The sequence below is a fragment of the Sparus aurata genome, chromosome 21 (genome assembly GCF_900880675.1).
Source record: "Sparus aurata chromosome 21, fSpaAur1.1, whole genome shotgun sequence".
In the NCBI taxonomy this organism is placed as follows: domain Eukaryota; kingdom Metazoa; phylum Chordata; class Actinopteri; order Spariformes; family Sparidae; genus Sparus; species Sparus aurata.
This window is the reverse complement of record NC_044207.1, coordinates 26,837,682-26,953,807: the sequence shown is the minus strand read 5'-3', so window position 1 is coordinate 26,953,807 and position 116,126 is coordinate 26,837,682. Positions and strand designations below refer to the sequence as shown.

Sequence of the window (116,126 nt, the reverse complement as noted above, 5' to 3'; positions counted from 1 at the left end):
TGCTGACGAAGCACAGATACCACGTGTGAGCCGGCCTGGTGAGTAGAGTCGAGGCTGAGACCTAAAAGGAGTAGGTAATGTTGAGCCTGTGAGAGCTAAGCGCTTGTACTATTTGTTTGTTTGTTTGTTTGATTTTTTTTGTTCATGCTTGTCATTTTTTAATTTTGTCCTACACCGGTGGATCCACTGTGGACCATTTTCACCTTTGGGTGGCGTTGTTTTGCATGGCTAAAATAAAAACACCTTTGCACTAAAGTGCTTTTGCGGTTAGACCATTTTTTTTGGCAAGAGAATTGGACCTTAAAGCGGCCTTTCTGACACCACGTGATACCAACGGGTTATGCTACTGGTGTATAAACGTTGTTAGCACTGACAGTCGGCTCTGTCAGAATTCTCACACAGAGAAAAATAAAACGATGATTGTGGATCCGACAAACGAACTCTGTAGATGTGTTATTTTTAAAGAATTATTTGTCCACATTTGAATATGACCTTTTATATTTATACCAGCTATTGGTTAGAGACTCTGTATCACAGAGCGACTGACCTCTACAGGCACATGATTCAGTATGAAACACTGCTGCTGTTCATAAGAATGTTGTTTTCTCGGCTGACAGATGCATTTAAGACGCGGCTACACCAGCTCCATTAGTTACAATGGGATGTGATTTAGATGCTCTCCCAGCCACTTCGACAGCGCGGCTTTCCTGTGAACAGTGTATAGCACACCATTTGCATTCTGCATGGCGACCAGTTAGATGCCTTTTAGCAGGGTAAGTGCTGTGTTGCCGTGGATTGGTAAATGCTCTTACAGATGGTGTTTGTGCATGAGCCGTTGCCTTAATGTTTATACTGTACTAGTAGCACATTTGAACATAAGAAAGGATGCAGGTTTAAAATATTGCATCTAGGAAGTCCTTTTAGACAACGATACTGAAGGCATGAATTAAAAAACAGTTTTCAGCTAAAGGATGTAAGTAATTAGGCGAGGAAGAAGGGATGAAAGAAAAAAACAGACAGACAGAAAGATTGAGTATAGCGAGTAATAAGCAGAACGAAAGCTGAAACATCATTCATCTGTTTTCTGTGAGTAAACAACCCTGAAGCTACAGTCAGGAGAATTAGTATGTATATTATATCCTCTGAAAATGCAGATGCAGTTACTGTTCCTCACTATACTGTGTTTTCTTTGAATGTCAAGTTTATTAGTGCAGCCCTTCACTCCACTCACAGGCTCCAAGAGCTTTATAACAACGCCCACCGTCTGATAACAGTAAATGAAAATGGCACTACTGATGTCGGGCCGGCAATGACAACAAGGAGAAAACTCCCACGACAAATCCAGCAGGAAACAGATCCCGCTCTCTGATCTTCATGCGCAGGGAAGGAAGATAGATATGTTCTGACTGTGGGGCTGAGGTTTGATACTTTCATGAAGCTGCAGGGGAAATGCTTAAAGAAAACTGTGGATATACAAAAAAGGTTGTTTGTGTAGCTGCGTACTTAAATAGAATAAAGTTGTATTTTCCTTTGAGCGCTGTTCGTATAGCAGCAGCCTTTTGCTGCTGAGAGTATAAGCAAAGAGATGGAGGAGATGCACCTGGGTCAACCCCACTTGTTGCCGAGGGGAGTTAAGTGTGAACACAGAGAGTTGATCAAAGCCTGGCTGCTGGGCAGCATGCCCCTGCAGTAGTCTGGTTCTTGCCTTCCATCTTGTTCATCTTGGCAGTGAAGCAGCTACTCAGAGCGCAGTACAGAAGACAAGAGAGCCGGTGGGGGGGGACCTTGCTCAGAGCGTTTGGAGCTGTGGCAGAGTGAAGTTCAGCTGGAGTGAAGATTTAGATATGAGCTGTTGAAGAGTTCATTCAGAGAAGAATTGATCCTAAACTGAAAAAAAAAACCCAACTGGATTGATTCTAAGTTCTTAGAGGTATCTAGGTGAAGGGGTAGCAAACTTTATTGATGCTTATCAAACAAGTGAACACTAGAAAACATGATGTTTAAGCAAGACGAAGGATTTTAATCTCTCCATCTGAAACAGATGATGCCCTTGTGTCCCTAAAGGTGCAACATGTAAAAAAAAGGGAACAGTTTGAAACATTAAAAATGTGACAAAAATTTGATTCAAATTAAGATTTTTGACATTATTTTAAAGACATCAATGTATTGTGTTGCAGAGATATCTACTGATTTTTCAGTGGTAACCAGCTAGCCCTGAACTGCCCTTTCTCACAATACAGTAACCGCTAACTGCTGCTAATTGTAGCTGCACGGCTACCTGAGCTAGCTGCAGCTACAATTAGCAGTCAGCGGTCACTCCAATGAAATGCTCCATCCTATTATTAATTTGAGAGTCTTAATTTGAGAGTCGGCCCCCTCTTAAACACACCTTTAAAGCTTCTCTAATCAATAACTTGTAACAGTTTTGTTGTTTCCTGTTTTTATACATTGGATTGGGTGACCTGTATACTTAGATAATCAACAGATACAACAATGCCTTTGTGTGTTGTCCCTGTCAAATAAATTAATACATAAAAATAAGTAAATTAATAGTTTCACTTAAATCCTGATTAGACTCCTGTTTATTAATTCAATATTTGTTTTTATTTATTTTAGTCTGTTTGTGCTTGGTATATATATTATATAATATGTTCTATTTCCAGGTTCTTAGACTTTTCTTCTGCCTGTTTTCTCAGTTTCTTGCTATGAGTTTTTATTGAAGCTCACTTTTTGTTACTTTTTGCCTGAATTTGGGTCATTTTCTGCTGCAATCATAACAATTTCATATCCATTTAAGAGTTACTTTCAGTGTGTTTACCAATGATTAAAATGACGATGTTTTGCGAGTTAGTAAAACAAACGTTTCAGCGTCTTTGAGCTCTAAATAGAAACCAAATCAGAGCTAAAAGGAGGCTGAATATTGGACTGAAATTCATCAGGTGGATACAAATATGACTCCAAATAACTGATGATATAACATCTTTATAAGGTGATATAACATAATAGTATAACTTCCAACTCAAGTGGTCAAAAAAATCAATTAATGTGAATGTAAGTAACGAGCACTCAACGAATGGTCGATTTCTGTTCCTGATGTGCAACCAGCATGTCTCCACTCAGTCCTCCTGACATAATGCATCCACCAGCACCAACATCGGCTGTCATTGCGCAGAAAGCTTTATTCAAACAAACTGACGCTGATTGAGCCCGTTCATACAGACATCCCCGACCAGAACACCTCAAAGTGGACACAACCACAAACGCTAGGCAATTAATAGATTCCATTCAGAGGGATACATTGATGAGCTTACAATAATAGCAAAATCAATTCTGTTTGTTTTCACCATCTTTGTTGTTGACAATAACTTCCAAATGATGTCGTCACTAGCCGCGCTGAATGAGTCAGAATCTGTTGCCCTGTACTTTGACAGGACAAAAGAAAGAATGCAATAATTGCAGGTGGCGTTTTGTGGATCAATTATCCTTTTGAGCGGTGAACGTAAAGAAAGAAGCATAAAAGAGGGAGCTTTAGGTGTGTTTAATGGTGTATTAACCTTTCACCTCCGGGCAATTATGAATTTCCCTGCCATGTTTAATCAATGCTATCGATCGCTGTCGTTAGGTCTGTATTAATTGGACTTGACAAAAGGCATAATGCTGGTCACTGTGCGGCTGCTGCGTCCGCCCAGGAGAGGTGATCATCAGGGATCAGAGCTGAATGGTAATGAGGGTGTGTGTATGCGCACAGGAGATAATGCAGGAGACGTATGTGTGAATGTGTGTGTGTGTTGAATGTATGTGAGCTCGTGTGGTTTGGAGGTGCACTCTGGGAAGTCTGTGTGGAATTTTAATGATGTTAGCAACAGACTGCGGATTACACTATTGTGCACAAACACAATATGTCCTCTTCACGCTTCCTCTTCCTCTTTTTCCTGTCTTTGAGTGTGTGTGTGTGTGTGTGTGTGTGTGTGTGTGTGTGTGTGTGTTCGTGTGAATACTTGAATAAATCACCTTGTGCTGACAATAATCTGTTCTGCAGTCGTATTAATGAGTGTGACCTTAAATATAGGGACAAAACGCTGGTACCCAACTATTACATTTAATGTCTAACGCTTAAAGCTATTGAAGCCGCTACGACCATCTCACAACATATCACATCAGTGGCATTGCAGTCAAAAACCACAATCTAAATATCTATATTTCCTCTCAGTTTTGAAATGTCCTGTAGACGATATCCTGTAAAACTTAATATTGCATTCAAGTTGATTCGTGGTTAGCGGACGAGGCTGTGTCCTCGCTGCAGCTGCCCCGGGTTGGAATCGAACGTGCGGTCCTTTGCTGCATGTCATCTACCGTGCCTCTCATCCCGTTTCCTGTCTATGTTCAGATGTACTACCAAAATAAAGCTAAGATCATGTGACTACTTCTATGTGAAAGCAATCACTCGTAGTGATGAATACAACTCTGCGGTTACCATCCATCCTATGGAAGTTTTTTTTTTTTTTTTACGCACCGCGATTATAAGTCATCTGCATCATCAGGCAGCTATTTTTAGCACTGAAACACAGAAAACAGCACAGATAACTCCCGCTGTGGAATCGCTGCCCAGCACCAAATTGCAGACGGACACAGTCGGCAGTTAGCTGGTGAGCGTAGTGTTTAGCATTTAGCGGCTAGTTAGTTAGTGGAGACCAGAAGCAAACCTTAAAGGGGACTGAATATTAATTTGTGCTACAAACTCCAGCTCCAGATGAATGCTAGCGTGTCAGCTGAATGTATAAATACGCAACCATTTGTTAACAAGTTTGCCGTATCATTTTAAAAGTGGATACTATGCGAGTGTTACGATTATGGTTCACCTCCAGAAAATGAATACAAGTCAGTACAGTGACCAAAGTGTGTTTTGCTATGTGAGTATGTATATAGGATAACACTGTATGATAGTACTGTACTGTACACATCTACGAGTGTGTGAATCTGTGGCATCAGCAGGGTGGAATATTGACCACATGCACACATAATGCAACATACAGAGAGAGTGAGAGAGAGAAAAAAAAATGTACACACGCATTGATTTTCTTTTACAGTGCTGTTAGTGATGGATTGATAGTACTCGGCGCATAAAGCTGCCTTTAAATGACATGTTTATACTTTTAAAGGTTATGTAACTGCTCCCTTTGTTTGAGAAAACATTGCCGGTATTTTTGTAGTGTTGGCTGATCGGATGACCGACAGGTTGAGCCACAGCTGGTATTAATACGGCTGCATCGCGTGATTGAATTAATTGTCTTGAGAACTGTTTAATCTTCAGGCTTAGGCGTTGCAAACAGACAAATCTCTCTCTCTCTCGATCTCTTTTCTCCCCGCTCTTGTTTGCGTGCACACACACACGTATATATGCACACGCGCACATATATATGCACGCACACACGCATATTTGCACATATAACGGCACGTACATGACTGAAATTGATCTGGTGTCCTCAAACCCTGGCTTCAGCTGCGGGGCCCTAAAATCAGCTCCGGCCATCCATCATGCTTTATAGCACATCGCAACATTACGGCGTGACAACAGACAGAGAGACAGAGAGAAAGGAAGGCAGTGGAGGGAGGGAGGCTATTAAAAAGAGCGAAACGGCAAGAGAGAGATAGAGAGAGGTGGTGGGAGAGTGGGAGAAAAAAAAAGAGGGGGGGGAAAAGCATCAACCTTTGCTAATCAATATCCATTTCCCGGGGCTGTCATGTTGCCGCGAGAGTGGCTGCTGCATTACCAAACAGAACGTCTGATCCTAAATAAAATATCACCTTCAATCCAAACCATCCCATTCATCTTCATTTAACAAACACTCAGCTTTTGGCAATACCTTTTATGCACCCTCTTTGCCTTAGTCAGAATGAATATGTCAGAATGACAGGGCCTGGCACCTGCGTATGGGAACATTTCTCCACAGCAGACACTTGACTCACAGTGGCATTGTTGCAGCGCACCGTTCAGACGGCTGATTCCATAGGGATGGATCGCGACCAGCAATTGAATTTACAGTTTATGACTCAGGAGCTTACAAGAATGCAAGACTATGAAATTAAATCCAAAGACGTGCGAGAAAGGAGTGTGGTGTGTTTTTTTTATTTTATTTTTTGTATGCAGGGGCTTTCCAGAGAGTGGGAGTACGCTGTCATCACGTTGACATGAAATAAAACTGTGTAGCCACACACAAGTGTGTTTGTGTGTTTGTAGTAAAAGTGCCCTAATGATGCAGAATCAGCTTAGAAATCTGTGCGTACGGCAGCGTATGTGTCCGATCGTGCATATCCACTCTTTTAAATAAGTCTAGACTGACGGCTGACCTTATCAGCAGAAAGCAGGGCCTAATTTGTGTGATGATAAGTCTGAGAAAAACATGCGAATGCACAAATTGGCTCTGCTCTCTCTCTCTCGCTCTTTCTCTCTAGACCCCTGGTGCTCTCAGTTCTTCCTCCTCTCTCTGCCTGTCATGAGTCCACAGACGGCATTAAGTAAATCATCTGACTTTTTATCAATCGGAAGAAGAAAAAAAAAAGGAGCAGCGTAATGTCATTACAGATGTACTGCTCGTTTGCTGGATTCTCACGAGCTCTCTATCAATGGAGTCTTGGTTTTTCTGAGTGTGTGAGAAAAGGCATGTGCCTCTCTGCGCACAATTTGCTCTTTCTACGTTTTGGCCTCCAGATCGGACCGGATAAATCTGAAAACACTGGACATCATTGAGCGGAAAATGAAGCATTTTATGAAACAACAAAGCGGGCCTCCAAAAGTCTTCCTCATCAGTCATTTTAGATGTCAGTATGAGGGGAGTATGAGTATGAGGAATCAATTTGGGTGGAACTCATTATGAAGTGATACTGCTGGTAAACACAACAGATAAGCTGGATAAAGCTGGGAGACATGTTGTGCCGGGTCGAGGTGAAGACTTAACAAGTGAGTCTCGAGTCAGGACACTGCTGATATTTGGACGTATGTTAGGTTTAAGTATATGTTCTAGAAATTAGGTGACTATGCATGTAGTTTAACCAGGAAGTGAATAAGAACAGTTAAAGTAATAATACGTTTTAATAAAGTAACTTTACTTTTTTGGGGGTGTTAAAGTGATGATTTTAAGCCTTAATTTGATCGGCCAGCTTTGAGCGTGAAGGGACCGGAGGGAGAGAGAGTGGGAGGACATGCAGTACACGGGCCGCCATGATGAGCTATCAGGGAGCCCTTTTATGTATTTTTCTATCGTCAGACAACTGAACAAATTGAAAACACTGATTAGAATGAGGCTAGAAAATGCTACCTATTAACTATAACTGCAATTCATGCTGCTGCACATTGATTGCATTTCTAACAACTCACTATTGTACGCTTGTTTAGCTGTCTGACAATAGAAACATGAAAAGAGCTCTACTAACTCATGAGCTTGGCTCCATTTGGCACATTGGAGGACAGCAGGAAGGGAAAATATGGGAGTTTACACAGAGAGATATGGCAAAGTGACGAGACAGTCGGTCCCACTCTTCACCAGATGTTGGCCAGTGGAAAGAGACAGCAGTGAGCCATGTGCAGTGATTACGGTGATCTTTGTTCAGGCCTTTGGACTCATTAGCGAAAACGACCCGTTATATTCGTGTGGGCGCACGTGGTTCTTCAGATGCGTACAAAAGAAAGAACAGAGGCAAAGAGAAAAAGCTTGTGCTGTGAAAAGGTCTCGTGTCGTCTCATTTGTCTGTCTTTGCCCTCTCCTCCTCTCTCGTGGCATCCTGTCGCTGTGTGCTCTGATCAGTGGAGCCGTGACAGGAGCCCGCTCCTCAGAGCTGCATCTCCACTTCAAACACTGAGGCAAATGACCCGCTGCAGCACGGACGGGGTGGCACACGGGATTATATGCATGCGAGTACACACACACTCACTCCCTCGCACACAGACGCCGTACGTGCACGCACACTTGCACACAGAGATATATACGAGTTCCTGGGATGTCTTAACTTTTCCTTTGGGTCTGCCTGAGATGTCATCTCCTCCAGCAGCTGCTAACAGTCCATTTCAGCCTCTAACCCTGCCCGGGGCCGGAGCTGTACGGTGGAGTACTAATGATCTCTGTGCTTTCCGTCTGTCCCGCCTTCTCCAATCCGTCCATCCCTCACACATTTCCCACTGCCTCTGTAACTATATCCCCCTCATTTACTGCACGGCCTCTCCTTCTGATTGCATCTCTGTGTACAGTCCTCCCCGTCGGTACCCGCACCTGTTTAGTATTCCTGTTCGCGAGCTTGTCCCTAATTGTGTGCGTTTGCAGCCGAGCACATCTTTGTAAACCCAGTGTCCATTAACATTGTGTTTACTGTCCCTGTATCATTAAGAACCGCAGACGTGTGTCCTAGTAAAAAAGACTAGGACATAAACTGAAGTGATGTAGCCTCGGTCAGACTCACATTATTCTCTGTTCTACTTCCACGGCTGCCTGGGAGCCTAAAAGCCTTCATAAATTACACTGTTATTTGGGTCAAACCTCCGTTAGCAAGCACGTGGCTGATTTAGAGCCTCAAACGCCTGTATTTGTGCTTTATACGCGTGTGCACATACGCACGCGCACACACACACATAAACAAATGCCGTAATGGCATAAACAATAAACATTAATTCACATCACACAGCGTATAGACGGAGAGAAAGGCTCGAACGTTTTTCATCTTTGTGAACAGACCACAAGTAGAGTTTGAGTCAGCACTCACACACTGTCGGAAACCCTCTCATGTGGTTCAAACATCAACTATCGCAGTGTGTGTGTGTGTGTGTGAACTGTATGCGGTCGTGGATAGTGTGTCCATGTGTTGGTTGGCCTCCAGTGTCGCTGTTAGTTTTCCATGACAACTTACAAACCGTGCGATTGCGGTTTTACACTACGAGAACCCACCGACCGTTTTTTTTTTCTCTTCAACTTGTAATTTGACCGTCCCGCTGGTTTTTCCTCTGTGTACTTCCAATGTGTATTTTCTTTACTTCTCCCTGCGCAAGTCTAATTGCTGTTTGTGCGTACGGTTGCTACACGACAGGTTTATTTGAGTCAAATTTAATTCTAAAACAATCCATATAAAGTCAAGTTCTATTAGCAGAAAATAAGATGATGATATTTCTGCAAGCCTACTACTTCATCCCTCATCCCAAAACTTTGAGTAAGAACTTCACCTGCTTGATCACATGTTCCTGTATGCATGAAAGTACTGTATTAAAGGAGACATGTTGTGCTTTTTCATTTGTTTTCCCTTTCCTCCAGTGTTTTATACATTCTTGTGTATGTAAAAGGTGTTGAAAGTAAAAAATGTCAAAGTCGGCAACAACAGAAACTCCCCTCTCCCACAGAAAACACCGCTCCTGAAGCATCCTAGTCAGTGGGCCCACCTTTAGTTCTGCGACTTTGTGACATCACACACAAGTTTGGTGCATAAGAACTAATCAAGCACAGCTCCTCTGTTGTTGTTATCGATGCTGGTTCAGGCATGTGTGAGCTGACCAATCAGATCAGACTGGATATTCACGAGGGGCCTTAAAGAGACAGGAGCTAAAACAGCGCTGGACAGTGTGAGAAAACTGGTGTGTTTGTTGAGCATTTAAGCATCTAAACCAATTCTAGTAATAACCCAGAATGAAATTATGAACCTGAAAATGAGCATTAATTAACATAGACTAATACAAGACTACAGTCACTCTGGCAGCTCTCTCAAGGCACCGTGATACCTTCTCCTACATGCCAAAGTCAACATGACAGTACTAACATGCTGAGATTTAGCAGGAATAATGTGAACTATCTTTTATTTTTGTCATTTAGCGTTCTAATATATGCTCAGAATCCATAGACACAAAGCCCTTCTAAGGTTGATGGAAATGTGATTTGTTTAAAATTCTGAATTGATGATGAGGCGCTACAGGGAAAGCGAGGCAATATTTCATTATGTACCAAAGTAGTGGACTGAGTTGATGAAAACCTCTCGGAAAACCCACTGTAGAAATTCAATTATGCATGGCTGTCACATTTAAACGGCGGCTTTCTTCTCCCGGAACCAACATTTAAATGGTTTTAAAAAATGACAGTTGTAATCATGTGTGCAAAGTGACCAGAATAATTTTTGTTCTTTAGTTTGATATCAGCAACAAAACAAAATAAAATAGGCGCCTTTTTCATAAATTGGATCGCAAAAATCAAGAAAATCAAGAAATGAGCAACTGACATCCCGATAAGTGTGCCTCAGATGGTCCAATAAAGATCCATATGAAGGACCATTTGCGTCAGTTCGGTTGTTGACCCTTGACCACCAGAAAACCCCTCTCATCAACTTCAACTCATTGACCGGCCTGTCACACGAGCTGGTCGATCGCTCATGTCGCCCTGCTCTGATTTATTTTGTTTTTCAGATTAAAAGTTCTACATGCCACCGTTACATCTCTTTGATGCTCTCTTTCCATTTCTTTGCACAACGTGAACGTTCCTTACTCGTACCCTGTAATTATGCAAACACACCTACGCACAAACGCACAACCAGCAGCACCAGTCACCCCTGCGCGGTTTCCCCCTTGTGCTACCCGTCAAATCCCCAGAGGCTGCCACCAATCAATGCCACGCAGACATGCCCACTTGTCAATGGCAGCCATTATGTAGATGACAAACAGGAGGAAGAGGAGGAGTAGACGCAGGAGGGAAGGTAAAGTAGTCAAGAAAAGGTGGTCCTATAATGGTAACAAAAGGACCAGGAGATGACTGAATATGCCTGTTTTTTTTACGCTTCAGACATAAAGAATAATACCACAGTATGGAGGCATTTCCATACGTAATAGCAAAAACATTTTCTTTATGGTGGCACCGTTTCTCTAGGTCTAATGATGCTCCAGTGAGACAGTTTAAAGTCATTCCAACCCACCACTAAAAATGTTCCGTGCTTTCAACTCGCGACTCTGGAAAAAATTAGGAGACCACCCCATATATTTGGAAAGTCTTGACATAGTGGCCTACCAGAATCGTCCCTGAGCCATCAAAGATAAAAGCGGGGCTTTTCCCCAAAAATAATGATGGAAGAATGTTTTATGGGTGTTTTTTTTTACGTGTATTGTGTATTTCGGGATTCAGAAAGAGGATGTTTGACGATGGTCGACTTTGGAAATTGGAGTTTGAGAATAGATACTCTTAATTTTATGCACTATGACGGTAGTTTCAAAGCAGGTTGTCCGTCAGTGAGAGAACTGCCGGTTTGATACTCGCGTCCTTGAGTAAGACACCCACTTTCTTGCATAGTCGCAATTTTGCCATTCATGTCGGTGTGTGTGGGTGAGTGAATGAGAAATCCTCTATGAATGCATTCCGTTTGGCACTTACAACTTCCTGGTATGTTTACAATGAAAAAGGATTTGTTTTCCCACGACAATAGCAGTATTATTCTACTACCTGACAAAGCCATATGGAATATACAGTATATACAAGATGTATGTTTAGGTGTGCTACTGCTGTAGGTGTTGGGAATGCAACCTTCATAATCCTCTTCTTATGAGAAACAGCACGAGATAAAAGAAGCAGATAATGGGGTGATGAAAGGGGCAGGAGTATACAGGCTGTTTCTCGGAGGAGAACCGTATTGTTTTGCTGCTTCGAAGTTACAGATAACAGTGTAGAGGTCGACGATGGAGTTTTGTATTGGAAATTACCATGTTTGTAATGGGCTACATAATGTACACAGTGACCTGCAGGCTCCGGAGCGCCTACACCTTCGTTTGGCTTAGAAAAAACCTTTCCTCTGGATCCAAAAACACCAAAACATCTTCCCCGAGCTCGGCCGCATGCCCGTCGATGGGGGTTGCTGTGGTTTTCGAGGCTCCTTCCTTGCAACATCAAAGCTTGATTGATGGCACTTGAGGAGGCTGCGCTTGATTATACAGGATCGGAAACACACATAAACACGTGGTGAGGACAAAAGAAAACGCTCATGTCTCTCCTCCACACACACATGTACACACACAGGCAACGCGGGCAGGAAATCACGCAACGTGCTGCAATCAAAAGTCATACAGGGCTCATAATGGGATTTCACAGAGGGGAATGACGATGCCTTTACATTACTGAGCAGGAAGACATTAGCAGTATATTTACAGTTAAGTAAGTAAGACGTATAGACGCTGTCAACCCGTATGAGTTTCTGAGCCCTGGAAAGATATGCAGCCTGCGGCTATCTGTTGTGTAATTTATAGACCAACACATGTGGTCCTGCTACGTTCGCTCTAAATTTAGAGCTTCGTCCGTAGAATGCCCAGTTTGAGAAAGAGCGAGTTTGTCTTTGGTCAGAGTCCCTCTTGAGTCATCCAATAGCAGCTCAGCGAGTCATGTCTGCGAGGCATTAAACAGTGATTTCCACATCTGTGAGGGATTATGTGGTCAATATTATCTCAGTCGCCGCTCCAAACCCCTCCAAGTTTTTCTTCACCTTTTTTTTTTCCCTTCTTCAAACTTAAACACGTTTTATTCTCCTCTCCTCTCATTCTCTTCATCCTCTATCTGCTTCTGCTCTGTTTTGGAAATCTGTTAGTGATTTTCGGCGGTGACAGCTGTCCAATACCAGCAGGGTTCTTGCTGATTCTCTGTTTCTGGTCACCTATTTTTCTTGGGTCAAAAAGGATTTCGAAATACTAGTTTTAAGCACAGTTGGAGCCAACAGCCATGGGCGGATTATGAAACAATGGGACGCTGTGCAGAGTGCACAGTCTCTTTGTGGCCATTTTGCATCTCCGTTTTGTCATGATTTTGCATCTGTTTGTCATAATTTTGCATCTCTTTGCAGTTCATTTATGCCAGTTTTTAGCTGTTTTCCTTCTCTTTATAGTCGTTTTGCAGCTCTTTGTTGTCATTGTCCATGTCTTTGAAGTAACTGGTGTCCATTTCTGGTTGTTTTCCATCAATTTGTGGCTGTTTAACTGATCTTTGTAGTTGTTTTCAGTCTCTTTGTAGCTCATTCACAGCTGTAATGTATGCGTTTTTAATCTCTTTGTAGTCGTTGTGAGTCTCTATGTTGTCATTTTGTGTCATTTTGTGTCATTTTGTTGATATTTTGGATCTAATTTCTGTCACTTTGCATCTCTGTTGACATTTTTCACCTCTTTGTAGCTGTTTTTCATCTCTGTAGTCATTTTGAAACTCTTTGAAGTTATCCTGCCTCACTCTCTTTTTAGTTATTCTTCATCTCTATAGTTGTGTCAGTGAAATTTGCAGGTGAACCAGAACTTTCTGGTGCCATTGTTGGTTGAAAACCTGCATCTGAGTTCTTACTGGAGGTGAGGAATGTCCGTCTGACTTCTGTCCAAAGCTTCTTCCCTGAACAGAACTAGGAATGTAGGATCTTTTTTCTTAAAGAAGCGCTATTTTGCCGTTAAACTGTTCTATTTAAAATGCAACTGAACAGTACTTTATGGAGTGAAGCTGTAATATCAAGGGAATAAGAATATTGGATTTGTTTTGGCCTCCTGACCCGTTGGGGCTCTGGTCTGGGCTGAATGGGCCCGTCCAGCAATCTATCCATTCCAGTTTTTGTCCACCAAATTAATTTGAGCTGACTTTTATTACTGATTTGAGCTGCAGTGATGCAATAAACTCCCCCCTATCTGGTATCCAGTTGACACTACAACAAAAGCCAAGAATTGTTTCCACATGCAATCGGACCCAGGTGTGTTATCTTTATTATCGTCTCACCATTCTTCTCTCCTCTTTGTATTTTCTGTCCCCACTAAAACTTGCACGGATCGAATCGCAGCTCCGTCAACATCCGTTTTTCCTGTTCCACCGCACGCAGACACAAACACAACAGAGACCATGACGCAGACATACACCCAGGGTGGCGTCTCATTCCTGTGGCTGATGAGAGCAGGCATGATGGGAGTGAGGCATGTAATGTGATTTATAGAGCTGGGCTCACTTTTCAAATTCAATCAGGAACTTTGATTACTGATGAAAATTTCAGACAGGAAATCGCTTTGATAGCAAACTAAAACCTCATGAGACAGAAGACCACTGATGTGTGTGTGTGTGTGCGTGTGTGTGTGTGTGTGTGGAGTGCACAACACAGAGCCCATCTGAACTCGGCCATATTTGATTAGAGGGAGGACACACGCAATGCAATCAAGAGCGACGAAGGAGGAACTTTACAAATTTAACCGATGACCGATAAAATCTTTCCCCCACTTTAAATTTGATCTGCTCTTTTCTTCTCGTCTCCATTCTCCAACACATGAGCATCTGTTTTGGTCTCACAAGGGTTATGAACACACGGGTGAAACATTCACACAGCCTTGGAGACACACACACACACACACACACACGTACACATATGGCTGACCCTGCAGAGGTCATGGTGGATCTATGGCGGTTTGGTCTCTTGTGTTATTTTAATGTCCGCTGTTGCACATGAGGGGACACTCAAACCCACACCTGACATCATGACAGAGGGGCCCAATTACCATTCCCATGGGAGACAGAGAGAGCGTGTGTGTGTGTGTGTGTGTGTGTGTGTCGTAGTGAGAGAGTACAGGCAAGAGGACCCGAGACAAAGGCAGAGATAAGGAGTGAGAGACGGAGTGCTTGTGCATGTATGTGATGCAAACATGACAGGCTCATCAGTCACCAATGGCCTTTTAAATTGTTCTCCATAGGGACACCTGACCTTTTCACATGATGCCAATAGCAGCTGCATGATGAATCAATCGCCTAAGCCTCTGGCTCCCAGTAGCCTCCATGTTATCCAGAGTAAATATGTGAGATGACATTCTCCCTGTTGAGACACCTGGAGACAAAAGCCCCAAGTTATGGATTGGCCTTTAATAGAGAAAGGAAACCCAGTGGTGATAGCAGCGAGACAGAGAGAGGCAACGGACCCCGAAGAAAGGGCTGCATGCGGCGAAAAGTTTTGGATGGATGGGGCGGATGGATAGATTGATGGAGGTGAGGGGAAATTAGAAAGCGATGAGATCAGGAAGAAAGGCAAGAAGAGAGGGAGAAAACTGGGTATTCGAGGTCGGAGAACCCGCCACGACCTTACTGACTGTCTGCACAGGATGGATAGGAAATGGGAAGGGAAAAATGGGGATGCACGAGGCCAGCAGAAAGATTAGGAGGAGGGCAGTGGGAGAAGATAGATACTGAGGAAATGGAGAACAGGCCCTGAATATTTTGTGTGTAGCAGTGTGTGTGTGTGAGGGTGAGCGAGGGAGCGATAGGGGAATATGGAGCCTAATATGATGGACTAAATGAGGTGTAATGGCGGTAACATAGAGTGACAGCAACTGGGCCAGTGCATTACGGGGTTAACCAAGGCCAGAAGTCACTGACCTCCCCCCTCCCACGAGACGGAATTATCTCTCAGCAAGGAACACACACACACACACACACACACACACACCCCCGCAAACACACACCGATAATGAAGATGTGGTTGCAGGGCGGCCATATTTTTGCCATCAACTTACGGCACAATGGGAATTTCACCACCGCTATCACCATTAGAGCCGAGCTGGGGACAAACGAGACTACCCCTCGAGTTTCCCAGCCGTGCGCTCATTTTCTGCAAGACTGGTCAGACACTCACCAAAACAAATTCTGATACCCTCAGGCTTTGTTACCCAGCAGAAAAAAATTAAACGTGGGCTTCATACCACTTTCATGTCGAGGCACTTTGCGTTTTTACACAGTCATATTCTGCAAGTCCCGGTGTCATAATTTTTTTTTTTTTACCGTGCAGCTGTGCCAGCTAACAAGTGTGTTTTGCATGTTTGAATGTCTGGGAGGAAAAAAAAAAAGGAGGAAAATGTGTGAAAGAAAAAAGACACTGCAGTCTTCAGGTGAGAAATTAGAAATATTAGCATATTTATTACAGCAACATGAAAGACATTAGAATGCCTACACCCTTTACAACAAGCAACGCAGAGGAAACTGGCATGGGGACAAATAAGCGTTGTACGATGGCCAAAGAAAGAGAGAGAGAGAGAGAGAGAGGGAGAGAGAGAGCTGAAAGTCTCTAATAAGAGTCACTCATGAACATTTACAATACAGACCTGGTGGGGACTGGAGGACAAACACTGTATTTGAGATCAAGCAAACCAAACCACATACCTAACCTTGATAGGGTGAATAGTGACACAAACCCGGGACTTTGAGAGTGGAAATTACTTCTGAGTGTTGAATAAACATGTAAAAAGCAAGGCTGTAGTTGCGATTTACCCAAATTTTGTTTTGGTGACGATTACATTTGTATTGCATGAGGAATCCTGGATATGCAAATGATTTTGCACCAGGTCAAGTTGTAAGCTAACCACATCGCTTGTATTTGCCTTTTGAGAATATCTCAGTGACTCAAATAAATAAGAAGGATTCTGTCAATTCCTCTGTGAGCTTTCACAGGTTATCAGCCTCAAGACTCATGACAATATTCTCAGAACAAATTGACTTTTGTTCCGCTGAGAGGATTGAAAGTGAAGGTGCTGTTGGAGGGAGGCTATGGGATGTTACAAAACCGGGGTGTTGATGTGAGGTCATCTTAAGAACACAGATAAATACTACTTGTACATACACGTTACTCTTAATATCGCCTCTATAGGGCAACAGAAAAGAACAATAGCTCAGTAAATAAGGCATCTAAAAGGCCAGCGGTCAAGGGTAGTCCGCTAGAGTGAAATCATAGAGTTAGCAAGAGTAGAATGTACTAATGGTTCTGGACTCTCCAAAGTGTATTGAATTTATTGTGCGTGTAAATGATGAAACGGCAGCAGTGGTTTGGCAAACTGCGTTTAATTTATGGATTGTGTATTTTAGGCTGTAACTGTATGTGGGTGCCTTCTGTATTTGAACATGTGTTCATGCCATTATTTCCAATTCTGAAACAATGGGACAGAAAAAGCTCAAGTAAAAAGCTGCCAATCGGTGGTCGAAACCTTCGTCTCGCCTCAGCTGACAGTTCTCTAAGTCCCGGCGCCTCAGCCTGTCAAGCTTTCCATTTTAGAGTGGCACATTTATAATCAGAGTGGCTAATAATCAGTATTCAGTATGATTAACTTCACTTCCGGGAATTTTTTTCTGGCTGTAAGTGTCGCTGGAATCATTTATTAGGGTAAGATAGCTAGCTATGGTTGAAAAATGCTCCTTCAGCTGACTTTGTAATGTTTAAAACGCACCATGATATGGTGCAAAAAAAGACTGAGGCCAATGCTGAATGTCCCAAAAAGTCAGCATGATCACCAGTTGATACATGTGGAAGACATGGAAACACAGAAACAACATTCCTGCATTACTAGTAAAGGTAGGATAGGACTGTTATTTTGTTTTAACATGAGCTGTTTTGCTGCGTCGCTTCCAAACTTCTTTAGTCCCGTGCGTATTGTAGAACAACAGCGTTATTTTTAACACTACAAGAGAAAAGGCTTCAAGGATGTCCGCTATGATTAATGAGTAATATCAGCTGGAGCAGTGGGTGTGGGAAGTGGGTGTAAGCTTCCTGAAATCCAATAAAAAAACAGAAGAGAGGCACTAATGTCAGCCTAAACTCTGACGCCCAAGATCGGCTTCAGTTTTATTTTCGGAACCTGTGACCTCACAAACAAATGCAAGCACGTTAATTAACGATGTGTACTTCGACCTTCGGAAGCAATGCTGGGTTACTACTGTAGGCGGTTAGCTAGTTAGCTTGACATGCTAATAACTGCAGCTTACATTACAACAGACAAATGCTCTGTTGTATTCTGGGACTTGGACAGCCACCGCCATCCAAACGATCTCACGACATGCAAATGTTTCAGAATATGGAGAAATGCAAAGCTTGACAGGTCTGCCGTGCCTAGTTACGGTTGCTAAGCTGTGATAGGACCAATTCTGCTCGGAGGAGGGGTTAAACTTGTGATGTCAGTGGATAGAAATTTGAACTGAGGACCTCCTCCTCCTCCTCGCATTTGTACAAGTTCTGTTGTCGGCCGACTCCGGCTTAAAAAGTGCATGTAATTACTGTTACTAATTACTCAAATTAAGCCAGTGTATCGATGAGGAAAGTCCATTCTACTCATTCTAACACTATGGTAGAAACTGCAGTCACTGTCACCTGTCAATCAAAGCTGAAGCTTTGCACCCTGCTACATTCCTTTGTTCAGACCAACGAATCACCTCCCCTCACTTTTCACCTGTATGAGCCGCCCCTGAACGAGTACTTCAGAAATCTCTTTTTCACAATTAAAGTACATCATAGTCATCATCATCATCGTCATCATCATCATCATCGTTATCATTACAAACATTCTAACATTGGAAATCAACACTGTACATATTTTACACTATGATACAATCATATATACTGTACTTTTTGCCACTGTTGGTCCTATAGAGTACCACATATATTAAAACTGGGTTTTGGGAATACACTTAAGCGGGTTCAGTGCCATTAATGCAGTGCACACACAGAGGGTCCCATCATATTAAACCTTTTAATTAACGTGATAAGGAGCTGTTTCCTTCTGATAAGGAAAAAACCAACAAACCAGTGTATTGTTGATGAGGGTTCTCAGTCATCCAGGCCGTGGTCTTTCTAAGTGCTGTATCGTAGGAACTGAAACAGGTCCAGCTGGCAACGATACAGCACCTAGAAAACCAATGTCTTGGCTTTTTGGTGTAAACATTGTTTTGTATATTTACCGTATTGGTTTGACACTACGGGTGCTTCAAACAGATTGGCATGACTGAAAACAAGAGAGTGAGACAGTACAAGACAGACCTATCATCCTCTTTCAACTGAGGGTTTAACCTCTCGTGGTGACACAGCTGAAAATCGACACTGCGTTTCATCTCGGTGAAAGACAGAGTCCGTCTGGAGACTCCTTTATTTGGACATAATACTGTAATCATTGCGATCGGCCTTGTGTTACCGTCCAACCTTGGGAACTGATTGAAAAAAAAAGACTAGTAGGAGTGATGGTATGTAGCCCAGATGAACATTTCAAGGTTACTGTACATGGCACAACACTGGAAAAACAAGTCACACGTTCTTAACAGTGTCAACTCTATCATGACCTTGGCATCACCTTTGCTCTTCACAAAACACAAATAACTTTCTTAATACACCTGAAACACGGGAAGGCAGACTCTCGGGCTGAAGTATTCCCAACCACATCACACAGTCACAGCTGAATAGACGATGTTGTTTGGAATAGTCATTTATGGAAGAGTCAAAATGTATTTGTGCTAACTGCACCAGTCTTCTGCCGTTTCTCTGCACTCTCACCTCAAGCGCAAGCGGACAAGCAAACGTGCACTGGTCTAGTTTCTATGGAAGTGTGTCTGAGAGCAGTCTTTAGGGAAGCCCTTGTCCTGGTCAAATACACTATTTAAACGAATCCCACTTCCATCCTACGTGAACTAGCAAATTTACATCCCTGTCTATTTCTAAAGGTCCAGGTTTTTCTGTTCCCCTTCACCCCACACATTCATGTCATTCAGACTCTCGCCTCATTCATTGGCTTCCTGTATAGAGATAGCACTGGAAGGGCCCGTACACGTACTAGGTAATAACTCCTATTAAGGTCCAGCGATGTAAACCTCACCACCAATACAAACGTTAGGTCCATCTCTACGGTTGTGGGACACACAGCCCATATAAACATATATCTACACATATACATATCTTCTGACCCTTTTTAAACTCTCGAAGGTGAAACTCAAAACAGAAACAAAATGACAGTAAAAACCGACTGTACACCTCACAGACAGTGGTGATAATTATATTCTAATTTTTTTTTTTGTCATTTCATTTGTTAAAAATCTTTTTTTTTTTCTTCTTTTGTTGAGCTGATATGACGTGAAATGGTCTGGGATGCTCTTGATGTGGCCTTGTTGTTGGACATGTGTCTCTCTGTTGCTCCGTAATGGTGGTCGTGTTGCTGGGACTCTGAGTGCTAAAGCCGGTAGTGCCCATCGTGGATGGGAGGAATGGTGAAACTGCGAGAGGGTGAAGGAGTCAAGCGTCCATGTTGTCTCCGTCTCAGTGTGTCTCAAAATTAATGGAGGCCAGAGCACAGAGTATCCATTACAACTCCATTTCAGTGGGGAAACTCTTCACAGGAGCATCCATTTTGGCTCTGTCTCACTGTATGTTGAGTGGAAACTGTTATACTTGGACGTGCGTCCCTTGGGTCTGCAGGCCCTGCGCGCTGGACAAAATCTTCTTCTGATGGCCGGCCAGAGTCACACCCATCTTAGACAATTCACTACAGGGAAGACAGAAAAGACATGCAGGCATGAAACATTATTTATTAATGACACTTTGAAAGAGAAACATTTACATCCTTCAAATGCCAAGCAGTTGGTGAGGTTTCATGTCCAAGGTACTTGTCTAAATCCCCTTGTTTAATTTAGAATGACACTCAAGTGGAATGTATGAGTCTTTTACTGACAGAATTGACCTTCTGAGTGTTTCATTTAACTGGGATGAGTCACCAGCCATCTGTACCTGACACTGATGTAGAGGACTGAGTCCAAGCTGACATATCCAGCACTTGAAAAGTTCTCCTTATACTGGCCCATCTTGATGGCCTCCAACCACTCATCCACTGTGTTCACACTGAACTCTGGGGTGGACGGGTCCTCCCTGCTGGGATACAGAGCACACTCACAACTCAATGACATTTTGTCGTGTTGAGTGGCTAAAGAACAGTTTTCTGACTGCTGCCGAGGTGAATTATTTGTCCTTTTGTACAGTTATTCAATCTGGCTGCACATTTCAAGAGCTGGTTAATGCTCATTCATGGTGCTTGGTCTGCTTTTTGGACAGAACGGCTTTACACTGCAGCATGACGGACTCAAATCCAGTATGAAAAGAAAACATAAACCCTCAACTTTAAATCCAGACATTAGCGGGCAAGTGTGATTAATGATTGGTCTCCTCGCTGCCTCTGCTATAAGCGCACACAGCTATTATTTGTAGAACCCTCTGACTTGTTTGCTTACTACCTGATGTTATAAATTGGCATAGAGGATCTTGGTTTTTCATCTATTTGAATGCTTAAACTTACAAAATACCTTGTATATGCAAGACTGAGAGCAAATACACTTACATGCAATGCTGTACTGTGTGTGCCTCAGTTAAGACCCATGTTTAAGACACTTCTTTTGGTGACATTGTCTGTTGCTGGATGCTGGAATTTACAAATTCTATCTGCCTTGACAGAGACTTAAACATATTCCTTTGCACATCTGTATGCTGGTCTGATTCTCACATCAGCTCAATGCCTGAAGTGTAAAAATGTAAATGCAATCTACATCGTAATCCACAATGTCAAGCCACAATCTCATATTCATACCTTTTCACTGGTAAATATTACTTGCCGAGACAAGATAAGAACGTTATTTTACTGAAATGACATTTCCTGCTTTGCTCAATTTTCCGAAGTGACAAAACAGTTTTTACAATTTAGATCTGAGTGGCGATTATGTCCTCGATTCATGTGCTGTCCTTTAATCTAATCCAAGTATCTCAAGACTTCATGCGTGCCTGAGTGAAAGTGTTGGATTCACAGCTTTAATTTGTAGCGTTCTCCCACTGACCATGCTGAGCTGTTGGCCAGCTCTCTCAGGCTGGCTGGGTTTCTGATGAGCTTGTCCAGGATTGTGACAATCTGTCCAAACTTTGGCCTGTCGCTGCGTCCCTTCTCCCAGCAGTCCAGCATGAGCTGGTGCAACACCACAGGACAGTCCATCGGAGCGGGAAGACGGTAGCCCTCGTCTATTGCTTTGATCACCTGCAGGGGAGAGAGGGCAAAATATCAAGTTCTGCGATCAATACAAGAGAGGGGAAAGAAATGTCCAGGAAAATTCACTTTCACAGTTTAGAGCGGAGCTGATTCAGGAGAAGGTTAGTCACTGTAAATGAGGCGCGATGTGTGTGTTGACTCACATCCTGGTTGGACATCTCCCAGTAGGGTCTCTCTCCATATGAAATCACCTCCCACATGACGATTCCGTAACTCCACACATCGCTGGCTGAGGTGAACTTCCTGTAGGCTATGGCCTCTGGAGCCGTCCATCTGATGGGGATCTTCCCTCCCTGGAGACGGTTCAAAACGTAGTCAACAGAATTCTTGGCATACTGAATATATCATCCTGGACTTGATGTTTGATCCCGTTAGTAACGGTGTAAATATTTAGAGGTTGTTTTATTAATATGTTTGTGGCCGAGCTCTGTAATAAATCAAGAGCGGAGCTGACAAAACAAATCATACGCTGCTGGCTGCAGAGACATTTGCTGCCTTTTAGTCCACAGCAGAGGAGATTACACAACAACTTAAAGGAGAATTACAGCATGTTTAAACCAGGGTACTTTGTTTTGGTGAGAAAATGACCAGTAATTACAAAAGTCGGTAACTGGACACGAGCTGCAATTGCTTCAAATTCGACCACCATAGCACGTCAACTAAAGGTGCTTTTTTTTTGCCCCCTCGGATTGTTTTGCTCAGTGTCTCACAACATTGTGGAAAGGATCCCTAAAGCGATACACATCTTTGTGAAAGACTAAATCCCTTTTTTGTTTAACCAGAAAACAGCCTCTTTTTTGTTGCTCGTCAAATCCACCAGACTCCATTTGCAGAAACAGTAATTTAATCATTGTGAAACACGTTCTATTCAAACTGGGCAGGAAAAAAAGAAAAAAAAACTCACCAAAACTGTCTTTCTTTTGTTCTTACAGTCACCAACTCTGGTTGGGTTTGAAATAAACTCTTTATTTACCCAGGTAGAAAATATGAGGGGAGCGAGAGTGAGGTTGAACATCAAAGAAGCAGTGGGAGAAAACAGCATGTACCCACCAGAATATTCTCACATTGAACATGTTGAATTAAGAGTTTTATTGTATTTCAACCAAACCAGAGTTGGTGATGAAAGACGAAGCAACACATTTTTGAAATTTTTTTTGTATTGTGTTTTTGTGTCAAATTTGAATGAATGTGAATGATAAAATCGCTGGTTTTGCACATGGGGTCTGGTGAATGAATTTGCAGAGCGTCTGTTTCTGTTTAAACAAACAACAAAGAGAAGAAAGGTTCATCTCTGAAGGGCTCCTGTCCTTAAGTTGTCAGACACAATAACAATCCGAGCCTGTCAGTGATAACAAAATGGACTCTCAGTGGATGTTGAAGTTGCCCCTAAGGACTGTTGTAGTCAGTGTTACTTGGCTTGGCTGAGATGGTCTACTGGCTGGATGACAAAGATGTTGTACCCATTAGTTATTTAAACACCAAAAATATGTGAACACAAGGCCCAGGTTTGATAAAACCGGAATTCTCCTTTAACAAACCAGCACAGCTCAGCTATATGCTCACAACACAGGGTTTCCTCTGCTCCCCTGTTTATTCCTGTACTTTCTTTTCCCATCAACTTCTTTTGTCTGCCTCCATGCTGCTGCTGCTGCTGCCTTTGTTGTTGATGCGCGGATCAAAGGGACTCCATAGCTCCGACTGTATAGTCACAATAGGCGGTGAGATACCTCCGCCCTCTGTCTCACTCTGTCTAACACACACACACACACACGGAGACACACACTGTACCTCTATAGGGCTCGGTTCAGCGTTTTAACATGCGGCAGCTGCCTCTGCACCACCTAGCATTCCCCATCTCTGCTTGGTCAAAGTCAAATAAAAGACGAAGCTGCCAAGTCACTCGGCGCTGCACTTTTGTTTCCACCACCCCCCTGTCCACCCCTACCCCATCCTATTTTTTTTCCCCCCTCCTCTCTCTTAACTGCTCTCACTGGATCCTTCCCCTGCCTTCCTTTTATTTTTTTTCCTCCCTCTCTCAGCCTCCCTCGATCTCACTCTTATTTGATATCCTGCCTCTCTGTGTCTCTTCCCCATCTCCGCCTCGGCCTCTCCCTTCCTACCCCCTCCACCCTCTCCGCGCCTGCAGCCCTCCATCTAGGTCTCCTGACATCAGTGGAAGTGTGTGTGTGTGTGTGTGATTGCAATAGAGCAGTCAGCGGCTGATACACTCCTCCCAGGGCAATGCTAATGCCATATTAAAAATAACATCCCCAACACTTCCTATGAATATGAATAATGCCAAGTCCTTGTGGGCATTTTAGATGAGTTACTCCGCAGCGGTTTAACTCACTGACGTTTGAGTTTCTTCATTCTCTCAGCGCGCCGTGAGTGGATGGTGGCGTTGCCAAAGACTTTCTTTAATTTGACTATATATAGGCAGAAAAACGTGCAGGGGAGGAGGAGTTTGGGCACGTTTAATTTCACAGTGAATATTATGTTATTGGCGTGGCTTCATGACCTCATACAAAACTCCAACTGTGAGGGAAACCAACTGCACTGTCTAACGTAGTTTCAGAACCTTGTGTCTTTGTCCAGCCGTTACAGAAACATTTAGAGAAGGAGAGAAGAGGTCATCACTCGGTTCGTGCTGTGGTATCCGAGACGGGACACCAGAGTCGTTCTAATTATAATCCGACTAGGGTTTCTCTCCAGTGCAGCGGGTATCGGGTCCGCGTATCAATACGTCTATCTGTACGCCCTGTTGACAAGTGGAGTCAAAGCGGCAGGCTCCCTCCAGATGCGTTGAACCACGGAAAAATGTAATGTTACACAGAGAATTCCATTCGCAATGACTACCGGTCTGCTGTGTCCCCTAATGTTTGAGTCCTTGTGCGCGAATGTGGGTAAAAGCCTGAGTGGAACCAAGTGGACTCGCTATCACAGGAGGATGTTTTCTCTTTAAGGGGCGAGGAGGAGAGTGGGGACCGTGAAGTGCAGAGAAAAACAACTTGCATGACTCTTCTTCAACCGTTGGCTGCTGATTAAATTGTGGTGTAGCATTCAGCTGCCAGTGTTGGTGTTCTTCCTCTACTTGGGTCTTTTTGGGTCGAGCACATTTTGGATCAGGTCTGATTATGTTTGGGTCTAGTGTGGATCATTTCTGACTGCCACTGGCTCCTTTTCACATCGATGCCCTTTTAGGATTTTGGATTTGGACTGAATCTGACACCGCGGAGGTCCAATTCTTGTATGAAATGACATTAATTTAAGACAGCTGCGACCTGTGGGAGTGTGTCTTACCCTCGTAGTGTAGGCAGCTTCTGGGTCGTCCTCCAGAACCCGACTCAGGCCAAAGTCGGACACCTTACACACCAGGTTGCTGTTGACCAGGATGTTCCGAGCTGCCAGGTCTCTGTGAACGTAGCTCATGTCTGACAGGTACTTCATACCCGAGGCGATGCCGCGCAGCATGCCGACCAGCTGGATGACCGTGAACTGGCCGTCGTGTTTCTGGAGGGAGAGAGACAAGGAGACGGCAGAGTGTAAACGCTGCAGCAGGGTGGCATAGTGATTAGGGCGGGGTCCTTCAACAACCACAGCAGGAAGTGAAGGTTTAAGCCAGGATTCAAGCCTCTGTAATGGCAGCAATCTGCGCTTCTGAAGTGTCCCCGAGCAAGAATCCCTTCCAGCCCTGGCTAAGCCTGTGCTTTGACCTCTCTCCGGAGGGTGGCAAGCGGAAGATGAATTTCTCCTCCCCGGGATCAATAGAGGATCACAAAAAAATCCAACTTTCAGAGGATTGTATCTGACAGAGCAGACAAAACTTTCCTCTCTGACACTGACCGTGTGCCACGAGCAGAGCTCACTGGATTTCAGATTTGAGCTGTGTTTGGCAGAGAGCGGAGCCTGTTGATCGATGACGGTCCAGCTCACCTTCCTCTGCCAATTATTTCTGCCCTGGGCCAACAGTCCCCGTTAAAAAGCCATCCATGTTATCAGTCACCCTCTCCCCTTTATATCATCTCTCCTTCCCTCTGTCTCTTTTGTCCTCTCCATCCATCTCCATCCCTCCTCAGTCTCTGTCTTAGAGACAGAGAAAGTATCACTTAGTTTCAGTCTCCATCCATCTATCTATCTTCCCTCATCTTTCTGCATCTGTGCGCCCCCCCCCCCCCCCCCCCCCCTCCACTGCCCTTCCCTTCCCTTCCTCTATCGTTCCTTCTCTCTCTCTCTCTCTCTCTCCCTCTTTCTCCCTCGGCAGCTGTGGAGTAAGTTAATTAGCCGGTGGTTTTGTGAGATGCTGATTGATTGGACTGTCTAACAAACCTACAGACTTCCTCTATCAATCTGCCCACCACATTGCATTGCCAGGAAGGAGGAGGGAGCGGGCGGGCAGGCCAGGGGAAGAGAGGGGAGACAAATGCAGGGCAGAGAGGTTAGACAAGGAGATGAAGGAGACAGATGAGAAAAGGTAAAGATGGAAAATTCTGGCATAGTGCTAAGTTTTTTTTTCCCCCCCTGACTAGAAAACTTAAAGAGGGAAAACGTGTCGGACGGGGAGGCTCCTGCAACGATGAGCTTCTCCGACAGATCGGCGGTTTTGTTATTTCTGGGGGGGGGCGGCTGCTTAATAAATGGTCATCATAATTAAAGACACACATGGAGGCCAGGAGCGCGGATGAGCTGTAAATCCCATAAAACAGATTCCGTAATTATATTGAGCCACTGCGGACACTTTTTATGACCCTCATTACGATACAAACTGTAACACACAACATGCATGCGTGTGTGTGTGTATGTGTGCACGCATTTCAGTATGCCAGAACCATTTTTTATTTATTTATTTTTTAATATCTGTCAGATTTCATTCCATTTTGCTTCAGTGTTGCTGATGGGATTGGTGTCTATTTAGCGACGGGCCTATCATCACAGGCTTAATGGCTTTGGAGCACTGCAGCGATTTTACTGGCTGACAAACAACTCTGAATATGAATCAGGGGGACTTTTCAATGCCAGGCACACCAGGGCTGCAACAAGCTATTCATCTGGGTGTATGCAAAACCCAATTCAGAGGCTCCTCAGCTGAACCAATAGCGGCATGCTTGCTCCTTTCTCAGCACGTGTTTTTTTTTTCTATGAACAGGAATCATCCAGAAATGCACAACATGCACGTTTTGTTTACGGCGTCTGCAATTAAATAGGGATCCATACTTTTGTGTGCAAGATTGATTTTTCAACTAACTCTTCAAAACCCCGTGTTGATTTTGAGGGGAAAAAAGCTTTCGGATTTCCTAAAGAAACTTAACATCTCTTTTCTCATCTCTCTCTTTTTTTGGGGTGATTTTCGGCGAAAATAAATGCCTGGAAGGATCTTTAAGCCCATCAGTTTGTGTAATGACCTATTGAGTGACAGGCTCTTTTGGCTCTTGTCATAATGTCAATTTTAATTACAAAGCCCAACCTTCACAGGCTTCCTTTGATTTTTTTAAAGTCACTGATAAGATGTTCAGCAGTAACCTTGAGTAAAAATCTGCTTTTACAGGTCTCACTTTTGTAATAATCTGCCACGGAGATACACTCGCTCGCTCTACAAACACTTTTTTCCCCTCGCCGCAATAAATATCTCCGTATTTCTGATTTACCTTTTGCATTTGGAAGTGATTTTTCGATATTTGCACCAATTGCCGTTTTGACTCTTGACCAAATCGCTTCTGCCGTATCATGTTACATTTGAGATAAACAGTTTTTCATTTTTGTGTCCAATGACGGCGCGCAGGGCGATGCGATTTCTTTGTTTTATTACTCCTCTGTCAGCAGTCTGCTGTTTTTCAGCTCTGGGATATGTTATCGTGTGATGAAAGGTTGGGGAGGCCGCACATCCATCTGAATGTGTCTGTTCTCATCCACCTCCTGTGAACGCATACGTGTACTGAATATATAATAACTACTTCTGTTTATGTATTATATACTGATGGCTCGTTTCTTATCACTAAAACAGCGTTTGTCATTCTTTTTACTATTTGTTCACTAATTTAACTCAGTGTCTCACCCCATAAAAGACTCTCACTTTGTTTAATAACAGATGGTAATTAGTCTTCTTTGTCGGCTGAACCATTTATTGAAGATGTGTTGCGTTTGTTATATTCAAAGCGGTCAGATGTGTTGTTACTAGCAGCACATATTTATCCGTTAACAAATAATGTGTGATTTTCAACAGTTTTGTTCCTCTTGGATTGTGTTTTTACACTCTTAGATTGGCGACTACATACGAAAATGTAGATCAGAACACAGTTTAGAAAGTCTCATCTGCTCATTTAAGCCCTTGATCGACTAAACTTAAGTCCTTGGTGGACTTTGTAAAACTTTTATGGACTGAACTCACCAGCTTTGTGGGATGAAAGGCAATTTCAACCAGGTGCCTTTTATATATTTTTAAAAGAATTTCCCCTCAAGTGCGGCAATTTGGCGGAAAAGGGCTCTACAATTTCAAACACTTTACAGCTGGGACATCATTTTCCACATGGCCTTTGTAAAAAAAAAAAAAAAAAAAGAAAAAAAAAATGGTGGCCCTGACCTTTGGAGGAAGTGTGAGCGCTGTGTTTGGTCTCACCTTGAGGAAAGTGTCCAGGGATCCGTTCTCCATGAACTCCGTTATGATCATCACCGGCTTACCTGCGTAGGCACACAACAAGGCGAGCTGTTAGTGGAGCAGAGTTACGAGGAAGAAAAAGAAAACCGACTATAAAGAGACGGGGACAGAGAAGTAGTGGAGTCCACAGCTGTGACCAGCCCTTCCTCTCCGTCTCTCTCTGGGGGATAACATGGCATGTCGTCATCAGTCACACTGACAGCTTCTAATCAGCCCTCTCCATAAACGCCAGGAGATAATTAGAATGGACCAATCCACCAGAATATGTGTGTGTTTGTGTGTGTGTGTGTGGGGGGGGGCCTCCTGAGATCTCATGAATACTAATCAGCCTCAAGGGGGAAGGAAGGGGGATGTGGTTGGATCGCTGTGCACCTGCACCTGCACGAGTGTGTGTTTCTGTGCGTGTGATGAAAGGGTGGTTGACTGACAGGCCCCGCACACTCTGGTCCCCTGCATGGCATCTGCTGGGGCTTACAAATGATTAACAAAGTACCTTCAATCACATCTCACACACACACACACACACACACACACACACCAAAAATCGCAGTTGTCTGTGTTTTACAGGGTTCTCCCTATAGACACCACCTCCTACAGCCCAGCTTTCACAATCACAAACAAACACGCGACGTGCCGTACAAATGATGATGTGTGTGTGTGTGTGTGTGTGTGTGTGTGTGTGTGTGTGTGCATGGCTTGTAAACACACAGACTGTGTCAGATGTGATGAATAGGTCACATTTCCCCCAATCAGACCTCAGAGATGTTGGGGGAAAGAAAACCTGGGGGAGAGATAAAGGCAGCATGACGTGGGGGAGAGGAACTGAGGGAGTCGAGACGGAGGGAGACGGAATAATCGTTAAAACCACAACGAGAAAGACGAAACAAGTAGTGGAAATGAAACTGTCCCGTTGTCTACCCTAAAATCCTTTTCCTCTTCCTCTTCCTCTTCCTTTCCTTTCCTCTCCTTTCCTCTTCTTTCCTTTCCTTTCCTTTCCTTTCCTCTCCTCTCCTTTCCTTTCCTTTCCTCTCCTTTCCTTTCCCTCTTTCTTTCTATCTGTCTTACTCTCTCTCTCCCATTCATCACAACTTTTTATGCAATTAATATGTGTAATATTTAGCCAATTCAATAAGTTTCAATCAAGATTATAAAACATCTAAATTTCCCCATATCTAGCCCAAAATCCCTTTCCTTTGCAGAAAAGGTCTTCCTTCCTTCCTTCCTTCCTCTTTTTCCCAGACATAACAACTTTTTGTCTGTCTCTGTTTTTTTCAAAATACTTAATGGCAATGAAGCTTCTTGATTTTGAAGGAAAAGTTCAACAGGAAAATTAAAACATGAAAAACAAATTAGAGAAGGGTTAAAAGATTAAAGAGGGAAAAAAGACTGGATCATGGATTGAGGAGGAGGAGGAGGAGGTGGAGGAGGTGGAGGAGGAGGTGGAGGAGGAGGTGGAGGAGGAGGTGGGGGTCAAAGTCTTGTCATGGAAAGGCAGGAACAACACCACAGAGGCCTACAGTGAGATTGTAGGTAAAGACAGCAATACATCACCTTAAATGAATTCACTATCTCACTGCAGCACACACACACACACACACACACACACACACACACACACACAGACACACACACACACAAACAGAGTTGCCTGGTCTCTGGTGGTGGTGTCTTCTTTGACAGTAACATTAGTCTCAGGGATAAAAGTGAAAGAGAATTGGATTTTCTTCTGCTGGGGGTGAGGACTGCTGGTCACATTTATCTCCACACGGGGCCTGTGTTGTGTGTGTGTGTGTGTGTGTGTGTGTGTGTGTGTGTGTGTGTGTGTGCCATTATGTGTGTGTGTGTGTGTGTGTGTGTGAGCAAGAGAGAAAGAGAGAGCTGGTTTCAGGGCATGGCAAGTGGGGAGGGGTGGCGCAATGATGACCACCTGGTTTTAGCTCTGATCTGTGTGTGTGTGTGTGTGTGAGACAGATAAAAACAGTTGATGCGATTAATCCTGACAGGTAGGAGGTCTCACTCTTCACAGCCTCAACTTAGGAGGTGTGTGTGTGTGTGTTCATACAGAAGACACAAGCATACACACATCTCAATGTCATATTCTGAAAAATATACAGGCATGAAACGGGGGAGGGCTTTAAAATCTACCTCAGAAAACCAATTATGTCTTTGACTATGTGTTTGCTACATCTGTGTGTGTGTGTCTGTGTGTGTGTGTGTGTAAGCCCATGTAAAGTATGTTACCAGTGGAGGAGAATATTACCTTTCCGCCCAGAGTATGAAATGCGGTCAAGCGAGAAGCACAATGAAACACATTCATCCCGTTGTCTCTGGCTTAGAGGACCATGTGAGCCCGGCATGTAGACAGACACACACACACACACGCACACACACACACACCCTTTGCTATCATTCGCCATCATCTGGACACCTGCCATATAGAATCATCCCTGCAACCCTGAAGGATAACAGGGGTTACCAATAAACCCCGACCACACACGCTGGCACCGTACATTGGATCATTCTGTTTCTTTATGTCAGTTGCCAACACAAACACACACACACACACACACACACACTCAGCGATTGAATGAATCCCTTTCACTTCTTCTTGCGACCTCATCACATGGCAGCCACATTTCAAACACACACACACACACACACACAGAGGCAGGATGGAGCCTCTCCAGCTCGTCGTGGAGCTCCTCTCCGCCAAACATTCACAAGCACTCCTCAATTTCCTCCTGAAAGCACATAATTAACTAATCACGTTCATATTCATTCGAATTTATTGCCTTTCATCGCCTTCAGAAATAACACGGCCGTTTGCGGCACTAAAAAAAAAATAAGAAAAACGCCTCCCAGTGTATGGATGTGTGTGTGTGTGTGTGTGTGTGCAGATTGGGTATTGATGTTCTGCCAGGTGGAGTGTGTTATGGAATGGATCAGTGAGAGAGTTTGCTCTTTTTTTTTTTTACGGCTCTTCATTAAGTGAAAGTACAAAGTGTTGTCTCTGCTCTCCCCAGGACAAAGTCATTTATAGCCCTTTTCTGTACGCATTCGCTGGTTCGCCATTATCTCCATTACAACAGGACCGCTGGCTTTAAGGCGTTTGTTTAACCGTTGACACGCTTGAGTCATTGACGTTTAAAAGCAGCACCCTCTTTAGCGCCGTGTGCTATTACGCTGTGCAATGTTGCTGGTAGCCGGCTTCTTATCATCATTGATTTTTTTTTTTTCCAGCCTTGTCACGACTTTGCTCGGCATCCGTCACTTGTTGCAGTGCTCAAGAATGAACTCTTCCAAGGTCTCGTCTCGGAATCAACCGCGTTTTTACCCGGCCTTGACTCGGACTCTCCTAGAATTTATTTCGAGAGCAGTCAAGGCCACAAACTGCAGAGGTATCGCTGAATCATTTCATACCCACGTAACATTCACCTCCGCGATGCTTCTTGATTCTTTTACCAAGACTCTTCTACTGGCTCACACAGACATGGTCATAGAAGAGGTGAATGAAGACTTTTCATTTCTCTGGTATTTTGTGTGAAAGTGGATCTTTGAGACTTATTTCAGGACTGCCTGTGGTTTGCATGTTTCGTCTTTAAAGTGTAAGTGTGTTATGCGGTGTGGGGCTCGCACTGGTCTTGGTCTTGACTCCGCCTCAATCCCTCAGAGGTTCAGTCTTGTCTCGGCTTTTTACACTCTGGTCTGGTACATGATCTGGTGTAGGTTTAGGTCGTCTCGGCTACAACACTGCTTACTGCTTGAAAAACAAGAGATGGGATAACGAAGTGGATCAGAGGAGGCAACCATCGTCCCTGAATGATGATCAAGTCCATCTCACATCGCCGCAACCTGCTTGCATGCTTTGACCCCACTCTAAATGGACTTGCATTTACACTTTAGCACTTTTCTCAAACCAAAGGGATATTTCTACGCTCCGCCATTCACACAACGATAAAACAGCAATCAACCCAAGGATGCTTCGACGTGCAGCCGGGGATCGAACCACCGACCTTCAGATTTTCGACGACTATCTCCAGGGTCCATCTCGACAACGACTCGGCAGAACTCTGCACGTTTAAACCAATAACGGAAGCGCGAATCAACGCAGTTTGACTCTGCAGGGCGAGAAGTGCCAATGGAACGGGCCTCGCACGTGTGTCTGTGCGTGTATGAATGTGATAAGGACAACCTATATACAGTGTACGTGGTAAATCACATTATGAGGGGCTGTTTTTGTGTGTTGGTGTGAGTGTAAACGAACGTGATGGAGTCCGTATACATCTGGACAATTACATTATGAGTGGTTATCTGTGTGTGTGTGAGCTAGCGGGGCCGCATTACCGCATTATTGAATGAGACGGGCCGAGCTACAAACGAGAAAATGAAATAACTGCTGTATTGATTAATGTTAAGGGTCCGAACTAAGTGATACAATGCTTTTAACACAGGACAGATCTCTGTTCTGGGAAGCTCCATGTGAGGCTGCTCGGGGGGGGGGTGTGCAGAGAAACGGAGAGACAGAAACTCAATAACCTTATCTCCTCTCCTCTCTTCACTTCTCCTCCCCACTCTTCGCTTTCTCGTCTCCTCTCATTTCCTCACGTTTGTCTCCTCGCCGTCTCCCTCCTCTCCCGTCCGCCCGCCCGCCCCTCTCTCCCTCGAATCTCCTCGCGCATCTTTCCCCCCTCTCGTTGCCCTCATTTGTTCACGAGCCCCATCGTCTCTCATTTCCTCGCTCTTGTATCCTATCTCATCCGTCCGCACCTCCGCCCCCCCTGCCTCCGTCCCGCGCCCTCCGTCACCTTCCTCTCTACAGTCCCCTCCCTGTTTGTCCTCGTCCCCATTTGTCTCCGCGGTCCAAATCTCCAGATCTGCACACATATTTAAAAAAAAAACCCTGAATCATTTCAAACAGTCTGACAGGAAACACTGAAACACGTATTGTTCGGCGCACAAAGACGCACAGTTAAAACTAATCACCAGTTTCTTCAAACAGAAGACGGGTGGGAAAGACGTGGTTTTAATGGCACCTTTGTAGAGCGGGATATTTTGTGTGTGTGTGTGTGTGTGTGTGTGTGTGCGTGTGAGATGTGGGCAGATGAGATGGAGCTCGGTAATTGAGGGTTTTCCAAATGAGCCGATTGTTGCAGCGATTGTAAAACACATAAAGGACGGATGGATAAAATGAGGGACGTGGGAGATGAAGGGAAGATAAGGAGATGGAGGTGGAGGGGGGAGGTGGAGATTGAGGGAGGGAGGGAGGGAGGGGCAGATTGCTGCACTTTCCTGATGTGTAGAGAGGCAAATAGAGAAAAGAATGATCTCCCCCCCCCTTCCTCTTTTTCTGCATGTGGCGCTCTAATTAGCATGACAATAGCAACAATCAGGTGACAGACAGCAGAGTAGGTTATTAGAGTGGCACACGGCAGGGGCTGAGGGCTTATGAGGTTTTAAGCGGAGAGGACACACACACACACACACACATACGCACATGAATGAAAAAGGAAATTGCAGGCAGCCAAAATACGCACTCGTGCACATTCCCTAATGTAAAATACAACTGTGCAAAATAAACATAAATACCGCTACAACCACCACTGCTACCACAACTACCACTATTACCACTAATAATACTATAAAACTGTATGATTAAGATTATTTATTGCACTTTTTCTACGACATCAACAAAAACAAGAACCCCTGCTATTGCTAGGATTACTGCTTCCTGCACTGTGCTTGTCACTACAGTGCAGAGCTCAAAGTCCATTATTAAATATTTTGATAATCCCACCGCAGACTTTACATTATATACTGAATCCGAATCTATCCACACACTTATTAATACACACCATTTCCTGCTGTAGAGTTGAGATGATCAGTTGACACGGTTCGTACGGGTGCTTGAAATCCTTGAAAGTGCTTGAATTTCAATGTTGTGTTTTAAAGGTCTGAAAAGTGCTTGGATTTTAGTTTAAGTGCTTGAAAGTGCTTGACATTATAACTCTGTGTCTTTCACAAAATTGGGATCAGACTGGATAATTAATTTCTGAAGTTTTTGCTATTATGAAACATCATTTTAGATGTTTACAGCATGATACAATGTACATAATTGTGATAAGAAAAAATCACGAGTATATATTTTCCTGTAGATACGCAATTTACCCCAGCAAAAAGGTGCTGGAAAATCTTGAAAAAGACCCTTAAAAGTGCTTGAAAAGTGCTTGAATTTGACCTTGAAAAATGTGTATGAACCCTGAGTTGAGTTTTAAACATTTTTAAAGCAAGTTCAGTTACAGTTTTTCTTCTCATACGAGTCATAAACACTTGGGATGCTGAGGACACATCCATGTCCATCACTTTTTAAGAGCTTAATCTGTTAAAAAATTTCTGAATTAACAAATGACACCAACATAAACTGGAGCTTCCTATTGTTGACGTGATATTGTTAGTTTGACACAGTGTGGATGTGATGCGTATGGATGACTTTTACTTGGTCGGTCCACCTTTTTGTGCTTTTTATGCCAAGTATTTATGCTAACTCTGAAGTAACCTAGGTTATAGACTTTGATGCACCATTATGCAGTTTTATTCCCACACTAATTATCAGCTCTGACCTCATATGATCCCACATTACATGGCCCAAACTTCATCTGAGCACTCGCTTTTACAGTGACGCTCCTGCAACTTTCCTTTGTCTCGTACGGTCGCTGTTACTGTTGTGCAGCAGCGCTTGCCTCTTCAGGTTTGAGCGTATAAGCTTCACAATGAATAGTAGCATCAGAAGTAGTGGCGCTTGGGGAGAAAAGTATACTAGCACACTATTAGTCGTTTAGCAGGAGATAAATGGGAAAAAAAATGCAAAATATTATGAGGTGAATTTAGAAAGGTTCAAGTACGTTTGTGGTTTTGCCTCTCTCTATAATTTGTATAACTACACACACTGCATTTAAACGTGTATTCTGTACATCTGGATGCGCTGGAAGCAAAACAACCTGCCCCTGTTTCTTACGACCACATCTACTGTACATCTACTGCCGACACCTACACCACCTCTACAACAGCGGAGCTGTGACAACACCAATTACTCCTCGAAACTCCGCCAACCAACATTACTCCTTCAACTGCTGATTCTGCTGCTCTGTACACCTACACAAACCAATCCAGCACACCTGAGCCCAGAGCAGCCAGGGTCAGCCCGCCTGATTAGACTGAGGGCGGTGTGAAGGGACCAGCTGGTGCTTCAGAAAAAGGGCCTGAAGGAATTATTGACCCATCTCAACTCTCACCCCTCGCTCGAACATACCCACCCTGGGCGGTGACCTGTGAAATTACTGCTCCGCTAGTGAGATTTGTTTCTGAGGGGCTCTATCAGCTTCTCAATGTGCCGTGAAGACAGGTGAGAAGAGAGACACAAGGAGACGCTCTTTAACGGCAGACGTGCACGCGCCGCGGAAAAAGAACAACGCGCACAAACATGTCTCTATATTCATGAGCGCGGCAAAGCACAGATCGCCCTTTTTTTCACGTTCAAGTTGCCTGTCAGGAGCTCTTTCACTGTCGACTCCCGCCAGTGTCCTCTGTCGCAGAATTACTTCAAGGATTCGGCAGTAATTCCCGAAATTATTCTGGTATTTCAAAATCAGATGCGTGATGTGCGGCAGCGGGGACAAAGTGCCGCAATTACACGTCTGCCTGTCAGAAGAAGAAAAAAAAACAAACTCCAAAACAACAACACGCGTTCGAATTTTGTTGGTTGCTGCTGTGATTCCACAAACCACCTCAGCTCTGCTAACCAAAGGTCACAGCTAACAACACGCATTATTTAGACAATGAGCGCGCGCGAGAGAGAGAGGAAGTAAAGCGAAAGAATGACAGAGGGACTGAATAAGAAATGCAGCAGGGTCTCATTCTTAATATGCAGGCTGCTGAATATTCATGAGGCTAAAAAACACATCCAATTAACTTTATAAATTATTAATATTCATGATAAAAGCCTATGCATATGCATTTGCTCTTTTATTGTCGGACTAAGTGCCACTGAGCACCAGTGTGTGATGGACTGAAGATCTTTGTGTGTGTGTGTGATAGAGACAGGGTTGGAGGGAGGGATGGAGGGATGAGGGATGGAGGGTGGTGGTGGTAGTAGTGGGGGGTGGTGTTATTTGTCTGCCTGAATGTTTACAATTCTGTTTCTTTTCTGGCGGCTGTCTGCCTCTTCCTTTCGCTTGTCTTCAGATCTCTAACAAACGTCTGCGTAACAAGGTGTCTAGACCAGACGAGGGAGCGGTGCGGCGGCGCCGAGAAACACGAACAAGGAGGGGAAGGAGACATTTAACGGGATAATTGCAAAAAGAACTGTTTACGTGCAAAAAATGCGCACACTCAAACTCCTGAACAGAGAGGGGAAAGGGGCTCACTTCCGTTCACTACGCTCACTTTGTCGGGCTGCCATCCGAACGAGCAGACCGCATTTCATTTCACCGTTGTGGAGTGCTGCCTGTGAATCATCAACAGAAATACTTCAACAATGACAACACCTGTATTGAGCGATCGCCTGTTCTGACAGGTAAAGTAAAACATCACAGAACGGGTGGGAGGTGAGAGAGAGCTGTCCTCTCAAATTTACTGCCACACAGCCCCCTGACGGGCAAAACAGAACAGCTCTGCAGTAGTTCTGTTTTTTCTGATGTTTCAAACTTTGGGTATCTGTGAGTAACGCAGGCTTACGCCGCGCACAACATGACGCACTGTCAGATTAGCAGACATCAGACTTAATTTATTCCAGCAGAGGCCGAATGAAACTGGGTGACAGGACGCACGCCATGAATTCATTTCTGTTTTTTGGAGAGAAAAAAAAAGGGAACAATAATCTTTTTCGCACATCGGAAGAGTCCTGATGAGACCTCATGGACGAAGCATGATTCCTTTTTTTGGGGGATTTCACAACAGTAATAATTCTCCCTTCCTTCTTTGTTACATTTTGTGCCAGGATTTGCCCTTTTTTGTTTTGGAGAAATAACGCTGGTCACAGGACATAAAAAGAGTCGAATCTGGATGAGCAAACAGCAGAAAACTTCTATCTGAATACATAGTTCCGACACTGTTATCTTGTAAAGTTGAAAATAAATTCTCCAGTCGTAGCTTTTCAAATGTGAGTATTTGAAGTGTTTCTTTGTCTTATGTTAGCAAACCAAACATCTTTGGGTTATAGACTGTTAGTCCGGCAAACAAACTTCACCTTGGCCTTGCTTTCAGATGATTGAATTACTAGTTTCAGCCCTGCTGCATTGTCTAATGTATCTCATAGATGTGTTGTGCAGTAGAGCGCGCCTCCCTTCAGGATTGAGTGTATAAGCAACAGTCGGCCTTGAAAGTAACTGGATACTGAAAAAAAAAAAACAACTGAACTGGAGACCTGCGTCGCCTCTGCTGATGTCATTGATGACGACAGTGTAAAAATCCGACATTATCTTTTGAGCACGTGCGTATTTGACATTTGCCATTGTCGGAGCATTTAATCAGATCCAAGCTGCCCAAACAAAGTTTACCATCTGTTCAGGATAAGTGCACGAAGGTCCTGAAGTGTCATAAAGACGAGTTTCCCTACAATTGTGTCACGCAAAGAGCTCCAAGGGATTGTGTTGAAAGAAAAAATACAGCAAAACTGCACCGCAAATTAGGCCTGTGACCTCTGTGTAGTCGAAAAAGTGTTTTCAAATGTACGCGGCTTAGTGGCGATGGATTCCGAGTTCGACTGAGGGGAGAAAAAGAGAGAGAGAGAGCACCAGAGAGACATGAGAGGAGACCGGGACTGACTGAGGGAGGGAGGGAAGGAGAAAAAAGCGATTGAACGAGGAGATTAGACGGATACTGACTGAGAGAGAAAGCAGGACAGTGAGATAGTGCTTTGAAACGAGGGGGATGTATGGACAGAGAGAGCGCGAGGCCCCGCGATAACAAATCAGCCATCTTGTTGAACCAGGCCTGTGTCTACGAACACACACACACACACACACGCGCACACACACACACACACGCGCGCGCGCTCTAATTGCCTAACACAATCATGTGAGGCAAACAAGTGGCCGCTTGAGAGGTGGACAGTCGCCGCTCACATGCACACCGACGTGCGTCATCGACGCGTTCCCATGGAAACTGGGTTTTATCTGATCCAGGGTCAGCTCGTGTTTACATCAGCGACGGCTCTGCTGCGCCTCACACAGGTGTGTGACAGAGGAAGGAGAGGTGTATGTGGAGGCACAAACAACCGACACACGTCATCCGCCCACAGACGCCGGGGCGGGGTCAAGTTTTTGTCCCAGCAACTCACATCTCGTGACGACGCCCTCCAGCCTGATGATGTTCGGATGGTCGAACTGTCCCATGATGGAGGCCTCGGACAGGAAGTCCCGCCTCTGCTTGTCGGAGTAACCCGCCTTCAGACTCTTGATGGCCACGTAGATCTCCCTCTTTCCCTGAACGCGCAGCCGACCACTGCACACCTCCCCAAACTCTCCTACAAAAACACAGACAGGAGGCATGAGAGTGTGAACAGATCATTATCTAATATTGAATAGATTTATTATATAACCCAAATTATGTAATTTCACCTGCTCTACTGTGCCAGAAATAAGACAAATTGGGAACCTGACTCAAAGGACTCCGTACAAATCAGCCACAGTTAAGTAATTTGAATTAAATCAAGTTAGATTTAGTGTTTCTCTGGAGTTGTTCATAAAGTCCACCACTGTTTTACTGCCAACTCACCAGCTCCGATGACTCTTTCTATGCGAATATTGGAAGCGTCGATCTCCTTGGCGAAGTCCCTGACAGCCTGGTTGGGGTCCTCGTAGGTGTGAGGATGGATGTAGGTCCTGCTGCCCGGAAGCTTGACTGGATGAGTGGAAAGGTGGAGGAACGGGAAGAGAGAAGTGATAAAGATGCGCTGAATCTGCTTTCGCAGGTTGTATGGGAACGCATTTATTCAGAAAAGTTCGAAGCGGATCGCTCTACACGCGAACGCGTGTGGAGATGGGAGCCCGAGCGTGGGTGCCCCGTTTGACTGACATTTATTACATAATTGAACACATAACTATGTTGTTGTTTGCAATGGTGTTGAAATGAGTCATTTTTAACAGGAACCCATAAGGAGCTCCACTGTGCCAGCAAACATTTGTGCAGGAACGTGTGAAACAATGTGATTTATTTAGGTTGGAGACTTGTTTACAGTCGCTTGCTTGCTGCTCTGTCACCGTTTCAGCTCTTATGGTACTTTTGAAGGTATGCAGACAAAGTTTGACTGTTGTTTGTGAGCAAACAGCCTTTTTTGGAGTGTTCGGATTCATCTGACTTTGTTTATGATGTGAATAAGTTTCGGCGCATCACATGGGGACAAAAATAAACCTTTCCCATTTCTGATAGCAACAAACATTCGTGCATCAAGCATACGTGCGCGTGTTTTTTGTGTGTTTTTTGTGGGTTTTTTTGTGTGTTTTTTTACCTCGGCCGTGTTGGAACTGCATCTTCTCTTCGTCAGGGTCCTGCTTGGCTTTAATATACCCGCAGTGCCTGGAAAAACAAGTGCGCAGATGGATTAAAAACCACACAAAAACTAGTCGTACATACCAAATGTCAGCACTCAATCAGGCCTGTCGCTGCCAAAAAGCCGCGTGTGAATTCTTACTAAGCAATCCAGAGTCCTAATCAACAACCACAAGTCCTAAAACTGAACACTCTGAGCTATTTGGAGCCAAAAGTACGTAGTATATTATCATCCACGTGTTTGTTTTAATATATATACTGCATTCAGGACAAAGTAGTGTTTTCGTGTTGGCTCTCCTGGTTCTCATTCCTCGTACCGACTGTTTTTTTTTCCACCACACGGACACCAGAATGGCTTTACAGCACATCTATGGAGGATAACATACCCTTAAGTGTGTATCCTATGTTACACTTGCGCACGGCCGATAGCTGTGTGAGTGAACAACCAGATATTTCCTTTGGTCTCCGCGACCCCCACTCCTCCGTGTCAGACGAGCCTGGAGGGTAAGAAATATTCCTATTCCCCTTTGTCTCAGCTTCTACCTGTCAATTCCACATTTCCTCTAAAGCTGTTGTGCCCTGAGGTTGTGTGAATGAGTGAGTGGATGTGTGTGTGTGTGTGTGTGTGTGTGTGTGTGTGCCATAGAGGTCCCTATAGAGGCAGATCCATGCATAAAGCACTCCCCTCTTTATGGAGCCCTTTGGCTGTTAACTACGGCTTTCAGTATTATCATGGGTCGAGCACACAAACAAAAACATCCATCCCCCTCCTCCGGTGCACACATGCGCGCACCCCGTGGTGTGGGTCAGTCCAACGATCAAGACAGAGTATTGACAAATTGATCAACTCGATGCCTGCCTTCCAGCTGTGCGGAAGTGTTAAACTTATTCTGTTTTACAGACCTCACAAGGGGGAAGCTGTTTTCTGGGATGTCGACAGAAGGATGTTGCCATATGGACTTAAATTAATATCGCAATGTATTTAGGCTGTATTGTGATGCACCATATGTATCTTGATATTTTAAAATCTCTTCAAAAACATTTCATAAATGCTAGAACTGGGTGACAAAATCAAAGATCGCAATATTTTTGAGGAAATACCTCGATCTTGGGGCCAGCAAGGGATGACTACGGCAACTTTTACATTCCCGTTGAGTCAAAATTGCTGTTTCTGTTTCGCATTTAGTGTCACATACAGTGCAGCTCACTCCAGAACTCACCTGTATACTAGTATCAGGCCCAACAATGGCAGAAAAGCCGCTTCGAAGGTATTTTTAATTCTATTTCAGCGTTCTTTACTGGAAAATCACTAAAAATGTTGATGACTCATCCTGCACTTGGGGACATGTATACATGTGTTCGCCCAATAAATGCTTTCTTTATTTCATGATGCAACAATGGATATATAAAAAGAGGAGCGTCGGCAGAGGAGTGTGTTGAGGGTGACCGGACCTCAACAGTTTCTGTGCAAAAACACCGCTTTATTCAGAGATTTGGTTGAAACTGGTTTTTGAAACTCTGCTTTTTCTGCCGCTCAGCCTTGAGCCACTTTGGACGGATAGCTTCACTTTTTGCTAAAGTAGCTTCCAACAAACGTGCTGATAACCAGCGGCCTCTCAAGGAACGCCTTCAGACCCGAGCGGCCTCTGAGAACGACGGCGGAAGTACAATTAGAGCAGGGAGGTGATTCATAGAGATTCCTGGGAGACAGACAGCGGTAGCTTTGGCGCTAAAGTAAGCGCAAGGTTCGGTAAGCCGTTCTTGCTGACTCAGCCCCGGTTGCCAGGTTCCAAACCTGCCAAGAAAACCACTTCAGGACTGCATTCGCTGGTCCGACTGTGTTCGCTCTGAGCTGCCAGTCCGAGGAGGCGTAACGTACAGCCGGCGCTGTTGGCGGCTGCCTGTTTTAACAGGAAACATTTAACTACGCCAAAGCAAGAAGCATTTCAGAAGCTGTTTCATGGGGATTTTAACAAATTATGAACAGAATGAAATTTTTGATAATCACCATTGACATGTTTATAATGACTAAGTGGGTAAAGGAAGTAATAAAACAACTAGAACAGACACATGACATCACTTTACTGTCATGCAGCCTTTAAAACTGGGTAAAGACAACACTTCTGCCAATCAGGATATAGCCAAGACCAAAGATGATATATATATATATAGGCTCATATCAGGGTAAAGATATAATCAGCCCTAGTTTGGAGTGTCATGTTTTGACAGCATATTATCTTTCCACTTCAGTGTTTAACAGCCGCGCTCGCCCGTAACACCGACTCTGAGATTTACTGCTCTTTTCAATCCGGCACAAACATTTTTTAGGACAAAAACCATAAAACGTAAAAAGCAGTTTCATAAAACAAAGTACAGAGGACAACGTAATAACCACACGCTCCCCTTTCCTCCTCCCCTCTTATTTTCCACCGTCGCACAGGTAAAAGCAGCTACCAGTCGGTGCGTCCGTCCCGTCTCCAAGATGAATTGATTCGGGCTTAGAGCCAGGAGTAACTGGGAATCGGCAGCACAGACTGTACGTGATTTAAGGGACAACAGGAGGAGGGAGAAAAAAAGGGGGGGGGGGGAGTGAAAGAAAACGGCAAGCAGAGATTTAATAAAGACGAGGTAGAGAAGAAGTTAGACAGAACTAATAAAAACAAAAGGGAGAGGAAAAACAAAAAGAGAGTAAAGTGTTAGGATGAGAGAGAGAGATAGAGAGAGAGGGAGAGAGGTGGGGTCCCACTAGGCTTTGTAAATCTCACTCATTTGGTGTTTAATCCATGTGTTGATTTTACACAGCTGAACGCACGGAGAGCACCCAGACATCAATAGGCCGTCTTGGGAATACACACACACGCACACAGACACACACACACATGCACATACGAGGGTAGAGACCGGTTGCTGGTGTTTGGGGATAAAGAGGCGGGGGGCTTATTGGGGAGCTGGGCCCCACCTGGTTATCAGCTGGGCTCAAGCCAGTCAAACAACCGGGGACGATCATTACCCCCTTGACACACACTCGCACTCGCACACAGCGCTTTGGGGCATGTGTTTAGAACATATGGGGGATAGGGACATGGGTCACACCTCTGCTCCGACTGCGATAATCCCGTGGGGGCGCACACACACACACACACACACACACACACACACGCTCGTTCTGCAAAACACCCAAACCCTCGTCTGCAACACTTCTCCATCACTGCTGGATGTGTATCTGTGCTAGCGCCTGTGTCTCCACGGGTGCGTGGCTGCATATGTGTGTGTGTGTGTGTGTGTGTGTGTGTCTGATGGGAAATGAACACATTTCCATAGTAATTACAGAGCGACTCATTTCTCCTCTTCAGTTAGAGGTGTCATGAATCATTAGCGCTGCAGACTTAAACATGGCACCGAAACCTGACATGGCTGTGGCTTTTGTTTCCCCCCGCGACAGCTGTGTCTGTGCGAGCGACCGTGTGTGTCTGAGAAAGATATTTTATGTAAAACCTTCGGCTAAACGCGGCTGACCCGTAACTCGTCTATTAACGACTCTGGAACTGGACTCTGGAGGACAATGTGGAAGCCATCTTCCCCCGATGGCGGGGAAGTCTTTCTTAAATGTTTTATTCAGTTGTCACGTTCGCAGATGGAAACGTGAGGCGGCAACACAAAAACAATACAACAGAGCAAATCGTGGTCATAGGGTAATCACGCATTTATATGTATTATTCTCATTTCCACTTCTGGTTAGAACATTTTTGAGGGCCAAAACTGAAAGTTATTGTTTGATAACAGGCAAGGACCAATCACCTGTTCTCCTCTTTTGTATCGTTCAGATGCAAAATGGTAATTTACGAACTCTGAGAGGCAAAAAATCAGAAAAACAATTCTAATAATCCAATTTTAAGCCTGAACTAAATAGTCTTCTCTCCAGTGTTTATGACTTGAGGACAGATGAAAAAATTGTTTTGCCATCTTTTCTGAACTCTTCAGTTTTTAATTGTCTGACTTCTGAAGTATCACTCACTGATAGGCATAAGCGTTCGCAGATATGCTTTGCTGGAAACGCTGCTGCCACGAATACAGTACGCGTTCAGCTAATGGCGGGTACACACTACAGGATTTTTCAAATCTTCACAGATTAGGAGACCACACACTTGATGATAACAAAAGACAGATCGCACAAGATCTCTCTCTGCTGATCATATAGTGTGTGGTGTTCTCCGTAGTGCACACCACACACTAACCGATTCTTCAGCAGAGTATCAGGTTCTTCACGCACAATATTCGAAATCTCGCGTGGTCAAACGTGACTTTAGTTGAAACAAACATGGCGGACGAACCGGAAGATGCAGTGGTGGTTGTTTTAGGCCTATTACTGGCTGAAAAAGTCATGGAGACGGCGAGAGTGTGGGCTGTATGCGTTACAGCGCGAGTTGGAGGTGAGTAAAAAATTGTCAAAAGTATTACAGATAGCTTCGAGAGCAGCGCTGTGCGCTCTGGCCCCCGGTACTGCGGGTAACCTTGGTTACCGGTAAATAAAAGGCTGACGGAAAAACACAGCTGACTCAGCTCGCGTCTTGATTGGCTGTTGGTCCGGTATACGTGACATCACACACTGTGGGTGCTCGGCTCTGCTCGTAACACCCCACACACTACAGGATTTCTAGTCGCAAATATTAAACATGTTCATTATTTACGATCTGACCTTCCGACGCCTTCCGAGCGGATCTGACCGGACAAAATCACTCTTAACACACCCCACACTACAGGAAAATCAGACACGATGTCCTTTGCACACATCAGATAATCGGGCCTTTGCTGGCTTTGATCGTAAGGGGGAAATCGGGACAAAAATCGGCCCGATTATCCTGTAGTGTGTACCCCCCTTAACATGCAATGTTTTCAAATGTAAACCCAACACAAAATATGTAAAAAAAATTTTTTTAAAAAAGACTCGCTGTCACTATCCACAAATGACAAACCGGTCATCTGAAGCGTTCGCATTTGAATGTCATGTTTAGGCTCTCAAAGCTCTCAGCTTACGTTGATAAAGGGTTTTTATTCAGAAAAGTCAGCCCTGACTTTCTGTCGAGATTTAACCAGAACATCTTTTCTTTAACCTTCTAACTCACTTAGCAGAAGATGTCAGTTCACTGTCTCTGTTGAAAGTTTAAATGTCGTCTAGAATGAAAGCTTTTGCGAAGTCTTTTTAAAGCTTCGCTGGTGATTTCAGTGTGTCATCCTCACAGAGTTCAAAACGAGAGTCCTTTTAGACGTCCTCTCAGCCTCTTGTGGTTCAAAGCGAAGAGTTTTTATCACGTCTTTCTTGGGCTCGATGGAACGTCCAGCCTCAGCCTCAGTTCAAGGGGCAGACACTCTGACAGTCGGGCTACCGGGGCGCCCTTTCGCTTCATCTGATAGTTCTGACGACTGAATTCAAAAGTCCTTAATGATGAACTCAGTCCCATCCTGTCCTCATTTACTATTAGCTTTACTGATCACAACAGTGTGGTCATCAAACATTCATCAAGCAGGCTGCTGTTTCAAGGTTGGATGACTGAACATTTTAGATTCTGGACTCTTTTAAGAACACCTTCCCAAAACATTTTTGCTGTGACTATTTGGCTCAGTCGCTCACAAGCAAGCACACTGTGCTGGTTTATTGAATACCACGTTTCCAACCTTGAAGCGATAGCAAATACACTGAGAACGGACTTTAGAGTGAAGTAGGAGACATTTTTGTGTCCAGCAGTTAAACTTTTATGTATTCATATATTCTGGATTTTAATAAGTGAGAAGGAGTAGGTGCCATTGTGAGGATTTTAATATAGTAATTACACTTTTTCCATCTGCAAAAACCCGGTCAGACTCATATTAGAATTTTTCTAAGTATGTCTTAATACATGTGCGGAGGGGATCTTTAAACTGTCATCTTTATTCACGTCTGACTGTATTTTGTCGCGTAGTCTGGGCCAGTTTGTTAACCTAACCTTAACAACATGTGGGTCCCTGACAGACCTGCCAACACTCATGATTTTCACTTTAGTCTCCCCATTTTTAAGCCTTTCTCCCGCTGTGCTCCAAATCGGTAATTTCTGCTGTTAATCCCCAATTTCAAGGTTCAACCCGATCAGTCAGTGTTTCTCAGTTTCCGTGTGTGATACACCTTTCCCTTCCTGAGATGCAGATCTTAGATCTATTTTAGCATTTAAAATAGATTAGAAGTAATTTTACTTTCAGATCCTCATATTTATTCTATTAATCTGTTAAAGGAGACCTGTTATCCTTCTTTATTTTTTCCTTCCCTGCAGTGTTTTATATAGTTTCTTCTGCAGGTAATAGATCGGTCTGCACCGACAGACCAATCAGAAGTCTCACCTTTAATTCTGTGACTTTGTGACATCACACTACATCACCGTGTCACGCACTTACACTATGAATGCCTCATGGCTAGTTTTGCAAATTTAGCACAGCTGCTTTGTTGTTGTTAGCAGTGCTGGGTCAGGCATGTGTGGGCTGACCAATCAGAAGAGACTGGGTGGCCTTAAAGAGACAGCAGCATTTCACACAGAAGGGGAGTACGTTGCTGCATTGAAGTGTGTAAACCTATTCTAATAGTAATCCAAATATTATATTATGAATCTGAATAGTAGCATGGAACGTCTCCTTTCATGAATCCAGGCAGCTACATGAACGTTTCCTCAAATATGTATTCGGCAAAGGCATGAAGAGCATATTTCGTCTGAGATACGGTTGCAGAATCGTTTATATGATGGAGGCCCGACAGTACTCAGGTGTTTAACATACATTTCTTGATGCCCATTCCCTCTATTCCTTATTAGCTGCAGAACCAGGATGCCAAACGACACACATCTGAATAAAAGCTACGATGGAAACAAAACGAAAAATCCTTTTGTGCAGGAAAACAGTTAAAATCACCACATAACCTGGTTCAGTGGCTCGTTGTTTGCTGCACTCTTGAGCTGGAACACACTTTCATAATGAGATACAGCAGTCTGCCCGCGTCGCCGCTGTAGCCGCCTCCTCATGCTGCCGTACTGCAGTGTGAAGTTCGCACTATCTGTCTCCGCTGGAGGAATCATTGTTCCATTTAGCTGCCGTCCAACTGCACTGTACTTCATGTCGTACAGTAAATACGCCCCCACCCGTCTCACACACACACACACGCGCAGCTGCACATTCACGCAGGTTTAAAAGTACACACACCTGCACCAGTCGCGCAAAAACACACACTTTAATGAACTGCGATATCACTATCACACCCGGGCTCTCACCTTTCTCTCTGCCTCTCTCTGTTCCACTCCAGTGAGGACAACAGGCTATCCCTGTCCTCCAAAGCCACACACTCCACATTTGCATATCAATTTACTTTTTTAATATAATACTCTGTCACTCGAGACCCATTTGTCATTCCGCTAGCAAGCTTGCACCTTCATAGAAACTCCATCCATATATTATCACCGCTCCTGGCCCCTCCCCCCTGTTTCCCCCCCCCCCCCTCTCTCTTCCTTTCACTCGCTGCCCTTTATCTCTTCGGGGTGTTTTATTCTTTCCTGATTCTGCCTTTAAGTGAATACATTCCCTTGTCCGATAACCCACATCCTCTTTTTCCTCCTTCTCTTTTCCATCCCCCCCCCCAAACAGGCCCCATCCTCTATCTCTTCTCTGTTTTTTTTTTTTTTTCTGAGAGTGGATACCAGGAGCTGGAAAGAGGAAGAAAAAAAAGGGGGAAGAGAGAGAGAAAGAGAAAGAGAGAGAGAGGTGGGGAGGGAGATGGAAAAAGAGAGTGCTGACAGGCAAGAACGCACAATGGGGGTCCAAGCCTGCATACCAACTAACAAGCAATCAGATGGAGGGGAAGAGCGAGGGGAGAAGCAGGGGAGGCAGCCATAGGAATAGAAACTTGAAGGTTAACATAAGGGAAGTGGGCGCAGCGGAGGGGTTGGGGGGGGGGGGGGCTTGTTGTGTGCTGCAACAATAGGAGCTGGAGATAAAGAGAAAGAGAAAGGAGACATGTTGGGAGAAGAAAGAGCGCTAAATAGAGATGGAGTGAGTAAAAAAAGGGAGGCAACAAAAGAGGGGCAGGACGCCGGCTACATGTGCAGGAGAAGAGGGGTGGAGACGTGGAGGATCAAGAAGGACGGTGCGACGACAAAGTGCAGCGCTATCAGCACATGGCCGCCCCTTCCCTGTGCAGGAGAGTGCTGTAAGAGAACAGGATGACAGAGCTGATCTACAGATTAGGAGCTGATGACAAAGAGAAGAGCATCAGCAGGAAATGGCGAGAGATAAACGACGAGAACAGGTGATGGTGACCCAGAACAAGTGATGTCATGTTCTTTCACTGTTCTCAGAGAGCACAACGAGGAAGCTAGATCCTCTCCCAGCGTGCGGAGACACCTCGCTGCTCCAGCACGACAGAAACAAACTCAACTCAGATCCACTCAGACAGCTTGGGCGGTCCAGTCGACTTTAGACGTCAAGTTACAGTAACTTCGGCTCAAAACAAGGGCTGGGAGACGCAGATCAAAAATCACATCTTGTTCATTTACACAACACACTGTGAATCTACAGTGTTTTCTACGAAGTGGGCTTCATGTTCAGCTGTAAGTCAAAGTGGCATTCATATAGCGAAAGTCAATAGCGGGGCTGTATGATGACTTTTTTGCACATTGTATTGGTGCTAAAGATGTTGGAAGTTTTGCAGCACAGGCCACTCTTATATCAGGAGTAAAAGAGTATCAAGGATGTCTGCTGTAGTTTGAGGATAATCTAGTTCTGTGTTGGGGGAGTTTAAAAAGTCGTGATCCACGATTTTTAAAATGAACATAGTGGTGAAGAAAACGCAGATTTTCTTTTATTATCAAAGTTGTTTGAGCACATTGCATTGATAAAAGAGCGTTATGAATATCTCGTGTGTGAACCGTCTGAACTCTCACCGGCCTCCATTTTTATAATCACATCCAGCTGCTGTCTCACTTTCACACCATGGACTGCTACTATGGATTCACTTCAGACACAGACAAGGTGCAGAGCTGCATCGCACGGGTGTTGTATCTCCCTCAGTAGTGCAGGGGAGGTTTTGAGCGAGTGGGTGCTCAGCGTGTGAGAGAGGAGAGATGCGAACTGGCACGGCTTTTACGGAGGAGACGGGTTCTTTTAGCGCGACATCAAACTGTGTGGAAACAAGCGCTGTTCCCTCATCCTCCATCCATCCTCTGTCTCAATTGAAAATATACCTTAAGAAGTCGATATACCACCCGGCACAAGTGCAAACATTCAGTGTGTTTACATGACACTCAAGAAAACCGAATTACTGCGTTAGTCTGACTATGAACGGATTTTTAAGATGCATGTATACACCTTAGTCTGACTAAAATCGGACCGGATCGGATTTCTCATAGTCGAATTACACCATGTAGATTATTCGATTGAAAGTCGCATTACTCCTGCATGTATACGTTTCCAGCGGATCGGATCGGATTTTGTGTTCTGCGCAGGCGCGAGATTTTTCCCCGGGGCCGTGAGCCGGAAGTAGACGGACGGCGACAGCGGTGGTGGCTTTCCTCCGAAATCACCGCAAGAAAGAGCGCCAGAGTGTACCTAGTTTGTGTAATTATCATGTACACCATATACGAAGTGTACAAAGATGTAGCTTCGTCTCGCTCTTCGTACGCCATCTTTCTTGAATGCCGAGGCAGCTGGTGACGTAAAGAGGTCAGCCGGAGGTGCGCCGTTAACACTAGTTGAAATGGGTACAGCGCCACCTAGCGTACCGGGGTATGACATGCTTTCGGCCAGTAATCCGATTTTCTCACCGGCATGTATACTCGGATAATTGCAGTTGTCCGATTGAGCAGCATAGTCGAACTATGACTGTAATCTGACTAAGCTGTGCATGTAAACGTACTGATTGATATCCTACCTCCAAGTCATCAGGATAGTGAGCTCTGTTATGTTTATATTCTCGCAAAACCCCTACGATATTTGCGGATAAGAATGCACTGAGTCCACCACCGTGACGTTTTACATTTTTGTACATGGGCAACTAAGAACAGCCCGCCCACATCTGGCCAATATCGACGTTGGATCAGTTATAACTCTATTTTTTCATGTCTTAACCTCTTAATGAACGCCCCCATTTTAAGGTTCTTTTTCCAAAACGACATACCGGAATTAAAGCACGACAGCTCCCACATAGTTTGAGACTCAGATGTTGAGATGTTCTTGGTACCATTGGAAAGGTAACACCCTCAAGTTTTTTCTAGAAGTGTAAGTGTGATTCTATGATATACTGACACAGAGTTACAGAGGTTGGAACACAGGTTTTGATTTCTGTCCAATTCAAATGTCAATAAACTGACTAAGATATAAAGGTTCAGGTATGTCTATGGACACAGCAGACACAATTAGACCATAGCCACAGGTCTCAAAATTTGAAGCCAAAAGACAAAAAAATAGATTTTTCCCAATTTGTTTTCTAAAGGCATGTCTGTGCGTTTTGCTTGGGTCCTTTTTTTTCCAAGAGCGCCTACTGAGATTCAAAGGTTTATAACTTGAGAACCCTTTTACCTAGAAACATAATCTTGGTCTCAAATGAAAGCTAAGACCCTGGGGTTTCTTAATGGTTCGACACTTGTAGCTAGTTTTTGGTAAAATGACATGGATATTCCCATTCTATGGACTCTTGGCGAACTATGAAAAAAAAATTGTGGCATGACGTTGTAGCTGTGGAAAAAGGGAACACTCCGAAGGTATGTAGGCATTCTTGCTTCTTGCGGTAGAGGGCTCTTTCTAATGTTGTGTCATGGTGAGTTTAGAAGGCTATTACATGGTCTGGAAATAACTTTTTTGGGCTTAAAATAATCACGACAGTCTCAGCTTCCCAACAGTGAGTATATACTGTTGAGATCTGATGCTTACAACTATTAGCAAAAAAACTATTAGTTTTGACGAAGGGTGTTCCTTAAGGGGTTAGTATGCGCAGAAGCCTATTCTGAATCTAGAGTCATGAGATCTACAGATACAGTAGTTGTAATGTAGTAAGTCAAAATGCAGTGTTGACCTGTATCCTGTACGAAAAGCCCGACAGTGAGATCTTCTCAACGATCCTCTTAAGGGTTTAGAAAATGTGCCACAGAGCATCCTTCGTCCTGATATTGTCACCATTATGCCAAGTCTTCATTTATCGGTACTTTAGCCTCGAGCTCTGTTGCTGTTTCCATTTCCCCCTCAGTCTAACTCCAGGCTACGAGGAGCGGGAGACAACATCTCCTGCACTCGGTTTGCACTTCCTGTGATAATCAGAACCTGGCGCTCCGTCATCCTGCTGTCGCTCGAGTTCGCCGTGAAATAAAGAGAAAGACCCGCCTCAGACGCAGATGGGATATCATGTAGTTAAAGCCCGCAGCTCACAAAAAGTTCTCTCTTTTAAAAAAAAAAGTGTCTGCCGAGCCTCTGTGTGGATCAGAGAGGACAAAAAAGAAGAAGGGGAGAAAACAAGTAAAAGTGGAGGCAGAGTGAGGGAAAACAAAGGGAACACCTGGTGACGGAGGAGACGAGGGGCCCATGGATGATCAAACGAGGGCGAGGGCAGGATAAAAAGCGCAAGCGTGCGCCGAAGGAAGACAAGGAGAGGAGAGCGAGGAGAGTAAATATGGATGCGCGAGTAACCTTGAAACAAAGTTGGACAGAAGAGACGGGCCAGACGCTGACAGAGTTGTGCGTGGACGATGATGTGAAAGACAGAAGGCGAGATAAGAGACCGTTTGAGTGAATAACCTTGGACTAATGTTAACCTGAGACGTGAGGAGAGCTAATAAAGTGTGTGTGTGTGTGTGTGTGTGTGTGTGCGCGCAGTTCCGAGCCGCCTCGTATCGCCCAGTTTGTTTTATATGACCGACCACCTTTTATTGGATTATAGAGGGCCTAGGCTGCCGGGCCGGAAGACGGGAGTGGAAATTGATACACCCGGAGACAAGGTGGAGTCAGAGGGCCGGATCATTCATTCAGAGAGAGAAAAAAAAAAATACAACGGTGTCTTCCTTTCCTTTCCTTTCATTTCCTTTCCTTCACACTCCTCCTCTTCTCTCTCCTCTCCTCTCCTCTCTCATTTCCTGTCGCTTGCACATTATTTTACCCACCGCCTAATCAGAATGACTAGAAAAATGAAATCAGTAAATCATTAGTCACCCCTCCAGCATGACATAATGAAATGACACATCTATCCCCCAAAACCCCCCCACTCAATCCAATCCCACCTCACACACACACACACACACACACCCTGCTGTGGGTATCAGCTCTCATCATTACTCGTCATAATGGTGATTCCATTTAATATCAAGCTATTAAATAAAAAATAATTACTGGGAATGAAATCAATGGATTAAATTCAGTCTCATTATTTCACAGCAGAATTAGGCCTCGTTCGGCGGGCTGAAAAACAAAAAGGCTTTCGCTGCTCGGCTGCTAATAAACGACGAGTATAATAAAAGCTGATTGTGGATAATTAATTAAGAGTCAAAACAGCATGACAAAATGGAAAAAAAAAAAAAGAGGACTGAGCAAAACTCTGGGTGTTGTCGGGAATGAGTAGGACTTCTTCCTCTTCCCCCCTCCCTCCCTCTCTCATCGTCACGGCGGTTGCTGGCACCGGCTCAGCGTTCTCTGACCACAGCGTAAAAAGATTTACTCTGCTCGGGCTAATTATTAGGAAGGGGAAATGATTAGCTGAAGAGTTATGACTAATAAATCTGTCCATGTTTCATTAACACCCTGTTTGGAAACATTTCATTTAGCTCCCCGCTCATTAAAGAGAGTGGTAATGAAAGGAGGAGAGGGGAGGAAAGGAGAGGAGAGGAAAGGAAAGGAAAGGAGAGACGAGGAGAGGAAAGGAAAGGAAAGGAGAGGAAAGGGCTTCAGTAATTGGTGTAATGTAGCAGGATTTTTAACAACCTGGTGAAAAGGTCAAACGAGAGAGGACGGAAAGAAAAACAGGATCATGTCATCTGCATCATTAAGTGAAGTGTATCTTTATATTTGCTAACAGATCGGTGTGCAACTAATCCCCCTAATGATGTTACTACGCAGACGGGACTTGATTAGGTCACCATCGCTTCTCTGTGTGTGTGTGTGTGTGTGTGTGTGCGCACACGTGTAGATCCCGACAGAGCTCCTCAAACGTGCTATAAACTTTAAAAACCGCAACCAAAACAATTTGTCTGGTGTTTATAGGACATTTGATCAGTCCCACTCTGAACATCTGCTCATTTGCATAACGCCCGTGTGAAAGAGTTTTGCACCTGCGGCAACTGGCTGCTATTATTATTGCACCGCTCTCGCCGAAGCTACTTTCGAGGCATTCTGCAGACAAAGCTGTATTCGGCAACACCCTACAGCTTAGCAGCATTAATTGAAAGCGCCGGCATCCAAGCAACACGTACAAATCTGTCTAATGATATTACACACATCGCCGTCGTCGTCGTCGTCGTCGTGGCATCACACACACACACACACACGCAAGCCTCCCCGTGCTGTTTTGTTTCAGATCGGTATACACGGGATCTCCAGGCAGCCAAATCATTATTAGTGTTATTATCGAGCAAGCAGACCAACACCACCCGCAGGGGAGGAACGCATTGGCTGGTTCCTAGTTCCAAATTCAGCGTTATTACCGATTGGCACCATTTTTTTTTTCCAGCTCCGTTTTTTTTATTATTTCGTGGCGCAAAACCAGTTTTATTATTCTTTCCCCAAATCTGGGCTAAAGAAATAAAAAAAAAACCTCACACAGTTTTCTTACTTTAAGCCTTTAGTGTTTGTGATTTTCAATTTCTCACATCTCCTTTTGAAATCCGAACATACACACACACACACACATTACACTCAATTAGTGTTTTTCAGTTTTCTCACAAGCCTCTTTCTCCCACCAACCTCTTAACTCCTCTCAACAGCGTGTTTTCATCAGCGCACGCTCCCCCTCCTCCTCCTCCTCCTCCTCCTCCTCCTCCTCCTCTCCTCTTTTGTGTCATTAAGTTTTTAAGAATAACCCTGGGCTGCTCAACAGATGCTGCGGAGGTAAAAGGAGCTTACACGCGCGTCGACAGGACGTGCTATTGTGCTGAAAAGGTAAAGCTGTTAGCGCTCTCTAATACTGAGAATGAGATGTCTTTCTGCCAGAATCAGCCACGCTACAGTGACATCTCACTTTCCTTTGCGTGCCTCTCTCTCTCGCTCGGCCTTTCGCTGTTTATTATTCAAAAGTCTCCTCCGACAAAGGTTGTTTTTCTACAAAACTACGCCCGTGAGAACGGTCTTTGGAAAAGGTTTTTCTTCTTGTTTTGGGGGCGTGGGTGAAAACTGAACCAGCCTGCAAGATGGTAATCAATAGATTTCTGCTTGATCTTGTGCAGTAAACAACAAGAGGCTCTCACTTTAGTAAGCAACTACATCTTACTTTTCACGAGGTATCACACATTAATCACGTATTATTATTTTAAGATTTCCCCCGAACAGATTGCGACCCTCGACTCCCCGCTGCATATCTCCAGCGCCGACAACAGATGTACTCTATAAAGGCGGACTCTGAGACGCGCAGCAGATGAGACGCCTTTTTAAAAAGAAAACAAAAAAACAGGAAAAAAAAAAGAAACAGGCACAGCAGAGACGGAACAACTTCACGCTGACTTCTCACCGAAACTCCCACATTAAAAGCACAGAACACAGAAAAACACACGGGAAACTGGCGCGAAACCAAAGGCCCCGCAGCTATTCGGCGAAGAAGACGGTTGTGAGGCTGGAGAATCATTAGGCTGCAGACTAAAACACGGGGAAAACGCACAACACACACAGATGCTGGGAGGCAGGAGCTGTAACGTGTTTAACAAGGAGTGGGAAGAAAGCGAGGACCGAAGGGGAAGAGCGCCTTTTGAGTGAAAGGCCATCTGCTGAATCCATAGCTATGCCAGTCGCTTGCTAGCGTCCCATCGCTCGCACCTGCCAGCCTGCCAAAGCACCCTCAGGAGGACAAAAGCACCAACTTCACACGCAGACACACACACACACACACACACACTCGCACTCGCAGACATACTCGCCGAGCGCTAATGGCGCGCACGCAGCAATAACCGGTGTGATTTGTCAGCGCCGTGCTGCGTCTGAGGAGCTTTCCGACGTTTTTTCCATGTTTCCCCTCCCGCGGTAACAATGGCATAACAGCACTTTGTTAAACGAGAACAGGACGGAACAGAGCGGCCTGCAAATCAGCCCGTTTATGAGGCATAGCTGCTCAGTAGCCTGCCAGCGAGGGCTGCAGGGAGTGTGAATGTGTCTGTGAGGCTGTGTGTCTGAGGGAGAGAGAGACACTGGGAGTGTAGTTTCTTTATAGTTCAGTGATAAAAAAAAAAATCAGGGTGTTTAAATGTTAGGGGCTGTCACACGTACCATTTTTCAAGACTTTAAGTTATCCACGACAGGAGGGTTGTATTCATTTTAACCCAAAGCATGATTTCCTAAACCTAACTTAAGTGTTTTTGTTGCCTCAACCCAAAAAGAAATGTTGTTCTCTAAATCTAACCAAGAAATGGTGTCAATCTAAACATAACCTCAGTATTTATGTTACCCAACATTGGGTAACATAAATACTGAGGTTAGGTTTAGATGTATTGTTGCCTAAACATAACCAAGTATTTGTCTTACCTAAGCCCAACTGTGACATAAATACTGGGTAAATACCGACTTTTGTTGCTTAAACGTAACCTGAGAAATGTTGTCATCTAAACCTAACCAAGTATTTGTGTTACCTAAACCCAACCACTGTCTAAACTGTTTTTTGAGAAACTATATTCCTGCAACAACATTAAATATATAGTCTATTGTGAGCCGTTTTCGTTGGACCGCATTTAGTACACGCCGAGAAAACTTGCTTCCGAGATGGTTTTAACTTTTTGAGGCTACTAACACACCACAGACCAGCTCCATGTCTCGCTCTGTTTGTCCCTCTTTTGCAGCCGACACGTCTCCTCCCTTCGTACACTGGTTCGAAACCGTGGGCTACCATAGCAACGCCCGACGCTCTGAAGATTCGAGGTCAGCTCCAACAAAATGTAGTCGGGATCCACGCGCTGAACTAGGCGTAAAAGAAGACAAAAAAAAGCTCTCCAGCTCCTCTTTCCAGCCCAGTGATCATTGTGGAAATGATTTAAACAGGCGGCATTTAGGGAGAGAGAAAAAAAAAGGGGGCCTTTACAAAATGTCTGGTGGGAAATCATTTCAACCCTGGCTGACTCTTCAGTGTCAATTTCAATTCCAGTTTAATTTGTCCAACACTGGACAGGTCTCAGCAAATACATCAGATTCTTGATACATAACGGAGGGGCTTCATCCAAATGTAAATCTCGAGGACGGAACAGGAAATGAAAGCCGGCGAGCCAAAGACGCGGCGAAATGAAGAGAAAAGCAGGAGCGGAGGGAGCGAGGAGAGAACAGTGAGCGGGGGGAGAGAAATGGACTGATTGATGGATAAGACGGAAGTTTAAACGGACGAAAAGGAGGAAGCTATAGACTTCTTTTTCGATTCCTCCCAGTTCCTCCAGAACCTGAAGTGCGACGCTCCTATTGCACCTCGCAGTGCAATCGCCCACCCATCATCTCTCCCGCTCTTCCTCCTCCTCCTGTCTCCATCACGCTTGTAATCCACCTTTTCATCTTCCGCTCCTTGCACCTCTCCCTTCTCCCCTCCTCTTTATGCCTCTGGCTCTCCTCCTCCTCCCCTCCATCAATCTCCCTTTCTCTCCATCTCTCTCTCTCTAAAGCCCTCCGCCTCCTCCTCTTCCTCTCTATCTCTCACACCATCTCAAAATGTAGCTCTCTAGTGGCGCAAACAATATTTCAGATGTATCCCCCCCTCCTCCTCCTCCTCCTCTTCCTCCCGCTGCAGTCTGTCATTCCCGCTGCCTATCTGCTCTAATACGTTCTCATTTTATCCTCCACTTGTGTCTCTCCTTTGCCTCGCTTCTGTCCATCTCCCTCTCCCTCCCCCTCGAGCTCCGTCCCTCCCTCGCCTCCCTTGTTGTGATGCGGCTTTGATCCTCGCCTTCGTTCCCTAGGTGCAAACCAAACCCCCCCTCTCCCCCATCCGCACGTACACACGTTTAGACAGATGTACAGATGTTGTTTAATAGAAAGCAGTAATCAACCCCGCTTCCTCCCGAGCGTCCCTACCTCTAAACGGGAGACAGATAGAGGGAGACAAAAAGGGAGAGAGAGGAAGAGAGGGACCTGGAATTGATGGAGGAGCATCGACCCTCGTGTAAAAAAAAAAACCTAGTTAACGCCTCCCCGGCCTGTGAAACCTGATTAGTCAAGTGTGCGTCCGTGTCGTCGCGTGCACTTTGTTTAACAGGTTGTTTTTTTGCTTCTTACAGGCCTCATAATTCCCGTCTGATTAAAAAAAAATAAATAAATAAAAGATGTTGCTGTGTTGCCGTCGGCGTGCTCGTGTGTGTGTGTCGCGCAGCACAGTCTCCGCTGATTACATCCCTCCTAGTCAATAGTGAATAGAGCACTCAGCCTGATAAGCAATCACCTGAATCAATACTAATGTTTTTAGCGTGTGTACATCGGCGTGTGTGTGTGTGTGTGTGCGTGTTTGCGTGCGCGTAGTTCTTAACATGTGGCTAATCTAGTCGGAGCTCATGGAGGATAAACATTTAGTTACAGGCACGGTAAATCACATCGCTGTCATCCCCTCGTTTCTGTCTCCTCTCCTCTCCTCTCCTCTCCTCTCCTCGCCTTTAACCCTTTCTCCTTCCACCCAAAGTGCCCTCTCTCCTCACTCCGATCCTTTCATCTTCTCGCGTCTCGACCGACCGGCATTCTTTTTATTTTTCCCTTTTCTGCCTCTCATCTCCCTTCTCCTCCTTTGGCCCCCTTCTTTTGAGACGCAGCATTAGCGGCGGCCTAACCTTCAAAGGCGGTGATCATAGGGAGTTCGTGCTCTTCACATACAAAACGACACAGCCCTTTAGTTAGGCTTTGGCAGCGGTGTGTAAATGTCAAAGATGGAGGCCCCGCTTTGGCAGACCACCATGTGATCCCCCCCTCATAGGGAGAGGCACGGAGATGTGAAGTGGGAGATGTGTTGCTGGGCTGCACTTCACCTCCGTCCCAGCTGTGATTCACGCAGCTGACAGTGATCACGTGAGGATCAGATTTCTTCTTTTTTTTCTTTTTTTGCCGCTTACCTTCCGCTGACGACGAAGCAAGTCACCAGAAAGATGAGAAGAACGATCCCGCCGGCGATGGAAACAGCCAGGATGGTGGACTGGTTAGGGTCCCCGATAGCGAAAACATCTGTACGGGGGGAGAGAGAGAAAAGGGAACACGGTGGATTAATAAACAAACGCACAAAGGAGGACGGACAGAAGCTTTCGTGGGGGGAGAAGAGATGAAGGGAGGCCGAGAGTAGAAAAGACAGCAAGGTGAGAGTGGCAGAGGAGAGACGGAGAGAGAATGAAATATGATAGCTATAGAAAGGGAGATAAAAGACAGAGGTTGAAGGAGAAGGGAAAAAAGAAAGAGCAGCAAACGAGTAAAAGAGAGCGGGGAGGAGGCGGATTGAATAGTAAGTAAGGGCCTTGATGAAAAGCGCTCTCTCTCTCTCTCTCTCTCTCTCCCCCTCTCCCCCGCATTGTCTCTGTACGAGAGTGGACGTGAAAGCTCATTCCCATTCGGCCCGCGCTGTCCAAATGGATATGTTAACATCGCGCATAACAAGGCTACCGCCGAGAACTTTCTGCAAAGACGCATCGATTTTTACGCCACACCAATCGAGCCATTACTCAAAACAAATACCCCATTTATCAGGCTTAGCTAAGCATGAGCGGACACGTGTGGCTCTGTGTGGATGTATATATACAGTATACGAGCCTGACCGCGTGAGGCAAATGAATGCCCCGAGGCGGGCGCAGATACGCATTGATCTCCTATTACATTCACCGGCTCACGCACGCACGCGCCCTTCTTTATCGATCAACGGGAATCGATCTGATTGGATAACCGCGATGTGATTGTCGCAGGGTCAGCTGCAGATGGCAGATTCTGCGTTTTACAGCGCTGAACCTTGAACCTGAACCTGCCGTACGAAGGCTCGGTGGCGATCATTTTTTACAGTCACATGATTGAAAGTCCAGCTTTGAGTTACTTTTATTGATTATTGAATGATTAGTAGGCTAATGTGTGCCCGCTGTATGCTACAGAGACGATCCATAGCGTGGTGCTATACATTAACTGATTTATCCCCCCTCTGCCTGCCTGTCTGGGAATCAATGTTCACTTTGAAGAGAGCACATTACGGGGCCTCTAAAGCAGCAAATCCTCGGGCGCATAATGACGCGATAATGAACTAAGATGACAAAGTGACGAGTGACAGGGAGCTTCGAGAACATCGCGGAGGAGAGACGCGGCACGATGAACCCGGAGCTGGATCCAACCCAGCACCATATTTATCCTTCGTGTCTCGCCCTCTTCTTTACAAAAGTCTAAAGGCCTCTGTCGTTTTCATGACCTTTAACTCTAAATCCGATGCATTAATCATTGTATTTGTTGCATGATATCACAAAAGGAAACAGGATGGAGTCGTCAAACAGCGAGGATGATTTTTGTGGTGTGCAGAGAAGTCCATCCAATCTCACCGCGAGGAGAGTTTCACCTGCTGATAAAAAGAGCCGCGGAATTATCCCGATTGATTCCAGGTGATATTTCAGGTTGTCGCGTTTGATACATCGCTAGCTATTCTGGAACCACCGCACATCACAAGTGAAGCCCAACACACTTACGCGAGCCACTTGATCCCGAGCAGATGGCAGTGTGTCTGCTGTAGGGGCACAAAGTTTCAGAGACACAATATGAGGTTTATTTTTAAACGTGCAGCAAAAGGCAGACCTGCTGCGTAAAGGCTTTGAGTACGGAAGACATCTCTACGACCACATTTAGACGCACTCAATATTCAGGGTTTTGCCCTTATTCCAAAAAAAGACGATATTCCGACTGAGCTGTTTACACGGCGATAATGATCATGAATGTTCCAGTAACACTCCCGTTTACATGCAGCCTCCCACTTTATACATTCAACCGCCATCTCGAAAACGTTGCCATTGCATTATTTGCGCATATCTAATAACTTGTTGATAAAAAAGTAGGGTTGTTTCCCCCTCTAACACAAAGAGGTGACCATAAACAGGAAAAAGTCGTGTCACAAAATTCTGTAAAAATGGATTTTCTGAATGGTGTGTACTGTACACATGTCGAAGATTGCTCCAAAAACCCTTATTATATCGGATTACCCAACAATGGAAATGTTTCATTTGCAATTGGGCCTGTAATTTGGAATATTCAAACAGAATCTGCTGTTTGCTTGACCCGTACCAAATTCAGAATATCGTCATAATGGAATATTCGTGTGCATGTAAACGATGTCAGTCTCCTTTAAACGGTGGAATAAAATCAGTCTGAAAAACTGGAGTCATCCAGGAGATAATATGCACACTCAGGTTTAAATGAATCCACTGGATGGCTTCAGAATACCAGAGGACGCTCTGTGTTTGAATATCACAAACCTCCTCTTCCCTTCTTCAGATTTCAGTCATTGCTGTGAATCCCAACGTCGCAATCTTGCGAGGCGAGTCTTGCACTTTTTCTTTTCCCTTCATTGTTAAATTGTGTTGTCTCCTTTTTTTTTACCTGATTCATATTCCAGGATACTTTTAAGCCACTGGTTCAGATCTGCGCAGTGACAACCTGTGAGTCTGCTGAGGATTTTCTGTTAGACGACGGAGCTGAAGAAGCCATTCGGATGAAAAGCGAGCTATTTTATAACCATCTGCTGGATTGATTTGACAGCAGGAGGGATGAAAAACAGACGGGCTATTCTGTGGCATTGTAGTCAGAACTCTTTGCTCGGCAGTTAATCTTTGTCCTTCCCTTTCACCTCTAATTAGGATTTGTTGTGTTACCACTGCTGATTGCGTTTAAAGAACTAGCACATCACTGTTTTCGGTGCAGCCAATGCCTGCTGTTCCAATTTTAAGCTTAATACCACGGACACGCGGCGGAGGGAAAATAAATCCAGCAATCCAATTACATAGTATAATAAAAAGAAAAAAAAATAGAGAAAAACTCAAATCACGAGTGAACAAATGTTTATTTTTAACCTCTTTACCTTCGTGGCTGGTTTCCAGTTCGATCTCTCCGCCGTAGCTCCCGTAGCCCCCGTCGGTTCGAGCCCTGACCCTGAACACATAGGTGGTCCCCGGCTTAAGCCCGTCCACCGTCATCATGTTTGAGCGGGTCTTCAGGACCGTGTAGTTCTGCTCCCGCTGATTCTGGAGAGGAGGACAGAGCAACAGGAGAGGATTAAAAACTGATATTATAGATATGATCTAAAAGTGAATATAAAAAGCAAGACTGGAAAAAACTGAAACCTTGAATGGCTCATTTTCATCAAGTCTCCAGAGGGCACGATCAGTACACCTCACTAAGTTTTCATTTGTTCATCGCTGGACCATTTGCTCGCATTTATACATGAGCGTCTGTCAACTCCCAAATCTTATCCTCTTTACACTTGGGGGCAATATGTGGTTACTCAAGTCTCGCTTCACTTCGTTCCTTGACTTCCTTGTAGGTGAATGTGTGTGTGTGAGAGTGGGTTCGGTGTTTGTGTGTGTGTGTGCGCACATGTACGAGTATGTGTGTCGGAGGATGAATAAAGAATAAGTGTGTCTGTCGGTAAGCTGATTCCCTGCTGAGAGGCCGATACTCTACCTAATGGAAGACACTCTACAACACGGATTAACACTATTTTACCGCTAATGCCTGCCAACACACACACACACACACACACACATAGAGGTTTAATTTCATCACCATGTCCGTGTTTTACGAGGTGTGTTCGACAGATGTGTGGTTAATTGGCCCGGTGTGAGGGATGCGGCGATGGAGATGGGAGCGATAGGAAGTAAGACAGAGAGAGATTGATGCTGATGCTTAAGTCATTCCAGATTTGCCCCCAGGCTGAGCCCCCACACAACATGATGAAGAGACTAAGAGGAAGGAAATACGTTGCACCAGACATGTTAAGGGGTTTGCTCCAGAAACGCAGAACTGCACTTAAAGGTCCAGTGTGTAGGAGTCAGCAGCATTTAGCAGTGATGGTTGCAGATTGGAACCAACTGAATACCCCTTGCTCACCTGCAGCCATGTTGACTGCTAGAAATACAGTGACACAAAAGATCCCCACCAGAGCCAACGTTTGGTTTGTCCATTCTGGGCTACTGTAGAAACTTGGCTATGCAAGATAGGTCCCCCTAAATCTTACACACTGGACCTTTTGATGGAATAGTTTGACATTATTGGAAATATGCTTGTTTTCTTTCTCGCTGAAAATTAGATGAGAACGTTGATAGCGCTCTTGTATCCGTTGGCGAAGCGTGAGGCTACAGCCAGCAGCTGGTTAGCTTAGCTTAGCACAAAGACTGAACACAAGGGGGGAAACAGCTAGCATGGCTCTGTCTAAAGCGAACTGGCTTGCTAAAAACTACCTACCAGCATCTCTTAAAGGGACAGTGTGTAACCATTTAAGTAATTTATTAACTCAAATCAACGTCTTCGTTCATAAGTAAGTCCTCATTGGTGTACAATTACCTCTGCCAACAATCTGACTTATTCTCCTGAGCGAAGAATTACCTATCTGAATATACATAGCACGGGCAAGCTCTATGGAGGCCGCCATGTCTTTCCGGTTTTAAAAGAACTATGGACTGCCGAGAGGGACACAAAGCACTACGTGGTACTACGTAGTAAGGCTAAACACGTTTTCGCTCAGAGCTAGCTCGACTGCGGAACTGAGAGGGAGCTCAGAGAAAGCGCTCGTCACTAACAATAACAATAACCAACTACATCTTTACCTCATTACTTGAATCAGTAGAAATACTCGACGCTGTTGGGAAAGAGTCCATATTTTGATAATGAGTTTCTTGTCCGTCAGGGCCACCGTAGCTTCCGGAATGTCTTCAGAACGGGAGGGGTGAGCAAAGGAGTGTTGCAATGTAGAACCTCACAGCTAGATGGCGCTAAATACTTGATATATTACACACTGTCCCTTTAAGCTCACAATTTAGTATGTTATTTGTCCTTGCAGAAACAAAAGTGCAAAAACAACAAATTATAGATTAATGGGTTGATTAATTGCTTTTTGTCTGGGACCAGTTACTTCCTGGAGTCTCTGCTGGTTGTTCAGCAGCTGGTTCTTATCAAGGATAATCTTGAAAATAACCCCCTTTTTTAAAAATGCGCAATAGACATTTTTGCAATTTTGATTAACCAAACTGTAAATAATGTGTTAATCTGCCAACGTAAGCTAATCAGCTGCTAGCGATATATTCATATTTACTGCCAAAACGCAACACTGGTATGGATAGTGTCATTTAACTCTTGACGGAAAAGAAGTGTTCCTTAAAAACACAGCCTGTTTGTTAAAAAGTTAACACAACAGGTAAAGTGACCTTCATGTGTAAAACTGGACTTTGTGTGTGTGTGTGCGCTCTCTCACCTTCTCATAGTAGATGACCTCATACTCCACTATCGCTCCGTTGGGTCTCTCCGGACCCTGCCAGGCCAAAGTCACGCTGTCCTTGCTCCGCCTCTCCTTCAACACAACGCTCACTGCAGCACAACAGAGAGCAAGAGGGGAGAAAGCATGAGCAACAAAGAGGTACAGTTCAGCGAAAATGTGGGTAAACAAAACGTGAAAAAGGAGGCCGAGAGAGCGGGCTGTGGGGGCGTGGAGTGAGATTTCAGACGGGTGCCTACTGTGCTGTAATGAGGAGATCCATATTTGAAGTGTGCGTCGTGTAATTTTGCTAATGAGAGGCCTGACGAGGTGTTTTGTACATGTGTGATGACAGGATCCTGCGATGTGTGTACAGTAGGTGTCACGTGTGGCGTGTGACCCTGCTTGTGTTATTAATGTGCGACCCTGTGACTTCTGACATTGGGGCACATGCTCGTGTAGGCTGAGAGTGTGTACGCTTGCTTCTGTATGTATAAATGTATGTGTGTGTGTGTGTGTGTGTGTGTGTGTGTGTGTGTGTGTGTGTGTGTGAGAGAAAGACACACGCTGCAGTCGAGATCACCAAGTGTGACATGTGCAGATCTTAATGAGGTTAACAGCCTCCCACACCCCCTTCACCTTCCCCCCTCCTGTTATTACACCCACATCCATAGTACGAGGCCTATTAGTCATCCCCACCCTGTCATACACGCTTCTCAAACACAAATTTCCCACAGTCCCACACTGTGAGAGATGCACGCATGATTATAAATGTGGAGGCAGAGGTGCAGAGGTGTCATTTTGTGGTATCAGACTGGTGCAGCACAGCAGTGATTTTACAGTTGCCATGTGAAAGCGCGAGACTATTTGTGAGCACACTGCAATCAGGAGACAATTTTGAAAAATACTCAATTCGCTATCCCACAGATTCTGGGTTCAGGCTGATGAATATGTTCTTCCCCGGAGGATTTTCTTTTCTTATCAGCCTTTAAAAGTGGATATCGGTGAAATGCTTTTTTCTCTCAGGTTTTTCCTGCAATTCAACTCCTAGAACACCCCGCCAAACACGAGAATTACACTGTCAGAACGCCTCCGTGTCAACAAAACACTGGTGTTTTCAATTCAGAGATTGAGTTTGCGCTCACCTGTCTGTGACGTGGTGACGTTGATGACTACTGTTCCTCTGGGCGTGGGGCTCAAGTCCGACACTCCGTTCTGGCTCTCGACTGTGAAGCTGTAGTTGGAGTCCGGCTGCAGGTCGGTGACGAGCACGCTGGCTGATAAAAGACCAAACTGTCTGGGCACAAAGTGGACGCTGCTGCCGCATGGCGTGCACTTCCTGCCGTCACCGGAGCACTTCCTGCAGTGGAGGCTGTAGGTGATGTCCCCCCGGCCTCCCGTGTCTCTCGGTGGCGACCACTCCAAGGTGACGCATGTCTCGTTCACTGTGGAGATGGGGTTCTCTGGAGCAGATGGAGGACCTGAAGGAAGATGGAGACGTAAGACGAGCGTCATTCAACCTGCTGGGAAATCACTGGAAGTGAAGTGAGTGAGTCAAAAGGTGCTGGTTTTTAGATTCATACTTTTATTTCGGGTGTACCAGAAAATGTTTGGTGCCTGTCTCTTTAAGGCCGCCCTCCCACAGAGCCTAGTCTGCTCTGATTGGTCAGCTCAAACAGGCCTGAGCAGGCACTGCACACTGTGTTTCCACATCAGCTTCATCAGTTCGCCAGAGACTTAGTCCTTTTTTTCCCACAGACTATTATTATTTATAAAAACCTGCCGCTTACACCACCCATAATCCAACTCACCTGCTGACAGTTCTGTGAGAGATTTTGTTGCATTATGCTAGCAGCAGCTAATGTAGCCTCGAGGTCAGACTTGAGGAGCAGGCTAAAGAGGGTCTGGGCTTTGAGGAGCTCACATCCTTCTAAGTCCACACCCCCTAATTTAAAACCTGTAGTCTTCTCAACTGACTGTGACAGTTGTTCCTGTCAAGATCTGCAGTAACAGATTGTGATGGTCAACTCTACCAACTATTGATCAGTGGAACAGGGTGAAACCATCAGCAGGACTATGCAGAAAACGGAGGCCCACTGTTAAAAACATTTCTTTGAAGTGTTACGAGTGTTTGAAAACTCTAATGACGGAAAACAAATCAAATATTCATTCAACTAATGGGTAATAATTCACAATAATTCAATATATGTCTTGCTGTTCCCACATTAGCAGAGCTACCCCGGCTGAGCTGCACAGCTCTCCCTGAACTATTCACGGTCCTCTGCTGAGCTGCCACAGCATCCCTTTATCAGTTCTCACTCATGAAAACTGACTGATGATTTTTGTCCCAAATGTAGATTCTGAGCGTGCATTTTCCTCATGTTAATTACCGAACTTGGTGCCGTTTCTGTTAAGAACAGAATTCCCATTTATTCAATTAAAAATGAATGAAACGACTCCAGCCAGAGGGGTGGACACTTGGCTCGATTAATGAATAGCTTGTGGAGTGAACAGTGATTAAAAGAGCCTGGCTGATTGTTAATGTGACGATATGTGAATATAGTTCACTTCTGAAGTTTAAATCCATCTTTAAAGAGAATTCACATGAAGTTAAATAGTCGACGCTCGACAGCAGCGAGGTTTCCACCGCAGACGCGAGCGGACAATGATCTATAGAAGGTGCCCGGGGTAATTTTCTCATGAGTCAGGTACATTTTGTGATTTAATGTGGCTCCGGACTTCAGCTAAAATGATTAGTGTAACAGAGTCACAGAAAGTGTGTCAGGACGGTAATCATTCTCAGTAGCAGAGAACCGGCGACACACAAATGCCCTTTATTGTACCTTCAGATGAGGTGTGTTCATTCTCACCCCTGTACATGTGAATATACTGTATGTACGTGTTATCGTGCATACTCCTGATGAAAGATGGCCAGAAAAAATTACATTTGAAGCGCCCTGTTCTCTATTATGTGTGTGTGTGTGTGTGTGTGTGTGTGTGGATGGATCAAAGAGGTTATCAAGCAGCAGAGAGGAGCCAGGCGTTACCCAACTAAAAGGTAGCTTAGGGGCTTTTTCTATAACAATATTAGGGATTAAAACAAATTTGAGTCTAAATTCAATGAAATTCTGTTTAGGGCCATATTGAGCAGCTGATACTCGACTTGGAAGGCGCTCACACACCCCCTGGCTTTTCCACTTGCTCGGTAGAAGATGCTCTATCAAGAACCAGCATGCATCAGTAACCGTATCAGCCTCGCTGTTCTTTGTTCACCCTGCCTTGTTGTTTCATTTGATCAGATATTTAATGAAGTACGATGCTTTTTAAAGCTGCTGGTTTTCTGCCGACTCAACAGTTACTCCCTTTAACTCACATTAAAGATTCCCATCATCAAACCAGACGTACTCTCTTAGTGGATGTTTTAAATCCAGATCGAAAAAAAAAGAACCAGCTCAGTGCTAACAGGATGCAGGGGGCCGCCTCTCTGCATTAGAAAAGATTAAATGACAGCAGCGTCTGAAAGGCTTATTAAACACCAAAACCCTGCACAGCAGTTTGTAATATAAGGAAAAAAGGTTGGTTTAACTCCCGAAGTGCATCAATACGGCAAACATGTTATCTTTCATAGAAATACTGCGTTCATACTACAGAGAATGATCCACCTTTACCAGCTGTAACCTTGTAATGCATCAGTAATTACGATCCAATAATGAAGTAAAAAAAAAAAAAAAGACGTAATGAGTACTTTTACCTTTGATAGAAGTTTATTTTGATGCTAATAGTTTTGTGTTAGTTAGAAATTATTTGTAGAAACCTTTTCTTTGTCGCATAAATGATCTTATGTCTGAGCAAAGTCTAGACTTGAGTCAAGTGATACTATTGCTGGTTGTGTAGGGGTCATTTGCCCCTTGGCTACTCCTGGCTGAACCCTCATTCGTGCTGACTTTATAGAAATGGAAATCTGGAGGCAGATGCTGTCATTTTAAGTTAATTTGAGATTCATAGATCAACGGTGCGCCCAGAACGGGATTCTTAAAACTTGATTAAGCAAAGTTTTTCATTCTCAGCCCCACAACTTTTGCACTGCTGCAAACGCGGAGCCAGATTGAACATTCTTGCCAGACAACCCTGTGTTTTTGCTGGAGCCCTCCGCATTGGCAGCCTCGCTGTGTCAACACAGGGGGCCTGTATAAATACATGAGGGGGCTTCATGATGTCTGAACGCGGCCTTATTGTGAAGCAGATACAGGAAATGCTGGCTTTGTCTCCAACATTTGATCCCTTTTCTTTGTTTTTTCACTGGCAGCGCAGGTTTAAATATTACCAGAGAGGACAGCCAATCACAAACCTCCATCACGCCAAGCCTGTACCCTCCCTGCTGTATGGGAACGGCTCGTATGGAAACCTCTGATTACGGGTGCTCGCAGCACAGCACGACCAGGTATCGCAACCGTATGGAAATTTGTCAATCGATGCCCATTCGTCCTGACATCTCATCAGGTCCTGGCTGAGCAGTGAGCCCCCAGGGGGCCGTGGGCAGAGCCTGGGACTTTCCTGATTAGCCCTCCCAGTGGCGAGCCCCTCTGAAGTGCAGGAGGATTGGGGGGCGAAAAGCTCGACGTGGGGGATGGAGGCCATGCTGGGGATAATTGAAGCTGTCGGTCGTAAATCTCCTGACTGATCCTGCTAATTCTGTCTTTTTCTTTTTCTCCACCCCCCCTCTTCCCTGGGCCACACTTGGCTGTCCATCATCACTGTTTCTACGGATAGGCCTTTTATGACATTTAGATTATATGCCTCTGATAGTCCACTTCCCCCCCCCCCCGCTGTTCTATTCTTTGCCTGTTTCTTAAGTGTCATTCTCTGTATCTCGCCATCGCTAATTCTACCACCTTGCCTCCTCATTTTCTCATTTTCACCCTCTCCGTCCTCCTCAGTGCTCTCGTGCTCTCGTGTGTGCGTGAGCGCCCATACATATTTGAAAGAACCGTTGCTCATTTTCAGCTGATAACACCAACCGTTACACATCTCACCTGCTACAGCGATTAATGAGTGTAATCTACCATAACCCGATAATGGGTTTTTCGGTATGTGCGCGCGTGCCTGTGTGTGTGTGTGTGTGTGCTCCTCCATATTTCTTTAGTTCGGACACTCTTTCTCCCACAGTGTCACTGTTCCCCTCCAACCCCCACATCTGTCCGTCTATCGCAATCCATCTCTTTCCGTCCCTCCCTCCGCATCCTCTCTATTCTCCTCCTTCTCTCTCCACGAGGATGTGGTCCGATCCCGCTCGCTCTGCATGTGTGTGTGCAGAATAAGGAACATCATCAGATTTCTAACCACCAGTATCAGTGTTCTCATATGAGATATCTCTGGACTGTAACCACACAGCTGACACACATGGATGCGTGTGTTTTTTGTGTGTATGCATCTCAAGTGTTGTGTAAAACAATAACAGCGGAGGAGGGAGGAGGGAACATGCGTGGAGGGATTATAGATAGAAGAACCAATAAATACAGATCCTTACAGGAATACATTGCAAACTAATTAAATTGGAATATAATCCGAACATTGAGTTTTTTATTAATTTACATTTCATGACATAGAAATGTAAACACAGTGAATACACAGTGTAGCAGCTTCAGATTGTATGAACGCGTTGGTAGCTAATAAAATGTACGAGTGTTTGCGTCACTCACGTGTGCAGGCCATGGAGCGTGGGTCGGTCTCAGCGCGGTGGAAACCTTTCTCGCAGACGCACTCCTCGGCTTGCTCCTGCGGGGAGGAGCTGTGCGGGGGACATTTGGTGCAGTAGGCGTCCGTGGCCGAAGCTTTGTAGGTTCCAGGTCTGCACGCTGAAGGGGGGAGACAGAGGAACAGCGGGGTTAGAGGCTGTGCCGACTCAACCATACATTACATTAGTGCTCATAAAGGCGAGGTAAAACTCCAGCAATACATACAAGCATATACAGTTTATTATACGAAGTTAAATTTCAAACATTTAATCAAGATCCCAGTGAAAAAAAAAAAGATGCAGATGATAAATCGCTTTTCTCCATGATATACTTTTATTATTTAATTGATTTTGGAGGATGATTCTGTGTGTTACCATAATGTTTCAAGCTCGATCTACATATCAGCTGGCTGACAGTATCAGCCTGTATTGCTCTATATCACAGATGTATCAGTATCAGTGTCCAATATGTGCTGATATGAAAACTCTTTTTCAGATATTTTAATGCGAGAAAGATCCTTTGGATTCGAGCTGCACGACATATCGTTTCTGCGCCGGCAACGCAGTAGTCACTGCAACTTTTTTTTGCAGCCTGACACAAAAAGGCAAAACTTTCATGATTGTCATTTTCCATGACTAATATACGAGGGAAGTTTGTCATAATTTGGTCTGATTTACTGGTGCTTGGGTTTATGGGAGTTTGTTGCTTGGGTGTTGCACGCAGCTTCTGTGTGCACAGCGAACCAAAATCATTCTCAATCAATTAATCAAACAACGCAGAGCCCACTTTAGCTGTTTGTAATAAAATGTACTCCCCTCCAAAAAATCACCCACATCATTCATGAATCATTCATCTCTTTTCAAACAGAGCTTTTCAAGTTCCTTTTACTTTTTAAAATATCACAAAATAGCAGAACATTTAAATTCCACAATATCATGCAGCCCCTCTTTGGATAATTTCTAATGATCAAATTCCCATTAAGTTTATTGCACTGGGGCGATTTTAGACCATAAAGTTTATTGTTGAACTGTAAAATATCCTGTAAAAGGTGTTTGATGACCACACTGGAAGGGGTCATTGCAAAAAATAGTTTTACTTGCAACTATTGGTGTCAGTACTGGCCACAAGAATTAAGTATTAGCTTGGATCTAATAACGTTACACTTGCCAAAGTAACTGCTGAGCTCTGGGAACATGCCAACATGCTGAAAAAGAGTCACATGGCAATAAGTATGTGCAGTCAGGTGATCAGACAGGTTTTTAACAAACCTCCTGAGCAGCCAGACTTAATTGGAAGAAGGAAAATTAGGAAATTATTTCCCAAACTGCCCGTTTTCAATTCTTTATTCAGCGCACCTACTGCAGTTAGGCAGGCACACCCTTTCTCCTGTTTTTCAGCTGCATTCGCTTTCAGTATTACCAGTAAGTAAAAGTGGTTTGATCAGCCTCGCTAAATTGTTGGCTTGTTCACAACCTGTCTGATCCACGCTGCCAGCTCTCAGCTCGATATCAGAACAGACAGAAATCATGGCCAGAACTGCAGAACGCAACCAAAGCTGAGCGATAAAGTCCTTCATATCCTGCGTGAAAAAAAGAGTCTGAGGCTGAACGGAAAGTCAGAAAAATGTAGAAAATGTGCACAAAACACAGAACAACATCAGGAGTTATGCTGCAACAGAGTTACTATAGATAGATACTGATAGGTCATAATATGTGCCGTGCAGCACCCGGGGCAAAGAGCGCGAAGAAAAAAATAAAGTTTGATCTAACGCGCTGTGACATTAGGTCTACGTGAGATCTTTTTACATCAGGCTGAAGGCCCGTATATCCACAGTGCAACCACACAGTGCAGCAGCAGATCAACTGTCATCCCTGTTATATAAGCTTTAGATCTGCAGGCAAACCAGGGGGGGGACGAGAAATACACAGTTGCAGTCACAGCAATAATCACAATAACATAATATGACTATCGCTACGGCTGTTACAGTGGCTGCGTATTAGTCATTATGTGCGGTCGTAAAACTGGGGAGGGGAAAGCGTGCCGCTGCTCAACAGGAGCGAGGCGGCCCGCTGAAATAGATTGGGGACTTGAATGATTTCCCTTCCGCATCCTCGGCAGTAAAATGGAATTCCTGACTTCCCCTCTCGGTAATCTGAATATAGATTACGCATGTGTTTATTTATACATTCATAGGCTGCCGGTATTCTCGTCCTCGCGAGCCTTTTCTGCCAGCGCGGTAAATAGCGTTACGGTGTACAAAACCCCCATGTAAGGAAAACGAGGGTGTCTCAAAGGCAATTCGATAGATGCCCTGTGTGTATGCATGTGGGAGTGTGTGTGTGTGTGTGTGGGCTGGATCAATGATGCGACAGAATCCGCCAGGTGCTGATTGCTTCGTGTTCGTGTGCGAGAAGGTGTTAAGTATGCGGCGAGTACGAGTGTGTGTGTGTGTGTGTGTGTGTGTGTGTGTTTGAGCATGTGTGTGAGCTCGCTGATTGCTTGTGCTGGTGGTGAAGGTCACGAATTTAATCAAGCTACACGTCACTTGTCCCAGAAAGGTTGTAAATTATAACACACACACACACACACACACGTTCGCAGGCACACGCTTACGTTCACCGCCGTGGTTAACCTGCGGATGGAGGAACGGAAAAAGTGGCCTAAAAGCAGTGTGGAGGTAAGTTCCTCCACCTGGACGCTGTGCTCACTCGCGTACAGACAGTATTTTTGGGTATTTTTAGGCAAATCATTCATCATAGGGGAGCAAAGTCCACTAGCACAATCCCCAAAAGACCAGAGAGAACACTGGAAAAGGTGTGTGTGTGTGTGTGTGTGTGTGTGTGTGTGTAGGTGTGAAAGCGAGGCAAAGCAAGAATGAAAGAACGAACGAACGAAAGGAAAGGAAAGAAGAGAAGAGAGTGATAATTCTCAAAGGGTTTCTGCTCTCTTTCCTCCTTCCTGTCAGCTTCCAAGGTAATGGGTGCCTATGTGCTGTGTAGTGACTATACGTGTGTGTGTGTGTGTGTGTGTGTGTGTGTGTGTGTGTGTGTTCCTGTTGGCCCGGCTGTGCGAGCACGGTGGAAAAGCTGCTTTTCTCCGGGGACGTTTCATCCGGAGAGTCCTGGCTCCGGGCGCTGGCCAGCCACACAGGCACAAAGGAGCCCGGCGCTGGAGGACAGACAGGGCGCCCCATGCCAGGGCCTGGCGTCCGAACAACTGCCTAATCAAAAACTTTCTGCAAGAATGGTGGCTTGGCCGCTTCAAGTGGAGCTTCCTTCGCCCGATCTGCTGCTTTCTGTTCTGCTTTTCCACCTCGTTCTCACTCCAGTTTTCTTCTTTCTCTCCCCCCTTTTTTTTTCCACTCTCTCCCACTTCTTCTTGCTTCTTATTTTCTCTCCCGCTCCCCGCGTGTGTGCCCCATGGGAAATGTGTGACTTGACTTGTTTCCCTTATGATTAATGATTTACCATAGGTACGAAAAAAGGGACAAGAAGGCTGAGGCGGTGAAGACGGTGCTCGCATAAAAACACGCACTCGCACACAAGGCAGACGCACAGGAGCGCAAAAGTTTTGTCACAGAAACTATGTTGGCGAACTGTGAGCTAACTCCAAATGTTGACAATGCTGTTCTGTATGTAGGGTGCATGTGTGTGTGCGTGTGTGTGTGTGTGTTTCTCCTAAAGACAAAGAGTGGCATCAGATCCAGTGTCTTATTAAAAATTCATTCGGTCACCAGAGAGACTTAGTGTATTTATGCCAATCGATAGCTCTTAGATATGATATAGTACTGCTACTCAAGACACACCCTCAGTCACCGCGCACTGATCGAGAGGGGAACAGCCCAACTGTCTCCTTTGGGGAAAACACAGTATGAGCTGATTGACTTCTGTAGTACTCCATGTTCTATTATCCTGCTGTTTTTAGAGCTGCAACTACTTTAAAAAAAAAAAAACAAACACAAAAAAAAGAATAATTGTAAAGTTTCAGAATGTAGTTAAGAAAGCTTTCTGCAGCTTCCCGAACATCACGGGTATGCCTCTGAAAAGCAGCACTAATCAATATATTTAAAATAAGTGGGTCACATGACGATGATGGTGTCACTTAAAGGGATACACACGTGCAGATTTATTTTACCAGACTCCTGTCAGCTCCATAGAGCCTTTGCATTGATTAGCTCATTGTTCTGGTTTACGTCTCTCACCACACTGTGGATTTTAAACTTCACTTTAAAAAAGTGAGGAAACCAATTACCTCAGACTTACTAATGAAAGTAGACGATTACATTTATGTTGTGTGAGCTGAAAAATTTTAACGTTAAAAAATTATTAGTCTGCCTTACTTTGTAATTTTGAGGTAATCAGTTTTAAGAATTAAAGAGTGTAAAAACTGACTGCGTGTTAACTGCCCAGAATAAAGCTGCATGAAGACAGAGTTAGCGGCTAGCGGCTAAACAAAGTGAAGCATTTAGAGCTAAATATTTGCGTCAGGAAGTGAGCAGAACCACGACTACACATTCTGCTAATCTGCTGGATATGTGACGTTGCAACAGTATGCTAACATGTTAGCCACATTTACTTTGAGGGGGGTGAATATGTTAATTTTGGATTTTATAGTTTGTTCCTTCAAAAGAAAAGACAAAAACAGCTTGTGTTTGTTTGACTCGATTAACAGTGCTTAATCTAAATGTGCAGTATTCTTATTTAGCGTTATATAAAGGAAGAAAATCAGAACATCTATACGTTTCAGGAGCTGAGATACTGATGAATGTTTCTTTTCGGTAGCATGAAATGAAGGTTATCTTTTGAAAGTGGCCTCCACAGTGAAGAGATCTGAACTGCACGGGCACAGAGTCTCTTCTACATACATAAAGACACACACTGACAAATGGTGCTTTCACGCAAGCAGCTTTTACAGTTAATTCACAGTGTACTGTTAAGGGGGTCATGTGTAAGTACGGAGCTGTAAGTGACTGTGTTAATTAATGCTGGGAACATGAATGTGTTATTTAGACCTGGATACTGCGGCGACGCTTAGCCGTGATTACGATTCAGCCCAGTGGTCGCCGACGGTACTGCACCCACAGCTGATGACAGGACACCAAAGTCAATTGTGACTCTTTCAATTATGAATGTTTGATACATGGAGGGTTTATATCTGTAAAACTTCACCACAATTATCATCACAGTGTAAAGTCCGGAGCCGCATCAACAGGAAGTAAACCCAGGAGCTAGAAACTTTTTTCCTGGCATGTGTACCAGGCAACAGGGGCCAGCTTTGGGTTGAGTATCTGAGTTCTATTTTTTACATTTCTAATTGGTTACATCACGCTCAGATAAGGTGTCGGAGTTGTTTGTGTGAATGACGAGAGCTGCCGACTGTACCGGAAGAGTTGAGGGAAATGCGTTCACTTCATGTTAGAGTGGGCCCTGAACAGACTCAAACACACACACACACACACACACACACACACACACACACACACACACACACACACAGAAACACAGACCCAATATATCTCATTGTCAAACTCATTGCATTCTAATTACATTCAACCAGGCGGCTCTGTACGTATGCAGAATCACATCAGCTGCACTTTCCTGAATCAAACACTTCCTCTGCCTGGCCGGGAGCCGTCTCCTCTCCTCCACTTCCCTTTCAAATGTTCCTGCTAGTCTAACTGTTAATTGCTCTGTTCTCTTGCACTCAGTCGCACTCGCTTCAAGTCAAACATTGGCTCCCCGCCGGCTTTACCATAAAGGGCAGAAAGAGGAGAAAACTCTTGTGTTGTGTTGTGTGTGTGTGGTGTTTGTGTATGGGTGGTGGGTATATAGTGAGTGAGTTAGTGTGTGTGTGTGTGTGTGTGTGTTCTTTTGAGAGAGAAGTTGTGTAAAGCTTGCTGGCCCACGGGAGATGAGCTCCATAATGGTCACCATGGCAACAGGCTTTCAAGATGGAGCCCTTCTAGTGCCCCTCGAGTGCCACAGCTCCTGGAGCACAGAGCAGCCTGTCTGTCTGTCTGTCCGGGTGTGTGTGTGTGCGTGTGTGTGTGTGTGTGTGTGTGTGTGTGTGTGTGTGTCTGTTTGCAGGCTACCCAGGCGTTATTCGAGGCCAGCTACTTAAAAATTGATACATCAAGCGTCAGTGGAGAAATCTGACGAGATTGAATCTGACGTCCTTTACGGCCACCGAGGTCGCATCTGTGTGTGTGTGTGTGTGTGTGTGTGTGTGAGTGTGTGTGTTTGTGCTCATGTGTACATACCCGTGAAACATGCTTACGGTCAAACTGACATGTTTTCATGGCGGACAAACTGTGTTGTGTCGACACGTTAAAGAATGACTCTGAAAAGGTAAACATCGACCTTTAGGTGCCAATAAATCATTATTTGTTATCACTGTTTGTTGGCGTGATGGGAAAGAAAAGCAAAAGAACGTGTTTTCATGTTGCAGCAGAACATGACATACGTGGCTTAGTCAACAATTTTCATGCGGGCAGAGCGAAATACATCACTGCGCGTGTGTGTGTGTGTGTGTGTGTGTGGTAATGAGGAAGTGTGTGAAATAGAGATGTCAGCATCACCGTCCCGCCCCCCTGCTGAGATCCTCTCATCCCTAATCGGAGTTCATAACAACCTTTAACACCATAATATTCACCATTACTCCTAATCCTGTGAAACACACACACACTCACTCACCCACACACACTTTTCCAGAGTCTGCCTTTATATTACATCAGCTCTTTTATTTCTTTCTTTCTTTCTCTCTTTCTGAGGTTGTCTCATATCCACGTATTAAACTTTAATGACCTCGTACAGTTCGCTCCGTGTGAATAACTTTGCACTGCGCTTACAGAACGTCATCGCCTCAGGTGGCATCATTACCATTACAGGAATGTTGTTCAACAGTGCGTTCAGTGTAGTCATATGCGCCGTGACTCACAGCGATGTTAAACAACACTGTAAAATCTGACACAGTGACTTAACTTTAAGAAAAAATCGGGAAATAATGATCAGTAGACTTACTTTATTTTATCTTGTTTAAACCTTGTTGCTCGTACAACTTCAATCTCATAATCAGCTATTAAAATGTATAGTGTATTTGAGTTGCATTTAAGTAAGCAAATTAAAATGATTCGTCTACTTTACTTGTTCATTTTCAGTTTCATCGATTTTTTTGAAGTCACTTTGTCAGATTTGACGGTGTAGAAGACGTCATTATTATCTCAGCAGTCAGAAGATAAGAGCTCCACAGATGCAGTGAGGAAATAAGTTGAAAACATACTGCGCCACATCTGGAATTTAACTTTTTATTACAGGTTTGATCCGATAAATCTATTCAAACTTCTCAGAAACCTATGATTTTTTTACCAGCTATGCTTTTTAAAAACTAGCTGAACTCAGTTGAAGTCGTTATCAAGTCATGTCAGGTATAATGCGGTGCGAAATGTAGACACAACACAGAAATTGCATTACAGGGCTGTTTACCGCGGCTGTGTGGTTATGCGGGTTTGTAACACATTAAAAGTTTATCTGCTGGGGACATTTGCACAGGTTTCAGTGCTTGAACTGTGCTGGAGCTCACTGGCTCGGACGCTCTGGATATTTGCCATCGGTGGACGGTAAACCCACCTGAACCAACCTGACGATGGATCCCCGGTGTTTGAGACTAAATATTGTGTTGTTTGCTGGTGTTTTAGGCCAGAAATTTAGAGCTTTAATATTTGTACAGACGGCCTTTGTTGTTTGTCGCGGAAAAAGGAATTAGTCGACCACAGCAACCTGAACTAGCGGTGAATACATTTATTTTCAAGTGTAGGCAGAGGTCGGATCCTGTGGTACGCGTGGGCTTATATGGTTTCGGGATTCTGCAGAAAGAAAATGTCACATTCAGTGTAAAAAAACAAACCAAAAAACTATAAAAACATATTTTGGAGGACTCGTTTTACAGCATCAACATCTATTCATCCCCGCTCGGTCAGTACAGGTCAGACTGTGGTGTACAACACATTCTGCTGTACACCAGCGAGTGTACGAGGCAGAATCTGATGGCTGCAGAGCGGCGTGAGACGTGAGCTGTGTCCAGACAGGACATGTAGACCTCTATGATTGACACCTCAGGACAGACCCTCACTGTGTTTACAGCATCTTATTACACACACACACACACACACACACACGCGGTCAATCAGACCAGATATGAACGGTTTGTGATGTCCAGTACATGAAGCACATGAGTACACTCTGGCTTCTTTCTGATCTACTCCCTGTCCTCTGGACGCCGGCCAATTACTGCGAGCGGCCAAGGGGAACTACGGGATGAAGCTCCCCCTCTTCCTCATTCTGTCCATCTCTTCCTTTCCCCCGTTCCTCTGTCCTTCCATCTATCTCTGTGTTTGCCCTGCAGTCCGTCTATGTCTGTCTGTCTGTCTGTCGGTCGGTCCGTCTCGCTCTTTTTTTGGCCATCTTTATTCTCTCTCTATATGTGTGTGTGTGTGTGAGAGTCTGCCTTTATGTGTGCGTCTTATTTCCCAGTGGGCTGTCTGTCATACGTTGACCCTGACCTTCTCCAGAGCTCCTGCACAAATATTTACTCTCTAGCTGACAGGAACACGCACGCACACACACACACACACACACACACACACACACACACACACACACACACACACACACAAACAAACCTTAAGAGAATCTGAGGGAACGAGAGCTCCATTTCAGTGCAATTAAAACACACTCTCTCTCTCTCTCTCACACACACACACACACACACACACTCTTCTTCTCGTGGTAACCCGAGCTGATGGCTCCCTAATTTTGAGCCGGAATGATTATCCTGTGGTCTAAAAACAGATAAAATAGATACCAGGTGCGTGTGTGTGTTTCTGTGTGAAAGAGGTCATGGGCGAGGGACAGAGAGCGAGAGAGAGAGAGAGAGAGAGAGAGAGAGAGAGAGAGAGAGAGAGAGAGAGAGAGAGAGAGAGAGAGAGAGAGAGAGAGAGAGCGAGCATGACAGGCCTATAGAGGGAGTCTGTTGGGAGTTTGGTTCACCGTCTGAATAACTTATTCTTCTGTCTGTCTGTTTTGCCATCAAGATAAAAGGCCAGAAACACAAAGATTCACCTTCTCCTTTCAAACACACTCACACACATAAACACTCTCACACACACACACACACACACACACACATCTGCACACACACACATTTTAACCCACACTACAACCACACACATCCTCCCTCCCCAGGCGCACACGTCGCTTAAAGATCCCCCATAAAACCAAACCCGCAGCGCTGCTTTCACGTACGCACAATCCCACACATCTTCTCTCCCCAGATACACTCAAGACACATATACGCCACGGCAGTAAACGTGCCCGCGTCGGGCCGGCCCCGTGACCGGCGAGAGAGTGTGTGTGTGTGTGTGTGTGTGTGTGTGTGTGTGTGTGTGTGTGTGTAGGACGAGTGCGCTTCCTTTTCCTCACCCACGTTATTTTCAGTTCATCACTCTCAATAATTCATTCTCTCAGGCGGAGGAGGAAAGGAGAGCCCCGTGCCTTTCTCTCTGTGTCACTCACACACACACACAAACACACACACACAGTCATACACTAACGCAGCTGTACCCGTCAGGTGGGGGCCATATTCTCGCCGTCTTTAATCTGCGTGGTCGAATTTGTCAGCCAAACTGCATTTGCAAGGAAAGCTTGTGTGTTTTATTCTCATTCGCAGGTGAAGATCACAAAGGCTTCATTGTCGAAGGCAAAAGAAAAGCCAAGAACGATAAAGCTCGCCTCGCTGGTGCGCAAATTCTCGATCGTACATCTTCGTAAAGTCATGAATTCATGTATGTGTCCCCAAGTGCCCCCCCCCCCCCCCTCCACCTGACAAAAACCAGCATTACCTCCCAAAGAATGAAGTATTTACCCGACACACATCCTTGACACACCGGCGCCCATTCAGCGCTCGCACAGGAAGTCAAGGGTGTCACATACAAAAGAGTCCCCTCTCGGGGAAATTGCTGCCGCTCGCCCCCTTTGTGCTCTCTGTAATGAAATCTGCAGCGTTCAGGTTAGCAGGTGCTTTTCACCTGATAAAAACATATCTGCAAAACAATGAGATCTGTGAGTAGATCTGCTCAAGAGGCAGCCAGGAGAGGTTTTCATACTCGACCTCAATGATGGTGGCAATGGAGCAGGAAGATCTTATGCTGCTGTTTTTTTTTTTTGGCTCATGTATTCTCAGCTTCATTTACTTATTGTTTTTGGTAATTTGTTAAGTTGCTACTGACAACTTACTGAATTAGCAAAGTGACCTACTTCCTCTTGGTTGCAGACGAGTAATGTTTTGAAACATGGGCTTCACGGTGGGCTCCCTTCAGACAACATCAAGACAACTGCGTCACATATGAGACGAGTGGTACCACTTAAAACAAAAGCCGAATTACTTATTAGCAGTTCCTTTTTGCATTGCACTCAAATATGCCGGGATAACCATCGTCAGATTTCCTTTTTGACTGAAGCAAACCTAAAAATGTGACAATTCTCAAGTAAGTTCTGGATTTGCAAGGAGCTGTTTTCTTCCCAAACTTTCCTAAGTGAGATTAGTGTTGACAGACATCAGAGAGAATGATATATCCAGAAAGTGTAAGTCAGACAGAAAGACAAATATATGCATCCTGTCTGTGTATTCAGACGTCGCTGAGTTATGCCGCTTTGAGAGAGAGAGAGTGATAAGAAGCCAAATCAGCCGGCCAAACTTCCTGTTATTTCAGAACACCGATATGCATCGGTCCCTTTCATGTCATGCCGTATCGTCATCTCACATCTCTCCCACAAGAGTAAAAATGGCTGATTTGCAGGTGGTTCAGCCACAGTCTGCTTAGTCTAGACGTCAGTTTAAGCCTGAAGCGCCTGTATAAATTGTGCGGGAACTGCGATATGGACATTTAAAAATGAAATTTACCCTGTCGCGTCTCTCATCGGGTTCTGTGTAACCCTTCTTTGTTCTCTGCGGCACTGGAGCTAAAAGCCGTTTGAATTTCCTGAATGGCTCCTCTTGGCTGTGGAACAATAGCGCAGCTGTACCACGCACAAAAGCGGCAACAAATTGGACCTTCGAGCGCGGCTGCATCTGCACGACGTGTTTTGGAGCCGAGCGGTGACGCCTGTGCAATGCCGGCCCAATCAGTCTGACAGGCTGATCGGTACATCTGGAAGCCATCCATGGACTTTTAAAAAAGGGAGGGAGGGGGAGGGGAAGGGGAAGGGGTCAATGGCTGACTTCCTGTTCCTGTGTTTCCTGTTCTAGCCGCCTGCATGCCTCCTCTCGTGCACCTTCAGATCTTAAGTGGAGCAAACCCAACACTGATTCAACACTATAGAAATGTGAAAATTAGGAACTTTCCCATGAGTGCACCCATGTTTATCCCTCGCTGGATCTCGACAGCATATGGAAAGCAGCCAATTAATGCCAACTGTACCCAAAGGAGACCGACTCCCTCCTCTCTCTCTCTCCCTCTCTCTGTGCCTGTGCCCGCGGGGAATAGTGCTATATAAGGACATGAGGAGTTGAAACAGGCGTTAACAGTTTCTCAGTCCTTGGCCTGCTTTTCCTCCTTTTCTCTACGGGCTTGTTCACACAGCTCAACCCACTGCACCAGACTCAGCCGAGCTATACGAGGTCCCGTCTCCCACCTCGACGGCCTCTCGCTTCGCCGTGGCTAACACCTCAGTCTCGGTGCTATGGGTGGCTTTTGGCGACTGGCGAATGGTCCGCCACGGCGAAGCGAGGAGCTGCGCTTGGAGGCCCTCCGTGTGAAAAGACATTATCTGGGTCAGTGCGGGTATATAGATGTGGGGGGGGGGGGAGAGAACTACGGTGTGTAGTGTGGAGGATGTAGCCAGCGCCTGAGCCTTTTGTGATTTTGTGTGTCATTTATTCGAACACAAAAGAAGCGGAGATGAGGACGAGGGAGAGGGAAAAGGGATGGAGCCGAGGAGGTGACACGTGAGGGAGAGGAGATAAAGGCGAATAAAGCAAAAAAAAAAAAATCGAGGGAAGAGGCGGCCGTCATTATCCAAATAAATTGAAAGCGATGTCGGACAGATGGACGAGACGACAGGCAGGAGGGCACACTCGCCCACAGACAGGTAGAAGGCCTTCACTCGGCCCGCGCGTCCGTTTGTCTTTTCAGAACATCTGGCTTGTAATAACACGGTGCTGCCTGACACTTCAACAGCTTAATGCCCTAATGCCTGCAGCGACGCACGCACACACACACACACACACACAGCGTGAACTGTACACACACAAAAAAAAAAATCTCTTGACTTGCTGTCTAAATCCTTCTGTTAGCCGCCCACTCCCTTCCTACCCACACCTTCATGCTCTCGAGCTCCCTGAGCTGCCACTAAGAGAAGAGCAAAGAAATGAGAAAAACTGTGCGTGTGTGTGTGTGTGTGTGTGTTTGTCTGTGTGTGAACATACAACATGCAGGAGGGAGCCCTTGACCTTCAAAAAGTCTGTATGTGATCAACATAAAAATGCTCACTTTACCGACTGGGACACACACACACACGCACTTCCGCTGCGAGAGTCGAGGCAGAGATGGAGCTCTGTGTTGGAGAGGCAATAAAGAAAGGCAGCTTCCCCACTGAGCTTTCAACACACATACCCACACACACACACACACACACACACAATACCCTCTGTAAATGAGCTCAATCTCTTTCGCAGGTGTGAAGATTAGCCTTTTCCTACATCTGTTCCCGGCTCGAACCTTTCATTCCGAACACAAGGCAGCAATCCTCTTATGAGATATAGTGTAAAAGTCTATTGTGCTCATATGTGTGTGTGTGTGTGTGTGTGTGTGCCTGTGCATGGTCATGGCAGCCTTACAGAACGCGTGCGTAACTTTCGCTCTATCCGTACAAGTTTTTCTAGCAGAGAACAAACAAAAGCGCTCACTGTTAATCCTCCCCTGCTGCTCTGTGGTCAGCTCTGATCGACTGAGCAGCAGGCCTTTGATCGCTGTACATCAGCGGGCGCGCAGAAAAAGCCTCCCCCCTCCTCCTCCTCCTCCCCCCCGATAGGTCGAGCGCTGTTTTCCCAAAAAATATCAACTGCAGTTTATATCTTCTCCTGAGAATGATATTGTACAGGTCTTAGTTACCCCTCCCAAAAGCGATGATCTCACGGCGGAGCCCAAACGGGGCTTGGAGTGTGCGAGGGAGGCTGAAGCGGTGCGACGTTTTCCCGGCTTTTGAGGCTTACGTGGCTGTGCCTTGACGGAATAGTTCAGCGCCGGAGCTGTTTCGCAGTGAAAACACATCATCCGGCCGACACTCCTGCACAGCGTCTCCAGCTGAAGGTTGCCAGATACAGTCGGCGAGCGCACATTTGGGTTTTGATCTCTGTACAGGCACAAAGTTACTGCAGCTGGCCGAGCAGTATTTTCCAAGCGCATAACTCATCGTAACGCTGCACTCTATTTTTGCACAGATTGCGAGATAATGAGGGATCATTATAGCTGCTGCTAGGCAGGTTTTTTTGTACTTTGGACAAGGCCAGGCAACCTTTATTTTTTACCCTTTACGCTAAGCTAACTAGGCTGTGGTTGGTGGCTTCTATCTACATTACAGACATGAGTAGTGATCAGTCCCATCGTTAATCGTTTAAAGACCGACACGTCAACTCCACTTCTTGACTCACTCATAAAACTTATACTGCTGTATCCGTTTTGGCTGATTTATCTTCACTACTGAAAAACAAAGACGAAACCCTCCAGAGTCGAACAGAGTCCGTTATGGTCAAATGTTTCTGCAAAACATTCACATTTGAATGTGGAACAGACTACATATAATATTGACATGGAGTATGGTGGTGGAGTTACAGGTGATAAGACTGTGTTTGAGAGTTGTCTTTGTTTCTATTCGATTCAGATTTCTGATTCTGCTCTGTGGTGAAAAAGCTTGATATTTCTGTCAGGGAGCAGGGAAATCACCATTCAGCCATATTTGTAGCAATCAAAATACGTGTTTTAAGCCGAGAAAACATATTTTCCAAACCCTCACTAACTGCTTTTTGTGTCTAAACCCAACTGAAAATTGTACATTAAGAAACATTGGGATGCAGAGAATACAGCGATGCCTCGTTCTTCTCACATTTTCCGACAATACACGCTTGCTGGTCGTGATCGTTATCATCCAATCAACCCGAATGGATACAAATTATAAGTGTCTGTATTTATTATAGTTGGTAGAGCATGCACCTCATGTGCAAAGGCTGGGTCCTCGCCTCTGCGTCCCCGGGCAACCTCTGGCCTTTCTTTTTCAAATATCATGTCATGTCCTGTAGCGGTCCAGAAACCCGTTGTGTCTGCCGACGCCGAGCTCCGACTGAACACGTAACACTGAATCAGATGCACACTGGACGTGCTCCCTCTGTGATTTACACTTTTCTGGTTTCTGTCCAAATTGAGAGGTGAAATGAGCAGCAGGAGAGCTCGTGAGCTTGCCTCATATTGGCGGCATCGAACAGACAAACGAGTAAGAAGAAAAAGGAAAAAATGAGGCGGGTAAAGCCGACAGACGGACAGACGGACGGGCCGACATGTCATGCTGACCTATATTACTTTTGCCCGCTGAGAAAGAGAGAGAGGGGAGATGAGAGCAGGAGAACTTGTGTCGAGGTGACAGGTGTCTGTCCTTCTCCACTCCGTCTCCTCCATCTCTGCAGCATCTGAGGCAGTAATTGGTGCTGTCAGACACACAGAGGAGGACAGAACACACACACCCGGTCACAGCTGCACACACAAACACACACACACACACACACACACTCTCCTGCCCTTCAGCATGTACCCCTAGGGCTTAAGACAGGAGAGGTTTGAGAGGAGAATTCACTACATTCGCTACCAGCTGTGAGACAGAGAGAGCGAGCGCGAGAGAGAGAGAGAGAGAGAGAGAGAGAGAGAGCAGAGGGGAGCGAGGTGGAAATGGAGGGGGCAGAGGAAACGGTGGCAGACAGAAACAAAGAGAGAGAAAAAGAAAAGCAAAAGAGAGTGAACGAGGCGGAGGGCGCACAGACCAGAGGCCTCCGCATGGGGTAGAGAGAGATGGAGGAGAACTGACGAGGCTGTGCAAATGTATGTGACAGAGAGGCGGGGGGGGGGGGGGAGAGAGAGAGAGGATGTGTTTGAATAAGAGGCAGTGAGAGAGGGAGAGAGAGATTATGTAACTCCAGCGGTGACAAAGCAGATGAGTGTGATTTCAAGTGATTGAGCAGCAGAGCCGCGGCCGCTGGAGCCGCAGAGTGTTCGGTATAAAGAAAACCAAAGACGAGTGAAGTACAACCAAAACCACTCTTAACCACTGCAGTCGTGTACATAAGAACACTTTAATATCCCATTCAATCTACTTTTTTTACTACATCTCAGAGGATAATACTGTACTTCTAGATTAAAGGCGGCGGCGACCCTCACAGGTGTTTTCGGTTACGGTGCTGATCCGACTGGCTCAGGTTAGACTTGTGCAAAGCTCCGCCGGGTTTACGAGGGATCATCACGTCCTGTGAGAACACTAAAGTTATAGTTTCCCCAAAAAACAAGACATTTTTTTAATTTCCTGTTACACATAATGATTTTGAAAATATATATCATCTTCTGGGACCTTGAATATCAATATTATCATGTTATTTTTGATCACACTACCTTGACAGGCCCTAATACGAGCCTAAAAATGCGCGTCACATGTCCTCTTTGAGCCATGTCAGTGGGTATGCACAGGAGCAGAGCCCTGGAACTGGATCCCCTAAATGGAATGCAGCCATCCCTAACGTTATAAACTCCACCTGTGCTTTTTTTTTCCTGTCAGAACGACTGGCGTGAAAAAGGCTCAACAAGTGTCGTCTTTGTAGCAAAAGCCTGAGCTCGTTCCTCGGTTGCCACAGAGCTTCCTCTCCTCTCGCTCCGATTCAGATCAGACACTCTGTTGAATTGGCTGCGATTTTACCTCAATTACTCTCCCACGTTCACCGTCCTGCTGAGTTAAATACTCACTACAGTAATGTGTATTAATCTGCCACTAAATCCAGTCCCCAACAAGTGCACTAATGTTTGAGAAACATTTTTTTAACAGGTCTCACAGCTTACTCATGACCGACGTGTAATTATACGTCTAACAACGGTGCCTAGAGAGGACTGCCTGATTTTTTACTTATAATATAGAAAAATGGGATGTTATTAATATCAATTACACTTTGTTCATTCCAATTATTTCCCATTGTGGCCTGAGGAGTCTTTTCAGTCATGCACAGCCAGCGGGTCAGTTAAACACGAAAAAAAACCATGTCAAATTCTGTATAACTGTAAATCGAAGGCAGTCGTACAGTTCAATCACAACTATGTAGCTTCTGGGTTTATCATTATATCATCATATGTTTATCATTTCATATATCTGTGACCAGGTTTTCCAGACGTGCATCTTCAGTAGCAGTGAATGGGCGGAGAACGAGGGCCAACGGATAGGTTAGAGGAGTGCTGTGGCGTGACTGCACGAGCCGTATGAATGAACGGTTGGTTGGTTTTGGTTTGGAAGCCAATAATCCCACAGTCTTATCTTTATTTAAGCTGTGACAAAATACCAATATATCAGTCTCTCACAAGCTGCTGGCCTGTTGGTGCTTGTATTCCATGCTTCACCTTCTTCTTCTACTGTAGTCTGTTGCTCAGTTTGCTCTGTTCCCCTTTTTTTAATCTAACCTGGCGGCGTCCGACATCGACGGCGCCAAAACACACGCAAACATTTTAAACACACTTTGCGCCCTCACACTGGGGAATAAGAGAGCAAACTCGCGGGGTGGGAAAATGGAAAAAGAGAAAGATGAACCCGTGATCTATAAATGTTTAACGAGCGCAGACAGAGGAGATGAGGGCTGCGGGGAGGAAGAGGAGGGAGGAGAGGGGACAGAGAAGGAAAAAAAAATGGCGAGGTGAAAAAGGAAGACGTATCAGGAGGGGATGGGTGAGGAGCGAAGTGGAGGGGGGTGATGGGGTGGGTGGGGCGGAGGTGTACAGTCCCATTATAGAAGCAGACGCCAGAGCACCGTTGGAAAATAGCAGCGAGGAGGGGAGAGAGGCAGAGATTGAGGAAAAAAAGGCTGTAATTGGAGGTGTCTGGTGTTTGTCTAACACAGAGAGGCTAGTAATGATTCCATTAGCGCCTCACACCGAGAGAGAGCGAGGGGGAGAGAGAGAGAGAGAGAGAGAGAGAGAGAGAGAGAGAGAGATACAGAGAGGGAGAGAATGGGAGTCAGGGGGGGAGAAGGAGAGTGACACGGAGACAAAAACAGCAGGCTGGAGAGGCCAAAACAGTACACCGAGATTCACACGGAACATCAGAGGAGGAAAACAACGAGCTCCAGAGCGGCTAAATGGCACAAAAAAGAGAAGGGAAAAAAAAAAAAAAAAAACCGCAGCACAAAAAAAGAACAAGAGGTGGCGAATTCAAGGCGTCCATTAAAAGGCTCGTTCACCTGCGCGGTGATGATAATTACAGATGCCCCTCCGGCTCCATCTCCCCCACCTCACCCCTTCATCTCTTTGTGTGGCGGCGGACGAGAGAGGGGCGATTTAAATGCATTAGCGGCGTGTGTTTTCCCTATGGAAGACCTGCAGGCTGTGTCGGGGCAGGAACCTTTTGTTTGGAGCTGACGGCGAGCGCTGAGAGGACTCTTTAAAAGCCTGGCCCTTGTTCTCCCAGGGACACATTAAAGCGCAACGCACCGGGTTGTTGTACTTCTCTGTGTCCTCTCATGTCTTTGTTAAAAGCAGGCTGATTACAGATGCAGTTACATTAGTTGGCTAAGTGTAATTTTGACGAGGGAAGGATCAGAATAGAGGCACGTGGGGGACAAAAAAAAAAAACCCCAGCAAAGGCACGTGCGTCGTTTTAAACAAAGGAAAGCTGGTTTTCCAAGGCTGGAATTTGGCATAATTTCACAGGCTACAAACAGATATGAGATATGTCAGGATGACATACGTGGGACAGTTAATTCTCCTGCTGTATGAAGAGGAGATTTTCATTGCTATGCAAATCCCTCCAAAGATCCCACAGAAAATGTTTTCCCCAACACTGAGTAGGTGGCGCAGACGAGCCCGCGGCGGAGGAGCTTCAATTCACCACCGAGGAATTAAAATCTATTGGAAAATGCTCGTTGATTGTGCCGAGAATAATTGCCTCGCCAGAAAACACGCCTTGAAATGAGCTGAAACCAAAAACAAAGCTTTCCTTCCTGAGCCGCGGACAATAAACACCTGCTTTTTACCTTCAAACACACGCGAGAGCCCACGCGTCCACATCTGTCCTGACCGCGGCTTATTAGACGAGGGACGCATATACACCCCGACCCCTGACCTCAGACTGCCAATAAGAGTCCATCATTACCTAAACACACGGCCACAGCACACATGCGCACACACACACACACACACACACAGGCAGGCATGCCGTTGCTGAGTTAAAGCCGGCTTGTTAAACGTGCTTACATCGCTGTATTTATCCCCTCAGGAGCGATGAGACTCAGGGAGCAGACTGATGAGGTCACCGAGATCACTGAGGTCAACCGCTGTGCTGCGTCAGACGGACTCAAAGTAAAAGTTGCAGTACAGGCGATGTGACACGGGGGCCTTTGCGCGCCGCAGGTAGCGAGGAATCATTTGAAAGCCTGTCAAGCGAGTTCACCTGTCACACAGCCACAGTGTGTCACTTTACAAGACAGACATGCTCAACAGTCGGCGCTCCACGATTGAGACGCAGCCAGAGTTCTGCCACAATCTGTGCACATTAGCAGCCCGCGCGCCGCAGAGTGCAGCTTCTGTTCTTATTCACTTGTCTCTAAGGCCCAGCTGCCAAGTTCTTCTCGGCGTCTTTTGGCTGCCGCTTCTCCGAAATAAAAAGAAAAAACACAACTGAAATTGCATTGTGCGCACCGATTTCCAAGTTCGCGGTGATGAATATCCACGATTTCATTTTCTTTTTCCCAAGGAGGAGGCGAAGCCCGCGGGGACAGGTGACGGCGTCGGAGTGTAATGCTGCTCGCGCACTCAGAGTGGCACGCGCGCACGTACTGCAAAAACGCCATCTGTGGAGTTTTTGCGATTCAATAATCTGCTTCCTAAGGCTTACCACCAACACAAACACACACACATCAATAGGCGTCTTCTCACACACACACTCGCACAACTCGGAGGAGAAATTACGCATTCGGCTCTGACGCGCACACACTCGGAAAAAGAAAATATGAAATAAAAGCGACGTCTCAAAGCAACATATTCACTTTTCCCTGGAAGAACTGTCCTTGCAGTGCTGGGAACTTTAAACAAAGTCAGAACACCCACACTGACACACACACACATACACAAAGTAACCCAAATACACAGTCATTGTTATTCCATCCTCAGTTTCTCAGCCGATTTCAGCATCGAAATATTTCCACACACTCACACACACACCTTTACACATCACAAATTCACACTGCAGCAAGCAGCAGATACATTATTGCTTTGTTCGGTTTGAGAGCACTGGTTAGCCGTGCAGAGATCTCATGCGTCACACTTTGACACTCTTCTTCTTTCACTTCTCAAGGCCGACCTCCATGAGACCTGAGCATTTAAGTGACACACGCTAACAGAACTTACACTCAGGTGTAAATGTTGCTATAAAAAAGTCACGTACACTCGAGCATTATGGAACATTTCTCGTTCTCTCTCTTACACACACACACACACACCACCAGCCCACTTACGTTGGCAGACGTCCTTGTTCTCCTCGAAGCCCGGTTTGCACACACACCTCCCGATGGGCACCAGCCAGCCTCCGTCCGCGCTGCAGTACATCTTGGGAGCCTCGAACTCCTCGGAGGCGTTGACGCACATGCCGTGGACCTCCACCAGCGCCGTGTCCCCGCCCGTTATCGTGTCGGGGAACTGGGCCAGGTTGAGCACGGTGAGGGGACACTTCTTGTAGAAGACCCGGACCGAGACCAGAGCGATGCAGGCGCCCAGGTCCTGGAAGGCCAGGTAGAAACCCTTTTTACTCAGGTTGCTGATGTCGCGCACCTCCGTGTTCAGCTTCATCACGCGGTCGCCGACATCCACCTGTGGACAGAGGACACTCATTTATCTTGAGGGGAGCCATCAGTATTCAATCAGAGCATGTAATAAATCCATTCCATTACTGAAATAATTATGTCCTCCTGACATCTTTGCAGGCAAATGGAATATGATAACTTTAAATTTAAATATAACCACTGTCAAGGAGGAAAACGGTGACTAGCTAATTACCTCGGCCAAGGAGAATGTGTCCATTTGTTTGTTTGTCGGTTTGTCCGGAGGGTTACACAAAAACTACTGAATGGATTTCCACAAAACTTAAATGGAGGATGTGTCCTGGCCCAGAATAGACCCCATTAACTTTTGGTTCAGATCTGGATAAAGTCACAGATCCATAAAAATGTTTTATAAGCATGCGAATTCAGGTGGTTTGTATCTCGTTGGTACATTCTTTTTGCGTCTCCAGGTGTAAAACTCTGGCTCGAGCAGATTCAGGTGTGTTTGTGTTCCCGTACCTGTGTGAAACTCTCATCGGCAGCAATCGTGTCGATCTTGACGTACTGGCTCTCCTTGATGAACCACAGGTTGGCATTGTTGGACTCGTAGTAGTACATGTTGAACGTCTGCAAAACAAACGGCACGCGTCACCATTCAGACTCCAGAATTGTCAGTTATCAGACATCAAATCCTAATAATAAAAGAAAAGCTAGACAGATAAAAGTGAGACGGTCCGTCCAATGTGAAGTTTTAACAAGGCCCCCACAGCTTTCAGCTATTCTGCCGCTACTCTGCAATTCTCAGTCCATCTGTCTCGATGGCCGGTCAGCGACGCTGACTGCAGTCTCCACGAAAGTGCAGCTCGCTACTGTCTCATGCAGTATTATCTCCACTAGTCATTCTGGAGAAAGTAATGAGAGTGAAACGGGTGCAGAGGGCAGACAAAGTAGAGAGGAATGAATACAGAGGAGCTGCGACATCGCGGCCGATATGAGAGAACGGGGGACAGTAAAAGAAAATATATATCGCGAGTGGAAATATACGAGCAGCCACAAAAAGAAGCCTCGAGAGCATCGTCTGTTTCATTCTGCAGCCATTCTCTCATGTCATTCTTTCACCGTCTCTGGTCTATTTATCTATTCATCAGCCATCAAAGTGAAAACCCATCTGTGCGTGTGTGTGTGTGTGTGTGTGTGTGTGTGTGTGTTTTGAAAGGAAAAGACTGAAAAATAAAATAATGAAAAGGATAATTCGAAATGTCCTTTTGCTCGTCTGCAGAATGAGCTTTGAATTGCTCCCAAGAAATAATTATACTTTGAAGAAAAAGAAAAAGCTTTTTGTCGGTCCCTCCATCAATATATATGTTCACGCACGTGACGACAGGCGACGGATGATGCTGAAATTATCCAGCATCCTGTGAACTGGCTTCATGCGCTTCACAAACATTTAAATGTTGCTTTTTTTTTTTTTTTTTATTTAAGTGAACCTTGAGGAAGAACAAAGAATAAACGTCTAGTGGTTCTGCTCGCTTCTTTAAGGCTCTGTGTCTAGATTTTCTGCTGCAGTAAAGCAAAGAATGTGATAAAATCGTGTTGGATTAAATAAGTCAGGCAGGTTCGGCTGAAAACTTGGAAAACTGTGGTGATAAAAAGTGAATTTTAGGGCTGCGTGAGATGGTCAAAGAAGTCACATTGCACACATGATTCAGGTTCAAGGTAAATTTAAGATTGAAGGGTTAAAAAAATGTATATTTGAGTCCTTTGTGCAACATTCACCGAAAGTTGAATGTGTATGTTTTCCAATAAGCTTCATGATTCTGTTGGATTTTGAGCTGAAGTGAAACAAACGAACACATTCTGATGTTCTGAGACTGAGTGGAGCGCGGTGGATATAACATGATGTAACATGTTGGGCTCGGTACCAAACAGACATGTGGAGAATACGTTTTGTAGGCCGGGGCGCCTCTGCAGCACCTCAGTTCTCTTTTATAATATTAGCTTCGTCACACATTTGACCTTATCGTTCCGCAGTTTGTGTTATTTTGATTAATTGCGCAGCTCTGATTAATTTAATGATTTAGATGATTGGCTGAGCACAGCTAAGAAAGTGGAGACTGTGCGTCGGGGTTTTTTTGTGTTCTTAGAAGAGAAGTCCTTGAGAGAAGTGAGAGAGAGACGGATCACATTATAGTTAACTCAATTTAAAAAAATGCTCAAAGCGAACTGCACAGAAAATATTTTGTTGCTTCTCAAAGGGGATTTTTTTCTTTCCCTTCTTTCTCCAACGTGTTTCAAATTAAACTTACTCCAGTGTTGTTGAATCTCCCAAAACAGAAATGTGTCTTTTTAACTGTCTTTCTTCCAAAAAGTCCTTCAGAGCGCACGCAGCTACACAACCTCACCAGCGGAGCAGGTCTGAACTCAAGGTCTTCACACCAGGAGTCAACAAAACACACGGATGCAACAGGTGGACACACCAGATGCAAGGACATTTTTTAAATCTGCCACCACTGTGTGTGTGTGTGTGTGTGTGTGTGTGTGTGTCTAGTGATGCGCACCTCTTTGCAGGTCCCAGGGACTCCGGGCAGGCTGTTGCAGTCCCTCAGGGTGAACTTGATCTCGATGTAGACGCGCTGCGCTCCTTCTCGGCTGATGTGTCGCGTCCTCAGCCAGTTGTTCTGGTTGGCCTCCATGACGTTACACACCTGGTAGGTCCTCATCGGGGTGTTCCTCTCATCCATGACGCTGATCTCCTCCCACTGAGGGCGAGAGAGAGGACGTTTAGAGAGGAAGGAACGAGGACGTAGCTGAATACCCGAAGGTGGAAAGGTGGCACGCATGCGAATCTTCAGGAGAGAGTGGATGAAACTTAGTTTCACCCGTTTATTTCTGGCCAAGCCGACCAGCGTGCTGACGTTTTGGCCTCGTGGCCTTCACGAGCAACTAGATAAACCAAGACAGCTGTTTGTTCTGCTGCCTTAAACATGAAGAAGAAGAAATTATGGGAAGGTAAATGGGTAAAAATCAAAGAGGACAAATTGAATGAAGGGTGTAAAAAGATGGGGAAGAAAAGAAGAATAGGGAAATGCTGGGAGGGATGTGACAAATGTGATAAAAAGAGGTGAAGAAAGGCGTCTAAGGAGGAAGTAACAAGGAGAGTGCAGACGGCAGCTGAGGAGTGTTAACGTCGAAGAGGAAGTCCTTTCAGCGAACACGTACTTTTACAATCAGAGGCTAAGCAAACGTGCAACCGGGGCGGAGTGACGTTCAGCAGCGCCGCGCCGGGTCGACAACAGCACCACTCAGCTGTAAGACCGTCTTATTTCATCGCCACTCAATGGACAAAGGAGATCTCAGTCCAAAGATGGCTGGAGGGGGAAACTGGGCCCGAGTTCAATGAGCTGCGGTTTTTCGTGCGAACCCAGAGCCGAGAGCGTGTTCTGTTTTCATGTCTGGGTGAAAATGAGTGATGATCTGTGTCAAGATGACTGAAGGGCCGTCTTTGTCTATGCCGCACGTGTGCGCAGTGTGTGTGCGCGTGTTTTTTTTTTGTTTTTTTTTTTAATCGAGCGAATGCGTGATTAAGCGCTGGAGAGGTAGGAGTGTGTGTTCGCGAGAGAGGGAGAGAGAAGGAGTAGGTAGGACAGAGCTACTTTGTCTCCCGTCATCTGCTACCATCTGTTTCCACTTCTGACTAAGGCCGTAATTGAGAACACTTCTCGCATGAGCAGGAAAACATTTCTATCCGAGCACACACACACACACACACACACACACACATACACACACACACACACACACACACACACACAGGCAGGCAGGCAGGCAGGCAGGCACACACATGTATAGCATCACACACACAAAGAGAAAGAACGTTTTCTTTTCCTTAAAGAGAAGGAAAATAAACCGATGCGGTTTCGGTGTCTCAAGATATCTGATCCACTCACTGGGAAGCTAACTGGATTTTCTTAGACACACATATGCAATCACACACACACACACACACACACACACACACAGACTGGATGAGTCCTAGTTTGTGGTCAGGAATCAGAGGACCACCATCTTTGTTCTGAGCTCCTGTCATCATCCCCAGACTGAAGCTGTAAGCTCCAGAGTGATGAGCACGTATCACTTTACAGTCGTCACACAGGCTGTATACACACTCACACACACACACATACACACACACACACACACACCTGACCCACAGGAGTAACCACCCGTCATGCCTAACGTGCCCTGGAATTCAAATCAAAGTCGAGTGGTGGATGAATGAGAGGTTAGGGTTAGGAGGAGAGAGGAGACGGGCTGCTGAAATGTGAAGAAAGCAGCGAAAAATAAAAGGCAAAGAAACTCTCAGACGGTCCAATCTGATTGGATTCTTGAGGTTAATCTGATGTGACGGCCCAACAACCCGGCGAAAGCTTGGCGCGTTTCACCTCTCGAGTATCCTGAGCACTAAAACAGACCCGCGTAAGAAAAACTGGATTCTCACACAGACTCTCTCCAGCTCTCCCACACACTCAGATGCTTTTAATCCCCACAGAAACGTCTGCAGAGTATGAACTGGAGCTCGGACAAAACCAGCTCTTGATCGCGACCCAGCAGTCCTTCGGCTACAGAGACAGGAGAGAGGGAAGCAGAAGAAACGGGAGGAGGGAGAAACAAAAGGAGGACGCGGACGGTGGCGTGCACTTTTGCAAACAGCTGACGCGAACGACCCCGGAGGGGAGTTCAGACTTTTACACATTGAAGGATGTATCGCCGGAGTCGGGCTCGACATTGTGCGGGCACAACAGCCGAGAGTCATTTGCGATCAACCGCACTCGATTCAATTAAAAGAGCAAAACACAAGACGGAGGAAGGAAGAGAGAGACGGGAGCGGGGAACGAAATGTTGGTAAATTACAGGCGCGCCTGGCAGCTAAATAGACCCATCTGTGTCGAGCCGAGACCAGTCGGACATCACAGGACGGTCGCACACACCCACACAAACACACACGCACACACAAACACACAAAGCTGAGTCCCCAGGGAGTGGTGATTAAAGCATTTATGGGAATAGTCATTGAGGGATAAAGAGGGCTTTATGATGTCTTTGTTTATTTCTTTGTAGGCAGAGTTTGGAGTGGCTGGATTACTGCCACTTCCTGGTGAGCGACTCATTTCCCCAGTTGGTCGAGTCTGCTCATTGTCACTTTTGCCTGGCGTAAAGTACAGGTGTGCTCATGAACACGAAAACAACCTGCTCGCCTTCGTGCTGGGTAATGATCCGGCGGCCTCTCGAGAGAGCGAAAATCTACCAAAAACACAACTGGGGGAAATGTTTGGATAGGCTGACTCACTTACTCAAACACACACAGAGTGAAAACTGTTGCCTGTGTTGGTTCAGTCTGAACACTAATCATCATTCAGAATGAGAGACCCCCCCCCCCCCCCCCCCCCCCGCACCGGACCCTCAATCACCTCGGCCAATCAGCACGGAGCCCGCTTGATTGCTTTGAAGTGAGGCAGGGACGTCGGATCAGGGTTTAAATTCAACCGTTCACCAGCTTAACATAATATCCCTCCTTCTGCAATCATCTGATGGGTACACCTACGACGACGTAATTGGCCTCCAAACTCTGGAGCGAGCTCCGGCTCAGCGCGGGGAGGGGAGGGAGAAACAGAGACGGAGGATGAAGAAGGAGGAGGAGGAAGAGGAGGAGGGCAATGAGGGCTGAGCAGCCTCCGGGGGAGTTGAGATGCTGTGGGGGCCTCCCGTTTTTAAACATCATTAAGACGTATCTGTTTTGTGTCCCTCACGTCGAACACCCCCGCTTGGTGACAGAAGTGGGTCGCCCCGCGCAGTCTCAGGCACATCCGGCCCCGCACGGCTTGGATTAATTTTGACCCGTGGGGGTCAAGTGTGGCTTTTGGACTAATTCAGGTAGACATGGACTCAGATTGGTGGGAATTGCCTCTCGCTGAGACCAATCCTCAGGTTTAAAGATCAGAGGTCAACTGGATAATCCCCCTGATATGCAACACAAGAGCTCCTCGCAGGTCTGGCTCCTCTCTCCTCCCACTCCTCCACTCCTGTCGCTCCTCTTCTCAGTTCTCCATATGCCTTTGGAGACATATGTGTAATCATATCAACAAACAAATAATCCCGTTGCCAACAGGATTGGCAGCCTTTGCCAGCCTCTATACTGCTATTTATGATGGATGCCACCAGATTAGATTTGACAGGCACCTTTACAACAGTTTAACAACATGTTACCAGGAGTGGTGAAGCGTTTAGCTTAATACACCGGGCCGTCCTCAATACCATTTTTGGCGCTTCGAAGCTTCAGAGAGAATTTACTGCGATTGTTTGAAGCGTTGCCCGGCTGTAGGGAAGTGGACAGCATGAGATACCATACAGTCCTCAAGCCTGCGGGAAAGAGTGGAAGACATCAGCCACTTGTTACTTCCAACCCTCGCCACCAAAGTGTGAAAATATCAACTCGACGAGCTGCTGCAAGCGTGTAGGGAGGGCTGAGCTCGTGCTCGCCACAGCCCATTGCTATGGATACTGTTGTATTTAAAATCAAAGTGTACAGCATTCTCCCCTGGAGGACAGTGGCTGCACAGAACTGTTACTCATTTAGTCGTGGACGATTTGTTGGAGTTGTTTAAAGCTGCTGGACTGAAGGTTTTCTTTTTAAGAAGGAGTCGGGTCGGGTTCTCTGCGACAATCCAAAGGACGTTCCCGGGTGCCTCACCTAAGTGCCTCCCTCTGCTCCGCTAACAAAGAGCAACAGTGGCTAGTTTGGAAATGACAAAAAACACATGCTATTCCAAACCTTTGAACAGTAGTGTACACTCTGAAATAATAATCCTGTGAAGCTTTTCATCCAAGATACTTTCAAGCTGGGTTGGCGCCGTGACTTTGTCCAGGGACAGCGCCACAGCTCGCTGTGTTGCTGCTTATTTCTGCCTGTGTTGCTCAGACTTTATCGACTGACCGAATGTTGCCGAATATATCCCCCTTTTTTCCTTGTTGTACACACCTGTCTTTGCTCCACTGACTCAGCGGCAATTCCTATAAGGGCTTCACAATAAAAGCATACCATTATCCTCCGTGTCAGGCCCAGAGGGGAATGTTCCCAGCTTGATGCAGCACTATTTATGCCCATGTAAATATGGAATCAGAATCCATTTAGCTCAGCGGGAATAGCTCGTGTCAGACCAATCAGCTGGCAGGAGTGGGCGCGGATGATGACGGACCTCGCCCTCGCTCCGAACTCAAGAGCCTCGCATACGGCAGATATAAATGAAGCACGGCCTATTTTTAATCCTTAGTGTGAGACTTGACACAGACGCTGTAGCTTCAGCTGGACGCGTTTTTTGCTTCGCTCGACGTCTGATTTGCCTTCTAGCTCTTTAAGAGAAACAACATATTCATTTTATGGCAGAGTCCCAGCTGACTGGAGAAAACCGCGAGCCTATTTCGGGGAGCAGAAGCGGCTACGTATCTCGCACAGTTTAACATTTTTAGCTGACACTCGCCATGCCGAGAGAAGAGCGAGGAGGAGAAGGAGGATCATGACTTTCGCTCAGAGAAAGATAACATCGCCTTCAAACAACCAGCTTTAACCAATTGAATCATTTCCTCGGTGAGATGGAGCAGCTGATAAATCTTGTGGCTGACCCCGAAGTAAAGAAACTCCGGAGGCGACACTTTGAACAGCGTCTCAGTTGAAGCTGTGGTATCTGTTTGTGTGTGGGTTTTTTTTTTTATTTTTTTATTTCTGTACACATGCAGGGAGGAGATGCCAGATCGCCATCGCGTTGACAGCTCGTGTATGAAGATATACAGGACTGAGACTATTATATATATTAAACTTTCCAGCCAACACATTTCTTTGAGTCTCAACTAACAACACATGAGCGTTTGCGGCACGACTAAGCCACTCAAAGCTCAGCCACAGTTTCAATAAACTCACAATGACAATATTGAACCTTTAGGAAGACGTCCCTTTCTTCTACAAGGGCCTCGCTGAAAAAGACGCGCGCAGACATCCGCGATATGCCTGCCGCGCGATCGGAGCGCCTCCGTCGAAATGAACTTGATACCCTTTGCTTGCTCGAGAAAACAACCTCGCTTAACTCCGCTCACTTCAGATGCCTCTCTCCGCGCCGCGCAACCATGAAACCGCGTGTGGCATCCTGCAATTTAACACACCGGCGCTGAATGGCGGAGAGGAAGTGTGACTCAAGGGGAAATAGAATTAATTCAGTGCCATTCAGCATCTCCCCGCGCCCGAGTCACATACAGAACCCACTCTTATTTCTTTATTGAATGCACTTTGTCGTTCCTGCTCTCTCTCTCTCTCCCGCTCTCACCCTCTTCCTCTCCTCTCACATCTCTCTTGTCATTTTCTAATGCATGGTGGCTGCACTCCAGACTCCCCTGGTCCCTCTACCTGCAAAAGGGTAGTTACGCAACCCCCCCCACCTCAAACACACACACACACACACACACACGGAAATAACACCAACAGGTACACGACATCCCTCCTCTTACGTAAGAATATTTCGCCCTCCGCCCCGTCCCTTTTGCTCCATCCCCCAAAATCGCAACCCAGAATAAATGGAGGCTCCAGTGCCACGGAGTTTGCAGCGCAGCGGAAATAATTTGTAAATTCCCCTGCAGGCTCCCGATTTAGCAAGGAGCGCTCGAGAACCCAGTGCTCTCTGCCTAAAACACACTCCAGCGCCGCCGCCGCCGCCGCCGCCACTGCTCCTGCTGCAAGCTCTGAGTTCCTGCTCGGGTCCCTCAAAAACACGACCCGCTAGTTGTGATCAGATTTTTTCCGACTCGTGCCAGTTCCAGCATGAAGAGAGGATGATTTTTTTTTTGTGTGTGTGTGTGTGTGTGTGTCCTGGCTTGCGTGTACTCACCCCCTCACTTGGGTAAGCCTCCCAGCCCAGGTCGGCCAAGGCTGACATGGAGTCCAGCAGCGTCACTGCAAGAACACAGAGGAGAGAGAACAAACATGTCAGCACGCACGTAATGAAAGAAGAGTTCGATACTGGTTCTTTTTCATACACAGTGAGGAGATATTGCTTCCTTCAAAGCATCGAATAAACCCACATTCTACCCAGAACCTCCTATATAAAAACCCACGCACACATACAAGGGCGTCTTTTGTTGTGTCGGCCTGCAGCAGCAGCGGTGAACCTATAATTTCAATTTACAATTACTGTGGTCGTGCTGCAGCTGCTGCGGTTCAAGGGGACGCAAAGTCCGTGAGACAGCATCACGATATGGCGGCGAGAGTTTGTATCAAGATCGGGAGAGGAGAGAGGAGAGAGCCCACGAGCAGCCAAGACAAGTAAGGCTCGTTGTAATTGGTCAGATCTTCCCCAAGGTCAGTCATTGGCTAGAATCTCAGGACAGGAGGGATTTTAGAAGGAAGATCCTTCAAAGGGTCAATCACACTTTTCTCATTTACCCCTTGCATGCAGATTTTTTTAAGGTATATGTCCCTGAGATTGCTGCCAGTTCAGTGGAAGCATATCAATTTACTACTGCTACTAAAAGAATGAAGAATTGCATGTAAGAATTTCAGCAGCAACGTCCATTATGTGCCGGTTACTTCGGGAAATCAAGAGTTCTTTCTGTGAACACATCTCATTCAACTCCACCAGGAAATAGTCCCCTGGAAAAAAAAAAAACCCTGCTGACAACATGGTCTGTGGATTATGGAAGATGGATATCTGGGCATGTTAAACAAAAACTAAATCCAAGGCAGGATGATGGCATTCAGTTGTGCGCGTACCTCCGCCAAGGCCCAGTAATCGCCTTTAATTCAATCAAACCAAATCCAGTAACAAACACAACACACATAAAGCAGCTAGACCTCGATTTTTAATTGGATCTGCATCAGGTTGTATCCACTCCCAGCCACATGAATACGCCAGATGCATTTCATCAACATGCATTGATCCCTGAGAAAATAACACGAATGTCAAAAAAAGTTGACGGGGTTTGTTCTGATCTGAGGGATGGGAAAATCAGTTCAGGAGTTCTTGTGTAATCCTGCTGACCAACCAACCCACTCGCACATGAAGTCAGCGTAACCTCCCCGGCGGAGGTAACAAAAGACGTACTTTGATGATTTCGCTTCCCACAGAGTTGCGTGGGATAATGGGAGTTGCTGTCTTCACCGTGGAGCGAACCACAGTTACCAACTCACCGTATGTTTCATCACGTTCCCTCTCTTTTTTCTCCCAGGAGCTTTGGCTACCGGCGAGCGAGTGAAACACACTGTTAGCGCTAAAAGAAACGACACATTTCTCTGTGTTTTGAACATTGTTGGAACAGGACACAGCTCCACCTCACACAAAAATGTTGTGCAGCAGCGAGGATGAGTGTGCGTTTGACTTTGGGTCGCATGTGTTGTTTGGCGTGTGTGTGTGTGTGTGTGTGTGTGTGATCTCCGTGTGGCAGCAGGAAGTGGAGGGCGGATGCAGAAAGGTGAGAATGAAAAAGTGAAGAGCGGAAGGTGGCAGGCTGACCAGCGGGTGGTATAATGAAAACCTGCTCGGATTCTGGAGTGTGTGTGTCACTTGTTAGTGTGTGAGTGTGTGTGTGTGTGTGTGTGTGTGCTTGGCTCAGTCGGGTCCTAATCAAGCCTTCAACACCGCTGACCATCAATATTTAATCAGTATCCATCTGCGGGCGCTGCTGCTTTTCTCTTTCTTCTCACACACATTGTGGCGCTCTCAGGTTCATCCTCCTCGCTTCTTATTGAAAAATCTATTGAACCCATGCGTTCAATCCACAGATCCCAGATCAGACGGGTGAGTCGCCGAGCCGATGCAATTTAAACCGGCCGCGTCGCTTTAAGAGCCGCGCGCATTCTCATTCCCCCCAGTTTTTATAAGCAGTGACCTGGAAAAGCTGAAATAAAAAGAAAAACAGAGTTCGCCCTCCAGAATGCAAATGAGGGTAATCACTCAATTTAAAAGTGCCTGTTTACGAGCCCCTCTGTGTATTTATACCGCCTGTAGGTGTTACAAAGGGACTGCAGTAGTGGTCCAACCTCTACTTTTCCTATCTTTCCCTCTCTCTTCTCTCTCCACTCGCACTCACGCTGTTCGTCAGCCGGCACCGAATCCCGGCCGTTCTCCTCAGCTCAGCGCACCGTGACAGCGGGGAGGCATGTCATGCTGGTATTAGTGAGCACACATGAGAGTGTGTGTGTGTGTGTGTGAGAAAACAGCTACAGAGGGAAAAAAATAGTGCGCACGGCATAATGAGAGAGAGAGAGAGAGAGAGAGGGAGAGGAGTAGATTAAATGAGAGGGACGAGACGGGAGCGGCGGAGGAGAGGTGGCGAGCAGCTAAAGGTCAGAGGCAGCCTGCAGGTTCACACTGACTCAACACCGTTTAGACTGCTTTCCTCAGCGCGTGAGCATCTGAGTGGCGGACAGAAGTAGGACATAATAGCATAATAATATGTGATTTCAGGAGCAGCACACACACACACACACACACACACACACACACAAACTCATATTTCCGCTCGCAGATAAAAAGCTGTGGATCAACAAGCTTGTTGGAATTCAGCACGTTTTGATTCTCTCTGTGTACTTCAGAGCCTTTTCATCTGTTTTTCATGTGTTTCACAGAGTGCAACCTTGATAGATTGAAGAGTCGGTTCACTAAATTACCAAGAGAAATATCTATTTTTTTTATCGCTTAAAGCCATTTCTATCCAGGCTGAAGGCAGATAGTCGTGATGTTATTCGTCCAGATTTTAAAAAGATATCTGCGTCCAGCTTTTTTCAACCTGCACAGTGGCGGGGAACCAAAGTTTGGTTCTACAAACTTCCCAGTGAAACTCAGTTTAAGTGTGTCTTTCCAGAAATAATACCCTGTTAGTCCAACTGTACACAAAGAAGTCCAGTCCTTTCCTTTTTTTCCTGCTTTCACCGCATTGTTTGTTAAGTGGGATCAATAAAACATAATCAGCAGACATTTTCCAGCTCCCGCGCCTCATTTTATATTCAGGAAGACATTCGGTGCTGAATTCTTTAAAGTTAATTTGAGGATTTGTTTTCCCGTCCAGCAGTGGTTATCTCGACGTGGCATCAAGGCTGGAAGCAGGGGTGAACAGTTAGCCTAGCCTAGCATCGCGAAGCCGACTAACTAACATGTGAGGCCCTGTCCTGTTTGTTTCGCACGAATACGCTAATTCTTTCAACTTTGGCATTCAAGTCTCCACTGCCTCTCCACACTCTCACACCCCAAAAAAACTGTTCACACAGCTCCAGGTCCTCTGAGATACCTTTACCTGTCTGGAGCTGCTCATCCTGAACCATCGGGCCTTAAAAATACCGTCCAGTCAGCTGATCTGCTCTGAGGTCGTTACATATCCTTAAGCCATTTTGCTGCCCGCTGGGAAAACACACACACGCACACACACACACACATAAGCCTACACACCACGTCGACACTCTCCTCCTCACACCTCTTGTCAATACCACTTATCACTTCTGATCGATGAACCGACTCATCAATTATGTATTAGCTATAGCTTCCTGTCTGCTGACACAGCCAATATGCATATACTGTATATATGTATCTGTGTGTGTGTGTGTGTGTGTCTGTGTGTGTGTGTGTGTGTTTGGGGGAACCAGTAAAACATCGTCAGTATTCAGAGTTTTCAGCACCACGCAAAAATAAAGCCACTCCTCTCTGTATCCCACCATTCATCTCTACATACTCCCCCCCCTCATGTCTCCCCTCTTCCCTCTCCCAGGACTCCCCATTCCTCCCTTTCACCAGGGAATTGGTTAAATTGTGTGTGTGTGTGTGTGTGTGTGTGTGTGTGTGTGTGTGTGTGTGTGTGAGAGAGAAATCTAAGCCAAGGCCAGACCTTCTTTGGCCCGGAATAAAAACACCAAGCTCATCACTCACTCACTCAGGCCGGGCTCATGTTCGATTTAATGACCAGACTCTCTCTCTCTCTCTCTCTCTCTCGTTCTTACACACACACACATTCACAGACACTTTCACACACACACACACACACACTCTCCAGCTGTGACAACTTGACATATCATACCCACAGTGGTGCACCTCCCCAAATCTGAGCATTCAGTAACAACACAGAGAGAGAGAGAAAAGAATCTGCGTTGTTATCTCGTCTTTCCGCAGCCTCCCTGTCTGAAAACACCACTTAGCAGACGCACACACACGCACACACACTTTTTTCTCTCACAAATGCACAGATCCATACAGACGCACATGTGACCTGATTACTGTGAGAGTTGTTCGGTTACACAGAGACATGCTGTCTTATTGATTTTCGGCACCAAGCTGTGAGGTTTGCATTCCGAGAGTGAAACGCGAGGAGGAGGAGGAGGAGGTGGAGGAGGAGGAGGAGGGTGCAAATTTGTTGATCAGAAAGATTTCTGTTCGAACGCAGCGAACTGCTGTAAAAGCGCAGGTACAGCAGCGCTTACAGATCCATGTGCAGAGAACACAGAACATTTTCAATCTCTTTGTCTCTTCATCTCGGCCTGCGCTTGTCTTGTTTTTTCTCCTCACTCCTGTTTCCTCCCTCCGGGGTGTCTCTCTCTCTCTCTCTCTCCGTCTTCTTCTCTTTTTCTTTCTGCCTCTCTGTTTGTTTACGTCTCTCTGCCGCTCTCTCTCTCTCTCTGGCTGGCCGGGATCCACTCCTTCAGCTGGGGCTGCAAGAAGCTGTGATCCACCTGCCAAGAATCAAACGGCGCTGCCAACAGCCGGACTGGCGCACAATGACACCAGGATGCTTACACACACTCGCACAAAACAGACTCACACACACACACACACACACACCTTAAGATGGTGCCAGCGCAACGGAGAAAAAAGACTGCTCAATAAGACCACCGCACAGATTCAATATAGGGGGACAATATGTGACTCCATAATGAGTTCACGGGATCTTTTTCTGCTCGGAACACAAAATATTTCTCTTTTTTCCTCTTTTCACTGGCTTTAAAATGTAAAATCCAGATTTCTTTAAAGGACCAGATGATCGTAATCAGATGTACGATCATATTTGATGCCCCCAGGATTTAGTTTCTGAGTTTCTAATCTGATTTTCACCTTTTTCGTATTAACAATAAACAAAAATGATCAGCAAGATTGATATTCATCTCACTTGTGTGTGTGTGTGCCAAATATGATGCTCCTGCTGGAAAAATCAGAATGGACCAGCACCGAAACACAACATCGGCTGGTCTTGCTGGTGACCAGTCACGCTAGCAGCTGTTTAGCTTAGCTTAGCTTATAGCGTAGCATAAAGACTGACAACAGGGGGAAATTGCTAGCCTGGGTTCAAACAATCAAGATGCTCTTCATAAACACTGGTAGGTCGATGTGTTTTACATTCGGACAGAGCCAGGGCGGGTGTGTTTCCTGCTGTTCAAGGCCTTTAAAGCTAAGCTGAGCGTCTCCTGGCGATAACTTCATATTCAGTGCACAGACGCGAGAGAGTTATCGATCGTCTGGTCCGTTTCTTGGATAGGAAGCTAATAAACCCATTTTAAAAAGAGAGACGATGCACCTGAGGGTTTCACTAAAACTGAACAGCTGAAAAGGTGAATAAAGGTGAAAGGTGAATAAAGTAATAAAAAAAAAAAAAACACGCAGTACCATTTAAGTTCATGCGGCAGTAAAGGCAGCTTCCTCCACGCCGAGCTAAGATTCTGCACTCGGATACGACCAGATGCAATAAATAAAACAGCCGTACAACCGTACCCGAGTACACACACAGGCCTTACACATGCACCCGATATCTGTGTGTTAGTGCTGCACACACACACACACACACACACACAGACCTTCCCCCGCTTCCACTCTACTGCGAGTGCAGTTCAACCACTCAGAGTGTTGTCTGGCCTACAAACAGGCCGGCGGAGAGCAGCATGAAGGAGTGGAAAGAGTTGAGCTCTGAACTTCACGAGCAAACCGGCATCGCGCCGAGTCGCCGTTGTTTTTCCATCAGTCCTCCTCTCCACTCGTCCTCTGAATCATTCTCCTGCTCTTCGCTCTCTCTCTGACCTCCTCTCCTCTGTATCCTCTTTAACCTCAAGTGAGTTTTTTCTGCCCATTATTCTCTCAAACGTACGCATCTTTTCTCTAAGACGCTTTCATCGGAAGTCTTCCGTTGAGACATGGCTCTCGTACGGAGGAGAATATTAAATACATTAATCCACAGAGTCGAGGGGAACTATTACGTCTTCATCCTCTCTCACGGCCGACGTAAAGCTTCTTTTAATGCTCGTCGTACGGCGCTCTGTAGAGTTATTCTCACAAGCGTACATCTGGGCGCAGTCGAAACCGGTGAGCAGATTTTTGGGGAATGTGAGAGGACTGCAAACATTTGGGATCGCACTTCAGATTCGCAGACTCTGTCATGTGCTGGCACAAGCACAATCTGCCGTATTTTTAATCTCAACTCAAATCTCTCTTGCAGGACGAGGTGGGATCTGGCACGGTTTCGGAAGGGAAAAAAGTGTTATTCTTTTGGAGTGTGATCGCTGTCTGCAAACTAAATGTGTCCATGAATAATTCAATGGATTTAAACGATTATAATTCGAATGCTAATTCTTCTTTGATTCAGTTCAATTGCGCTCCGCTTTCTAAAACCCTCCTCGTTCTGTTCTGCCGAGAAATGTAATGCCGATCCTCCACACTCTGACGAACACAGAATTAAAAGCCTCTTTCAGGTCGGACTGAATAATATAGCGGTAGCCTATAGCTTTACTAATGAGTGATAGACAGGAGCGGCTCACTGGAGGTAAAAGCTGCGAGACACAATAAAATTCAATTAGCTGCAGCACGCATGGCTAAATGGTGGTTTGAATCATGGCCCGTCTGAATCATGAGTCGATAGAAAAAGAGGATCACTGAATGGGGAGGAGGATATCATATATAATTTGCAATTAAATTGCAAAATAAAGCGGATTAAAGTTGGACCCGATTGGTTAATTTGCTCTTAAATATGAATTTGTCATTTTATCTTTACTTTTCAACTCAGCCATAGCAAATCTATGTTTATGTGCGAGTGATCAGGCTTCTGGAGAGTCACATTAATGTGTTTGTGCATAGAATAAGCAACCTGGTCTCACCAAGCACTGACGTCTGATGCAATTTCACATAAAATCACAACGATTTTCTTGATTTTCGTCATTTAACATTGTCCGCTTGAAGCTTCTGGCGTGACATTTTAAGCTAAATGTTTCAGGTGACGTAGCGGAAAGAGCAAAAAGAGCAAATATGGAGGTGGACGGTCAAACATTAAGCTCAACTTACATACTTCAACCCACTTTATAATGTTTTCCTAAACTTTGTCAAGTACTTTTGGTGCCTAAACCCAACTAACCTGCAACTGTTTCAATATATCAGCCACGTGTTGTGTTTTCTTACCATCACTATGTAGGTAAGAGTATCAGAGGGGACGAGTAAACACATTCTTTACACGACTAGAAGCACAGACGCTTGTCGAAGTGTGACTAATTCAGCTTCTTTACTCAAGTAAAGTAAAAAAAACTTCAGGCTCTGAAATGCACTCGGAGTATAAAAGTGAAAAATATCCCTCTGAAGGACATTTCTGTACCCGAGCCTTTCAAGCCTCCCCAATCAAGTCTCCCTCTCGCTCTGTTATGGTGTTGTTACGTCTGTGGTGCGTGACATGCACTGATCAGTCAAAGGCAGTCTTGTGATGTTGGGAAGGTGGCGTGAGACGTACTCTTTTTTTTTCTCCTTCCTCTGCTGACTGTGACAGCGACGCTCACCTGACTGAAAAAGCTTAAAAAAGCGTGACGTGGTGCTAAAAAATATACTTTAAAGTGGCGAGCAGTTATGGGACCGCGGATGAGATCATGCCACACAGACGGTTCACATAATAATGTTCATGTATTAATTGTGTGTATGGAGGTGCCAGCTGACTTTATGCTCCGTTTAATTATCATGCAATCAGGATACGAGTGTGCATGTGCGTACAGTTTACTCCACATGATCTCTAAATCTGCGAGAATAAGTCTGGACACTTGATTAGCTGCCGCAAATGCGCGAAGACGAGATGAAAGTAAACTGCGTGTCACTCGGTGTGACGTTATTGACACTCTGGCTGTGCGGAGCTCACGTTAAGTGATAAACACCCACACCAGCGCAAATGACACGCCGCTGAGAGAGATGTAATAAATGATAAAGACATTCATCAGATGTGGTGGTGGGATTTAATCAAAATCCTTCATGTCGTGTTCAAAACGAGTAAACAATTAAAAGGCAGCAGCTTCAGTTCTCCTTGTTTTTGTCATGTTTCCTCTGTCAAGCAAAGAGAAAGAATAATAAGGTTAACCGGGCGAAACGTTCTGAGGGATATAAAAGGAGAAAAACAGGAAAATACATGGACGTTATTTATCAGAAGCTCTTGCTGTTTGTCTAAACTGTGAGGTTGTGGTTTCCTGCATGAACCAGCAGAAATGTAAGACACTAACCCAATTTTCAGGTAAAAGATAACAGGCAGAGGAAGTCTTCCACGCCGCAGTCACAGGCGGGTAAAAAGAAAAAAAAAAAGTGACGATTGTTAAGGAGCTCTTTTTCGAGGCAGCTGCCTCGGCGAAGTGATTTTTTAAAAGGGATGCACATGGTTTATTGAAAGCCTAACTCTCCACAGCCTTGGAGAAAGAAACCCTGGCAACCAAAAAAAAAAAAAAAGAGGCAGACGTTGTGCAGAGCTAAAAATGTTTACGAAAATATTCACGGATGTGATGTACTGTACCTCGTTGAGCTTGCATTTTTTTTTTTTGGGACCTCCCCCCCTCTTCCGCTGTGGCAGAGAGTACATTAGCCGACTCTGCTGTTTCATATACGCTGGCAGCACGAGCAGAACAGAAAAGATGCCATTCTGACAGACTATGACAGGAGCACTGCCCTAGTTTGTCGCTTGAAGAGGCTCTGGAGTGTGTGTGTGTGTGTGTGTGTGTGTGTGTGTGTGTGTGTGTGTGTGTGTGCTGGTTGAATGCTTACAGGCTTGAACTGTGACACCCAGTCAGATCCAGACACTTGTTTTTTTAATAAGCTTCTTCCACCAGTATGCCGACAACTCATCAAGGGCAGAGAGTAACAAACACACAAACACACACACACACGCACACACACATACGACCATGATGACGCACGCACACGTATATAGAAAACAGGCGCACACAAACCCGAGACCTTGAGGACTCAGAAACGACTTGCAGTGCAAACCAGAGGCACACACGCCTCCACACCTGCGCTCCCACACACTGTGACGCATCCCACCATTCATTTAAAGAAGTGAATTAAAACGGCTGCCGAGGAGTGAAGAGAGTGGACGAGCGCTGATGGGTAATCTTAATAAGACGGGACGGCTAATTCTACAAGGGTTGTCTTTGTCTTAAGTGTGTGTTGGTGTGTGTGTTGCTCTTTTCTTGGTTCGTTCTTGACCTTTTTTGTGCTCCGTTAGTCCTTATGACAATCCTCCTGATGGGACACACACTCACACACACACACACACACACACAGGGCTGTCGGTCACAGGAGGGCAAATTGGCCTCGAAACCTCACCCTTACAGAAATCACATGTCAGCGCCGAGACAGGTCGAACCGCCGGCGCGCACACACACACGTGTAACATGCATACACACACCTGCGGTAATTGTCTGTCCGCCCCGCCGCCGCCGCCATCGAGTCAAACTTAACCCAATTTGTAGCCGTCGTGGACACCGTCGGGTAGTAAACAAGAGAGGCAGAGCAGGCGTAACTAGCAAAACACTGAAGCTAAAAGGAATGCGGGGGCGTGGATGTGCCGCGCCGAAATTCATGAGGGAATTATGCGGGGCAGAAAAGAAAAACCGACAGAGAGGCGGTTGTTAGCTCGCTGCTATTTAGTCTGGCGACTGAACTCGCAGTTTGTGCTGATATCTGAGCGTCGTTAGCATGAGCTCTCCTTGAGTCTGGAGACAAACGGAAGGACAAAGAGATCAGAGGAGGTGTGTTTTATATACTCTAGGTTTTTATAGTAAAAGTAGTAAAAGATCTTGAAAGTAAAAAAAAAAAAAGCCCAGAGTCCTCGCCGACAGAAGCTTCTTTGCTGCTCAGTCGTAATTTGCGTCACCAAAAGGAAAACCTCCACAAAGATCATCTGAAGTGTTACTCGTGAAGGCGCTGTCATTCAGAGCTGTCCTCTGATATATGAAAAGCCATTTACAACTTCAAATGACAATCAAGAAGAAGCAACGTGAATATTTCCCCGGCAGTTAAATCACAGCTTCCCGGCTCTCAGGTATTTTCGCTCTTCATAATACCCTCGCAGCCGCTCATCAGCAGGGGAGGAGATTGGAGCGGCGGTCAGCAAACATGCTATATCTAACGGCCGACACAAATCCTCTGCTGTTTGTTTGCGGAGCTGTTTAACGCCGGCTTTCACAGCGGTGGCACGAGCCAAGCCCACAGAGCAAACAACGAGAGAGAGAAAGAGAGTGAGGTGTGAGAGAGAGAGAGAGAGAGGTGAGGAAATGACCACATTCAATATAGTCAGATTGGAGGTCGGGACAGGGGTTGCGGTGCAGTCTTCTCGTGAGTAGGGGCAGTGAGATTGCGAGAAAAAAAGCGTGTCAGACTGGCGGGCAGAGAGCGGTCAAGGCCCAGTGATCAGTGATTTGACCGGCAGTTAAGGGCCTGTTCAGAGGGGGAGGGGGTCTGCAGACGAGGAGGGCGCCCACTCTCACCAAAAAAAAAACTCACTCCAGCCATCAGACATCACACACTGAGAGAAGGCTTCCTTTGACACAAACGACCTCTGCATCCAGCGGAAATCATTCAAGCCCGACGGACTGTTACAGTTCAACTGCAGCCGGCCAAGACACTAAAATGTTCGCCTTGATGGCGGGGAAATAAAACAAAAGTGTTCAGTTAAAAAACATGTCAACTTGCGGTGATGAGCACACTCCCAAAATCTGCATTTCGTGGTTGCATTCTCTCGACTTCAGGTTTTGTTCATCATAAAAAGAAAAAACTAAACAGGTGCATGTACACGTGTCCTCTGAAAGCTCTGTAATTAACACATATCTCATTTGTTTAGAGTACTACGTAAAAAAACTTTTACGTGAGTGTTATTGGTGGTTTTACGCAACGCTTGAAGTGGACGAGATTGAGTGCCGGTACTCTCCTTCACATGTTGTTGAGCGTGCTACGATGGGGGGGTTTCTTCTTCTGCAACAATAAAGTTAAGTTGTGTGCTGATCTGCGGGGGAAGGGGTTTCACTTTGTGTGTGTCTGCACATCTCAGGCATACTTAAATAACACAATCACAAACAGCAGGGATACTATTTCTAATGACTGTCAGTGTGTTTTCTTGCCTGATTCACTCGTGGCAATGTGAATAGAACAGATGCCGCAAAGATCGCTGCAGATCACCTGGCTGCAGAGCGCTCGCTCGCTCGGTCGGTTAACACGGGAACCGAGAGCAAGCAGGGGAGGGCTTCAAGGTGCTTCCGCCTTCATTGTCGTGATAAAGTGATGGCAGAAACCAAGATGGTACGCAAAAGACACAATACGCCAGAGACCGAAAGGAAGGATGGGCAAAGTGATGTCATAGATACCTCACAATCCAGGAAGTCCCCACCTGCAACCCCCAATACAAACTACAAACTACAAAATGTTGTTTTTGGGCTTCGATTTCGAAATTCTGCACAGCCTGTAAACTTGTGAGCTCCCAGCATGCAGATATTTTACCCTCGGACAGAACCTGCTAGCGAGGGCCGAACAATTAATCGAAATACTATTTCATTTGCTAAGCTGACCAGCTGCTGGCTGTAGCTTCATTAGACCGATGTCGATCTATTCTCCCCGGCAGGAAAGCGAAGACACATAACGTCGAACTGTTCCGTTAAACATCGACAAAGGCGCTTCTAACGGTTAGCTGTTAGGAAAATAGGAAAAGGATTTGAATGCAAAACCATTTCTTAGCGAAAAAAAAAAACACCCCTGACAACCATCAAACACAACACAAAGGCTGTGTGAGCGCTGCTGTGGGTGCTCGGCTCAATAGACCGCAGAGAAACGGGTGGGTTATTCAATTTCTTAAGAACTGCGTCTCTTTCTTTTGTTCTTTTTTTTTTTTTATTTCTTATCACTGTTGTCTCACAGATTCTCTCTTGTGGATTTTCATTTCAGTCTTTCGCTAACACACACACACACACACACACACACACACACACACACACACACACACACACGCTCAATGGATCCATGAGGTGAAGCCCTCACAGCCGAATCATTCTCTGTCACTGAGCTGTATTTATAACCTCATCTATCAGCCAGCCCCGGGAATACATGACACTATTCTCTGGACCAAGACCACCAAACTGCCCCCCAGCCGTACATTACGATGGCGTGTGTGTGTGTGGGCGCGTGCGTGCGCGCCCGTCCACGTGTGCTTGTGTACGGGGCCTTTGTTAAAGCACATACAGGAGCTCATTACAGAAAACATACAGTGGCTCGCGGCTGCTGCTCCCACCGTTCCACTGCTTCTGGAGGTCAGAGGAAGAAGGCGACCGAGGAGAGAGAAGATGGTGGCCAGGAGGGAGGTTGATAGAAAACAGAGAAGGGCAGATATGAAAGTAGAGGATTAGATCGGAGTGGAGGAGGTAAAAGAGAAAAGAAAAAAAAACAGGAGGGTGCACGCTGTCTCTCTCCGCTGCCCAAGATCTATATCCTCCTCAGTCCAAGGTCATGGTTGTTACATGGGAGCACGGGCTATCTCCCAGACTCGAATGCATGCACTTAATGAGGTATGGCCCTGCCGATAACTACAAGCAACCATTATGGATTAAAGCAATTAAACCAGAGGGGACCTTTGACCCGGCATTATACCACAGGCGGGATCTTGTGTGAATCATAAGACGTGTGAGTAAAGGAGAGGGCATGCTTTACATATGCTTGCCTCGGCACTAACCGCTCGCCCTCGTGTTAACCTTACAAAGCAATACGGCAGTTCACCCCTTCAGGCCAATCCAATGAGAAGCCATCAAGTGCTCTGTAGCAATTACAGATTACAGTAAACCTCAAGACTATAACGTGAACCGCAGCTGACTCGTGTTTTTCTTCATACTCCCATGTTTTCTTGTTTGTCCTCCCCCCCCCTCCGCGCCCACTCCCGGTTATTATTAATTCAATTATATTTCCATTTGCGCGCGGCTTTCAGGCAGAATTTGGGAGTTAAATCATTCATTTACCTCCATTAGAACACTCTGATCAACATACGCTCGCAGTGGAAGGAAGGCACGGGGCTCCAGTCTGTGTTTTTCTAGGATCGAGGAGGGTATATTTAGAGTCGGAGGGAAATGCACAAAAATAGAGTCTGCTCCTTTTCCCCCCCCCCGACGGGAATCTTGCCCAGGGAGGAGGCAAAAAAAAAAGAAAAAAGGAGGAGGAAAACATGTTTTATCAGGATGCTGAAAAAGAGTAAAGAGGGGTCGAGGAGAGCAGGACAGACGGACAGACGGGGAATCATGGGCGACCTGTGAGCATCCACCCTGCTGTTACATCAGTCCGCCCTCAGGGTTCAGACAGACAGTGTGTTGGGCTCCCTCTGCTGGTGCACAAAAACTCCTCCACACCTCTTCCTCCTTTTTCTTTTTTTTTTTTTTTTTTTTAACTGTCAATAACAAAGACCTCCAGAGGATGCTGTCCATCTCCCTCACAGCAGCTCATGAATGAACCCATTTCCCCTCCATCCCGCGTCTGCAGCTGGCAGCGCTTTCTATCAATTATCCCAAAAAGCGCCGCGTGCCGCCGGTCCACCCCTCGCAAAAAAACCCCCCCGGCATTTCTCATAAATGCCAACAATTTGGGAGCTGATCAATAGCTCTGGTAGTAAACTAAGCTTGTTGACAGCTTAACGCTTTTTCCCTTTTCTAATGCTATCAGCTCTATCAAAAGGGACTTGTGTTCTTAATTGAGCCTTGAGAGCCGTATCTCTGCTTTTTATGACAGCATCGCTTCTGCTGCTAGACGTACTCAGAGGGAGGATTTCCTGGAATAACACAACTGCTGAGATGCGTGGGTGGAGAATATGCAGGCTCGTAGACAAACACAAGGTCCGCACGCACACACACACACACACACACGCACACACACGTTCACACTGGCACAAAGAAGAGCAATCCCTCAGCTAAAGCGTGCAGTCACAGCAGGAAAACTGGCAGGCCGAAAGGTAAACGTAGTGCCTGGTGGGGCTGACAGAAACGGCTCCATTGGATTACTGTCTCATTGGGGCGCACACACACACACACACATACATACGTTACACCAACAGTGGACTGTATTTCTGCACCTACAAAGTGTGGACCTCTATTTCGGGTCCTTTTAATCAATAGAAAGTTGACTTTTCAGGCCATGATTCTATCCGGGGCCTTATAAATGTCGCCTTCGGTGAATGTGTTACGATGCAAAGGCCCACTGTTAGACTCGGGTTTGCAGGCGCACCCCCTCCACACACACCTGAGCTAAGCAAACGGGCTTAAAGGTGCCAATTAGGCCCACAGTCTGACACAGCAGGACAGTGCTGAGGCTTCTGACCCGTCAGTCACCTCCGATCCGATCCCCCGGCTGAACACGATCCCTTACGAACACACAAACACTCTCAGATGTCCCCCGAGCGTTTATCTAAATCAACAGGAGTTTTCCTTTTGGCTCCCAGACGGTTTCGTCACTCCTGCTCGTTTCGATGAATATTTCAGCAGAGCATGAGTGTCTCCCCCCCTTCACATGCATTGTCTCCCGCTGTCGAAACACTCCTCCTTCTCCTGCCCGCTCCCCGTGTATCCTCAGGAGCCTTTGTTCCTGCGTGAACTCCTCGGGGCTGTGACATACATTCGGAGCGATGCGCAGACTATACTGTGAAGTCAGACGGGGACGGGAGATCCCGTCAAAACCCCTCGGCCTGCGTGTGTGTGTGTGTGTGAAACGTTTGACTGCTTGATCTCTGCCATCCGAGCCCTGGAGTTTCTACTGTGTGCGAGTGTGTGTGTGAGTGAGAGAGGACAGAAAATGTCAATGAGAGGCAAGTCATGCAGCTCACCACAGGGCTGGAGAGCTTTGTCGAGCTACAGAACAGGACTGACTGGAGCTTTGAAGGGGGGGGGGGGGGGGGGGGGGCTAGTGGATGAAATGATTCACAGGATGAGAATGGAGGCACACAGCTGTATCGTCTCCGGTCAGACTCGACAGCCAAAACAACACGTCTAAAACCCTCCAAGCTGCTTTTTGTGATTTCAACTTGTGCATAAATTCTCTGTCTGAGCTCCAGCTCTCCCCCCTCTCCATGTTTTCAGCCTGAGCAGCCAGTCAGGAGTAGTTAGTAAGTAAATGCATTGGCTCATTTCAGGGCTGAACATCGATGTTAATACAATAAGTGAGAGAGGCTCGGCAGCAGCGTGTGACAAATTTAATGTAATTGCTGCTGCTCATTTGCAGACCGAGGCAGGAGAAGTCCAAGAGGAAAGAAGAAGAAAAAAATTTATACATACACATCAGTGAGTTATAAGAAGGGTATTTCAAATTAAGAGGGATCTGTATGTCGATGCTGCTCTGGCACCATCTTTTATATAAGTTAGGCAAAGAGAAGATGAAGAAGTTGAATGTGCGCACCAGCCTCCTCTGTCTCCAAGCGTGTCACGGTTTTGCCTGTGTGTGTGTGTGTGTGTGTGTATACATGTCATACAAATTTAATGTCAACATGCCTGGAGAAGAAGAAGGAGAAGAAGAAGGAGAAGGAAAAAAAAAAAAAAAAACGTGACGAACAGTTTTCCCATCCCTCCTTCTCCGCGCGTTTCTTTATGCATCATTCATAACGGAGCCGAGCACTTAGCGGGAGTCTCCGCCGCGCTCCTGCGCTCCGTCCCCGGCGGAGAGCGAACCGCGCGGCGCGGGGCTCTCCAACCTCCCCCTCCATCTATCCATCCACCCATCCATCCATCCATCCAACACATCCATCTGACCGCGGCAAAGCGCACAGCCAGCAAGTCACCTCATCTCCACACACACACACACACACACCGGGACAACAACCTCACCTTCATTCTCCGGGTAATTCCGTAAAGCTCGGCACGGCGACAGCGCGTGAAAAAGCAGGAGAAGCAGCAGCGGCAGGGAGGACAGGAGGGGAAGGGATGGATAGATCCACAGGACGCGTGGTGGTGGTGGTGCCATTTTTCAGGCTGCGCTGCGCCCTCGCTGCATCCCTGTTGGCTGGCGGTGTCGAGTCGGTGAGCGCAGCCCTGCGATTGAGGAGAGGGAGAGAGAGAGAGGGGAGAGAGGGAGAGAGAGAGGAGGAGGAGGAGGAGGAGGAGGAGGAGGAGACGCTGAGGAAGGAGGGTCCACAGGCAGCCAAGTCCTGTCAATCAGCCTCCTGACTCCGGGGTGGCATGAGCGGCCTTTGGAGACGCCTCACACTGAGCTGCACTGTAAAAAAAAGAAAAAGGAAAAAAGAAAAAGGAGAACCCAAATGAACAGGTGACCTCACCTCGACGTTATATAATGTGATGTGTGTGAAAGAGTGGTGGATAAAAAGAGAGATCACACCAACTCTCTCCACCCCTGCTGCGCCGAGCGTGTTGTTAACGGATGGATGAACTTGTCAGAGCTTCAGGGACACAATCACAATGTTCTCATCTCTTCCAAGGCCGAAGCCACAGCCACAGCACAGCAGAGCTGGAAATAACGATAATAATAAGAATGATAATAATAGGCCACAAATGTCGCCTCTCGTGGGATTCGATGATTCTAAAGGCATTTTCCAGAAAATGTTAGAGCCTGTTTGTCCAGAAGAGGAGATGCGAGCAGGGATGAAGGATTGTGAAAGGATCACTAAGGGAGTTTTTCATTGTCCAGATAATCGTGAATGTCCTCACACGACTTGAGAAATCGGTGTAGCTCGCTGATGTGCAGCACAGATCTTGGCTTCCTGGTCCACGTGACTGTAGGCACGTCTTACACATCGTATCCCCCAGAAAAACATGTTGGAACTGAACGTGGGATTCAAAACAAATCAAAACAGGTTACCACCATCGATTTATCCTTTACTCGTGCCAGAAGACCTCATGATTTATTCTTTTTGATAACCTTTTTAAATTAGTTTTTCAGATGAATCATCATTTACGCAATATTTTCACTTGCAGGTCGACTAATAAGCCGGGAACAGCACACAAGCATAAACAACAACCAGTGAAAGCAATACAGCGAAATAAATATCCACACAAGGATACAAAAACAAAGAAACAAACAAAAGCAGGAGGACCTTGTGATTCACGATGACTTATTTAAGATTCTTTGACTGATTGTTCATCATATCTGTGATGCAAGAAGAAAACTGTTTCCAAACGAGCTGTAAGACTAGCGAGATTTTCTTTTTCCACAGTGTTTTTATTTTGATTTCAGCATCAGAAGACTCAGTTTCACAATCATGTAACAGTCTATAACTCGCTGTACGGACAAGAGAAAGGGTCAAATATACAGTACATATAAGCACCCATACAGACATTTGTATAATTATATGTATGAACTTATATTCACACCAAAAAAACCCGAT

The 116,126-nt window shown here is 45.5% G+C and overlaps 1 protein-coding gene across 3 annotated transcripts; it reads right to left on the bottom strand.

The window, feature by feature from the left end:
- Positions 1–15,884: 15,884 nt before the first annotated feature.
- epha4b (eph receptor A4b) lies at positions 15,885–114,986 on the bottom strand. 3 transcript variants are annotated; one of them, XM_030402081.1, is made up of 19 exons: positions 114,613–114,986; positions 98,405–98,469; positions 92,033–92,233; positions 89,994–90,101; positions 89,172–89,523; positions 69,339–69,494; positions 64,785–65,120; positions 63,640–63,752; positions 61,252–61,414; positions 58,277–58,385; positions 39,979–40,046; positions 39,246–39,371; positions 38,809–38,994; positions 28,437–28,498; positions 25,127–25,336; positions 21,970–22,119; positions 21,621–21,814; positions 20,527–20,664; positions 15,885–20,284 (listed from the first exon to the last, which is right to left on the bottom strand). In XM_030402081.1, exons 1-19 carry the CDS (start codon positions 114,746–114,748, stop codon positions 20,185–20,187), a joined length of 2,973 nt encoding a protein of 990 aa, XP_030257941.1. In that variant the 5' UTR covers positions 114,749–114,986; the 3' UTR covers positions 15,885–20,184. The 3 variants fall into 3 exon arrangements, with proteins under 3 accessions (XP_030257941.1, XP_030257940.1, XP_030257942.1); XM_030402080.1 differs by having other exon boundaries at positions 20,527–20,667; positions 114,613–114,985; XM_030402082.1 differs by lacking the exon at positions 20,527–20,664 and having other exon boundaries at positions 114,613–114,984.
- Positions 114,987–116,126: the final 1,140 nt, after the last annotated feature.

What these genes read in the sequence shown, in the direction of transcription:
- epha4b (XM_030402080.1), bottom strand. Translation starts at nt 114,748, where the DNA reads ATGGCACCACCACCACCACGCGTCCTGTGGATCTATCCATCCCTTCCC. An exon ending in TCCCTGGGACCTGCAAAGAG is followed by an intron (nt 90,102 to 92,032) that starts GTGCGCATCACT and finishes TTTGTTTTGCAG; the next exon opens with ACGTTCAACATGTACTACTA. An exon ending in ACGCTCCATGGCCTGCACAC is followed by an intron (nt 65,121 to 69,338) that starts GTGAGTGACGCA and finishes ATCTTCCTTCAG; the next exon opens with GTCCTCCATCTGCTCCAGAG.